Here is a 141,257-nt window from a genome sequence, read left to right on the forward strand (position 1 = left end):
AGAAAGGAAAAATTTTGTAAGCTTCAAATTGATGTTTTTTTTTTTTCAATTTTCTGAACAAAAGGTTGATTAATTTTATTCCTTTTTTTTTTTCATTCGTTATAAACGTTATATTAATGCAAAAAAATGAAAGCCTGGATAATACATCTTTTTAAAGTAGTATGAAATAATTTGAATACTATTTCCACAAAACTGACATTTGAAGTTAATTGATCAAAGTGTAATTATAATTGTAATAATAATTGAATTTTATCAAACGAGATATTATATTCTTATTAAAATTTTCAAAGAGGGATATAATTATGAATTAAGTAATTCACAGAGGGAAATATCAGGCGGACGATGAAATCCCATTATTCGATATATCATCGGGGAAATCTTCTCTCGAAGAACGAGGAGAGAAGATTTTTTTATAGAAAAACTAGTTGCTTTATCGCAGTCGCATCGTATCCCGTTCAATTATGGAATTAACAACGTAAACGGTCGGCCCTTTCGGTCAGTTGCGTAATAAATGTTCACTGTTACAACGATAACGGGTCGAATGAATGCAACGGATACCGGTATTTATGCGATCCAGATATCAGTGGAACAATAACGACCACCACGGTATCGTACGCAAACGCGTGCGCGTAATTATTTTGAAATTAATGGGGATCCACGTTCATTGCTGAAATACTGTTACAGGGATCGATGGGGAAAAAAAAAAAAAAAAAAAATCCCGGAGCAAGAGGCAAGAAGAAGAGATCGCTTTTCTATCGAACGTTCTGTTAATTACAGCGCAAATTAAAAAAAGAAAAATCGATTTGAAAACATGAGTTCCATTGATTTGTATAATGTCGACGCGAATGGTTTACTCTTCTTCTCTCTCTCTCTCTCTCTCTCTCTCTCTCTCTCTCTCTCTCTCTCTCTCTCTCTTTTTCTTTTACATTGATGAACGCTGTAATTAAATGGTACGAGCAATGGTATACAACTTACTCGACGAATTCAATAGGTTTTCCCTCGGAACAAAAAAGGACGTTTGTTAGAGAAGTTTTTCCATGGTTAATTTTAATGATTCTTATACATAAATAAGGAAGAAATGTCTCCAGATAATATGCGTTCCCTTTCATTAGATCTAAAAAATATAAAACACGTAAGAAACATAAGGATATCTACACGAAGGCAATAAATAAAATTTATCATGGTTGAACAAAAAAGAACAAAAAAAAAAAAAAGACATAAAATATCTTGAAAGCGGATTTCGAAGTTATACATACGTTTCTTGCTTTATCTCTATAATGAGAGGATTGTTTTCTTTCTCTTTTATTTTCCCTTTTTTTTTTTTTTTTTCTTTAGTACAACATATATCATGAGAATAATATACAACGATGCGATAAAAAGAAGGAAAGAAAGAAGAAACGTCCTTGGCGGGATATTTGTGTGAGAACGAAAGGGTGGCTTGGCTTAAGGAATGTCTACGATGGTGGCAACAAGGGTCGAAAGACTCGACAAATATCATAAAATGTAAATGTCGCGGATTCACCATAATCCCGAGGAGCACTTCTCAATTTTCCAATATCTCCAAACCCTTTTTATCCGGTTTATTCCCGTTTACAACTCGATTAGTTCCACGCTCGTTCGTCTGCCATTTTCGCAACCTGTTTCCCTGAGATTAAAATTTCTAATCTGAATGCTCGTATATTTTACATGGAACAGCAACCACGTCGGCATACGTTCAACTATGTCGCCTCATCCCATCCGTACGAACAAAGTTTTCTCGGAATCGAATCGTTCTCCGCGTCAAAAGTAGTCTAAAAAGGTCATCTATCCAGAGCAATGGAAATGTCCAAATTTCATTCATTCTATTTTAAGCGTTTCAATTAAGGAAACTTTTCTCTTCGCTCTGCTATGAATAAAAAGTATTCCAATCAAACGAGTTATTTTAAAGGAGGACATTAACAATGTACAACTTCGAATGAACATACTATACATGACTTTAAACACTCGAAAACTATCTTAGAACATTAGAAACTGAGACCAATTTTATTCCTACAACGAACATTCTACGGCGAAAAGTTTTCCAAGTAATCGATTCAATTTTCCAATTCTTCTCGTCCAATTCCAAGGAAGTGTTGCTTGAAAACTTGTCGGCAAAAGTTACGCGTGCTAAGGCCTTAGGAAACGATTTTGTCGACGTAACCGAGAAAAACTGTTCTCGCGATTATATCGCGTTACGACTGTCTTGTCATCGAAACTCGCGAAAAGTGCAACTCTTTCGTGAGCGACTCTTTTCTTTACGAATACACAGGGATAAGAATAGAAATACACGACTCGTTTTACTCTAAATGTCCGCACAAGCGTTCACGCGTGTACATAGGATATACAGCGAGTTAAGCCATATAAGATAGATGGTCCAGCCAGTGGACCTCTCTCTCTCTTTCTCTCTCTTTGAACTCGCACTTGTGATATATGGTGACGCCACTAAAAACTGGCAGATGTGTTGCCATCCCTCTTTGCCAACCCCCTTCAACATTTCATTTCAGTTTCGAGAGAATTGTCGTTCTATGTTTTCTATCTCTATCAGTTAGATAAATCGACGTGAAACGGGAACGACATTCGAGAGATTATACAATATATAGGCTATGTCGAAAAAACGTTATTATATTAATCGTATCACATTGTCTTATCGTGGCTTATTTCTTGGGAGATTACCAGAAAAAATATAATCTTTCGTTCTGTCCGTTTGCTCGTTCGTTTTCCATATTACGATATAATTGAAAATTGAACGTTTCTTTATGAAAATTCTTTTGAAAAAAGAAAAAAAACTCATACAAGGAAAAGTCATCGAGCACAAGAAATTTTGTATCATTAAGTTTCTCCCCGTGATTTGAGTCACAATATTACGAATTAAAACACAGATTAAAACAGATATTGGAAAACTAATAGGAATGGTTTCATATTTTCCTCGCCTGTTATCCTTAACGCTGATCTTAATCGGTTAAAAAATAACCGAAAGTGAAATGAAAAGATTCTAGATTTTTTACATTGAACATTCCATATTTGATAAATTCATTTTTCACAAGTACATTCAATTTAGGCAAAGTGATAATCAAACAAATGAGGAGTCAATAATTCTCGTATAAAGTTAAACAATTATTTTCCATTTTCTTAATAATTTGTTATTGCCTATAATTCATTCGAGAATAATATTATTAGTAATTTTTATCATTATCTTTTCTCGTTTTTTTTATCAAGTATTTAGTGAAATCAATGTAGATCGTCTAAAAATTAATTTATCTCGAAAAAAGTCGAAAATTCGTTTGAAAAAGTCTCAAAAATTATGGAAGATCTACTATTCCTGTTATACGCACGGCAACGAGATATAAAATTCTGATATTTCTTTTTTTTTCCTTTTTTTTTTTTTTGCACCGTACGGCGCAAACCCGTAGGGTATCCTCCAACGGAAGAGACACTGAAAATGGAGTTTTCACTTAAATTAACTCTCCTCAAAGGATAGAATCTACTCGCAACTCCACGAGCTACCTCCCTCGTGTACATTGCAACATGAACCTGCAATGGACGTGATGCTTGAATTAAAGAAAAAAAATAATAAAAAAGAAAAAGAAATAAGAAATACCGGTTCATTAACGTTCAGTCGAATCTACGATTTCTTATTGATTTTATTTATTATTTTTGTCTAAATAATTTTCTTCTTTGTCACATCATCATTATCCTAATTTGTTTTTTTTTTTCAAAATAGTAATATTGGTAAATTCAAATTTTTTCTCTTTCTTTCTAACTTTGATCAAAAAAATCTTGACCATCAATCGATCATCTGAAAAATACTATTTATCAATCTTGAAGAAAGCTCGTTTAAATTGTCTTGTAATTCTCCTAATTTATAGTTTTAATTTTTCAGAAAAAAAAATGTTCAATAGAAGAAAAAATTTCGAGGAAAATTTCATTTTAGAATCTATATATAATTACAATAGATATTTCGAACTCCGTTTTGATTGCAATTTTCAATTAATGTACGAGTTTTATTATAATCATTATCATCGACATCATTTTATATATTCTAACATATATTCTAACATAATCTCGCTAATCATATCGATTGCAAGTGTAATGTTCACCGAATTTAATATCAAAATACATAGAAATATATTAAAATATTTCTAAAAAATGATTTTTACATTTTAAAATAGTAAATATGTATTTAGAAACTCGATTAAATTTTAAAAATAATTGGAAAATAACATCTCGTTACAATTTGCTTATTTTTAAATTTTAAATAGAGAAATTTGTCTCCTACGAAAAAAAACAAAATTAAAAACGAAATACGGTAATTTAATTTTATTTTTGCTAGTGATTCCATTTTCAAAATTGATTTTTTCATAAACCAAGTGTCCGTGGCTTTGCTACCACCTTGAACGTGGCAAGGATGAGGATGAACCTGTTCGAGGACGAGAGGATTATACCATCTCATGGTAGCGAGGATGTAGGGCGAGCCTAGGGATTCTACCTGGGGTTAACCAACATTTACATAGGCACGAACGTACACTGAATAACAATGCTTGAAACGGAGCTAAAACCAGCTGTGCCGTTTCACCGAGACAGCACGTTCGTCCTTCTGTTGAAGCATATCCTTTTGCAGAGCGTTCAATTGCACTATGTATTGAACTTGCATAGAAATTAAGATGAATGAGCAAAACTTTGTTAATTGAAATTTAAGAATTTTGAAATTTCGAGAAATCATCTATTTTTATAAAATAACATAATTAAATACTGGCCTTTGTTATCATTATTCGATTTAATTAAATTTGATAACTTTTTTGTTCAATTATTAATTGAGCATTTAATCCAAATCCAAATCAATAAGTGTACATTAAAAAAATAAAATAAACTGTTTTTTAATTAATTGTTAAATGTGAAAAATAGATTATAGATTTCTAAAGAGAATAATATTCGAGATCATCAAAAAAGAAAAATCAATTAAATATTATTTTCATGTACCAATTAGATAATTATATTGCTGCAAACAAAGTACTCTAAATCTGATTAATCAAATACAATTCAATTATTTCAAAAATATCATATTGAAAACGAAAATCAAATCATATCATTTTCTACTAACATCCTACTTACTTTTGATGATGTCATTTTTAAAACAATTCAATATTCGTTATCAATAATTATAGAAAGACAATAATTCATACAACTAATTCATACATACATAATTCATACAACTAATATTATTAATGTATAATCAACTTTTTGAAATAAATTCATTTTATAAATATATAAATATAAAAATAACATCGTAAACTAAACATCAAAAAGGAATAATAAGTAAATCGTATTAAAATTCTAATTTTATTATATCACAATAAATTTATTTTTCATATAATTAGAGATAGGTATTTATGATATACTATACAATGTAATGTTTTGAAATCAATGTTATTTTAGATTCACGCGCATCATATTCTCTACGACATTTTATTTACTATAGTTAAATGCAAAGAATGTAACTGACCTGTCCACTTATCAAGAGCATTATAGCGCGCAGCACATACTGATTTTTTATCCAATTCAAGTACTTGGTTCACCTATGAATAGTTTATGAAAAATTAAGAAAATAAAATATTTTTGAATGATAAATCGTATTACCTGATCAATTCGACCACGAATTGTACTATCCAAAATACAAGATACTAAAAGACTTTCAACCTCTGATACATCAATATTTAACTCTTTACTTATAAAAGGAATATAAATTCTAGTGTATGGTTTAATTAATTTGATTAAAACCTATAAAATCATATAAAGAGATTTTAGATATGGATTTTCTAACTTTAAAACGTATAGTATGCATATGATATATACCTGTGTGCGTATATTACGTAATAAATCTTCGATATGCTCTCTTATAAAAGGATCATCCATTATGTTATTTCTGTTTTGTTTTAAAATTAATTCAAATTGATTAATATCATTATTTTGATAACTGACTACTAAATTTGTCATTGCCAAAATCTCTGGATCATTTTTATATGGCTTTGCCTCCTGAGAGTCAAATGGATTAATACCAGATTTCATGAGCCTATTTATATATATATTTAAATATTAGCAATAAATTATAGAAGTAAATCTATCTTTATTTATTTTATTTCTTTACATACTTACATGTTTGCTAAAACTAAATATTTTAAACATGTAGTACGTCTTGGTGATCCAGATTCATCATAATTTTTAAAAGCTTCAAAGAAATCAGTATGAGCTCTTTCAAATTCACCTTCTCTTAAATGCATTTTTCCTCCACATTCTTTTATATATGAACAAAAAATTTGAATTCAAATTATTAAATATTTTAAGTAATTCCTAATAATTTGAACTGTATTACCTCTAATAACTCCCATTATTAATGGATGTGGTATAGCACTTTTAATATGTAAACTCTGTTCATATAAAGTTTTCAATTTCTTATTGTTTTTTTGTGCAGTATACATTTGTATTTCTAATGCATAAATTTCTAAAAGTTGTGTTCCTTTTTTTAAATCATCCTCCCCATCATCAGTCTAATTAAATGTTTTATACATATGTGTAATATTATTAACATAAACATTATATAACATAATTTATTAAATTAATTATTATATTATATTATATATATATATATATATATATATATATATATATATATATATATATATAATTTATTATATGTATATTATGTTAATAAATTTCATTTACAAATAAGAAATTAAAGAAAGTTTACCTGACAACTTTGATGAAGTTGTTTTAATATCTTTGCTAATTTATTAAAATCTGATCGATCAAAATATAATTTTCCTAACTTTGTATTAGTTTTAAACCATAACCTATCATTTTTAGCATCTTTTAATGCATCTAAAGTAGTTTCGTAAAAATCTTGTAATAATTCCATCTATAAAATATATAATAAAAAAAAATAAATATCAGAAATTAAACAATTTATATTTTATAATTTATAATATCACTTACATTTTTTGAGGTACTAATATAATCTAATATAGAATTTATAGATTTTTCTGAATGATTTCTGGTAACTGCACTTTTAATATAAGTTAATAATTGCTTATATCGTGCCATCATTTCTTTATAATTACCCTAAAAAAATAAAATATTATAAAATAGAAATAAATCTTATATATCATTAATCTAATATGACTTACCAATTTAAAATTAATCTTTATCATTTGCTTCAAAGCTTTGAAACCCCATTCGCCCTTCTCTCCTCCTTCCAAATCCAAAACTTTTTGAAAACTTTGTAAAGCTGCTTTTGGATCATCTTCTTTTAAAGCTTTACTATTATAATATTGATTTTCTAAATCAACATCAGGTTCTGAATTTGAATCTTCAGAATATTCCTAAAATTATTATAAAAATAATATCAATTCGAAATTAGTTTTATCTCAAATCAATTTATCAATTTTAATAAAATAAAAAAAAAATTTAAAAATGCCATCTTAGAAGTATCACTATAATTTAAACAAATTTAAAATATATGACTTCCTTCCTTCCTTACCTTTATTTTCACTAGAAAAAATTGCAATAATATTATTTTTTATTATTTAAACATTACAACACACTTTTAAAATTAATTTTAAATTTTCTTATACGTCAAGATTAAAATTCTAACCTATTTTTTAACCAAAATTTTTTTGAATTTATCAATATATTCTTTATGAATATAAATACTCACAAGACCATAATCTTCCTCCTCTTCACACATAAAATCATCTTCACCATCTGACATTTTGCAAATATTTAAATTTAAATGTTAAAAATAAAACTTCCACGTTAACCCTGTTGACAACCGCAAACACGAAAAAGTTTATATTTTGAAATTCACATGTATGCACTACCTTACACATGTATTTTATACAACTTATATCCACAAAAATATAACACGATATAAAATTCTAGATAAATTTTAAAAATCATATGCATAATTCGTTTATTAATTAATATTTTTAACTAATATGTATAAAAACAATTAAATAATTTTTATTTAAATTTATTTATCTACATATCTTAAAGATAAGAGAAAGTATGTGACATTAGTATATGAGTTGCATTAATGTGATTTGTCAAGTCCTGACTGATTTCACTTCCAAGTTTAGATTTTTATTGAAGTAGTAGGTTATGTTTCTTACTAAAAAATGGTTAATTCCAATGAATTACCAAATAAACCAATACTTTATGAGTTATTAGAATATTTTATTCGAAAACAAGAACCAGAATTAATAGTAAGTTTTGAACATTCACATATTCAAGAAAGAAAAGAAAAAACTCATATAAAACATATATTTTAAATCTATATACATTTATAAAATAATAATTATTTCAGAAATGTAAAAATGATACTATAATATTGCCTACAACAGGGACAATAAAAAATGCACTTAGATATCTTAATAACAGATATTCTTTACCAGAAAGTATATCACAACAAATTAGTCTTACTCTACCATGGAAGTTTGCAATTGGAGATCATGGACGTTTACTTGCTATTTTACAAGAAAATATTATAGAGATTCGAAAAGCAAAAGATGAATATTCTTCCATTATTGGAAAAGCTTCAGGTAAAAATCATAAATTTATATAATTCTTTTCTATTCTAAATAATTCTAAATCTTATCTATTTTTCTTTTAAAAAGATTTATTTTATAATTTTAAATAATATTTTTTATCTTTTTAGTACCAAAAGATGCTTTTCCACAATGGCGCAAATTAGTATGGAGTCCAGATGGATCACTTTTAGTATTAGCATCTAGCAATGGTTATATTTCTTTTTACAATGCCTTGGGAAATAATATTTTTAATATTAATCCAAAGACTATATCTCAAAACCCAAATATTTTAGAAGCTGGGGATTCAATAGCTTCTATGATATTTCTTAAGCCAAAGACAAAATCTGAAAAATATTCTTATGAATTTCTATTAATCACATATAGTGGTTTGCTTAGATCATATTACATTTTAACAATTAATGAATTTGAAGCAAATTATGAATTTTCTTTTGGTACTTTTTATAAGAATGGAATAAATGCTGTAATTTATGATGAAAAGCACAACTTATTTTATGTTGCTGGAAATACAATAACACAGAAATTAATGGTAATTAATTCATTTTTTATATCAATTTATAAAATATATCTTTAGTTTCAATCTTTGATTAAATAAATTAAATAAATAAATTATAGTCAACAGCTTCAGATAGTGGATTGACATCATGGCGACCTCTGAATGAATATCCATATTGTAAATTATCATTTATTTTTGATGATGAATCAAAAACTAAATCACGATTTTCTATATGGAATATCATTCCTACATTAAACTTACAACCAGAATCAATCATATTCAAAATAAAAATCTCACCAAATAATAAATTTTTAACATGTTTACATACGGATGGTTCAATATCTTTATGGAGATTACCAACTTTATTTATGCAAAAAAAATGGAAATTATCAGAGCAACCAGATTTCAATATACCTAATCCCTTAGGACATGCAAGATCAAAAAAATTTCCACCAGGTGTTACTGAATTCCATCCAATAGATATTGGTTGGTGGTCTGATGAGGTAATATTTTTTTTTAAATATATATATTTAAATACATAATTATATAATTAGTTCTAATCTATTGATATTTTCAAAGGCAATTATAATTGCAAGATGCTCAGGATCTACTTCTGTATGTTCTATAAACAATCTAAAGAATCTTTTAGGCACAAGTCCTGAATTTTTAGCTGGACAACCACAAATATATGAACTTGATTCAAATCGAGGCTTTTTATGCCTAGATTGTGAAACATACATAACAAGTAAAAAACGAAGTAGAGAATCTAATACAGATTGTCAAACATTAGGTTTGTAATATAGCTTTTAATTAGTTACCAATATATATTTTCTGTGATAAGAATGTAATATATTAATTTATTTTTTAAGAATTTCCTTCAGAAAGTGGAGAAGAAAATGGAGAAGATGAATTGGAACCAATTAGTATATTAAATTATACAACAAATTTAATTCAAAGTACCTTATATTCTATTACTGATATTGAAAAATTTCAGCCTAAGAAAAAAAAGTCAAAAGTATTATTTAGAACATATAGAATTCTTGGACTTAAAAGTACAACACCTGAAGAACTTTATTCAAGAAAAATCGATATAGAGGTATGAATATTTATAAAATTTTAAATCTTTCAAATAAACAAAGAATTGTATTATAGGAATATGAAGAAGCATTGGCTTTGGCAAATATGTATAATTTAGATACAGACTTGGTATATCAAACACAATGGCGAAAATCTGAATTATCATTGAATGCTATTCAAAAACATTTGAGTAAAGTTACAAAAAGATCTTGGGTTTTACATGAATGCATTACTCGAGTTCCAGATACTATCGAAGCAGCAAGAGAATTGTTGAATTTTGGATTAAAAGGTGCTAATTTGGAAACTTTGTTAGCAATTGGAACTTGTGATAATGGAAAATTTGTAATAGATAATATTGATGAAGATTGGAATGAAATGAATGAAGCTAATATAAATTTAAGACAGTTACAAAAAATAAATCAAATACTTGAAAAAATTGATATAAAATATTTATCTGAAGCTCAAAAAGATTTAATTAAGTATAGAAGAAAACTTCTAGATCATTTAGATAAATTACTCACATATGAAATTATTTTAAATTCTTCTTTGAAGTATGACAAACATTTTTATGAAGAATTTCGGCAACTTTCAGCTATTGAAAATGCAATTAAATTTGCGAAAAATGGAAATTGTCGAGAAGTTGAAATTATGTTTATATATTATGGTGAATATATACTACCTCATTGGTTAGCAATTATTAATTTCTTCCCAGAAACTTTAAATCCATTAAAATATAAAAAACTTTTACCAGAATGTGATGCTAATGGACAATTATTTTTACTCGATCGATGTGAATTACGACAAAAAGATTGGGTTGAAAGAACTGAATTCAATGAAATAATTAATTTAGAAAATAATGATAAATCACAATTACTTTACGATTATGATCCATCATTAAATGTATATAGAAACACTTTACTTACACCAGAATTACTACAAAATTGGTACGAGTCACGAGCTTATCAAATTGAAAGAAATAGTTGTATGGTTGATAATGCTTTACAATTAATAAAGATTGCTAAATCACATAATATTAACGGTTTAGACAATTTATTGCTAGATTTGGAAACCTTAGATGATCTTATTTATAAAGTTTATCTAGAAGATTTGTCTTTAGATCAATTACAAAAATTATCTAATTTAGAAAAAATTAAATTATTAATGAGTATGACTACTGAAAAAACTTTTGTGAATGATATAAAAAATTTTTTATTACCATTTATAAAAAGAAGACATCAATATCTGGGTGGAGAATTACAAAAGCATTTATTTAGTGATTATTTGATATCCACTAGCAAAGACAACTTAAAATTATCTGTCAAATTTTTTGAATATTTAAAACAATCTTGCGATAATGAAATTCTTCAAATGATAGAGAATATTGTAACTTTAGCATTAAATTGCATATATGCTTGCAATGATCCCAATATGTACGAAACAGCAATATGTATTATAGATTCTATCGCTAAAGATCGTGATGTAAGAAAGACAAATACTATGAACATTTTATTAGAAGAACTTGAGAAAGAACTTGAATGTACTAAAATCTTAAATAAATATAGTGTTAAAATTACATTGAATTCATTACGAAAAATTAAAGATAATCCTGAAGCTGCAAAACAACTTCTAATTCAAATGGCAAGAAGTTTAAATACAAGGTAAATAATTATATAAATATAAATATATTTATTTTTTTTTTTTTTTTGGTAATATATCTCATACTTAATAATTTATATTTAATTTAAGAATATCAGCTTCAGATGAGAAACAATGGGCTCAACTATTGAATGAAATGTTAGAAATTCATGGTCTAATTTTTACATGCATTGATACAGAAATATGTTTTGAAATATGTGTATCAGCACGATTGGTATCAGGAGTTAAGTCTAATATACAAAATTGTGCTAATTTAATTGAAACTAAGAAAAACGAACAATCATTATTGAAAGTGTCTTATGAAAAAACAGTGAATTTAATCTTAGATGCTAGTAAAGAATATTTTAATAGTTCTAAATCTTTGATTGATTTTAATATGGAGTTAGCTAAGTAAGTTTTTTTAATTCAGATGCGTTTTTCTAATTTAATTTTTATTTTCATTTCTATATATAATATAATTTTAGAACTTGTCTTCATCTAATTGAAGATGATAATGCACAAATAAAAGAAGAATATGATCTTATTAATTCACTTCAAATATTGAATGAATTCAATATCAATATATTACCACTTCAAGTACGCTTAATGCAAGATAGATTGCAATTAATAAAAGATTGTTTAAATAAACGGGAAGATGCTCATAGAAGTCGTCAAAGATTATTAACATTAGCAAATTACTTACGAATAGAAAGAAATAATAGTAAAATGCGAGAAGGAAAAGTCTTGGAATTAATTGCAAAAAAAGCACTTGAGGTAGAATTATTTTAAAATTATCATTTAATACTTATTTATATATCTGATATGATTAGATAATTGATATATAATATGTGATTATAATAGGTAAAGGATTTTAATGTTTGCGCTGCTACTTGTCAACAATTAATACAAAATAATTACATTTCTGCCTGGACCGTTGCTTTAGAATTAGGATTTTGTGAAGATTATGAAGATCTAAAAACTCGACAAAAATATTTGTGGTTTGCAATAAACAATGGATCAAACGATATATTGAGCAAAGCACTAGATCAGATACATTTAATAGAAATACAAATGATACATAAAAATTTAGAATTGTGGTTACCTGCCGATTCACCATCCGATGATTTTAATGATGCAGATAGTGAAGAAGAATTCATAGACGCATTAACTACTGTAAGAAATATATTATAAAATACAATTTTCAACGGAGAAAATAGAACTATACTAAACTATTGTCAATTTACAGCCTCAAGTAGAAACTAAAGAATTTGTTCCTAAAGTTTTAGAAACTTCTACCGAAATAGTGAAAACTTCTGCAAATATAATGAAAGGCTCAACTTTTCATTTAATAAAAATTATAAGTGATACAAATTTTTGGAAATCTAAATTAAAATTTAATTCTTCTAATAATCAAGATAATGATACAGAAAATGAAAATTACATAAATAATGATGTTCAAAGTTTTCCATGTTTTTATGAAGATTTACATAAAAATTGTAAAATCAGTAATCTTGATACAAAATACACAAATTATTCTATGCCGGATATACAAATTACACAACTCAAATGTTGTCGTGCTCTTTTAAGAATTACTATGTTAAATGAGTCTTCTTGTTGTGGCTTAGAAGTGAGTGATATTAACCATTGTAAGTATAACATATTCACTTATTTGAATATAATATCAAATATTAAACAAATGAATTTTTTTCTTATTTCAGTATTTTTAGAATGTGCAAAATATACTATACAACAAGATTGGTTACTAGGTATGGCATATTTATTTAGTGTACAAAAAAATTATATATCAGAAATTCATAATATTTTAACAGAATTTCCACAAATAGAATTATATATTCAAACTCTAATGTATTATTATTGTTTGGAATTGTATAAAACTTTATATAAAAATTTTGAAAATTTATATTTATATAGTCCATTGAGTTTAATGTGGAAAATGATGAGTGTAATACACAAATGCAGAGAATCTGATATTTATGAATCATTTAAATATTTACAAACATGTTTCTTCAAAAGATATGGAATAAAAAAGACAGCATTTTTTGAAATAAATCAAGAAATAGAAGATACTAGCAAAATTGAAGAGTATAAAAAGAGAGATGAATTTAATATTACACTTACTCAAAATTTAAATCAATCAATTGAAAAATTGAAAGAGAAAAAAATTTCCACACAAAATTTGCAATATGACAGAAATAGAATAACACAAAATGTGTCTAAATCTAATGATAAAAATGATATAGAATGGACTGATAATTGGGGAAATTTTTCAGATGAAGATGTAGTAGAAAATGTAGAAAATGGAAAAAATAACTTAAATCAAAAAAAGTATATAGAAAATATTTCTCTTACAAAAGATATAGGAGAATGTGTAACAGAAAAAGAACGCTTTGAAGCTTTTGAAAAAATATTTAATAAAATACGAAATATTGATCATTTTTATGAAGTGAAAAAATTGTTATTGCAATGGCCAAAATTTGAAAATTCTGAATATATAAAAGTTGATAAACATCCAATTTTAAAAATGATGAAAATAGTTAATATTTATATCGTGGAAAAAGAAAAAAACAAACATAATAAACAAATTTTCGAAGAATATAAGGAATTAATAAAAATATTATCTTCAACAAATGTAAATACAAATTATTAAACGTAAAAAATTCATTTCACTTAAAATTAAAAACTATAATTTACTATATATTTACTATATAATAATTGAATTTAAATAATTCAGAAAATTATTTGCAATAGGTACTCAAAGAATTCTTGAACATGGAAGAAATTCCTCTTGAACATGCAATTTATATTAGATTGGATATTGATAATTCAGAATTTCATGAAGAAGCAATAAATATTCTTAAAGAAAAACACGAAGTATGTATATGTATATACTTTAAAAGAATTAAAATTTATTTTTTATATTTTATATATTTTATTATATATTCTAGGAAATCACATTGTCAGCACCAATATTAGAAATGTTATTCTTAAAAAATTTGACAGCAAGTTTCGATCCAAATCACGAAATATTTAATCGAATCATTGAACATGTATTTATAAATCGATCTTTAACAAATGTAAAGGAAAATGCAGAAATTCTTGTGCAAGAATTAAAGAAAAAAAATCATATTGCTTATGCTTTGTGTATAATTAGATTAATGGAAGATATACCGCCATCTTTATGTACGTTTAGTACTTGTTTCGAACTTTTGATGAGAAAATAATTATTTATTATTAATATTAAATTTGTAATGCATGTTAAATATTCAAATTTATGCAAGTTGTAATGTAATATTTATATATTTCATTCACGAAATGTAAAAAGATTCTTTAAGAAAAAGCAATTTATAATTAAACAAAGCTTTTAAATTGCGTATACATTAGATAGTTTGAAATTAATACTTTGAATAAATATTTAAATATGTCTATATTTATATATTATATAAATATTTGTTATAATATATTATTATATATGTGTAAATATAAATATGATTGTATAATTAAAGTACATTTTAAAAAAAAGTATTTATTTTTTACCACTATCTTCTGCAATTCTTTGTTTTAAATATTTAAATTTTAGATAACTTGCAATGTATATAGAAAAATAAAAGAATCGCAAATTATCTAATACAATTCGAATTTTATTATATACCTCTTTTGAAATAAAGTTATAATTTGTTTAAAAAAAAATGATTAAAACATAAACGCACGCACGTTCTTATTTATTTTAGTTCAAAATTTAATTTAGATAAAAGAACTTGTAATCATAATATTGATTTACATGACAAAATAAAATTGCGATTATATTTTGATTTTTTTATGAAATTTTTTTAATTAAATTACAAATTATTTTCTATTTTAAACTTTTTATAAAATTAATACAAAATTTCGCGGAACTGCTATTAAAATGAATCTGCTATTGAAAAGAAAAATGGCGAACTAATGCTTGATGTTAGATGTATATAAAATTAAAAGTCAAATTAAGTGAATTATTCTGCAAGAATATATATAATATATAAATTTGTAAATTTAATGTAAAATTTGTTGAATAATTTTTTAGTTATATAATATAAATTCATATGATAAAAAGATGACAAATAATTTATGAATCATTACAAAGTGTTTATTTATATTTTATTTATAAATTTAACGATAAATTGTACATATATATATGTAAGTTGTGTTATATTTACAAAAATTAAATATTATTAGTACTATAAAAAATAATATTAAACAATGAATTTATTGATTTTTTTATAATTTTCAGATTAATGTTCAATTGTTTTAAGAAAAATTTTGCTTTGTAAAAATATTATTATAGAAAATGTCTGTATTAGAAATGAATCTATCTAAAGATAAAGAAAATAGAGATAAAGAAGATAAAGAAATAGAAAATTCTCAGCACTTTAAAGAACGTGCAGAGCGAAATCGTCAAAAAGCATTACTTTTAAAAAAATCTAAGATAATTTCCCATCCTTATATAAAAAGGTATATTAGAATTAACTAATATTTTTGGAATATTAATAGGTTAAAAAATAAATATTTTTTAATAAAAATATTCAAATTTTAAAGTGAATGTAAAGATTCAACAAAAGGTATTTGCTTAAAAATTCAAGGACAACGTGTTATAGACAGTGGAGGAGGTTTTCTTATAGAAGAAAGTGATGACTTAGAAGAACAAATGGTATAATAATTAAAAATATTTTAAAATTTATAGAATTAAATTTTATATCTTATTTGAAAATTAATGTTTTTTCTTTTATTAGTTAAAAATAACATCAGAACCTGCTCCTATTGTTGTTAATTTACCTCATTGTGAAGAATGTAAAAATGAATTTAAAGACTCATATCTTCTACAAACATTTGATATACCTGTATGTGATAAATGCAGGTACAAGCATATAAGTTAATAATTATTTTAAGATAAATTTTTAAAATATTATAAATAGTTTTTTTTATTTCAGAGATCCTAAGGGCAAGCACTCTCTAATTACAAAAACTGAAGCAAAACAAGAATATCTATTAAAAGATTGTGATTTTGATAAAAGAGAACCTCCATTAAAATATATCACAAAAAAAAATCCTCATAATATAAATTGGGGCGAAATGAAATTATATTTGCAATTGCAAATAGAACAGAGAGCTTTAGAAGTATGGGGTTCTGAAGAAAAATTATTAAAGGAAAAAGAATTACGTGATGTTAAAAGAGAAGGAATTAAAATTAAAAAATTTAATAAGAAGGTAATAAACATATTTATACTAGCAAAAATACAGAATAATATTAATACAAACTAGACTATTTGTTTTATAGATTAAACAATTAAGAATGCAAGTTAGAAGTTCCTTGTATGATAAAACATCAAAAGCATCTCATACACATGAATTTGGAGAAGATTTATATAATGAAGATGATGATACATATACACATAGCTGCACTACTTGTGGATATGAAGAAACGTATGAAAAAATGTAAATTTTAAAGTAATAATGAATTTTATAATATATATTATTGGGTCATGTTTTTTTAAAAGTATAATTTTTTTATATTAAATAAATTTGTTTATTACTCGGATAAAATATATACATATATTTGAAAAAATTTTTTCTTTATTTATTTATTTATTTATTATATATCTTTTTTTTATTTAATTGTAATTTAAATTTCTTCTTCATAGTAATAAAATTTTATATATAATGCATATTTAATTTTTATATTATTAATTAAATAATTAAAAACAAAAAATATAATTTAATTTGTATTTATATATTTTAATATCATAAAATAAAGAATAAAATAGAATAATATATTCATAAGACATATTTGAAAGATTGATTCTAATCAAAACGAACACAGAAATTAATATATAAGGCTTAAAATTCATTTATATATATATATATATATACATTCATATATATATATATATATATATATATATATATATATATATGAGCAATTTAAGTTTGTGTTAAATGAAATAAAAACAGTAGATGAAGCTATCTCATTGTATCTGTATCTCGTTTTGTTTAATATAAACTTTAATTATTTATAATTTAATAAATAAACGTTGAACAACATTTTGATATACTAATTTTTACTTATTTTAGCTTTTAGAATTAATCCTGCAAAAATGTCACATAAATGTATCAACATTCTATATATATATATATTTGTTTTTTAAGTAAAACAATTTGATTGTATTCAATATATACTACATAATGTACAGTCCTCGATCATATTTTTTTTTTTTATTATTGAACCTAACTACAACTAAAAATTAATATTGCATAATATATAAAAATATGACTGTATAGGCAAAAAAAATAATCTTTAAATTATACAACCATAGTTAACTACATATTTCATTGTAAATTAAGTATATATATTCCATCACATTCAAAATACTAATATTCACAATATAAGCTTGCAACATATTTGACTCATTTTTGCATTTGATGCAATTTATGTCATTATAATTTCTTTTTATTAAATTATAGAAATACCATTTTATTGTATTTACTTATATTTCAATTTTTTTTTTAGAATATCTTGTTTCATGTACATAAAAAAGTATTATTTGTTAGAAATATTATACTTAGTAGTTACATTATGATACAAAATAATCTACTCAAAGTTAAAAATAAACTTTTTTATGTATATGATTAATGTTAAGATTTCTCTAAGAGTCCCTTACAAACATTTTGTACTGGTTGTAAAAGATTTGGCACAGATAATTTAGTTCCTGTATATTTTTGAGGAACAGTCATCGCATTTGTTACAGTGGTCGATGATCTAAAATAAAATTATGATATGAATTTTGTACTATATAAGAAAACATATATATATATATATATATATACATATTTAATATTTAAATGATATTTATTTAATCTTTATACCTATTGTGCCGAAGATGACTTTTGACTAAATGACCAGCCGTAAGTGCAGCCATTAATGACAATTCACCGGCAAGTACCGTCGCACATACTATTCTAGCTAATCTGCTTGCATTTTCACCGGGTTCATCATTATGTGCACCTTTAACACCTAATATAGATAAACACGCGCCTTGTGCAGGAAGAATAGTTCCACCTCCAACAGTACCTATTTCTATGCTAGGCATTGTACAAGACACATATAAATCTGAACCATCTATTCCCCATGGTTCCATCAAAGTCATGCAATTACTACTTCCAACATTCTGTGCAGGATCTTGACCCGTAGCTATAAAGATTGCAGTTACAATATTTGCAGCATGTGCATTAAAGCCACCTATACTGCCAGCTATAGCAGATCCAATCATATTTTTACTTATATTCACATCAACTAAAGCATGAACAGATGTTTTTAACACATTTGTAACAATATCTGCAGGTACTACTGCTTCGCAAACCACACTTTTACCTCTACCACAAACCCAATTTACTGCTGCTGGCTTTTTATCGGTGCAAAAATTACCGCTTAACGATAATATTTCCATATCAGGAAAATGTTCTTTCACTGTATTTAATGATTTTTCAGTTCCTTTAGATAACATATTCATTCCCATAGCATCACCAGTAGTTGCTACAAAACGAATAAATAAATGCCTGCCAGCAATACGTATGTTAATCTTTGTCAAACGTGCAAATCTACTGGTTAAATTAAAACTATTTTTCATTTCTTTAAAATTGTCAGGATCTTGCATCCATGCCATAGCTTCACTTGCTCTAACAATATTTGGAAATCTCACAACTGGTCCTCTAGTCATTCCATCAGCAACTACACGGCTTGTTACACCACATTTTAACAATGCTCTACTACCACGATTTGTAGATGCTACTAAACATCCTTCTGTTGTTGCCATTGGTACATAATATAATTCACCATCAAGTAATAAGGGACCAGCAATTCCAAGTGGTACTGGTACATATCCCATGACATTCTCACAACAAGCTCCTAATACTTTACTATAATCATAATCTTTATATGGCAAATTGGAAAGATAATCAAGAAAATTTCCAGCCTCTCCTATTATAAAACGCCTGATTTCTACACCCCGTTCCATATCACCGACTGCTTTTTCTAATTGATAAGCAGCTATATGATTATTCTTTACCAACTGAATTACTTCTTCATCCGTTAATCCATTTGCGCCAAGCTATGGATTTAAAAATATATAAAAAATTAAAAAAAAATATATAGATACATATTTATAACACTTTTACTTACCTCAGATTTGTATATTTTAAGACATTCTTCTATAGATCTAGGAATTCGTGAAAATAAATTTTTATCACTTGATGTATCTACAGTACATTGTTTTTTATCTATTTGTTCTTCCTTGCCATCAATCCAAGGTATAGAAATTGTTTGCATTTTAGCAAAAGATAGTTTGAATGGCATTTTGGTGGTAAGAAAAGAAAAACTCATATCTTCATTTTCATTCTCTTTTACATATTCAATTTCAAATTTTTTTTCTTTCATGTATTCACTTTCAATTTTTTCTTCTGTATCATCTTCTATTTTGAATTGTAATTGTTTAGCAATATCTTCTTTATCTTCGAAGAAAATAAATTTAATTGCAAGTGCAAGAAGAAGGATCAATATCACAATATTATCTGCACTAACAGATAGCCAATTCATTAAATAACCTTTGACTTCAGATGAATCCTCAGTTTTATTATAAGAATTCACTATGACATGTGAATTCGTGGGAGATACTTTGCCTTCTACTGTATCTTCGCTTTCTTCACTTTTAAAACGACTGAAATGAATATTTTATATCAATTTTATATCAATGACGTAATGATATAATTTTCTAAACTTAATCATTAATTCTATTGTATCTTTCTATATATAACAATAATTTATATAAATTAATCTTATAAATTACGAATCGACAGATATTACTTTTATGTATTTCAAAGAAATTTGAATTTTTTATAAAGATAATAATTATCATCATTCTTGACTCGACACAAGAGTATCATGTACTGTTTCCTTAACATCCAAAGGGATAAAGGAACCCAAACCTCGACAAGATACTATCTCTTTTTGCATAATTCATTGAATATGAATTAAATACTTATGAATTATTACATATTCATTGAATATGATTTAAATATACTTATGCTACTATGTAATAAGTTGAACCTGACCTGTGGAAGTTAAGAAGAAGGAAACTGTCAAACAAAAAATAAACTCAAGCAAAAAAAAATACACATCTTATGGGGCAGATTTGTGATAACTTTTTGTCAGTTTTTTTCTATTGTTAGCTATTATCTGATGTATAAAATATAAAGTTCATTTCAAGCGGAAACACGACTTATATATTATAAAAAATAGAAAATAAACACAAGAATGCAGTACCTGTTGGCATGTACTACAAATAGACCAGCAATCATGATTAATTTAACTCGTTCTACTACTGGATTTGGCTTCTGATCCTCTTCATCTAATGGATGCATCATAAAAATTTTATCAGCACTTAATGGTTTCATTGTATTAGTTTCGCGAGAAAGCTGAAAAATAATATATATGTATATATTTTATATATATTTATTTATTTATTTTAATAATTAACATGAAAATATAAAATTTACCTCAAGAATAAGTGATAAACATGCAGGATAAAATGTCATGAAAACAATATAATTTACAACAACTCCCAAGCAAGCGAAACTGCATAAAATTTCTAATCTTCTAACTCCGGATAAGGATCCTATGCTAATAAGTAAAGTTTCCACTAAAGTATCTAATGTAATAGTTGGTCCTAAAAGCGACATGCCACGAGCAATATTTGCTCGCACTTCCTCTTTGTTTCTGGAACTTAAAGCCAACTGTGCTAAAACAGCGGCCTTCGAAAGATCGATAATAAGCAAGAAAAAGAACAGTGCATCCCTGAAAAATAATAAATTTACTCAATAGAATAATATATAAATAATATATTTCTAGATTTCGAAAGTGATTTCGAATAACTTACTTTAAATCGGAAATATCACTGCGTCCAAAATTCACTACGCTAGATGTGAACACAACACTGGAAAATACAGTAAATAGGCCAGCAATACCTAACAAAATATTATATTTAAGTGTTCTTACTAAATTTTAGAATTTTAATGATTAGATTTCATGTAAATTCGATAATTAATTGTCATCACGTATAAAATGAAATGCTATCGCTTTCCATAAAACTTTCTCTGACACTGAAAACTTTCACGCGTATCATGAAAAGATCCGGTTATATATATAGTTGGGCAATATCATCATATATTGTTTTTTAAATACATTTTGCAATTCCGATTTTTTAAAACTTTCACTTTTATTTGAATTAAATCACATAAATATATAACATTTCTCAGATAAATCTATGCGATCACTTACCTAAAATATATTTTGAACCCAATTTTTGCAAATTGCGAAATTGGTGATAAGTAAACAATATAGCTAAACATCGTATTATAGTCATGACTATAACATCAGCTGCATTTAAATCCTAAGAAATAATCATATATTATTTACATGATAAATCATTTCATAACTAAAAACTAAAATATTTTTAATCTCAAAATCAAAAGTTAAATCAAATTTTACTCAAAATCAACTTACATCGGAATTACATCTACCGGGTCCACAATGCGCAGTCAAAGGAACAGTTGGATGTCCGTTTCCTGTCTCCATGTTCAGAATGCATGCTGTGAGTGTGAAGGTCGTCACAATGACTTCTAGGGGATGTCCAGCGCAAAACCGGCCGTGAATTTCAAAGAGACGTGTTAGCATATTTCTTTTTTCTGATAACTATTTATAATCTGAAAAATACATGAGAAAAGAATATTTTATTTGAATATTTTATTTTATACAATACTCCTTTAGTATGTTGTTCGTAAAAAAAATTAATTTCAAAAAATTAGTTACTCATTATATAAAGTGGAAGTTTGAATAATTGACTTTATATAACTGTTACCTTATATAGCTGTTACAAAAAAAAAAAAAAATTGTGAAATAAACTTGAAAAAAGTGCTCTTCGTCTGTCAAAAATATTTCACGAAATGAAGGGAAAATTTAGTAAGAAATTCTGCTTTTTTAAAACGAAGAAAGCTGTTAAAAATGAGAAAAAATAGAAACAAGGATATAAGGAAAATAAATAAAAGAATAGTTATTATATATTTTGTTATATGTCAATCATATTTCAATATACTCGTTATTTTCAATTATGCAATCGAATATATATCGAATATATAGGTAAAATAATGAAATTAGATTTCATTTTATTAACTATTATTTCTCCTGTACCGTTTTCACTCGGATGTTCGATGCTGGAAAAAACTTAAGTAATGAAGTAAAGGTTAAGGTAACGAAGATCTTAATGTACAACAATTTGAAATCCAATAGACATATAAATAGACATATATCTATGAATATGAATAAAGCACAGCTAGCATCAAATAATTTAAAATTATCTTGAAAGATCTTAAAAATGAAAATGAAATATAGTATAAGAAATAAACTTCTCTATATAATATTTACCAATTTATACTATAAATACGAACAAAAAACGAATGAAATAATTTTTTATTCGCTAGCCTATTCACTATTATGTTTTATGTAGATTTTTTATATATATATATATAATATATATATATATATAATTTTATATATGTAATATACAATTTAAAAAAACATATTCTAAAAAAAATTCATATATTCACTTTAGAAATAGAATCAATGTATAAAAAGATATAGATTTAAAATGCATAATAAAAAGACATAAATATACTTCTAGATATAATTACTTATATTAATATTAATTATAATTATAATTACTTATATTAATATATAATAGAATCACGAATTAGTACTTTTGTGTTACATTATTTTCATCGATAATATGTATATTATAATACATTTTTTTAATATAAAACATAAAATTTCATTGTTATAAAATTAATAAATATAGTCATATATATAAATCTAATCACATATCTTTAAATGTAAAAATAACTTAAACAAAGAAAATGAAAAGATACAACAAAAATAAACGAAAAGATTTTTTTTTTCGATTTTTTTTTTCATTTTTGCACGTGCAGAATCACTATCTGATCATTTGTATTATAATTTCGAATACAAAATATCCGTATATAAAATATTTAAAATGTTTATTTAATTTTTTTTAATTTATAAATCTTGTTATTGTTTCAAAATTCTTATTAATAACCGTTTTCATATGCCATTTTATAAAAGATCATAAAAGATTATCTTTTCAAAAAAAATATAGATATATTATTATTTAAAAATATTCGTAATTTTTTTATGTTACACATAAAAAATAATAAATTTAAAAAATTTATGCAGAGAAAAAATCTATTATTTTCTTTTCTTTTCAAATCTATTATTTATAAAAAAAATACCAGAAATAAATAGCGATACAAATTATGTATATAATATAAATAACAATATAAATTATGTATAAAATATACATATAAAAAAATAAATGAATTAACAAAGAATATATAAATGTATAGATGAAAATTATTTTTAAAATATCGCTAAATACAAATTATATATATCTATTATTATTATTATTGTATATACCTATTATTATAATATATATCTATATTATTAGGAAAAATAATTTTTATTAATTCTGCTATAAAAAAACAATAGATTTATAATTCAAATTTAAAAATTTACGATGCGCATAAGTTATATTTAAGATTATATTTAGCAAAATAAAAAATTTGAATAAAATCGAATATTTTTTTTTTCGAATAATTTTTTTATTCTTATTTTTCGACAGTATTTTTTAATTATTTATAATTTACAATTATTCAAAATTATTTATTTTTTTTAGATAGTTTGATATAGAAAAAGATGAAAAAAGAGAGAATGTAAAAAATATTATTATTTATTCATCAAATAAATATAAAATATGAAAGATAGAACATAATATATAATAGAGTATAAATAATATAAAAATATTTCAACACATAATTGTGCGTATTTCGTTAAATATTTTTCTCTATTCTTCTCATACAAAACAAACAACAAAGGATATTCTCTTTCAATGTATGATCTGCATTCTTAATAGAATATGAAAATTTCCAAGTTGTTATATGTATAAGCTATTAGATATAATATGCAATATTAATTATTTTTTTTAAATAAACTATGAGAGATATATATAATAATTTTATAAAGAAATTTCAATCACTTTAATAATCATTGTTAAACTCATTATCAATTCAATCATATACATATATAAAATCATTAATAATATGTAACATTACAAATCATGTAAATAATTAAATTTTCTGAAAATAAAAATTAAATTTAAAAATCATGTATAACATTTATCATGATTCAATTATTTATTATATATCATATAATATGATCTTTATATAAAATATATAAAATATATAATATAGTCCTTATTATATAATATATAATATAGTCCTCAATAATATAGTCCGTAATAATTTATAATATTGCTTACCTTTAAATAGAAGTAAAATAAATGACTTTAAATAAAATAATAATACTTACATAAAAATAATTTAATTATATTAATATAAATTATTATAAATTAAAAATGGAGTTTTAATACTTTATTATATATTATCTTATTAACTCAATTAATTATACTGCAAACAACAATAATAATGATAAATATGAATAACTGTATCTTGTTAATGTACACTCAACAACTCAATGAATATGTGCATGTGGTCCTGTATAACATGTATACATGTATTTCGTAGCACTTTTTCTTATTATTTTTTTTATAACATTAATTAGAACAATTGAAAAAGAAAATAGCATACAATAAACTATTTACATGATTATATTAAACTTATACTTCAAAAGAATCTTTATGAAAGATATTTTTTAATTAATTGAAATATCAAACGATTTGATTTCAAAAACTTTATTTTTTAAATGAGAAATTAATCTTTGAATTGTTAAAATTCAAAATTATGTACAAAACGAGACTACCTACTTGACACTTTGAATTTAGGATAAGAAAAAAGAAAAAGGAGGACAATACTAACAGTACGGTGTTCGCCGACTGACAAAACTGCGCTTATGCTCGGATAGTCCGATCGACCCTACAGAACATGTTTCGACCGCACTCGGCAATTTTCGTCTCCCTTCCTTTCACCTTTTATGCGCACATGTCTTTATCCTCAGCTTTATCGTTTACCTATTATTGTTATCTAAAATTATAAATTTATATACAATTTATATATAATTTAAAAAAAAATATTATTTTTCAATAATTAACAATATTTAAAATAAATAAAATGTTCAAATTTTGTATCTTATATATATTTATTTTTTACGTATGTGATTACGAATGTCATTGAATTATCTATATTATGCATATTTATTTTTATTATTTCTTTTATATTTACTTAATGCATGTATATCTTTTATGTATACATATTTTATTGCTTTAGTGAATAGATGAGAGGTTAAACTTTTTAAGTAAACATACATAGTAAGATAACATTAGTGAACTAATATTTATTTTATATTATATATTCATAGTTAATTCAAAACGATCCTCTTTCAATGATCCTCTTGAATGCAATAATGATCATTGATTAAATTTATATAAAAAAGTTAATATAAATCTACAATAAAAATATATATAGAAGTTTATAAGAATTATATGTACACATATTTTTCAACTTGACTTATGAAACAAATATTAAGAAAAATGATTTAATTTTCGTATTTTAAAATTTACAACAATGTTTATTTATATGTATTATTTATTAATCGTTTAATAAATAATAAATTATAATTCATCAATTCACAAATGATAAAATTGATTCAAATTTTAATAATTTTCGCAATTTATACAAATATTAAGAAACCAAAAAATACAATTATATTTTGTTTTTCAAATTAACTTTTTATATTAACAAAATATAATATAAATTTTTTTTATTAGATAAAATTATAAAATAATGTAAAACAATGTGAATCGTTTATATGTTTATTTAAGAAATATAGATAAAAATTTTAATGAATCTATATTAGAATTTTAATATCAATCCTAAATTAAAGACAATATAAACGTCTTGAGTTTTGTAATAAATATATTTATATATATAAAAATATCAATACAAAAAACCAAATAAATCCACTTAAAACAAAAAACAAATAAAATTTTAATTTTATATAAAAATTTTATAAATGATTTTAAATAACTATTTTTTTCAGAATTATATACAACAGATGCTCAGCTTTGTTTTAAGAAAGACGTCTTCTTCTCAGAATTAAACTTCAGAATTAACATCTTATCCAAATTTAACATATTGCATGATTATAATTATGATCGATTAATAATATAATATATTATAATATATAAGTATGCTACTGGTATAATCGAATAGAAGATGATTCTACATAGAAAAAAAAAAAAATAGAAACATAAAATAAAATTTATTCATTTTAGTAATTATATGCAAATTAAAAATGAAATAATAATAGATAATCATTTGAAAGTAGCCAAAAAAAAAAAAAGAATAAAACTTTAATACCTAAGTTCTCATTTTTAAGAAAATCCGTTAAACTATATGATCATAAAGTCATATAATCGGTGAATTGTCAAATAGAATTTTCTAAATGAAAATTACTAAATGAAAAAAAATTGATTTTATATTTTTTGCTTATTTTTTTATTTTTGCTATTTTTACATATAGAGTAATTAGTTAATAAGAATTATCGATAATGACTCATATTTAATCGAATGTTAAATAATAAAACTATTTTTTTAACTAGATATTCATTTATATCTAATCGAAAAAGTCTCAATTAGTTGTAGTTTAAAAAATTTTTTTAATTTTTTATTTATTTTTTTTTATTTTATTTAAATATAAAATATTCTATATTTTCGACTTATTTTTTTACATAAAATTTACTATATCATCATTCTATAATTATATTAAACATTATTTTTAATTAAATATGTTAAAAGTTTATGAAAAAAAAACAAATATTAGAGATTTAATATCGTTTTGTGAATTATAATTGTTTATTTATATTTCATAAATTTAAAAATATTTATTCATATCTCAATCATATTTTTAAATTATATATAATATATATATATATTATATATAATAAATATATATATATTATATATAATAAATTATATATAATCATATTTTTAAATTAAAATTTTTTAATTAATTAAAAAAATAAATTGAAATTTAAAACTAAAAAATTCTCAAGTACTTTAACAATAATATTTCATTTTTTATGATTTATCATATGAGATATAAAATTACAATATTTATTGTTAGTTATCTAAAATTATTTATATTATTTTCAATTGAGAAATTAGAAAAAATATTTAAATTATGATATAATTTATATATATAATTTAAATCAATACTTTAGATAAAAAAATAATTATATAATTAAAAAGTATAATTTATTCATTTATTTATTATTTATATTATTATTATTAAGCTATTATTTATTTATTATTTGTGTTTATACAACTTCTATAATTTTATATACACTATATTCAGACTGAGGATGTAAAGAAAATATTATGATTACCAATAAATTATATATAACATAAATATGAGATTTTATATAAATAATATTATAATATATATTATAATATGTTATAGTGAATATTAATAAATATTTCACACAAATAATTGTTAATTTCATTGTTATGTTTATTTTTTCTAAATACAAGTTTTAATTTTATAAAATATTATATAAACATATTTAAAAATATTATATAAATTGTTGTAACTACATTATTTAAAAGATTATATGATATTCAATTGTGAAGTTATTGTAATATTGTATTTCTGTTTTCACATAAATTTTAATTAATATATAAATTTCTGTTATAAATTTTTGCAAAATTTATATAATTTTTGGTAATTTAATATTTAAAATGTTTATAATATTAATGTTCTAAATTAATATAATATTTCATTTAAGACTATAAACATATTATTACATAATTATCACATATAAAAATAAATTTCTGAAAGATCATAATCATTATTATTATCATAATATAACAAAATTATCAATAAATAATAAGATTATTTTTTAAAATTAAATAACTAAATAAGCATAACCTAAAAGAAACAAAAGTATTGAATGATTAACATACCGTAAAATTTCCGAAAATAAAACATATTTCACATAAATACATTAATTACGTAACAATAATTGATATGCTCACTATATCATTTTTTAATCATAATTTTATATATTAATTAACATTTTATATGTTAATTTTACCTAAAATATACAGCACTTTGATGTACGAATTCTAACGACATCTACAGAATTTCTTTATAATTTAAAATAATTTTTATAATGCTTATATTTTTATTTTTATTATTTTTTTTTTTTTTTGCATTCTAGACAAAAAAAGGCATTAATTAAATTTAAAAAATTTTAAATATACCATATAAAAAAAAAACTATAAAAAAAATGTTAAAATATTTAGTTAGAATTTTAGGTATTTTTTAATAATATACAGCATTTTATATATAAGCATACAAGTTAATTAAATCTATAGTTCGTTTATATAAATTTTTACAAATTTATGATATATATATATATTAATATCTTTATATCTTTCTAAAAATAAAAAATTTTAATGAATTTTTAATGAACTAAATATTTAATAACTAAATATAATTTAATGAAATTTTAATGAATTAAAGATTAATATTATTGTCATTTTAATTTGTTTTTTGACCATCAGTAGAATATCTGGCATGATTCATCATAGATTCTACTCTATTAGCAGTTTCTCTTACAACATCAGAAATTTCATCTGGTAAATGATCTAAAGTAGGAATATGTGCAGAAAGTCTTTTATATACAGAATCTCTATTATTATCTTTTTTGTGTCTACGTTGTTCTTCATACTTTAATTGTTGTTTAAGAAATATAGCATTTTTTATGAATTCTAAAGTATTTTCAAAACTCTTTTCAGCACCATACATTGTTTTAATAGCACTTACAGCATATTCTACATCATAACATCTACCTAAGAGTTGCTGTTGAAGAGCAAGTACTTCAACTCTCTTCTCCACCATTGGAGGCAATGCTTTTCTTACATGTTCTTGTAATCTATAAAATGCAAGAGATGGTTCATTTGCAACTATATGCATATTTTCAGATATACGTTCAGTCGCTAAAATTAAAAAAATAAATATATCAATCAATATTAGTCAAAATGTAATAATAAATATGGTATAGAATCCTAACCTTTCTTAACTTTTATCTCCAATTCTTGATCTGGTTGATATACTTTTGCAGTCATATTTATAATTATTATAAAATATTGAATTAGTATTAAATTTTATTATTACAAATCCATAATGAAATCTATAAATATTATATAAAATCTTAAAATTAAATTTAGTCAATTAACAAAAAATTAGTCTTGTTATTTTATGATATACTTTGAATTCAACACAATTTCTATATTTTTAATTATTTATATGATATATAATATTATAAATAAATTATTGAAATATTTTTCCTCTATAAACAAATTTTGTATATACTAAACAAATGTTAATTTATTTTCACCGCCATTTTATTAAACATCCGTTACCGGAAATTAATTGCCAGCAAATTTCTGTTTTTCTTTGACGAAACGTGGCATGAAAGTGTGCTGTTGGCACTTCTCTCAAATGTATGTTCCAGTTCTTATGAAATAATTATTTCGTTGTCGTAAGTGACACGAGTCATAAAAAAAGGTAAAAAATATTTATAAATATAAAAATAATTAAAATATTACATTTATGTAATACTTTATTTAATATATAAAAAAATTATAATTTTTATGTTGTATATTTTAACAATAAATGATTATAATATTTAAAATTTTTAAATAATATAGATTTTATAACTTTTATAAATAAATTAAACTATAAATAAAATAAACTATGTAATTTTAAAGTTTTATTATTATTTATAAATTATATTAATATTTTATAAAAATTGAATTTATTATTGTATATTTAATATATTATATATAATATTATGTATTTATAAAGTTTTAATTATATTATCATAATAAATTAAAAATGGTACATAATTTCATCTTTATAAATAATATAATTTTTAGCATGAAGTGGTTCATAATATTTGCAGCATTGGCTGCTTTTGTTTTTACTACATATGCAGAAGAAGAAGAAGAAACTGCAAGATTATTAATATCTAAACAATTACTTAATAAATATCTTGTAGAAAATATGGATATAGTAATCAAAGTAAGTATTAAAACATAAATTTATACATTAATATTAATTTATATATAATTTCTTTATTTTAATAAAAAATTTATTATTTGTAGTATACAGTTTATAATATTGGAAGTGCAGCTGCTTTAGAAGTTGAAATCACAGATAATTCTTTTCATCCTGATCATTTTACTCATGTTAGTGGAGAACTAAATGCAAGAATTGATCGTGTTCCACCTTATACAAATGTTAGTCATACAGTTGTTGTGAGGCCACGTAAATTTGGATACTTTAATTTCACATCAGCAGAAGTTTTATATAGACGTAAAGAAGATGCTCCTAGTTTACAATTTGCTGCAAGTAGTGAACCTGGTGAAGCAGTAATTGTATCATTTAGAGATTATGATAAACAATTTTCTTCACATGTGGTAAATTATTATTGATTATAAAAATATATTGTGTATATAATGATAATAAAATATTTATATTTTTTATAGGTTGATTGGGCTGCATTTGCAGTAATGACATTACCATCATTAGCTATTCCTTTTGCATTATGGTATTCTAGTAAAAGCAAATATGAAAAATTGCTTAAAACTACAAAGAAACATTAATCATATATTTATTTTAAATCATTCAAAAAAGACTTTTTCCATATTGTTGTAAGAAATTTAACTATCCAACTTTCTGTACATGTCTACTTTTATAATAAATATTATTTATAAATAATGTACTTATCTTTTCTATTTTTATATTTAATCTAAGATATGAATATGTAAAATACAAAAATTGAAAATTGTTCATTTATTTATACAGTTTATGTAATTTTATATTTAATAAGTATTATCTATTTTTATCCTGTACAAATGAATATTAAACACATTATGACATTAATATATGTAACAAAATGTAGAAAAAATCATTTAATCATTAAAAAAAATAAGGTATGTTTAAAAATTATAAAGAAATATATATATTAATATACATATAAATTATATATATGTACTATATTTTAATTGTATGAATAGAATATAACATTAATATATATATAAATTATTATGACTAGTAATCACATATTTTACATTTCAAAATAATCATAAAAATAATCAATGTTAAAAGTATAACTGCATTAACTTATTGTATATATTCTACTATATATAAAATTATATAAATTATATATTACAGAATATACATTTTCTTATATCTTATTAATATGCAAAGTGATATCTTCGTCATAAAAACAACATAAAGAATAATTTTTTAACAAAAATGAATTTATGATAACAAGGCACCAGTTTGATAATTGAATATTTGTTTACAAATTTATATTAATATGCATTTTGTTATAAATACAATATACTTTTAACTTGAAACTCTATATCTTTATCATATTTTATGAAGTATTTAATGACCTATTTCGTTTAGTTGGTGAATAAGAACCACGAGGATCGCCATAAACGGGATCAAATGCAGAAAATGGTCTTATTGGACTAACTGGACTTCGTGGAATTGATATGTTTGTAGTATGTAAAGTAGGCGAACATGGAGTACTCGTTTTTTTTAATTGTGGTGGACATTTATCAACTATAAAAAAATTAATTTCAATTAAATAATTATTTATAGATGTAAAAAAAAATTATGTTATTAAAATAATATACATACCAAAAACTGCTTTATTTTTTATATTTAAATCAATATTCGCTATTTTATTTTTCCATACTGTAAAATAAGATAAAAACATTTAAAAAATACAATAAATTAAAATTATAAAATAATTTTAAATTAAAAAAGACTTACTATAGAAGAAAGTAATTACAACAACAGCAAATGTTCCAAATGTGTAACGATGAAAATACATATAATCAACCCAATGAATTCCAGATAATGGGATGAAATTTTCATATTTTGTTACACGTACAAAAAGCTATAAAAAAAAATTATCAATTATATATATATATATATATGAATTAAAGTTTGATATTTATCTTTTATATATTTACTTACAGATATATTTTGTTTTGTAATGTCATTTGCAATAACAACTTTTTGACCTTGAATTTCTTCGTGATTATGCATTAAACGAAGTTTATATTGCATTGTAGATTTTGAAATGTATTGCCGGACACTTACAGTCATTCCATCTGGTACATCAATCTATAGAAGATTAATATAAATAAATATGTTTTCAAATTTCATAAAATGTTTTTAGCTTATTATAATAAGCTTAAAATAACTTTTTATAAAAAATTAAGTACAGTAACTTACAGTAAGATGATCTAATACAGATTGCAATCCATATATCTCAAGTGTTGCAGTTGGAATAATTTGAGAATGAGTATAAATAAAAACAATTTCTTTGGCGTCAACATAAACAGGAGGAAGATATGTTACTTCTAAGGGTACAGCTTCAATATCTTTACTTTGTGCACTTATTTGAATACGATTTTCTAGTGTACTAGAAATTATATTTGGAGAACCCATTGGAATTATATCACAATAATAAAAACCTACAATGAACGGTTTGAAAATAATTAATATATATTATCTTCATAATATTTCATCATAAAATCAAATTAAAATATACCAGTTGTAATATCAAATCGCGGTTTGATAAGAAAAAGATCTTTCACTCCAATAGACGAAGTCGATGAAACAAATTGTATATTACACGTATAGGGAAATGAATTTAAAGTAAATAAATTGAATGTTCTACAACCACCTAATCCTCTAGATAGTACATTATTTTCTTTTACTTGTTCATCTTTACTCTTAAGTACAAGAGGAACGCTAAATGTTTCAGTTCCGGTAATATTTCGACCCCTTAATGGAACAATTGATATCTGCATTCATAATATAATGTAAATAACAATTTAAGAAGACATTAATATAATTTTTAATAATTTTCATATAATACCTTTGCAATAGATTGAATATGAACTTCTATTTCACCTTGCATATGAGTTGCAAGACTATGTTTTACTACTGCATAACCAACATTTTTTGCTCGACCTATTCCTGTAATAGGATCTACTGTTAATATTTCAGAAGCAGAAGATTGCCAATAACCTGGATCACCATCAGAAGATAGAAGTGGCATTGAAAAGCATACTATATCACCCACTGTTAATGTAGTCTATAATATATCATAAATTTAAATTATAAATAATTATTTAACATATAATTAAACAATTATAATATTAAACAATAATATTTAATATAAGTTAAAATGAATATTTAAATTACCTTTGTGGGGAAAACTATATCACCAATCATCATATGTACATAATCAAACATTGCATTAGGATATTTTTCATTATATGTTTTCACAATAAGGTCTCCATTTTCAATAAATTTTACAGTAACTACATTTTCAGAATTTTTAATAAATGATGCAAGATCAGCCCGATTTAATATAGTTTCAGCATTAACCTCAGCAGCATGAAATTTTGTTCCAACATTATCATAATATTCAAGAACATAATCTAATTCCATACCTTTGGGTAACATATTTAATTCTTCTCCATTTCGAATTCGTAAAATTGATTTCAGAGATAACATCATATAATGAATAGGTTTAATCTATATATAAAATAGAATATAAATTTTTAAAATTTTTCTAATTAGATTTACATGTAATTAGAATATATTTTAATATAATACAAATCTTACTTCAACAATAATAGTTATTGATTGTTTTAAGTTATATGTTTCTGTGTTTGTGATAGAAATAACTATTTTTCCAAAATTTTCACCAGCTTTTATGATGCCATTTTTATCAATAGTAATAGTTTTAGATGCTGGTGTTAAAGCATGTGAATCCATTGAATCATTTCCATGTAAAGTTGATAACACTTTATAAGTTGTTGAACCATATTTGTCACGATTTGTTTGTAATTTTAAAATAGAATTTGGAGACATTAATATCACTGGTGCGTTAAATGGTAATCCTAAATGCGTTAAACGCAATTCTTCGAAAATTTCAATTTTTACAAATGTAGTGAATGTTACATCATTTTTAAAACCAGCTAACATATTGGATGGCATTGTAACATTTAAATAAATTGTTGCTAATCCAGGACTTATTGCTTTGGCCCTTAAACATACCTCATTTTGGTATCTAATATTAATACCAGTACCTTCATACATATTATGCAATGTAATTAGATTAGAATCACTAGATGACCATGTAAAAATTAATAATAATTGCATAGAACCTATAATAAGAGGAGTTAAATGTTCTGGGATACCAAAAGCCCAAAGTGGAAATGTTGCACCCACTTTTACTCTACTTGTTGGCACAATGATTTTCACTCCTTCAAGATATAATACATGTATATCTGCATAATCCTCAGAATGAATAACTTTGTTGCCTTTAGCATTAAGACCAATAGCTCTAACAATAATTTTTGTTTGACCAATTGACTTTCCTTCAAATATACCATTATGATCAATATGTAAAATATCATTATTTTGTGTAGAGAATTCAATTTCTGCATTTGATGGACCTCCTATTGTTTGTACTTGGTAAATGGTTCCTACTAAAATTGTTAAATTTTTTGGGGAAACTTTCAAAGGAAGAAAGACTTGAATAGTTGCCGATTCACTCTGTACTTCTTTTTCAGCTCCTTTACTGATAAAAGTTAATTGAGATTCTCCTTCTGCCATTCCATATATCATATATAATAATTGATTGTAAGGAGAATTACCATGTTCACTAGCAGGTAATTGTTTAACTTCTATACATTCATTATCAATTTCTGCTTTAAATTCTAAAGCATTTAAAGATGGTAATTTTATAATATGGCCATTTGTGTCATAAAGTTTCAATGCAGCTACTATGCATTTTCCTTTTTCAATTTTATTCACTGTTTCTATTTCTATTACTGCAAGTTGTTGTATTTCAATTATAGCTTCAGCTGGTTTAGAAGGTAAACAAAGATCTACTAAAGATAAATAAAGTATTCCAGATTTTTTTGGAATAAGACTAATTGCTTTTGTTGATTCTATATATCTAATATCTGCAATATCATCTACATTTAATACAAATTCATAATATCCAGAACCTTGGCTTACTTGTAAATAATATTTTGCAGTAGGATCATTTAATACCATTAATTTATCAGGAATAATACTAGTATCATTAACTAAAACTACTTCTATAGAAGTTTCTATAAGAGGAGTTTCATATATTTTTCTCTCAGTTTCAATTGCAAAAGGTGGCCATTCAGGTATTATTTTTAATTTATTTAATATATATTTTTGATAACCAGTGATTGTAGCAGTTAATGTAAGAGCACCAGTATGTTTCTTAAAAATGATATTTTGATAATAATTTTTTGGTAAAATAACATTCATATCTGTAATTGTTTCTTCTATAGAACCAGAAGGCATTTCTACAAAGCCTATAGTTGAGGGTTTTAAATTCCATTCAATGTGTAAACTTGTAATATTATCAAAAATTCTGCCTTCTTCATCCTTTACTACTGTAATAAGTTTTAAATTTTTATCGCTATGCGCCATTATTCTTTCTGTGTTAAGACTAATAGGGCAATTTTTACTATCTTTAAATTCAGGTTGAAAATAAATATGTCTGGGTTTGCCACAAATAATCTTCACTGTTTCGAATGCATATGTATTTTTACAATTTGGCAGTAAAGGAATATTTGAAATTATATATGTTACATCTACTTCTCCAAGAGAACGACACGTTACTTCAAAAACAGATATATCATATAATCCAGTTGATAAATCTGCACGTTCTATTACTTCAGCAATTTTTTTTTCAGATACTTGAATTTTTCGTGAATAACTTTGAGGCTTATTTGACCAAGGATGAGGTCCTCCTTTAAAAACTATTTTTCTTGATGAACCCACTGTTAATAAACTTTCTTTACTGCTTGGATGTATTGCTATTAAACGTTCATAGGCTGATACAGTAATGTTATCAGTCAAGTATTGACCATTAGCATTATATACTACTGTTATTTCAGATGTTCCAATATCTACACTAGTGACTGCTATAACAGCACATGCAATTCCTACAGGTTCTATGATTTTAGTATCATTTTGTATAAAATTACCATTTGGAATGTATGTTTCAAATTTAATATCTCTACAGTCGTTAAAGGGAATTTCTTTGGAATCTGTTCCATTAATTAATTTTCCATACAATGCAATGTGAAGATAAATCACTTCTTCTACAGCAATTTCCATGTTATACTCAATTACTTTTAACTTAGAGGGAGGTAATACATATACTCTTGCTGTATCTTTATTATACTGATTTCTTGTCATAGCAACATTTATTTCTGTTGTTCCTGCCGCTAAAATTCTCATTCCTCCATTCTGAGAGATTGTTGCTATTGAAGGATGTTTACTTGACCATACATATGATCCATCCCCTCCATTTGCCTTTAATACAATATCATACCTACAGCAATATAATAAAATTTCATAAAAATATTATTAATAATATTTATATATATAGAAAAAAAGTAATATATTGTAAATAATAACCTTGATTTAGCCTTAAAATCCCATGGAACAGCTAGTACTTTAGGTTGTACAATAACTGAAGTATGAATTAAAAGTTCAGCTCTTGTAGTAGGATGTGAAGCAAATGAAATTTTTTTACCATGCTTATCAATTATACCATAAAGAGTAGCTTCAATAGTCATTGTTCCACACATTATAGGTACACCAATAATATAAGTACTGTTTTGTGTTATCAACTTTGATTCAAAGTAATGTTCATCTAATTTTGTTAATACTTCAACTCCTTCTCCAATGTGAAATTTATGATCTTTATTATTATATAATTCAATTACAATTTCATGAGTATGACCAAGTATTAAACCCCAATTTCTATTAGGTAAAACAGCAAGAGTTATATAGGCTACGTCATTTACATTAACTGTAGCAGATGGTAAAATAACAGGATATTCATCTCGAACATTTTTATCATGTAAAAATACTTTAGTACGTCCTAAAGATTTAGCATATGCAAAATCATGATCATTATCAATTTCTAATATATCAGGGTTTTCTGCTTCTAAATAATACTGGCTAGATGGTAAATTTATTTCTTCTAGACGACCTTGACGAGCCTATTACAATATATTAATAAATAATTAACATTAATATTTAAAACATATAATAAATATAATATACTTACTTGCATTATTTTGTACTTAAAACTGTCAAATGCCATAACTGTTATATCCGATGGAATGATAATTAAATTAGCTATTACTATTAATTCAACTTCTATTGGTGGAACATGTTTATATTCCAAATAAGGTAATTTTACAGAAACCTAAAATAAAATATTTTTTGTAAAATTATTCTATTTAAGAAATTTTATATTTAATGTACATTAATATATAAAATATTAATACCTTTGCTGTACCAGTTTTTATTCCTTCTAATAATACAATATGTCCTTTTTTACCAGTTGCATCTAATGCAGCAACTGTTGTTGGAGTTTCATATTGTGATTCTTGATAAGTCATGAATCTTAAAACATCATTTGGTATTTTAGAATCTGATATATGTTTATCAGCATTATCTATACTCCAAAGAAATTCTACTCCAGCAAGAGTTGTAAATTCATTTCCTATGAAAAATATATGCATATTTTAAAAATTTATTTGAATTTTCAAATTTTATTTTTAAGGATATGTAAAATTTCAATGAAAATTTTTACCTTGTTCATCATATGCACGTACTTCAAATGCTTCTGGTGCTTCTTCTATATATAATTCTCTTGTGGTTGTCACAAGATTTAAAGAAAAAATTGCATCAACTATAACATCACATCTTAAAAATTGGCCATTATTAACATCTTCAGCCAATACTATTGCAGTGTTTCGAGTAGATTCTCTTGTTATTATTTGTATCAATATAGCAGAAGAACAAGTTCTTTCAACATTTTCATTTATAGGAATTAATTGAATAATATCTAATCGTGATGTTGACCTGTTGTTAAATAAAATTAATTTTAAACATAAATTCTTTTAATATTTTCATTTATAAATATTGAATAAAATTTAATCATAATATTGGCTTATTGTTAAATAAAATTATTTTTAAACACAATATTATAATCGAATTAAAAATAACAATTTCATATTCAAAACAAAATAACAATTTTTCATTTTAATAATAAAAATATTCTTCAATAAAAATTTTGAATAAATAAACAATAAAATAACAATAAATAAATTTAAATTATGAAAAAAAAAGGAATTACCATTGATAACAAGCACCATCAGTAACTTCAAGTGTAAAATTTACAGCAAAATCATTAAATACTGGTAATAAGACTCTGGGAACATTTAATCTATGTACTGTGGCATCTGATATCATAGAAAATAGAATAAAAAAAAACGTGAAAAACATTATTTTTAAGGATAAAATTATAAATCCAACCATAATTTCTTCACGTGTATCAACGGCAATCTACTGAACAATCTCTAAATAGATTTTAAATCAGAATCAGAATATATTCTTCGATAATTATCGATAATTATCGATATTCGTGATCGATATTTATATTATATTAATTTAATTTTTTGTAATAAGAGAAATATAATTATTGTATTTCCAATATTTTTTATATCTTTATTATTGATTAATACTAATCTTTTATTAAAAAAACAATTTATTTAATTTAAAAAAATAAACGATATTAAGAATTATAAAAAAAATGTTCAATTTTCAAGAATGTGACCAATCAAAAAAGATTATAGCAAATATGTAATGTTCATGAAAATACTACTTAAATAAAACTGTTGATTTTCTATTTGCTACTGAGTCTTGTTATTTGCCAAAAAATACAAGCTGTTGATGTTTCGTTTATTTGATAAAACATTTTACATAATATTACGTATGATAATTAATGATTAATATGTTCTGAAATTTATTTTGTGAACAATTACTATTATTTTGAAATTTTTAAACTACATTAGAATAATTATTATTATTATATAGATTATCCCGCGTTAGGATAACTTTAAAAATTATTTGGGTATGTTGAATTTATTTTAAAACTAATTAATTCCGAAAGTAAGATTCACTCGTAAGAATGGCCGATGAAATAGAAACAATTCGACTTGCCAATGACGATATCGAATGTATGGAAGGAGAGATAGATGCTGATGATGTAGATGAAGAAGGTTCGGATGGAGTTGTAGTTCCAGAACTTCAGGGTACATTATCCAAATGGACAAATTATATACATGGCTGGCAAACTAGATTTATTGTTCTCAAAGATGGTACTTTATCTTATTACAAATCTGAACAGGACAGTGGATTTGGATGCCGAGGTTCAATAAGTCTATATAAAGCTAATATTAAGGTATGAATTAGTATAAAATTATCAATTTTATATAACTTTATTTCTTTGATTATTTTTATCATAACTTATGATATTACTCTATATTATTTGTTTTATTAGGCTCATGAATTTGATGAATGTAGATTTGATGTATCTGTAAATGATTGCTTGGTATGGTATTTAAGGGCAAGTAATCCAGAAGAAAAGCAACGTTGGGTAGATGTTTTAAAATCTTATAAGGTATTGAAATTTTATTATATAAATTGAAAAATATATTAAATATATATAAATTTAATAAATGTAAATTAAAAAATATATTTGTTTGTTTTATATAGTCAGAATCTGGTTATGGAAGTGAAAACAGTCTGAAACGACATGGTAGTGCCATTTCACTAATATCAAATACACAGTCCATTACAAGTGCAGGTAGTTTTACTAAACGTGGTGTTAGAGGATTAAAAGAGAAATTGGCAGAACTTGAAACTTTCAGAGATATTTTGATTAAACAAATTGATACTTTACAAAAATATTTTGATAATTGTGCAGAAAATGCTAAAAATATTTCCATGAAAGGTATATAAAGTAATTTTCATTTATATATATTCATTTGTTTTATATTCAATTATTTTATATTTTCTTTTATGTTTTAAATAACTGTTTATTTTTTGTTTCTTTCTTTTTTTTTTTTTTATTTCTAATTGAGTAGAAAATATTTGTTTCAGAAAATAAAGTTGAGACAATGTTTAATCCAGCTGAACAATCTGTAGACTTTAAGGGTGAAGCAATAACATTTAAAGCAACAAGCGAAGGTGTTTTAGCAACATTACAACATTGTGTGGAATTAATGGTACAACGAGAAGATGCATGGCGTCGTAGATGGGAAAAAGAAGTTGAAAGAAAGCGAAAAGTGCAAGAACTTTACAAAGCTCTAAAAGAGCAAGTTACAATGCAGCAAAGTGATTCTCCAAGACCTAGAGTTCTTATTCATGGAGGTCCAGATTATGAGGTTAAATTATATAAAATAACAAAGTATTTAAAAAAAAAAATAATATAGGTAAACAAACAATTTAATGTTTAAGGAAGGTCCACATAGTGCTCTCTGTGATGAAGAATTCTATGATGCAGTGGAAACTGGATTAGATAAAATTGATGAAGAGAATCAACTGAGAGATCGTTTGAAACAAAAATCAGTTTCAGTTTTAACTACTCCTATCATGTCAGCAGTTAAGCACAGACTTTGGCCAGAGGTAATTATTTGTTTTTAAATATAATTTAATTAATTATTTAAGTTACAATGTTATATTATTTGATTTACTATTATCATCTTTAGATAGAAAAAATAACGATGGAACAATTGCATTATGCACGTCTTGAAGTAGGAGCTGGTGGATGGCAATTATTTGCTGAAGATGGTGATATGCGAATGTACAGACGCGAAGAAGAAGCGGATGGTTTAGTGGTAGATCCTTTGAAAGCTTGTCATGTTGTAAAAGGAGTTACGGGTCATGAAGTTTGCGAAATATTCTTCAGCCCTGAATACAGAACAGGATGGGAAGCTACTCTTGAAGATATGACTGTGGTAGAACACATTTCCAAAGACACTTTAATATTTCTACAAACACATAAGCGAATTTGGCCAGCAAGTCAAAGAGACGCGTTATTTTGGTCACATATGCGTCGAGTTTCTGATGATCAAGATCCAGATGCACATGATTTGTGGATAGTTTGTAATCATAGTACAGAACACCCTGATTTTCCGGTAAATTTTTATACAATTTTAACAATTTATATATATATATATATGCATATATATAAACATCTTTTCCTTTATATACATATATTAAAATATTTATAGCCAAACACTGGAAAATGTGTAAGGGTTTATCTAACTGTTTGCCTTGTATGTCAAACTTTCATTGATCCTCCAAAAGATGAAGAAGAAATAAAAAGAGAAAATCTAACATGCAAAATAACTTATTGTTCTGTTGGTTTGTATTATATCATTTTTCATTTAATATACTAATAATACATATCTTCCTAATTAATTATTTATTATTTTTATTTTTCATTTTTACTATAGTTAATCCTGGTGGATGGGCTCCAGCATCTGTTCTACGTGCTGTTTATAAAAGGGAGTATCCAAAGTTCCTTAAACGTTTCACTAGCTTTTGTATTGAGCAGTGTAAGGATAAACCAATTATATTCTAAGAATAATTGATAGAATTTTCATATTTTCCATCCAATTCTTCATCTATTACATCGAAACATTTCCATGCTCTTAATGTACTAATATATCAAAGAAGAAATCAGAAATTAAAAAATAGAAATTCAAAACAAAAATTCTCCTAATTATATAAATGAAAGTGTTTTATATACTATTTTTTTTATTTGCTTAACATTGATGTGTAATATATATACATATATATTATAATATTATAGTATATATGTATATATTCACAGCTTAGTAAAATAGAATATAAACTGTTACATTGAAAGTGATTTATTAAAGCGTAAGGGTATTATATATACTTCCAAAAATAACTTTATAACGCGGAACGCATGCGCTAAAACACTGTTTGTAAATTATATTTACTCCTTTAAATAACAGCTTGTTACTTTATTGTTATACAGAATGCTGTCGCAAGTCACTTGTACAAATCTTAACAAATTGAATATATACACAATTATCTATTGTTATATTATATATCCAATTAAATATGAAACTGTATAATACAAATTATATTGTTATTTTTATTTATACATGAAATGTATACATTGATATAATGATACAGTATAAAGGTCAAATGGGAAAACATAATAAAGACTGTTGTAGATTTGCTGTAATTACTTTGCATCTGTTACATTAATTTTTGTTCATTCCTATCATTGTGAAGATTATGTATTTATAATTTGATATTCTTTTATTTATATATAATTTTATATTTTTTATAATTAACAAAAATTTGTTTGATGTGCATATTAATGATGAACTATGTAATTGAAAAAATATAGAATTTTGAAATTAAAAGTCAAAGAATTTTTGTAAGAAATAAATTTATTTCTACAAATTATTCAACTTAATTTAAAAAAAATCATATATTTATATATATGTACATTTTTTTTTATATATTTTTTATATAAAATACTTTTTTATCTTATATTCTTTACTTTCAGTATATTGAAATCTGAATTTTATTTCAATAATTTCAGTTTCAAAATATCAAAGAAGAATATAGAGATATAAAAATTTTTCTCTATTCTCTTATAAACTATTGTAAATTAAAATAATGGCCAAAATTAAAAATGTATAATTTATTTAAAAACTATAATTTTAAATATTTTTTTTAAAAACATTATATAAAAAATAACTATTTTAAACTAGAAAATTTCGTAACAAAAATTTTAATTATATAAAAACTGACTAAAATAATATAAAATATTTTTATGTATAATAAAATAAAAATAAATTAAAAGTTAAATATCATTATAATACTCATAGATCTAATTATTTAATTTTAGCCATTAATAAATCAAAATTTTATATGGATACAATATTTAAATTGGACATTACAAATTAATTGTAAACTAAAACAATACAATTCTTTACAATACAGTCTATTGACAAAAATTGTATTCATTGAATATAAAAAAAATATTAATAATCAATATATTTACAATGTATCGTTCACAAATATGCATTATACATATCCAAAAAATAGTTTTTGGTTTTTGTAAAATTCAAGTCAACTTATATTAAATTTAATGAAAACTAAATTTAATAACATTTAAACCCAATATAATTATACGTTTATAGAAATATATATATTAAATAAAATTAATTTTAAAATTTAAAAATCTAGTATTTTTTAAACTTATATCATATTATTCTGATTATATTCATTGCCTAAGATACTTAAAACAATTCGATATAAATGAATTGCGAATATAAAATATAAAAACTTTGCACTTTGGAACAACTTTAAATATAAAAAAATGTATATATTTTTGTATATATTTCATTATTTTTTTTTATGGTTCATAAGAACCTAATTTTTTTAATACACTAAGACCTTTTTCTTCATATTCTTCTCTTGTTATCCATACTGATTCACGATCCTTTGTAATTTCTGCTAATACAGCACCACCCATGAAGACCATATCTTTGCGTCGCGGAGAATCTTCAATTTTTATTTTAAATTTCTAAGAAAACATTAGAAATATATTTATTAAGAAAAAATTAAGCAAAGAAAATATAAAATATTATATAATTACATTTAATTTTGAAGTATCATTCTTTAATACTCTTTGAAGATAAAGCTGCTTAATTTCTCTTTCAAGTCTAGATGGAAGTCCAGGATACATTGTACTACCACCACTTAAAACAATATGTTTATATAATTCACTTCTTATATCAATATCAGCTGCTTGAATAGTACTGAATACCAATTCAGCAATTCCTTGAGCCTCAACATTTATCAAGTGAGGTTGAAACAAAGCTTCTGGTGCAGCAAATCTCTCTCCACCTACTTTTATTACTCTTCCATCAGGAAGCTAAAAAAGTTTATGAGTTATTATCACAATTATTATTTTTTTATATTTCATGTTAAATAAATTCTACTTACAGTATATGATTCAACTAAAACAGTTGTTTCAAGAGCTAATTTTTCTTCAGTTTCGATATTATAACCAATATAACATAATTTTTCTTTTAACATTCTAACTGTTTCAAAATCAGCAGAATGATTAAATGCATAACCACGTAACAAAAGAAGTTTTATTAAATACATTGTAATATCTCGACCAGCTATATCTAACCGTCGAGTAAGATGAGGTAAAGCATATTCTTCAAATACAGGACAAATATGAGTGACTCCGTCACCAGAATCTACTACAACACCACTGATTAATCCTTGAGCATATAATGTAAGTACTGCTTGAATTGCAATATATGTACCAGCAAAACCATATTTTTCAAACATTACCTAAAGAAGTTCAATTATAATTAGAAAGATTAAAAATAATAAAATTAAGATAATTTTTAATTATAACTTTATTTTACCTCAATCATCTTTTCACGATTTGTAATAGGATTCATTGGTGGTTCAGTCAATAAAATTTTACATTCCCTAGGATTAATATTCATCTTCTCTTTACCAAATGTGTAATCCCATACATGACACATATCTTCCCAATTTCTATTAATTATTTCAATAAATATTTTATAATATACATAGATTAAATATATTCATATACATACCTAACAATTCCATTTTGCATTGGATAACTAATTTCTAGCATGGAACGAAGTTTACTTGCTTCATCTCCAACCATTAAATCCTTATGATGAAACAATAAAAGACATATAATTATATATATTGTTATCATATAAAATATTCATATTAATAGAAATTGTTAATATTTCAATAATATAACACATTTTAATTTTTGATGAAATAATTGAGAATTGAATTAAGTATAAAATTTCTAAATTATAATTATCAAAAATTTATTTAACATTATTTCAATTTTTTAATATTCTCATTATCATACTAATATTAAATAAATTAATACTAAATAAATTATTATATATTAACATATATGAATAAAAATAAAACAAAATAAAACATTAAAAGAATCTTATTTAGATATATATTGAATAAATATGAAAATTATTTATTGCTTTAAAATAATTCTTTAATAAATGCTAATATAATATTGATAAATGTAAATATTAATATTGAAAAATGCAAACTTACAGGCATGTTAAGCACATCCTATGAGAGCAAATGTGAAAGCACAAATATATTAAATAATATTAAATATTATATATATATATATATATATATATATAAATTCACACATATAATTAAAAATACAATCTTTCTGTAATATTCTACTCTATAATATTTTATTTTTTACATTTATTCAATAACAATAGATAGAAAAAAAAATTTACAATATATTAAATATATAATTACAAGTCATTGAAATAAAAAATATAATTTTATGATTGTCAATTATTAGTTAAATCCTCAATAAAGATATTATATTCCAATAATTATAAAAATACTATCTTACTTTTAATATGTACAATGTCCATTTTAATATTAGTTAGTAAACAAGGTTAATGAATGACAAATGCATTTTCAATCGGATTTAAATTCTGGAGCACACAGTGTAATATTATGAAGTGACTTACACGAATACAATATTCTTGCTGAAAATTAAGTAAATTTATTAATAACTATTTAAAAGAAATTATGATTTTATTTTTATGTTTAATTAAACAAACTTTTTAAATTTAAAATTATTTATATTTATATTTATATTTATATTCATATTCAATTCAATTTTTAATTTTTTTTTTAAATATAAAAGAATAAAATAAATTTATTTTATTTTAAAGAAAATTTGCAATATATTTTAATAACATAGAAAATACATATTAAATATAAAATAACAAATATTAACTATAGATTATATTTATTTCTTAAATAATTAATTGAAAATAAAATAAATATTACATTATTATTGCTGGAAAATTAGAAAATATACCTTCACATCAATGTCTCCTATTTTATTGACAGCTCTGATAATAGGACGTCCAACTATAGATGGAAATATGTGTGCTGGAAAATTTGCTCCTGCATATCCACATTTTACAAACTGCAAAATAATGTCATCTTGTTAGTAACAAAAAGAAAGTTTGATAAAATATATAAGATAAATAGAAATCAAGAAATAAAAATAAAATTATAACCTTACCCCTGTTCCGTTATCACAAACAATAATCTTTCTGCCTTTACTATCCATTTTTCAATATGATTATTTAAACGGATATTTTGTGTTTTTTATATCAATATACATTAAACATTGCACATTCCGTGAGATGATTGTCGTAAGATCTAGGGCGTTACCGGTATCATCCCCAGACGTTTAGATTTACTAGTTCATCTGACATGCCAATAGAGGTCTACAATTCTTGCAAGCATTTTTCTAATATATATTTTTATTTATATAAGCAAAAATAATTTGTTTTGTATATATAATTAATAATATTTAAATTAGTATTGATTGATCAATTAAAAATCAGAAATACATATTTTTTCTTACTATCTTTCATTAAATTCTTGATTTTTTGTATGTATGTATATAGTATATGAAAGAAAGAAATAATACAAGTATTACGAAAGATTTTGTCATATACCAAAAGAAAAAAATTTTGTATAACTAAAATATCTTTTTTATTTTAATCATATTATTAAATATCAATATATATATTTTTTATTTAAAAAAAAATAAAGTTTATAAATTATTTAAATTTTTTTAAATATATGTCATTCATACCACCTATTGAGTGATAAATGGTAACATAATCTCATCTTGCACTAAACTTTTGTCGCATTATTAGATCTTTTTAAATCCAAAGTTTATTTATTATTTTATAAATTAATGATATAATTTCTAAACAAGTTATTTAAAGAATTAAATATATCGTATATTAATAATTTTAAAATATATATAATTAACGTGAATATTAATTGAGTAATTTTTTGAATAATCTTGAATAATTTTTTTCGAATTTTCCATATTTAAAATTTTAAGAAATTATATTATTAAGAGTATATATAATGGAACGCCCAATCGCTTATTTAACAAGAAAAGAAGTAATATCCAGCTGTCATCGTTTACATAAGTATATACATATATTATATTATTTATTTCTATTTCTAAAAATCTTGTATTTAATAAACAAGAATATTTTTCAGTGAAAATTTAACTGAAGAGGAAAATAAAAAAATATACGGAAAATGTAACAATTATTGGGGACATGGTCATAATTATACAGGTAATTATTATTATTATATTAATATGTACAAATTCTTATTATACTTTATTTTAGTTGAAGTGACTGTATGTGGACCTGTGGATTCCATAACAGGTATGGTCATGAATATATCAGATTTAAAATTATATATGAAAAAAGTATTAATGGACCAATTAGATCATAAAAATTTGGATAAAGATGTACCTTATTTTAAAAATGTCATTTCTACTACTGAAAATGTAGCTATCTATGTTTTTAATGAATTAAAAAAAATTATGCCAAATTCAGATCTTTTATATGAAGTTAAGATTTTTGAAACTGATAAAAATGTTGTTATTTATAGAGGAGAAAAAAAATAAATTGTTAATTTTTTTTATATAATGAAATTATATTATATTTTTTTAAATAAAGATTAAATAAAGATTTTATTTTTTAAAAGAAATGTTTATTGATTTAAAAATATCTTAACCCATATTATAAAAATAAACACAAAAATTTATCAGTAATGGTAGAAGGTTATAAAAAAAATACTAAATTAGTGTTACATTCATTCCTTTTTTGAATACACAAATATGTTACAGTAGTATGAATTCACACTTCAAAAGAAAGATATTTTTGTATATTATTTTAATATTGCACTTCTAAAAATGTTTTAAATATATCTACTGATTTATCAATTATATATAATTATATAAAAAATAATAATTAGAATAGTACCAATTTAAAAAAAATAGATCTATTTTTTAAGATTGATTAATATTATATATATGTATAAATTATAGTATATAAATTTCTTATTTGTAAAAATCTTATAAAACTAAATTTTTAAATAAGTAATATAAATAATATATTTTATTTTAAATCACTTGTCATTATCTAAATGCAAGACAGCCTTTATAATTTAGGTTAATAATTATATATTTGTATTAATATCTAGTTTAACATAACTTTTAATAGTCACATATGGTATACCAAGTTCAAAGTCATCCTTTGGCCAATATTTTAATATTGGTGATTGCTGTGGTTTTTCCTCTTTTACAGAAAAATATGCAAAAAGTACAGCTGCTGTGTAACTTGCAATAAAAATAAACAAATGCCAAAGTGCATGTAAATAAGGGAAATTCAGGTTCAACCAAGTATCACAAAATAAACGATCATTCAACCAACAAGCAACTGCTAATAACCATACAGCACCACATCGTAAACCCAACCTATAAACTCTCATTGACTTTGTCCTTAAGAAAAGCATGCATGATGATGTAATTAGATATTACATCATAAAGGTATATATTGACATTGATTGAGAATTTTACCTTTTTAATTCAATGATCATAAATCCAAATGCAGGTATACCAAGACTCATTAAAGCAAATGCATTTATTGCAGGATGTATAAAAGATAAGCCAGTTGCAATCAAAGTTGGTAAAGTTGCACATATAGCAAGAAGTTTTCTATCATTGTGTAAAATATTTGGAAAATACCTTCTTGGAAGAAACATACAAAAACCAGCCATATATACCCATAAAATTGCTAATTCATCTAACAATTGTCCTATAATAAAATAATAAATAACTTTATTTATTTATTATTTTACAAATCTATAATTTATTACTTACCTATAAGAGATAAAGTAGCATGAAAATATGCACTACTAAGACCTACTATCATTAGTAAAAACCAAATTATATGAATACCAGGATTTATAAATCGACCATAGTCTCTAAAAAGATGCATAAGAACAGGAGGAAGTAATAAAAATACTACATTACTCAGCTGTAAATAAAAATATAATAAAATTATTATATTAGTTCAATATATTTTTATTTTTATTAATAAAAACAATAAAAACAATATTTTTATTAATAAAAAATTGTTTTTATCATTTTAAAATACAGAAATACAAACCGTATTCATAAATTCTGCAATACTAGAAGAAATACTATAATTGCGTTCACACCAATCAATTGGTGAACTACCAGCCTCAAACGGCTTCCACATATCGAAATACGTAATTTTATTTGATTTTTTTCAATAAAAAAATTTACAAATATCAGATTTTTAATCTAATCTGTAAATTAATGTAATCTGTATTAATATTTTTTAATTTTAATAATATAAAAATTAATCATTAAACTAAAATTTTAATTAATAATTATATAAATCAAAATGAAATGTTTATAGAATCTTTTTACCTTTTATATTAATAACACATTTCATATAAATATCATATAAATTTTATACATTTTAATAACTATTAGTAACTATTATACATGATAAATATTTTTTTTATTAGTTTATTGCAATTTATTACGCAAAAAATATTTAAAAAATATAATATCCATAAATTTAATTAACATCTTGTTTATATTTTTCTTTCAAGTTAAAGAATTATTAATCCACTGCTTAGAATACAATCATATACTATAAGATATTAGAGAAGATTAGATATCAGTATATGTGCGTAAGTATATACAAAAATATTACTTATATATAATTGATGATATATATATATTTATATTAGCATTAATTTTTAAAAATATTCATTTAATGAATTTTAATTTAATTTACAATATGAGAAATAAAAAAGAATAGTATAAGTTTAAAAAATATTATTTTGAAATTATTTGATTCCCCAAAATTTTTATTCATTTATAATTTCTTCTTATAAGTTGGTACTATTAATATAATTTATATTACAACATACTAGTACTATATCATATTGTATATATGGAATTTTTTGTATAAAATTAAAATTGATGGTTTTTTAAAAATGTTAATAATTAATATATATAAAAAGTGGATGTTTTAACTGAAATCTTATATAATATAATAATAATATAATAGTTTTTGAGTATATATAAACTATTTGATTAATCATATACAAAATATAATAATTAAAATTATTTGCATTTTTTTTACAAAAATTCATTTTGCAAACATGAGTTTTTGTATATACGAATCAGATGTTATAATATGTAATAATGAACAAATTATAATATATAATATTAAGAACGATATGGAAACAAAAATTTCTTTACCTAAATTGATAAATGATAAAAAAATTGATGTGCATAATAATATAAATATTGAAACTTTTCATATGATCACTAATGTAATGTTTTCAAATGATGGCAAATATTTTTTTATTTGTACAAATCGTAAACAATTGTGTTTATATGAAAGAAAAACTCAAAATCTTTTATTAAATAAAATACTTCCCAGAGCTGCTAGCAAAGTGCAATTTACTCCAAATAATAATATAGTTGTTGCAGATAAAACAGGAGATGCTTATCTTTTTTCTAATAAACAATCTGATAATGAAATTTTACTCTTAGGACATTTGTCAATGTTACTTGATGTATTAATTACAGAAGATGAAAAATATATTATTACAACAGATAGAGATGAAAAAATAAGAGTATCCATGTTTCCAAATTCATATAATATTGTATCCTATTGTTTAGGACATACAAAATTTGTAACAAACATTTTAGAATTACCTCATGATAAAAGTATTTTAGTATCTTGTGGAGGAGATGGAATGTTTATATTATGGGATTACAAGATTGGAAAAGAATTATTATGTGTTAATTTTCATAATAAAATATCTAAAAGTGATATTGAAAAGTTTAATGAACAACTTCATAATTGCAATTCAGAAGAATCTGTTGAAGTTTTACCTGTTAAACATTTAAAACTTTCAGCATTTGATACAACTTCATCTTTAGCTATAATGAGCTTTTATAATAATTCATTATTACTAGTATATATAATTAATAATACATCAAAATCAAATATTGAAGTATTATATATACAATCTATAATTACAGATAATGAGCCAATAGAATTTTATCTTTATGAAAATAATTTATGGATATTAGATGAATTTGGATTTAAAATATATAAATTTAAAGACAACAATTTTATACTCTGTGATGGAACAAGTTACAAATTAAATCAATTAAATAATTATTGGAAAATATTAAAAAAGGATAATATTCAACAAAATTTATTTTCAATTTTATATAAAAGAAAATACGACAATATCCAAGAATATTTACAAAGAAAAAAAAAGCGTGTTGCAAATAGATAATTAAGATAATCAATAACATAAAATTATGAAAGTTGTAATTTTTGTATTGAAAATAAAATATGATTGTTAAAAACAACATTATTTTAAATACATATTTAATAGGAGTTTTATATTTTCTTTATAAAATACAAATAGTATTACAATAAAATAAGTTGGTTTATTAATTCTCATATTGTTTAATAAATGAATTAAATTTTAAATATATGTTTATACATAATTGATATATGTTAATTTTAAACGGGTTTGTAATCTAATTTGGATTCAAGTTTCTTATTATCTGAAACTTTCCTTACTGCCTTCATAAAATCTTCCTGTATTACATATTCTCTTTCTAATCTTATTGCAAATAATCCTGCTTCAGTACAAACATTTCTTAAATCAGCACCATTAAATCCATCCGAAAGTTTAACTACTGCTTCATAATCTAAATTAAATTATTGAATTATAAAATTATTATATAACTATATTTGAAATAAAAAAATTAGATAAAAATTTTTACCAATTTCTCCATGCTTAGATATAGGACCAGCATGAATTTTTAAAATTTCTAAACGTGCTTGTTCATTAGGTAATGGAATTTCAATTTTTCTGTCTAATCTACCTGGCCTTAATAAAGCTGGATCCAAAGTATCTGGTCTATTTGTAGCCATTATCATTTTAACTTGGCCTAAAGAATCAAAACCATCCATTTGATTTAATAATTCCATTAAAGTTCTTTGAATTTCGCGATCAGCACTTGTACCTTCCGAAAATCTACGCCCACCTGTATAAAAAAATATAAAAAAAATATATAATTAAAAAGTATATTTTTCTATTTTCTTTTCTTTTTTTATTTTCTATATATGTATACCAATTGCATCAATTTCATCCATAAATATGATACAAGGTTGATGATCTCGTGCATAATTAAACATTTCTCTAATCAATCTTGCTGATTCACCAATATATTTATCAACAATAGCACTTGATACAACTTTTAAAAAATTTGCATCTAATTGACTAGCAACTGCTCTGGCCAATAATGTTTTTCCAGTTCCTGGTGGTCCATATAAGAGACATCCTTTGGGAGGAGTTATACCAACTCTTTGAAATAATTCAGGATTTAATAATGGTAATTCTATAACTTCTCTTAGTTCTCGTATTTGTTCACTTAAACCACCAATTGCACTATATGTAACATCACCAGGATCTTCATGTGACATGTTATAAACCAATGGATCAACCTAAATATTTAAGATTTTTTTTATTATATTTAATATTAATTTATAGCAAAGTATAAATTTTACCTCACGAGGTAAATAACGCATTATGGTAAGGGTAGTCATATCAAGAGCTACTCTTGTCCCAGATTTCAATTTATTTTTGTCAAGTTGACGTCGACATCCAACAACATAACGTGGACCATTTGTTGCTTTCACTATAACTATAAAGAATTATATATATATATATATATATATACATACACATATATAATGCGTTTGCGTGCGCGCGTATTATAATAATAAATCGCGCGTATTATATACGAATATATAATTTTAATTAAAAAGACTTACATTTTTCTTCAGTAAGTTGTTTTAGTACTTCTCCAACAATCTAAAGAGCAAATACATGCTTTTGTTAGATATATTTTATAAAAAAAGTAGAAAAAATTTACAACATACCTGGCCAACACTTTGTAAAGCTTTTAAATCACTCTCAGATTTATCATATTGTTTCGTTAAATCTTTAAGATGTTCTCTCACTAGAAAGATATAAAAATATTATAAAAATTCATTAAAATTTTTTATTAAAAGAATCTTTATAATAATTATCAATGTGTATTGAGGTTAAATATTTCAATTTTTTTTTATAGAAATTTAGTAAAGAAAAACAAAATATTTTATAAAAATAACTTACTTTCCTTTAAACGTGATTCTACTTCTTTATGTTCTATAAGCTTTTTTCTATAATCTTGAAGGGCTTTTTCCCTAACCGAATCCACGGTGGTTGCCATCTTTACTTATTTTGCTGTCTAACTGTCTCAAGCAATGTTTCTACAAACATTGTATAGATAGTGATTTCAGAAAAATGTATGAATCATTGCAATATATTTCAAATTATTTTGATATATTATTCATAATTTAAATAAAATAAATAATTTATTTAAAATTTCTCTAATAAAATTAATTAAAGATAGATTTAAATTATTCATTATTCATTATTTTGCTAAAAGAATAATCAAGTATTACGAATCCGCCTTTATATTTTAAATGTTGCACATTACATATATTATGAGGTAACCTCCTTTTTTTAATCTGAATTTTAATATTTTTCAAATATATTATTAATTAAAATTTTTGTATTAAATCCATATTTTTAGATAAAGTCGAAAAAAAGATTATATTTGAATTTATATATATTTAAAATGTGGACTTTAGTGAATAAATTTTATGCACTTAAGTATGCACATACAAATATATCTTGTATAAAAATATTGAAGAAAAATTATATAAAAGATCATCCTTATAAAAATATTCATCCTTGGAAATCATTACTAGAATTTTCAAATGATCTTGTAAATAATTTAATTTATAATAAAGGTAATAACATTCAACTATATATTATATTATATTTTTATATTACTTATGCAATAATAGTTTATAATAAATAGTTTATAATAATAATATATAGTAATATATAATGTTTGCATATTTCAATTTTTAGTTTTGATTTTATAGATGGATTAGTAATATTAAATAAACCATATGGAATAAAACGTAATAAAATAAACTCATTTAAAAGCTCAAGAAATGATATACCTAATGGTGTTGATTATACATTAGATGATGCTTTACCTTATATTGCTAAAGAATTAAATTACCCAAATTTAAGCATAATCAAAAGCCCTGAAATGTAAGTATAAAATAATAATTATTAATATTTATAATTTTTATTTAAAAATTAATCTTTTAATTAGGTACATGAGTGGTATTACACTTTTAGCAGCAAATACAAATGTTCAACATGCTATAGAACTTGCATTTATTCGTAGTGAACATTTCATAAGAACTTATTGGATAGTTACAGTTGGCATACCAAAACAATCAAATAATAATTTTCGTTTAGGAATAAAATTAATTTCAAATCCTTACTTTAAAAATAAAAAGGTAAATTTATTAAATAATTTTTTAAAAATAAATTATATATTTAACAAATTTTCAGCAAATTCTTACCACATCATGGTCTAAAAATGAAGAAAAATTAAAGAAGATAAAAATATTAAAAACAGAGCACAAAGTATTATCTAATTCAATACTTAATTTATGTTCCTTAATTCAACTAAAATCATCTACTCATAATAAACATGCAATTAGATTGTTTGCATCCACATTTTTATATTGTCCAGTTTTAGGAGATAATATTTATGCATCTCAGATTCAAAAAGTTGGAAATACTTATGTAAGAGTCAATCCATTTCTTACTTGTCCTACATTGCCAAAATTGGATGATAAGCTTCTTAAATTATTAGGTATTAAACCTAATAATCAGAATATTATTCCTACTCATATTCATCTAAGATCAATAGTTTTACCAAAGTTTTTTGGAAAAACATTGCAAATTGAAGCTCCTTTAATGCCATATTTTGATTGGACATGTAAACAACTTGAATTTAAACATATAATACAACAAAAACAGGATTATAAATCACATTTAGCTTTATAAATATAATGATTTGAATACAATTTATTTCTTTATTATATAAGTAATATAATACTTATTAATTTTATATTTTTTATTTTAACATAAATATACATATATGTATATATATATATAATTACGATATCTAATGACTAAGTACATATTTGCCTTTCAATATTCTTCTCATGAGAATTTTTCGTCCATTGGGAGTCGACATTCTTGTAATCCAACCATGGCGTTTAATACGACGACGTTCATTAGGACGTGGAAAATGATATCTCATTATAGTTCTATTTATAATTAGATTCCACGGATTTATTATTGTAGGTGTAAAAATTGATGAAAAAGTTTGACTAAATAATGTAAGTCGTCTGTAAAATAACATAACCTATTTCAAAAATATATATATTATTATTTTGATTAGATTTATAAAATTATATCGTACGGAAATGTTTTATATGTATTAGAAATTAATGTGCTTATCATGTCGTAAAAGTATTTTAAAATAATATTATATCTTTATTTTAAAATAATGTTTTAATAGTATCACTTTTTTAATTTACGAAGTACTAAAAATTTTAAACATATCATAGGATTTAAAGAAAGAAGAGACGCAATGTTGCCATCTTAAATTTTTAAAAATCTATAGAAAAGAGCTTAAAAAATTCTATAAAATTCCATAAATTTTTGCTTAGAAAATTCATAAATTTATTTTTTTATAAAAATATTAAATTATTTACTTATTAATTATTCACTTATTATATTTGTTATCATATATATACAATTATATAAATTATGATTAAACTTTATTTTGGAACAAAAATTTTTTTTTATATTTTCTAATAATTTTTAATTTTTAGTATAAAAGTCCAAAAGTAATTAATTTTGATTTTAGAGTTATATTAAATTATAATTATTAAAATATGAAAACTTTAGTTACTTTTATTTATAGTGATATTTTATTTGATACTAGGACGTCATATATGTAAACAATTTATAATTTATTCATAATCACGATAAAAACACGATAAGTTAATTACACAGTATATTGCATACGTTTATTTTTTTCTAATTAATCTGAAATATAATGATATAATCATAATACAAATTCAACAATTATTTATTTAAATTTGTTAGAATCACAATATAATTATAATAATTGTTCGAATTTATATTGGAATATAAATAATTTATTAAAATAAATCATCGTTGTCACTCACCGTTTAATTCAGTAATCAAAGATTTCAATTTTATTATTCGTTTTGAATAAGATAAATATATTTTGATATAAATTTTGCTAGTAGATTGTATTACTTTAAATTTTGATCTTAATATTAATATTTATAATTTTAAATATTTTAAGATTATCGTTATCGTTAATGTTGAACAATAATAGACAACATGGAATTTGTCTTTCTATTTTTTTATTGTGATATCTTTATTTAATGGTGTAAACGATTTTTTAATATAATCTATATTTGATATTTGAACAAATTGTAAACAATGTAAAAGATTCATTTATTGTAATCTATTATATCTATTGTAATACAATATATTTTATTACAATATAAATTTATTGTATTCTATTTATATAATTTTTATATAAATTTTTTTTATTTATTTTTTAAGTTTTTTTTAATTCAATTTGTTTTAAGTTTTTTCATTATATTTCTTTAATTTAAGTATATTTTATATATATATTTGTTTTGTCATATTCTTTTCAAATTTGATCAATTTTTATTTTAAATATTTTTAGTTCTTAAATCTTAAGTTTTTAATTTAAATAATTTTTATGTTAAATTAATAATCTACTCTTATTATATTTTTAATCAAGTTATCTTTATAAAATTCGATGTATAGAAATCTATATGTAAACGTTTAAAGTATAATTACTTCAATGTTCATATAATTGAAGTGAATAGGAAATCTTTATTGCTCTAGCTAATTAAAAAAGAATTGATAGTAAAACGAATTAGTGTGCATATTAATAGTACAATTGAAAATTGTGGTGACAGTAGCATATTATAAAAGTGCATAATTACATAAACTTTTTATTAATAAGATATTATATTACACTTAACTATAATTTATTAAATCTTATTTAAATAATATGTGCTTATGTAATTATTATTATACCAGAATTGAATGTTCTTGTTATAAATTATCATAATGAATGACTAAATATGTATGAAAATAAAGATTCGAAAACGAAATGGTTTTGAAAGTATAATAGTTTAATTATGTTAAATTAATAATAAAGATCCAAATTGATTGGTTGTGTACATAAAATTTTTTACGAATACAATGACTATACATTTATTACACTTGTGAATAGTAACATTTTTTTTTTAAGTTAATTTGTTATAAATTATTAGAATATATTTTATATAGATATTTATAAATATTAAATATATCATAATATGTAAATAATCATATAATATAAATATTAATATATGAATATTCGTGTATGAATTAAAAATGAATATTTAAATAAATAATAAATAACGCGATAATGAATTGATTTTTAAGATAATAAAAAAAATTTTATTTTTCTTATCTAAAAATATATTAATGCAAAAAAAATACTTTGCATTTTGAAAGCAAAATCACAAATTTTGAATATTTGTTTCGTATTTTCAAAAATGTGTTTTGATGAAGAAGTCATTTTATAGTATTTTTATTTTGATATTAAATTTTTTAATTAATTCATTGAATTTCATTTCAATCGCTTTATATATATATATATATACATATTCTCTTTTAATTAATGATTCTTTTTATAGAATATTAAAATTTCAATTTATTATATTGATAAAAAGTAAAATATTAATTAAAATTTAAGATAAAATGAGATTATATAAAATAAAAATTCATTAGCCTATTAATTGCAAAATATTTAGATTAATTTATTTTTTAACTCAATTTAAAGTGTTAATTTAAGTTTGTAAGAAGCAGAAGATTATATGATATATCAACATTGATCAAATAAAATATATTTAAAATTAAATTAATAATACATAATCAAAAATATTAATTTATAGTTGAAATATATTATAATATATATAGATAAGTAATGAGCAAAATGAGCATAATGCTTTGTGAGAAGTTTATTTATGTTCTTTTTTTTTTTTTAATTATCAATTATTTTTCATTTTTATGATGATAGAAGTGTAAAATATTAATATGAATTAATAATAAAAAAAATTTTAAATCTCATATTTTAGATTTTATTTTCAGATTTATTCTTTCACAACGGTTTTCTTTACAACTTCCTTTTTTGCTGTTTATGTTACAATCAAAAGTTTTATAAAAGCACATCAAAAGAAGAATTTATTTGAAAAGAAATTTTCACATAAAAAAAGACTGGAATATTATAAGAATATTATAAGAATATTATAATTAGGATAAATCTTCAATTTGCAATCAATTTGCAGTAAGATGTGAAAAATCATTATTATTTAATATACAAAATATAATCATATCATTACATACTGATGATATTATTATTTATGAGAAATAATATGAAGTAATTGGCTGTAAGTACGATTATATTTTTCATAAATAAATGTTTTATTGAGATGATGAATATCTATCTTTTTTATACTTATAATTTTTTTTTACTATTTGCTTTCCTTATTTATTTAAATTACTCTAGAAATGATTCTTTAATTTTTAATCAAAATATCAGTTTTGCCATTTTTTAAATAATGGATTAAATAAAATAGGCAATATTTTCTGACATATATGTCGCATTTATATATATGTGTTATAATTTATTTTAGAAAAATATAATTTGAAGATCAGATATAAAACTGACAAGAATAAAGAATTGTATTTAGTTTTGCTTACAGATTGTTTTAATTTCGCAATCGCGGTTATGAAATAGATACTAAAATGAATGTTTAACAAGAAATTTTGCATGTAACATATGGATGTTGATCATTGTGATTATTCATGATCGTTCATGAGCATTTTTTTGATCGTTTTGTTGACGATTTGGTTTTTTTTTTTCATTTGCAATATCGAATCTTTATATTATTAATATAATTTTTTTTATTCAATTTTAGATTGCAAAAATATTATTTTTTCATTAATTTAGTGTACAATTTATATTAAATTTATTTCAAAAATCAATATTATTATATTGAAATGTGTTATTTCAACAATTAATTGGCTTAATAAATAATTGTATTTTTTTAAATTAGTATTTTATTCACAACATGTTCAAATTTCTTGCATTGACTTATATAAATATATTCTTATTTCTGAATTATATAATATGGTTAGAAAAATAAGTAAAGAATAAAAAAAAATAATATATTATATAGAATGTTAATATGAATTGAATAGCTTTAACTTCAATATGAACTTAAAAATTAGTTAAAATTTAATAAATAACTCTCAACGGACATTTTTATACTTTTGTTTGTTTTGATTAAAATGTTCTTAGATATCAAAGATATCTCATCAATATATTAACACTTTGTATAATATCTAATTACAAACAACATAGAGAAAAAAATTTTTAAAAATATTTATAAATACAATTTATTCTAAGTTTTCAAATATATTTCATTTTAGTATTTTTTATATTATTAAATTGTGCATTTGTGCATGTTTTTAGATATATAAATAATATAAAAAAACGATATAGATTGGCAAATCTTTTTTATAGATACATATCGAATTTATATATTCATTATTATATTTCATTAAATTGCCGTCAGATGGCTATTCATATCTGTTGCATACATCAATGATTATACGCGTGGCGTGAAAAAATTTAAGAAGTTTGAGATGACCTATATTTATACTTAATTGCTAATTTTTTTTAAAGATTACATTATGGAATGTAATTAATTTCTAACAGTGTTATAAATATCAATTAAATAAAAAAATTAAGAATATAAGAGTTTATTGAATATTGATTGTTTTATCTAAAAATGATGCATTTACAATGTGATATAGCCTGTTGTATTTCAATTTTATTTATTTCAAATTTTGCCAAAGCAGATTCTCAGGATTATTCGAATCTTCAGGTAAAATAGTATTGAATGTATTATTAAAAAATCAATCAATATGTAAATTGTAAATTAAAAAATGTAATGCTATTAAACAAAATTATTTATTATAATAATATGTAAACATATATATTATTTTATTTTATATATATTATATATATTATATACATTATATACATTATATACATTATATACATATACATTAATTTAAGTTTTAAAATTCATTATTTTTAATTTTTAATTATATGAATATTTTTTATAATTTTATTTTATTTAAAATGAAGATAAAGTATATATTGATTGAATAAATATGTATATATTTATATGTTTTATAATTAATATGATTTGTTCATTCATGTTATAGGAAAAAACAATACATTTGCTTGATAAAAAATTTAATTCTAATGAATATTCTGATAATGATGAAAGAGATAGAGGATTTTTAGCTAGTGAAGATAGTGAAGTACCTGTTTCAAATACATTTGATAAAAGTTAATAATATTTTTAAGAAAATTTAAAGTATTAAATATATTAAATAATATGTTTGATTATATTTATTCATTCTTTTAATATATACAGATATTGTATGGAAATCTCAATGGGCTAACAATATCAAATTTGGTCAAATATCTGGAGTATCCATAGATCCAAATGGAAACATTGGAATATTTCATAGAGGATCACGAGTATGGGCTACGAATACATTTGATAATACAAATAGATTTGATAAAAATAAAGGCCCAATTCAAGAAAAAACTATAGTTTTGTTAGATAAACTTGGAAGAAAGTTATTAGAATGGGGTGCAAATATGTTTTATTTACCACATGGTTTAACAATAGATATGTATGGAAATTATTGGGTTACTGATGTAGCCTTACACCAAGTATTTAAATTTGATGCAAAAGATATAGCAAGGATGAAAGACATAACTAAATTGAAAAAGAGACAATACATTCAAAAAAAAATGTTTTTTAATAATCATAATTTTGATCCTTTGTTTGAGAATAATGAACTCAAACCTTCAATGATTTTAGGAGAAGCTTTTGAACCTGGTCATGATGAAAAACGATTTTGTAAACCAACAGCTGTTGCTGTAGAAAGCAATGGTGATTTTTTTGTCAGTGATGGTTATTGTAATTCTAGAATTATTAAATTCAATGCTAAAGGAGAAATAATTTTGCAATGGGGTCGACATTTGAAAATGGATGGTATTTATATTTGATATATATATACATATATATATTTATATATAAAGAATATTTTATTAAGAATAAGAATCTAAATTTAATTATAATATAATCAATATATTTTATTATACTTATTATAGGAAACATATATGATCTAACTCATCTTTCATCAAATGTATTCAATATACCTCATGCTTTAGCACTTGCTAGTGAATTGAATTTACTTTTTCTTGCTGATAGAGAAAATGGTAGAGTTTTATCTTTTTTTGCAACTAATGGAACTTTCCATAAGGAATATAAGCATCCAATTATTGGTAAAAAAATATATAGTGTAGCATATGCCAGAGAAAAACTTTATTTGGTTAATGGTCCTGATCTGAATTATAAAATACACATTCGAGGATTTATTCTTGATGTAAATTCAGGAAATATAACATCTCAATTTGGTCCAAGACAAGATATGGACAGACCACATGATATAGCTGTATCTGAGAATGGTTCAGAAATATATGTAGTAGAATTGAATATAAATACTGCTTATCAATTTTTCCAAGGTAAGACTTAAAATTCTGAAAATTAATAAAAAATACGAATAATGTTTATTTATTTTTTATTTAAAAAAAAAATATATATATATATAATAAAATTATATATATGTATATATATAACGTTCGTTTTATAGATACAAATACATCAATGCAAATTGGAAATTCCATCATACACGCAAATCCTCACCATGAACCAGCACCTTTAATGGACAGAGCTATTAACAATCTTTCTGGAGGTACTACAACAGCAACATTAGTCTTATCCCTTGTTACAGCAGCAGTCATTTTTATTGCCTTCTGTATAGCAATTGCTGCAGTTGTAGCAAGATGTCAAAAAAGAGGTAGATTGTTTCAGTATGATGAATCTGCGGTTGAATTCTCAAAACTAGTCGAATAAAAATAATCATTTGACTGATTTTGGGTTGAATAATAGCTATGCACGCATGTTAATTAATTTTGCCGACATCAAGTGTTCAGTAGTGATTCTATTGAAAGTACTTAATTTCGTTAATCTATTATATAATAATAATAATAAAATATCACTTCCTTAATGACTAGATAGGAAAAAAAAAATAATTTTTTAAATTTGATATATTTAATCGTTTTTTTAATCTTATTTATTTATTTTTTTTTAATTTTTCACTATAAAATTTGAAAAGTTTTTTTATTGACTATTTATGTTTTATTATTCTATTAAAAAAATTATATTTATAAAAAAAAAAATAATTCTTAAATCTAAATATTCGAAATGGTAAATATTTTTTTTTATTGATCCAAGAGAATTATAAATTATAAATTTGTATACTAATTTATATAATAGTATAATTTAATGGTTAAATGATGTAGTATTTTAATTTTTATTTTTGTTATAATTATATTTATATTTATATGATTTTGACAAATATTATATATATTTTTATTTTTTATTTAAAGGAAGTGATTTTTTGATTTTTCACAAATTATAATTAAAAATTTAAATTTTTATTTGACATTCCATCAATTTTACTTCCATTTACATAATATAATAGTATTTAGCAATTTATTATATATATTTATATATATTGAGTAAATATTTTTTTAAATTTTCTGTGATCGCACAAATGTATAAGTAATTTTTATTTATATAGTCATTGAATTTTTTATTGTATTTAAAACTAAAATGAAAATTAGAATCTAAGGTTCCTTGAATTTTTCGCGTATTCAGTTTTGAAAAATTTTATTTTTTATTTTCTACCTCTTAAATGTGATCATTTATTTATTTTAAAGGTTCATATGTTGTAAATGAAATATATACATATTTTCATTTCAAGAATGTTTTTTGTTATTCCCCTGCGCATTGTCCTATTTAACTTCAGTATTTTCAATGGATCGTGTAAGTATTAATAATAGTATATAGTGCACGATGCTTAAAAATATGTAACACCATAAATTTGATGCTATATATATATTGTATTTTTGATTAAAATTATAGATAATATATAATTATATTAGATTTGAAAATAATGATAAAAGATCATGACATTATTACTATTAAATATCAATAAATGAAATAAATTATTTTTTTAGAAATTTTCTAATCGCTTATTTTTATAAACAGGATGTTTATTAATAATGCACAAGCGAATGCGCTGGGAATCGGACAAACGAGAAAACTTTAGACTCTCAAATCTTTTGGAAAACAGAAGATGCAAAAATTTCAAGATAATGGAGAAACGACCAAATCCGCGAGACTTTAGTAAATTGAATACTGAACCAGAAACCTCAGAAGATGAATATCCGGAGAATAGTTTTACAAAAGTCATTTCATAAAGTTAAATATATACTTTGAATGAATCAAGTAATATGTATTCTTAAAAACATATTGTTTTTCTTTCTCTTTTATAATATAAATTTGAATCTGTGTCTTCATGAAAAATGAGAATTCTTATCTTGCATAGAAATTGCAAGATGTTCAAAATAATGCTTCATGATATTATCTTTATTATATTATCATTTATTAAGTTAAGTATATTTAATTATTTGATTATTTATATACTTTTTTAAAAAAAAGTATCGGAATCATTAAGATTTTGTCTTTGACGGATATAGTTTTTTATTAACTAATCAAATTTGATAAATCGAAAGTATATATATAATTATATAATTATTCGAATGCTATTATATATTCCAATATAATTAATTCCATTTCCATATATATAAATTTCTCCTCTTATATGTTTTAGATAATCATTATGCTCGAGAAAGTATTAAAATGTTTCTTTTGTATTTGAGGAACGAAATACACTGAAAAGTGTTATATATATATATGTATGTTATAAAAATATATTTGAAATCGCGTTTATATTTAATCGATTAATCAAGTATTAAATTTGATAAATATCTATGTTCTATCATGCAATTAGTATTTGTTTCCATAAAACTGCCGGTATTTGTAAATTTTATTTGTAGATTATATTTAAACTAAATTTGTTTTCGAAAACAAATTTAGTTTAAATATTTATAATATTTTTAAATTAATTTATAAATAGTAAAAAAAAAGTGAAAATATAAGAATTCAAATTTTTCTTGTAAAGATAAATAAGACATAAAACATAATCATATGACATTATTAAGATTAAAGATTCCTTTATTTCGAACACATTTGATGTTGTATTAGATTATTTTTTTTATAATATTAAAAAAAATAAATTGGAGAATATTTATCTCAATACTATAATATACCTGATAATAATGGCCTTATAAATTGAAAAATGACCAAATTTATTCTGTATGTATTGAATGTCAATATCTATTTACTTATATTATAGAATTATATTCTATAATTATATATTTATTACAAATTATTAACATATCGCTTTAAAAATATATGACAGATAACAATACCTATAATATTTCTTAATGTAATTATTTTTTTTTGTATGAAAGATTTATTAATATTTTGTTTTAAATTTTTGGAATTAATTAATATTTATAAATTTTCATTTGTTCAAATGTGTTCGATAAAAACAATATTTTTCTAGTACCTGAAATTTTGCATTTAATATTTTTAAACATACTAATATTTACATAATACTCATATGTAAGATGTCCGATAACTAGGAATATAAGTGGATAAGAGATGATTTTATATATAAAAATGAGTCGAAAAAAAAAAAGAATGAAATTTTTTCATTTTAGTTTAATTTTAGAGTAAATTATATTTAAAAACTTTTCAAATATAAGAATTTAACTATTATGAAAATTGATTAATTGGAAATGAAAAAAACATGACATTATTCTATGAAAAAATATATATGAAAGTAAAAAAATATAGAAAAAAATATTTTTAATATTGTTTTGAAAAAATCAAATTTTAAAATTTATCGATTATGCATATACATCTTAATTTTCTCAATAATAAAGATTTTAAGCAAAGAAAAAATATTTATTCTTTTTTGGACTTATTTTTATATGAAAAAATATCTCTTGCTAGATTTGGTTATATTAATTTTGGATATCTTACATAACTTTATATTATTATCTTTTCCATTTAATTTTAATATTTAATTATTTTTTTATTTCAATCTATAATTTTTTGACTATTGTATTATATTAATATTTTTATATATAATTGTAGCAAATATATATTCATGAATATAGAAATGTATATATTTTCAAATAAAAATATGATGTTTATACTTTTGAGGGTATTTCAGTAAAAATTTTTTGATTGTTAATCAAAATTGATTCAAAAAAGTTATTGAAAATATATAAAAACGTTGACTTTTTGATAATGATTTATTTTACACACTTAGTTGTCTTCTATACACAACTATACAACGATAAAAATTAAAATTTTTCTATTTATCACTAATTAAGGTCATTGACGATTAATGATTTGTGTTAAAGATGCATAAAGTCAGTCCATTTTTTTGCGACATATTCTATCAAATTCATATTTCATTGCTTGTAAAACGTACGAGCCGAGAAAAAAGAAAAAATAATGTTATACGCGAAATATGTAATTGATTATGATATTGCAAAATATTTACGCAAATGTTTTAATTGTTAGCAAGCATAACACTTTGGCAGATTCGATTCGTGAAATTATTTTATTTCCACACACGTAACTGATAAATAAATTATATCTTTTGCATATTCAACAAAAGACATAATGTAATTTCGTTAGACAATTTGAAAATGTCTTATACGTAAATGTTTTATCTTACTTAAATATGTATAAAAATATGCAAGTCAGTAACATGTAGAAAATATTTTTAAAAGAAAAAAAAAAAAGAAAAAGAATGAGAACAAAAAGAAAATGAAAGAATCGCTTAGGATCATTCGAATATAAGTTACTTCATCCCGAACACAAATCGTACCAGCAGGATGAAATTTCGAAAAAACATCGTCGTCTTGTTATATCATTTTTTTTTTTTTGTACATTAAAAATCGTATACGTTTCGTAGTAATACACTGACAACTGTATATCGTTCATTTCATATTTATCACTAACTTTTACCTAAGACTACCATAAATTCGTAACTAGAATAATCGATATTCGTTATCGCTCGCGATCACTATTATGGTACTGCTTATTAGTTTTCTTGCAATATCATATACACGGCTTGTCGCTGTTGAAAAAAAAAAAAAAATGGAACAGCGGGCCTAAAATATCACAATGTCCAAGTATACTCGCGTATGTTCGTTTGTAAATGGGATATCGTGTTCGCTTACAATATTCAATTATTATTAATATTAGACGTATATTCTATTTACAAAATTTTATGTTCTGGTGTACAACAACAAAACAATTCATATTTTTGTAGCATTCTAGAAGATTATTCGGGAAATGCAATATGTGTTAAGTGTCAACTTGCATTGTAATTACTCAAAGTATTGTTCCTCTCATGCAAGATTCAACATTACACGCACACATACTGGTCATTTTAAAGCAAGTGAAATTCCTTGTTCAAATACACGTTGTCTTCTCTCAAGCATTTACTTATATTTTTGACGTCTCAGAAATCAAACCAGTCTGCGTTCGAAGTATAAAACCGAACAAAGAATGGTTAACTTCATTTCTCTTTGCGATTTAACTTATACATATATAATTTGTCATTTTTTTCATTATTAAAGTTTAAAGCTATCGTTGAACGGGTTCTCTTTCTTATTTCTGTTAAAATAAGATCAAGTTCAAGTTCAAATTAAATTTTCAGAAAATTATGAAACAGTACTTTTGCTTTGGCGTTTGAAAATATGTAAAGGAAATCATAAACAAACCGAAGTAAGTTTTTCTGAAAAAGTTATTAATGATGATATTAATTTTAATAGTAATAATTATAATCGATCATAGTTGTTACATTAATTTTTTTACTATATTTACAATGCCATACATAATACTATAATAACTTGTCGTATACACTTTTTCGTTACACCGAGCAGCGGTGCCAGAATTTATTGATTCCTTTGAAAAAATATAATGATAAAATGCAAAATAATATTTTTGAATTCTAAAACGAACTCTTTTTTTTAGATAATTTATTTAGATTTCGACTAAATATTTGCGAATAATTCATGAAAAAAATTAACGAAATAAACTCACAGTAAGCGGTTATAAAATCTCGATAAAATTAAACATTCGGTTCAATTGTAAGAACGATGGAATTATCGGTGTACACATTTTAAATTTGGAATCAGTCATGTTACAAATGCATGGAACGTAGCAAATCGTTCGACTAATATCCATGATGAAGTTAATATATGTATATTATGAAGTAACCACTTTTTTTTTCAGCGTTGCACAGCTTCAATGTGACACGAATCCTCTTGAAGAATTCACTAATGCATTTTTAATTAACGAAGCCTTCTCTTTTTATTACTTTTTTTTTCACTTTTATCATTCACGTTTTTAAGAATTTTCTCAATTGTTTCTTGATTAATTCATACAGTTTAACGACTCACTGTTTTCATTACCCGAATATATCACGATTACACGTATCGTTGGCAGAAGAAAGAGACATCAGCGTGACTTATTATCACTGGTGGAACCGATAAAAGTTCTATAGTCACTCTCCTATCCGTGATTGTAAATTGTTGACCAGCCGAGCAATGATGAAAACCAATGTTGAGAACTACACGTATTTTTGTTAACACTATAGAAAAACAACTGAAATTCGTTGTTGTTGTCGCAGTTTATTTTTATCTTCTTCGCTGATTTATTTTCTATCTACGTGATGAATTTTTCATTCTCGTCTCTGTTGGCTAAATACTTGAATTCATCTCGATACGTTCGAATGTGCCGGTAACAAAAAAATCTATCGTTAAAATTTTTCTTCTTTAACCAACTCGAGAATGAAAATAACGTAACAACTCGTTAGTTATCGACGGACAGAATCGCCATTGATATCGCTGAAAATTGAAATTGTACATCTGTCGTGGCGAACACGTAGATGCATATCTCTCTCTCGATGACAATCACGAGTTAGAGAGAAATATCCCTAGAACAACCTGTGTCCTTTCTTCTATCTCGTTATTTCGACCCACTACCCTGCATGTTGACCGCTCGGAACCATCCACGAAGGGAATCCTTGAAACATTTCCCCGATAGGATTTATCGTAGAATTAAGAGCGAAACTCGCTGGGCCTCAGTAAACGGAATTGTACTCCATGTCCTGAGCATATTGGGGAGGTCCTGCGGGTGGTGGCGGTGGCTGTGGGCTGTATTGCTGCGATGCATCCGAGGCGCGACGCCTGAGCGCCGCGATGCTGTGCGCGCCTCTCCAATCCGACGCCTCGGTCGCGTTCACATCGGCAGCCACGCAGGAAACACCACCGCCACCGCCTCCGCTCCCGGAAGTCGTCCCAGGCGAGCCCTGGCCGCAGTTCAAGGCCGATCCTAGACCACCACCCTGACCACCGCCCACGCTGGACCCCCCTGGAGGCGAGCCTCGGGACGCAGACACGTGTACACCCCCTGAAAATTGAAGTATATATATATATATATATATATAAACTTGCTTCTCTTCTTTCGATTCCATTCAAGTAAGTTTACACGTATAACGAATAAGAGGAAAAAACGAACGTCGTTAAGCTTCGCGTAGATAGATTGTTCGGTTATATCCAGTCGAATAGTCAGTTTAAAATTTGTTAGTTACGCGGGACCAAGTAGCAAAACACACAGGCAATTTACAGGTATGATAATCGCAGGTGCGCGAGAGAACGTTTCCCTTCCTTCGCAGGAGATATTAAATACGGTAGGTTCACAAAGTGCGTGGGGTGCGCTACCGGGTGTCGTAAAGTCGTTTCCGCCTTCCACCTCGCGCCACGATGGTGGTGGGCTTGCCGGGGAGACAACGGGGAAAAGGGATCCTTTTATGGCTGTATCGCGGTGGAAGTACAAGTTTGCGGAGGACCTTCCATCCATCCTTTTCACCGATGAAGAATAAAAAATGGCTAATGGCATCGAAGGACGTGATTTCTACAACGTTTCTTTATCGTCCCGAACGACAATTCGAACGAATGGAATAACGAAACATCTTTGTTACATTTTCGTAAAAGTCTGACAAACAACGTGTCGGGTTATTTCTGTCTGGAATATTTCTCCTTATTGAAAAACTCTTCACCTCGTTCTTCGGGAAATAAAGAAAGAAAAGAAAAGAGAAAAAAAAAATGATTTAAAAAGCAAATCTTGTTCGTGGAAGTATCTCGTTGTTACATCCTCAGAAATAATTCGAGGGGTCGCGCGTGACTCGAAAATCGGGCATTTTCGGCCACGTTAATTCACACCTTATAAAGGTGTTCTTTCGTCCACTGGTTGGTAGACGAGAATAAACAAAATAGAGATCCGTAATCGACTTGAAAACCGGCAAACTTCGGCCACGCTATCGTTCGATGCTAATCATCATCGAAAACCGAAAAAATAAGACGTTTCTCTAAAAGGTGTTTGCCCTAGGCATTACCGATAAGTAAAAGCGGATAACTGGCTGCGACCAGGCTCGAACTACAGTATTGGCATCCACCTTAAACCGAGATCACACGAATCACATGGACGATGAATTACGCCTGTGGAACGGCATTTTTTTTTTTTTTTCCTCTCCTTTTGGTTGACGCTACCTGCCCCGCGGCGATAATACGTGATAATTGACACCTTGTACGTGTTACGTATGTACACAGGTACGTGTTCGCGTTTCGTACACTTACTCATACATAAGTGCGTACATTGTGAAATTATGTTACGTCCAATGGCAATTTCGTCACACGATTTAACGCCCCTTATCTTTCCAATTTCAAGAATTTCATCCGGTCCGATGAAAGAGTGTGCCTCCAGTTTGAACAGTCTAGTCTAGCGTCGGGAATAAGTATAGAATAAACTGTTAAATTGATTATTGGAATATTGGATAGAAAAACGATATTGCAAGTGCACAACGCGAAATGGAATAGACGAGATTTCTTTTATAAAATATCCGATTTTAAACTTTTTCTCATCGACTTTTTTTTCGAATCCATTTATATAATATTACTGCCATTTACTACGACGCTACTTTTCAATTGTTATTTTGTGTCGCTGAAGAAGTAATTATGAATGAGCGGATTATGGAAATAGCAAAATTTTCTCTGCAGAGTATTGAAAAAAAAGGTCTGCGTTGAAAAAAATTAATCTTAAGAGTTGTTGACCTCGGGGAATAACGATCCAGGCATTATCAGTCGGGATTAATCCATTTATACCTGTCAATATACATTTCGTGACGACTACGTTCGATATGATACGTTCCAGCATGAATTATTGAGCGAATTATAAAAATGGACAATCGAAAAAGGCGCTCTACAGAATATAATAGAATTTCTTCAGCGAGTTCGAAGAACGGACCATTTCCAATAGCGTTCCTCCCTAACAATTTCCTTTTAGAATTTTTAGAACATTCCACTTGACGAGCTTCGATCACAAGAGATCATCCTTGTACTTCTTTATGTACATTTCCTAAATCTTCCTCTTTCCCTTCCAATCGCCACGCATCACATTCTAACGTCGAGTGGAGAGGAGAACTGGTCGAATCGTTCGACTCGTCTTTTCCATTATTTCTTCAAATCGTTCGCGCCTATGTTCTCTTAAAACCTTTCGGCCGTATCACTCGTATATTTGAGAGAAAGACCGAACTCGTACGATGGGCAAGATTTCGTGAGACAAAGAATTTCACACACGTCTCGTCTTCCGAAGGTACAAGGTCTTTGGATAAGCTGAAGCGTAACTCAACCAAGACAGGTTGCATCGGGATGTTATGGTAAACATACAGCGAAAGATCTCGCACCTAGGTGCGAGACCAGGCTCGAAGTTTGCCTGCGTAAACAGACGAGAGGACGGAGTTTATGTTTCTGTCTCAAATTCCTTACATGCAGGCGCATAACCCCTTGGAACGATAATGCACCGTAACGTTTAACGACTTCGTCAAAGAGGTACCGGGTACCTCTGTTCGATACTGTTTGCGCATCGTCTTTTTTAGAGGGCCACGGTCCAAAAGTTTGGCAAGACGATTATCGGGCCGTCTATAAGCGTCTGCGTTTGTCCGCCACGTTAACATTTCGCCTCTTTTCGGAGATAGAAAATATTCCTCTCGTAAAAGATCCGATCGAAGCCAGACTAAATCACGTTTTAAAGACTAACGCATAAAACTTTATTATCCCTGGAATACTCAACGGATACTCATAGGATCACGAGTTGTAAAACGTTAACTCGTCGTTTAAAGTTGCGTAAACACCGTGACCGTGATTTCTTCTTTGACACTTGAAATAATATCGCGTAAAGGGTCGTTTTTACTTTACGTTCAATTTCTAATAATAATACTGATAACGCAACACTAAGATAAAATTATACGAGAAGCTTGTAATCTCGATTTCGAAAGAATCCTCGTTGGTTTGAGGATTAGGTTGCGCGTAATCCATGTACAAGATTAACTTACCAAGGGAATTCAGTCCATAACTGGCTTGATAGACGGCTTGCGACGGACTGCTGATCGGGAGCCCAGAATTACCAAGACCCAAGCTCGAGCCGAGGCTCCCCGTACTTTGCTGACCAAGTTGTCCTAAACTTTGGCCAAAACCACTCATTCCCATTCCTCCTTGTCCCAGTTGTCCAAGACCTGTGAAACAACCGGATTTAATTAGACGTCCGCTCAGATTTCGAGACTCGTATCGTAAAGGACGGCGAAAGATTTGTCGATCGAGAGAAAGGATGAAGAGATAGAAAAGAAATATGACGTGCCTGTAAAACCGATACGTATACGATTACAATTTAATCTGTCCCAAACAATGGACACGCGAGATTAAATTAGAAGTGGAATAAAACTGTCGAGACTTCGTCTATTGTCTGATTATTTAAGACACCGTATTCTCCCCCGTGTGTGAAATCGTGTGTAATAATAATAAAATTATGCGAGACGATCGAATATATAATTAATGTAAAATCGGGCAATTTGTCGCGAGTAAATTTAATAATAATCAACTCGCGATCCATTCTTTTCTTTTTTTCCGCAAGATTTTACCATAAAAATGAATCGTTCGATCGATCTTAATTGTAAAAGTGGACATAAAAGTTGATCATTTACGTTTATCAAGATATAGTTACAAACGATACAAAATTATCTTTTTACTAACCTGTTCCCATTGTCCATCTTTCAGGGGGTCCACTGAACATACCAGCACCACAGAGATCGGAGCTCATCGGTCCAAACGGGGGTAATCCGTGCGAAGGCAGCAATGGACCCGGTGGGGAACGAAAAACTGGGCCGCACTTCTTCCGTTTTTTCCACTTTGCTCGACGATTTTGAAACCACACCTGGAATCACAAACGCATCACGTTTCATCGAATCAACGAATTGAAATTGCATCATCAACAAAATAAGTAAGTGAAAAACTCCGTTCATTTCATACGTACGTAACTCGAATAACAACCTATCAACAAAATCATGGAAAAGGCAATTCGAACGAATATCAAACCTCTCCTCTTCCCTGTTCACAGTTGACACGAAGCTTGCTCCTTCCTCGAAAGGACGAGCGATGCGATCGAATCGTCCTCCAGAATCGCGGCCGATTCTTTCACGGCCGGCCGAAAGCAAATTCGGCGTGCAAGACGTTAAGATGTCCCCGGGCGTTACGACAATATCTTCGACCCCACGGCGAGTAGCTATTAGCCGACGTTATGAGCTGTTGATTCTGGCCACGTAGTGGCCCCCTAAGCTGGCGGGGTCCCGGGGACTTGATTTATTGATATCGCATGCAAAGCCCACCCCTGTACCACTCTCCGATATACCCTCGTCCTACATCCCCACCAGCCACCACCCCTCCCCTCCCTGTTCCACGGACTACAGTCCCTTTCCTGGCACGGTAAAGCGCGCTATAGCCATCTCATATGTGGCCATAAATTAGTACTTTAGCATTAGAGCGCGCTTGCGCCTCCGATGCACACGTAGCAACGCGTTACCTGCGGGAGCAACCGAGGCTGCTTTCGCCGGCGACAGAGAACGAAACAGCCGGCCAACCCGACGGGGTGGAGACACCCTCCGCCCTAACATGTAGGGATTATACGAATCTAATTGGATATATGGGATTTACACGGTCCAGGGTACTCCAGGTATTGCCGGAGAAAGCGATCGCCGGATTTCTCCAACGAAGGCGGTTTATTATGAGGCGGCAAGTTTTAGGACGGGGCGAAAAGTGGTAAGGTATCGCGCAGATACTGCTTCGCGCCAACTTTGGAAGACGTTGTTTATCATTTGGGATAATAATAGCAGCAACTCTATTACCTGTGTGCATTCCTCGAAATAAGGAATAGGAATGTAGTTCGCGAAGGAGATTCGGAATTCGAGAAACATTTTCGATAGAATGCGATTCGCTAATTTGATTCGCGACGATAATATCGTAATATATTCGATCGTTCGATATGTTATTATTCTCGAAATATCTTGCTTCATTTGACGAAGCTTAGGAACATCTGGCACGTCTGTTGCAACTCAAGGATGAACGCTCGTGACGAGAGAATAGCATTAGAGCTGGATGGGTGTTAAGTGCATTGGGATCGAATCGGTGTCTATAGATCACCCATTGGCGCAGCCGTTTGACGATAATACTATCCATCTAAATCTCACACATGATAATTGTCGTAACACGGGACGAGAAGGCGGCCGGAATCCTCAAACCGTTTTCAAACCGGAAAGATTTCTCTCCCCTCTCGACTCTGAAGGAAGTCTAACGCGGAGAATATGCAAAATATCTCTTCTCCCCCTTTGCGCCGATCCCTTCTGCTTTGCCACGTCGTCGGTGGTTTCTTTCTTATCCGTGGGTGTGGTTGCGCCGATTTCACGCTACAAGTACAGCCCAGCGACTACAACTAAAAGCCCGTGGATAATTTGCTGTTACACGCCACGTGAGCATCGGCGATACGAAAGAGGGAAAAAGCGCAAGGGACCGTGCGTCGTATATATCGCGCATTATCACGAGCCCCCTACAGCCCCTTGCCCTCCCCTTACGCATGCCTGATGCATCCCGCATGTACGCGCGCCAGAACTTCCGTTAATTAACGCAGGTGAATGCTAATGACTCCTGTTACGAAATAACTGTACGCGAAACGAGAGCTTTCGTCGGCGATATTATTTCGGCCGCTGAGCACCGGACGATCACCGAGATCGTTTCGAACACCGAACAACGTCTAAATCGATCCAACTTTTCCATTATCGGTCATCGGTGATTGCAACATCTCGCCCCTCCTCGTAGTTTTCCGCGTAAACTGTTACGAAACTGGACGAACGTCGTCTCTTTATCTGGAACCAATACGAATTCTTCGGATTTACGGGCATGGATGCGAAATACGATTACGATACTTTGCTTCGTTATCCTTATATTTAACGCCTTTCGAATATAGCGATAAACGCGACATCTTTTGCTTCAATCTCATTCAATCACGGTAAAACACTATTGCACCATTGTTAATAATAATAATCATCATCATCATCGTTCTACGTTTACGTTACGCAAAAGCACACACGTTTCGTTGATCACCGATATCTATGAAATTGTGTTAATTATACATATATCATGATACGAAACGCGCTATGACAGGAATGAAACTATCGTTCTCTATGATGACACGCGGACAAAGGTGGTTAGCGCGAATGATTCACGTACTAATTGCATACCTAGTATGATAGATCAGCGATCATTAAATTCACGTGTCTTAAAAATCATACGCTATCGCTATTAATGAACGTCAAATTGATTGTATCATAGTTCTATACGTGCTGTACCTAATATAATCATGGAATAGCTATCTAACTGTATCAAAAATCTCAAGATATCGAGATCAAGAAAAAAATATATACCGTACGTATAAATCGAACGTGCGTAGATAGAATATTAACAGATTATTAAAATCGAACGATCGATTGTTGGAAGAGCGACGAATGGGTAAAGGGTCTGGCTGGATGAGGTATATAACTGGATGGATCGAATCGTAGAACACACCTTTCGATGACTAAGATTGCTCGACCGATATCTTTCGTGAGCATAATGCCTCAGTTCGAGACGGGACGGTGGATCAATTAGGAACATTGCTTTTTAAAAATTGATCAATCACCGCATCACACGTTGCGGAGGCGCGTGCGCTACGCCAGCTGTTCACAGGAAACACCTGGAATCGCGTCGAGGTTGTAGAAAATGAACACAAACGCCTTCTGAGATCGAGATAGAAAATATAAACGAACGAACGATTGAAAAGACTCGATCGAGAATGCGCTTATGCATTCGAATTTTTCGATATACGAAAACTGGATTGAGAAAACGAGCATCGAAATTCATTACGATATTCCTATACGTAGTTAATTACGCTTTTTATCCACGGACATTTTCCCTATCCGACAGTCCGGCAGCCTACCAAGTTGACAGAAGAATTTGCATAAACGATTACCCTTGTTTGGGATTCATCGTGTAGACTGCGCGAATTCACGAGCGAAGCGATAATTTGGTTGGAGAACTCGACCCTCGTAAATTGAATCTTTATTGATACAAATATGATATCGTCGCCCGATAAAAAGGCGATATTTAATTAAAGATCTTTAAAAGTTGGATTTCTTTTTTTTTTTTTTTTTTTTTCTTTTTGAATTTCTTCGACTCACGATCGCGAATAGCTTAGTTTAACCCGAGGAAAGAGTTTTCGAGCTCTCAGGGGGGGTTCTAAAGGTGGGAAGGAGCAAGGTTCGGCCAGTGGAGTCAGGGGTGAGCTGAGGTTAGGGTGAGGTTTAAGAGGTGGAAGAGGCGGCGAGACCTCGTAAAGGGGGTTTCAACGGACGCTGATATAAATTGAGCTTGCCATCAAGGCAAGCGGCGGGATCTGCCCAAGACCCTAAGATATATAGAAGTAGCTTTCAGCACGCCATTGAAGAATAGTTCGACTCGCTTCGCGGAAAAATGCTTGGAATCGCCTCGAACCGAGATAACGTTTTTCTTTCCAGACTTTCGAGACGATCCGTCGAGAGATAAACCGATTCCACGGATGAAAACTTAATTTATCATCGCTCTCATCTCGTTCTCTTCGTACGTTTCGTGATTAATCTTTTCCATTCGATCGCGATGAGAATTGTATCGCGAATTTTCCGATTGTGTCGCGTGCGGCAAGTAGATACGGATAATCAGTGGTCAGACAGATGCGTCTTTAAAAATTAAATCATCTTAAGACCGTTCTAAGTTTTCCTTCCCTAGATCGCTTGAAAAAGCAACGAAATTAAAATTAATGAAGAAAGAAATCGAGATGCAGCGGTTAAAACGAAGTAACAATTGATTATTGAAAATGTTTTTTGTATTCTCTATATTCATTAGGGAGAAGTATGTCAGGAAGTTTGAATATTCGATATAGACAGATGATATTCTTGTTTCAACTTGATTAAAAATTGTAATATATCTTCACGAAGGTAATATTGAATTTCGATTTCAATCAATGTCGAATTTATTATTTACGAATATTACATACGATTTGTTTATTTCCTCGATATTTACGGTTAATCCTTGCCGATTAATTTTCAAACAGAGAGAGAAAGAAAAAATATAATATTCTTTGAGGAAAGAAAGAAACGTAGCCCGGTAGTGTGAGTGACTAATATTTAATGAAAATAAATACTACATAAGTTGGCGCGATGCGAGCCTGATTGATGACGGTGGTCGGGCTTTTCTGTCCGAGGGTGGCAAGACGCATTACCCGGACCGCCTACTGTTTCACGTTGCGTCAGGAGGGACATTTTCGTTGGGCCATTAGTGGGTCGTCGTGATCTAACGTCACGCGAAATTAAAATTCAAGGATCATTCTCGAAAAAAAGGAAGACGAAGACGTCGACTTTTTTTTTCTTCTTTTTTTTCAACACGAAATTCACCCTTCTCTTGAAATCAGTTTCAAGATATTGGCAGTACGGTTAAAGTAAAGAGATGCACATTCTTTCTCATAGTGCGGGCAACCTCATAAAGGTCGTGGAACTACCGATAAAGTGCATACTTGCGGCTCTCGCATGCACGGTGAACCGTAAACTTGATCCATTTATACTTTATTATTATTTCGCGGATGCAATATAGTCGGCTTAGGATGGCTGTCGTGAAATTAGCCCGTATTGCTCGTGAAACTGGATTTATCTTTTGAAGTAAGCGCGGTCGTAAGAATCTGTATAACGTTCGTTGTACATTGCCCTCGATATAATAAATACATAATAAAATTTCGCCGTTTCGATCGAAAATATTTACGGACGACTCGCGTACTTTAAACCCATTTATCGAACGAATATAAACTTAGATCGAGTCGTATCGAGTTAGTAATGGTTCGTCCTCCGTGGCGCGTGGAAGTCCAGCGTGAAAATCGTTCGAGATTTCGGGGGATGGCGATCGGTTTCACCCCAGCGTGTCGTGTATTTTCGTGGGTGTGAAATTATTCAGGGCCGGTAGACGTCATAACAAAATGGGCGTTAGATGATGCTCCCCAGGGTCATCGCCTGCGACATAGTTTATCCATTGAGAACCCCAATTCTCCTCCATATCTAGTCACCGCGTGTGTACACGGGGATGCTTTTCTCTCCTCGTACGTTGGCACGTTGTTTGGTGGTTCGATGGTGTGCGCGTTTGTACACGCGTATGTGTACGCGTACCACCGGCGTGATATTTTTTGGTCGACGACACGTAAGAGCTAATATCGCGGTCTATGCATATTTATACGGCATTAAAAATCACCCCTCCCTTAAAATGCATAGGCTGTTGCATACCAGACGCGCTGAATCTTCGCCGAGCCGCGTAGGTTGAAACGTTGAGAGCTGGTATTAGACGGTATTCTCGTTCCTCTTTGAACTTTTACCATTTCGTTTGCACAAATGTTGCTTAAGAATATTTGACCGGTTTTTCCTCTTCCATTTCTTATATTCCCCACGATATGCGATTACAATCGCGTTGACGTTACGAGATAAAGGTTCTGCATCTTGGCTTTGGTGTGGCAAAGATTTTCTTCTACGATTTTCGTCAATCCAAGCGGAAGGTTATAATTTTTGAAAAAAACTCGACTACGGTGTATAATATATTTTTTAACCCCCGTCACAATATATATATATATACACATAAAGATGTTGGAATCGAGAGCAGAAAATATTTCACGCTTAACATTAGTCTAATGTTAGACTAATGCCTGTTGTGCCCGTGTATTCTTATTCGAGGAGGACGTTGATTTATTTTCGCGGGCACGTCTAGCCGGCGGGCCATATTCGATATTCGTTCGATGACGTTCATACGTTACAGACGGGCCAGAAACAATGTGGCAGTGATTTAACACGGGACAGAACCGTGATCGAGAGTGATTCGCGTTGCGGCGAAACTTGACGCGCGCGTGTTCGATGCGCCATCGTAAAACACTCGATTGCCGCGTACACGTGTCTGGTTATACGGTGGACGCATCCACGTAAATGATCAGTGATAGTTTACGGGCGGAAATTTTGCAGATGGAAATTGCATATCGATCATAGCCGGCTTTCGATACTCGATTCAATGCCCGACAATGCGAGGTCATAATTCCATATTGGCTTTTCGCGATTTTTTTTTCTGTTTTTTTTTTTGTTTTTTTTTTTTTCCCTCGGCAATCCTTTTTTCTTTCTCCAACACGTGTCAAGCGAAATTAATCGAATGTCATGATTGAAAATTCTCGAGATGGATCCTCCGTTCGAGCATCAAAAGTCGTTTCGTTAATAACGAGTCGAAGAAAATCTTCAATCTCGTTGCGCAGCGAGGTCTTTTCAATTCTTGCGGGTATGTATATATATATACACATGTATATATACACACGTTGAAACTATTTCCCATTTCTCAGGACAAGACAATAACGAACTACATTTACCCCCGATGCCGTCACTTGTTTGTCCCAAAGGATGGTCGAATGACACCGCCATTCGTCCACCTCCCGTGGGATACTTTGAAAGCAATACCCAACCACCGCGGACCATCTCTCAGAGCGGCATATGTGACTTTTAGCGAAAGTCCATAGTAGATTCGAACTTCGATCATTCCCCAAAATGAATCGGAGCAACGAAGCTCGTCGACAATTTCACAATGATCGAACATGAATATAAACAAATTAATACAAATGTTCAAACGCACGAATTCAAAGAAAGTATCGACGAGAGAGAACGTAGAAAATTTTACGCTTGGAGAATTTGCTCGAATAAGAGAATTTTAAGAGCGGAAGGAATTCAATCAAAGGAAGTACCAATCTTTCAGGATCTCGTATCCAGTGTTATCACCGTTAAAATCGTAGAATCGTAGAATCCATAAACTCGTTCCCTTTTCGTTCGATCGTTTCTTAAATACGAAAGATTCGCGCGACGAGAAAGTTGCGGACAGCGAGAAAGGACAGCGAAAACGAACGAACGAGGGTGTTTGTTTCGTGACAGCGTGTTTCGCTCCCATCCCGTTCCCCCCTTTTTCCTTTCCTTCTCTTTCTTTTTTCTTTTTTTTTACTCTTGGTCGCGTACGAAGGTTTGGTACGGATCGTGGCGGCCATCGACGGAAGATCGTGGCCCATAAAATTTCCGAGCAGTAGTAATCGAAAGGACCCTTCAGCCTAGAAACGAGCAGTTACCTGAGGCAGTTAAGTTAAATGCCTGTTAGCAGACGTTAACTGCTCGCCGCTATGGGTTCTATTCCGTGGACGATTGCAATTTTAATCGCCTCTTCATTATGATTAAATTTAAATCGGCTATGTGCAGGTCTAATAAAGCTCGTTCCGCGGCGGCCGCTCTGGAAACAGAAAATGTCTCCTGGGCGGATTAAAATACGCGTAATTAAAACCGTAAAGCGCCAATACGTGTCCCCGAAAATAGACTGTCGGCTTCGCGATAAATGTCCGGCTGAAAAAAGCTTTTTGTCTGAATGTGGGCATACGCGCGCGCGCGTGTACACGATCACACCATGTGGTGGACATACGTTCGTCGGTGGAACGGCGGATGATTGAGCTTTATTTGAACCATCGAGATCGGTTAATTAATATTCTAGATATGATTGACGGTAAGGAACGAAGCGTTTGTGCACACCTTTCTAAAATTGGGCATCGAAACGTGAGCCCTATCACGCGAAAATGCACGCGCGCGCGAGAGAGAGATAGTGTATGAAAAAAAAAAAAAAGAGAGCCATTGACCCCTGGTCGCGAACCAGGGGAGGTTTCGAGAAGGGATGAAAAAAAAAAAGCCCTTGGACGTTCCCGGTGGATGGTATTTTTTTCGCGCATCCACGAGCACCGCGAAATTATTTATGGCCGTCGAATCGGCGTTTTGCCACGAATAATTTTCGAATATCGTCCAACTTTTGTTGGTGATGCGACATTTTTTTTCTTTTTTTCTTTTTTTTTTTTTTTTTTTTTTTGCTACACGGATCGCACGCTAACGACCGACAATTTTATTATTTCGAATAATACTTGGCGGATCGGATGGGAGTGATAAATTGGTGGCCGCGACGACGAACGAAATTGACGAAAGAACGAAAAGGCGAAGCGAAATAAAGAAATAGCCATTTTCTTTTCCGTTCTTTGTTTCCCATCCCATTGTTACGTTTTCATATGGAAAACCGTCGTTGGTGTGGAGAGCGTATGGAACTGCGCGCGAGAAGAAGGGCAAACGCAACGAAGGAAAATAAATAAGCGTGTGAATGGGAAAAAATGAAATATTTCGCGAAAGTAAGGATAAATAAAGAGGTTGTATATATTTTATTCGAAATGATAAAAATTGGTCTAATATGAAATTCATTATATCCATTACCACTAATTAAACCAAGTGAAAGGTCGGTGGAGGGGCGCTGTGAATTTTTTAACGATAAAGTTAGCGGCTTTTTGATTATTTTATTTCGGCTGATTGAGGTGGATTTTCATACGAGCCTGCCCCACCTTCATTAAATATCCGATTACCACGATAAAAATTGCACGCCGATATGTATCTGAGACGCGGGGCGGCCGCGTCTGATCATGGTCACGAGTTAAACGAGTACTACAATTGAAAACGTTATTACGTTAAAGTGTAATTGAATGCCTCGCGCGCATAATTCCGGATTGGGTACGTGATGCCGCATCGAAGTAATTGTTGATTGTAAAGCAGTTCCGACGTTATCGTGCAAGCAATATAATAGTTGTTAATTAACAGCAATTAGAGACGGAGCGGCAATTACATCTCTTTTCAAGTAGTAATAAATTACAACAGATCGATAAATCGTAATATTTCATTACACTATTTCAAGTATTTTGTTGGTAATTAGAAATGCTTCCCGTGGCACTCTTCCCCGCTATCATCGCATTAAAATTGGCCGTTGGTTAATTTTTAGCTTGCGTACAACAACCGTTCTCCTGATCCGTTCCGTGGCCACGCAACTACCTTCCCACCCTTTTTCGCCCGATTAAAAAAAGTCGTCCCGATTGTTGGCGCGAAAAATTCTACGAAACTTCTTTACAAGCGAAGTGTATTCTTTTCCCCGATTCTTGGTATCGCCAATTAAATATATAATTTAATAGATCCTCGAATTTCGCGCGAATCGTTTAATTTATCGTCGTTCTTTTTTCCTTCTTTCTTTCTTCTTTCTCATAGTTTTTGTAACTAATAAAACATTCTTTTCGTTTAACGATATTCGATGGAATGCAACAATTCCACCGAATTTTTGACAATTCAAACTGTAAAATATTTTCGTTCGTTCCCAATTAAGATTATCCAATTTTTCTTTCTTCTTTTCTTTTCTTAATCATTCGTTTAATCGTCATTAAAACATTCACAACGATCTTTTCAATACTGTTATAGTATCATCTTCTCGTAAGGTTTACCGGACTTAAGCTTCAACATTCGTCAAAAGTTTGTCATTTCATCGTCACAACGCAAGAGAGATTTAAAATTGGCTTTTAATAAAGCTGGGAATAGGCGAACGGAGGAAGGCACGATGGGTGCACAGGAGCCACGTGTGCACGCGGTCCGATACATGGGGATGGGCCAGCCCTCGTAAAAATGTTGAGCGGCGGCGGGTCGGCCATGGCGAGTCAAGAAATCTTTGATAGCGACGCTCGATAGTATAGCGACGCTGGGCGCCGGCGCCTTTCCCTAGCAGCCCCATTGGTGCCTGAGGCCCTCTCCACACGAGAGCCCGCCGCCAGGTTTCCTTGGAAACGCTTCGTTCGCTCTGATGTCTACCCTCGCCCACGGAAAACCTCTTTCAATTAGGCGCCCAGCCAGCCCGACCATTCCAACTCTCTCTCTCTCTCTCTCTCTTCTCTTTCTCTCTCTTTCTTCCTCTCCTTCCATCTCTCTTCGTCCTTTTCGTCCGTTCGTCCACGATACTTTTCCAAGTCCCGGTATATATACCCGGTTCTCGAAGAGAGAGGTCTCGTTCTCATCGACGGACGGTTCTCCTCCTCCCCTCCCTGATTCGTTTAGTGATTTCCTTCGTTCTTTAATAATTATGCTCGATGTTCGAGTCCCGTGGATTCGACGATGGAAGCCGAACGGTTACGCTTGAAAGCCTCGTGACGTTTCTCGAGCGAAGGGATGACGAGAAATATATACGTATATATATATATAAGGAAGACATGGGCTTAAGGTTTAGCGAAATTGCACGCGATCGAGGGAGGGATGAAGGTTCGACGGGAGGAGAGAAAATGAGGAAAACCGAAAGCAAGGGAGGGAAAAGTCGTGGCTGTGAATTTGAAAGAGCGAGCCGATGGGTATATATTTGGAGCAGGTCAATCACGTTGTCATAGAAGCGCGAAAATTAACCTTCGTAATAGTCGAGGGACGAATTTTTCTCATAACTGTCCACGTGTGTATGAAGAATATAAGGGAATCCAGTGGAAACGCGGCGTCCACGTGTGTGTCGACACGGGAGAAGAAGACGAGCGAAAACTGTTTGATATGCAGCACGATGCCCGGCTTGACTGACGCTTCCGAGTTGCGAATAAAATTTTCATGAATTTCTATTAGCTTCGTTTTTCTAGACGTGCCCCGGAGACTTAAAAAAGCTCCGCCCGGCTGATGGCCAGGGGAAGAAAGAGCGCGAGCTACCCCGTTGGCCAACGATTCAATATCAATTTTATCAATTTCCGTTTTCCGAACAATGCGCCGAATTTTGCTTCGTTCTTTGAATCAACCGAATGAAATGAAATTTCCACGAAATACTTCTTTTCTTGGAGCGGTTCAATCGCATTTATGAATTGATAATTTTCACGAAACAAGATTCGATATATTTAAATATTTTGAGATAACGTTAACGTTAACGTACGAATTGGAGTATATTCGAAAATGGTGATTGGAAGTTCGAAGGATGTGTTGTTTCCATGATCTTTGAATTTGACACACGGGTAGGGAAAGTTTGCAGAAAGTTTTGCGGTTGGCCCACGGCGAGTCGGAGCCCACCAAAATTCGAGACCCCGTAGGGTGAAGGCTTAACGTTACTCCAAGTTTCAGTTTAATCCGAAAAGCCGCGGTAGGCCGGCGAAATTGATTTCGAGACACTAGCGGTACCACCTAGTTATGCCTATTAAACGGTGACTCTTGTTGTCCAAACAGCGATACGGACTTGAACGAACGGCATTTCTGGTTGAAACATCGCGTGGAATTGTTAGGAGGAGAATTTCATCGCGTTTAATTCTGACAAATTATGTCAGAAATTGTCAAAGAGAATTTAATCAAATATGAAATTCATCGTTCCAAACGGATCGCGAAGGCTAAGACGCTAAGATTGTTGGAACGAGAAACAGAACTTACTTGGACTCGACTTTCCGTGAGGCCGATTTTCACAGCTATCTCCTCTCTGAGGAAGATGTCCGGATAATGGGTCCGATTGAAACACCTTTCGAGCTCGTTCAGCTGGGCCGGCGTGAACCTCGTCCGGTGCCGTTTCTGCTTGGCGGGCTTGTCATCGCCTTGCCCGATCGCTGCCGCGTTCCCTACAACAACGATTCACCTCTCAATAAAACAAATAAAAAACAAAACGAATTCGATCGAATCGAAAACCTTACGAACAAAAACCAACTCGACTCGAGAACGACTAATAATTAATCGTTTTAAATTCACGACTCTCGTTGCAATTTTCACGCGATCTCTTCCCTCGATGCACCACCTTTCGCGCGAAATTTAGAATTTATTCTACGGCGAAACGGGGTATGATCGGGTCTAGGCCAAGGGAAGGGAAAGCCTCGGTGGTGAAAAATGTGTAAGCAGGTTGGAAAACACGGTAAAACGCTTACCCGTGCCAGGCATGGTCATGATTAATTCCTGGTGTAGCGTGAGGCCACCGCCGGCAGACAATCCGGTCCCCAAATTCACTCCCAGCACGCCGTCCAACTTCTCGTGCCTCTTCAGGTCCTGTGCATGAAGATCCTTCGCTCCTGCGAACGCGAAACGCGAAAAAAAAAAACGAGCCATTACAGTTTTCCGTTAGCCCCGCGCCCGCCACCGGCCCTCCTCCCCCTCCCCCTCCTCGTCCTCGCGCTCACTCCCTTTTCTGCTCTATGTAGTTTAAATTTGTATAGGAGCAGAAGCCGAGTGGCCGATGGTGAGGGGAGCACGGACCACTTAGCACGAAGGTGCGAGAATCGTCACCGGCCTCCGGCTTCTAGGCGAGCAAACACACACACGGGTTCCGTGCAACGCACCAACACGTGTTGGCGCGCGCGCGCAGCCAGCCACGGCTACGTGTAAAATTTCTAGAATGCGTAGGAGGAGAACGAGTGAAACGGCCGCGACGGGGGAACCCGATGATCGCGCGGCCATCGCGCGTCGTTGCGCTTTGTCAAATTTCCTTACGTAATCGACTAAACTAGTTCCTAAACCTCTAGTCTCCAACAGTCTAGGGACTTTTTTTCGTCAAAAGATTCGAAAAAATCGGAATTCGAGGAGATCGATCAAGGAAGCGACGGATCGAGTGATGGAATTCAAATTCGGACGAGAATGAATATGGAGGATGGAAAGTAACGAATTTTAAAGATCGACGACGCGTCGAACTTTATGATTAACTGGGAAAATTGATTAGAAAATTGCGCGATGCGCAACGGATATGACAAATATTTTTTACTGGACGGATATAATATTTCTCTCGATATCTCGGAGACCGTTAATCGTCGGATCGTACATCACAAGCGTTATGAAGTCACACCCGTTTAGAACGAAAACGATAATATAGTAACCAAGGAATTTTATTGGTTTCATAAACATGGTGACCGGCAGTTTTGCATCGATATTTTATAATCCGGCCCGCTAATAGTGATTCATTCCGTGAGTCTGGATCAGCGCGTACCTATCCAAAATGCTTAATGCAACCGCACATGCATAATAACGTTAATAGTCTGGAATTTGAACGACGTTCGAAAGCACTGGTGGAAATAGTTGGAAAATTTCGACGGGGGGCATATTTCCGCGAGAAATCGAACATCGTCGCCGCTTTTTGCTAAGTTATGCAAACGCCTGGCTGAAAATCCAATCGTTTTCGTCCGACCGATATTCGCTACATCGTGCACATCGTTAATATAATTTGTAGCTATGCCCGACGAATATATCGACTGTCGCTGCACTGCCACTTCCACCATGAGTCGTCCGCGATAATTTTGGAAGTTTCTTCTGCCCCATCGAGGGCATTATTCATGATAGCGCCGTGTATCCGAAATTCTGTTTCCATTGTTTTTTTTGTTCCCGTTTTTTTTTCTCGTCAAAACTATTCTCGACCGACAAGATTCTCCAATATTCTCCAAAAGCAAGGAGGGGAGGGGAGGGGGAAAAAAAATGTCAAAACTATGGAAAATTCGATAACGATTCGAAAATTAGATCTCGTCTGCAAAAATGCATCGCGCATGGACAGATGCGAATAATAGACGAATAAAGGGAATAGGAAGTCGATCCTTTCGATTAGTGGAATCGAAAAGATCATAAAGATCATTCTTGAGAGAGAGAGAGAGAGAGAGAGACAGATATCTTTTCGATGTCGAACAGTGCGATTACTTGGACGAAAGGACTGCCTGGCGACGACCACCAACGTGCAAACAACCGTTTACTCAATGGAAACTTGGTATGAATGAACTTTATGACTGGTCTTTATTTTCGTTTTACTTTTATGGGCGTTGATGATTTTATTTCGATTTTACTGGGCAAGACCCGGTATTTATGAGCAAGCCTGCCTCGTCCGTCTAAAATTCGGTAGGTTCCTTTGATCTCTTCATCGTGGTTTTTTTTTGTTTCTGCGAAAAGAGAGGAAGAGAGACAACAGAGAAAGAGAGAGAGAGGGAGGGGAGGGTAAAAAGAACGGGAGAAAGAGAGAACGCCGATACTGGATTCTTCCATGAATTTTCCAACAATTTTTGTCACGCAGTTGCGAAGCTTCCACTAAAAAAAGAGCGCGTTGAATTGAATTGTCACTATGTGATCCGCGCCATGACCCGTGTAATTTAATTCGTCTCGATCAAGATCAATTTAAATTGGTGAAAAAAAAAAAAAAAAAAAAAACGTATTTTATATAAAGAACGGCACAGTATGTATCGCAAAAGTCGGAAACTGTTCGTCCTTTGACATGTAGTATCATAAACGCGAGTTTCGATCCTTTTAAATTTAAAAGGGTATTAAAACGAGAAACAAAGATGGACAAATAAATATTAAATTAATACGAGAGCTAGCAAATTCAATTCGCTTAATTGCTTGCCGTGTTTTGATAAAAATTGGCAAACAAGGTATGATTAGTGCGAACGCACCGCTCGAGGATTAGTGCTACTAACCTTTTGTTTGCTTCGCAACCGTTTGCCTCTCATTAACGCCAAGAATCATTGTTTAATCCTATCCCACCTGTCCGGATTATCGGATTATTTAATCGAATTAAAAGGATTGTCCTTAAGACGACGAATCCACTTGTGGATGTTATTTTCTCTTTATATTTCGCTTTTTCTCTCTCTTTATCCCTTCTTTTATCTTCTTATTGGCAAAAAGGCGTCGAACTCGATATAAGGCGTTATTGACAAGAATGATCGTCGAAGAAACGACATCTCTGTACTCTGTATCGATGATCTTTTAAAAAGTTCGTGATCGATGGTAATCGGATTGCAAACGTCTGATTAATAAATGTATAAATCGTATTATCGAATCCGGAAGCGGATCGACACACGTACGCAAAATTCAAAGGTCAAGAGTCGTGCAACGGTCTCGATGCTTTGATTTCGTGTCGTCAAATGAAATTAACAATTTTAATGAACTTAGAATCGTCACTTTTCCTTCGTTGTAAATTAATTCGGAAAATTATAAAATCGAAACCATGTTACGATCTTACGAAAGAGATGTAATGTAAGAAAAATATTTTTGCAAGTTGTAACGAGATCGATTGTTAAGAACGATTGACGTTTGCATTGGAAAAGAAGAGAAAGTATCTCTAAAAGTCAAAGAATAAATTCTGGATGAAAGAGAATTGTGCATAGCGACAAAAATCGACGGTTAATTGTTCTTTAATTGAACTGACACGTCGCGCTTTTGCTCGGTTTCTACTACTAGTCCCAACTCTAAATCGTTCCTTAACTTCTCGCCTAATGTAATCAGCGTTGAAGTAATTAAGGTCATCAAACTCGAGAAGCGGTTTCCTTGGGCGGGAACAAGCGTCCGCCACGTGTTATCGGGCCAAAGTTTTTCTTTTTATCGTTCGGCCAACTTTTCCTTTCTGTTTTGCTTGCGCACCCGTGACTTTTGACAGGGAAAACTGAGCGCGACATAAAATTTCCGCATGATTCCGTTGATGGGGATGAATGGGAACGGCTTTCTATCTTTTTCGAGATATTTCCTGCCTTTGGGTTCTTTTTTTTTTAAATTTTGAAAGTTTTTATAAAAAAAAAAATATACCTATAGACGTTGACTGATGTTGAAACGATTGAATATCGAATGGAATATCGAAGAGTGTATTTCACTTATATTTTGAAGAACGGTATTGTTTTTTTCTTTTATTATTTGTATTTTAGAATTTTTATCTTATATTTGAGAAATTTGTGTTATAAAATTGTTTGATATATTGGATATAATTTCCATTTATTTTGACTTCTGAATGGAATAAAATAAAATAAATAGAAAAAATTTTGTAGCGATTAGTCAATTATTAAAACAAATTGTTTTTAAAATATTCGAATGAAAGAATGAATCGTATAAGATCAAAATAAATGCGTAGTAGGCAAATATATAAGTAAAGAAACATGTCCGACGGACAGAGTTTTGTCGAGCGTGCCATGAAATTTCATGGTAAAAAAATGAAATGAATATGTTATCGTCCATAAAGTTTATAAGTATTTTATAGTCTATCACGAAAGAAAGTAACGAATAAAATATAATTCACAAGTATAATTGCTTAACTGTGAAAACAATTGCGCGGATCACTCGGTATCAGAAGCAGAGAAATGTTTATTTTTTTAACAGATTTTTAGTTAATATCATGTATGAATAGTTCTTTCATAATTAACAACCTTTTAAACGTAAATGACCATATTAACTTTGACATTCTCGTGTTTTCAACTAATGTTACTCTTTAAATATTAATAAAAACTAATTTTTATGCAAGAAAAAATAATAGACAGTTATAAAGTTTTAATATCAACGATTTCTTAACGATTCATAAAACGTGTAATATTTTTTTAAAAGAGTTATTTTTATAAAAGAATATTTTATAAATTATATTAAAATTTTTGTGAACGAGTTACAATTCAGTAAACAATCGAAATTAAATTATTGCAAAAATGAAGGAAAGAAAAGACACAAAAGTTTATTCATATTTGCCACAGAACTCTAAAATCCTTTAAGTGATAACCGCTTAACGTTTTAATAAAATAAAAATATTACACTTTAACGCTATTCGGTCAATTTTAGATATTAAAATGAATATTCAAATTTTAAATATTCAAATAAAAAAAAATCTTTTTTTCGTATGGTATCTTTCAGCGAGTGAAATTAATTTGCAATAAATCTACTCCATTTTTTATAATAAAATTTAAACGTTATCCTACGATTAATCACTACAAGAAGATGCAAAAACCAAATATCATGATACCTTTACTCAAGAGCCAAAAATATTAGAAAGATTAGGCCAAGCCAGTATCAACCGCTTGCACAGCACAAAAAACCTTCTTCTCCACTTTTCACAATGAACCAACCAACCACAGAATAACGAGCGACAAAATTAATCGCAACAAACCTTCCGAACATCGTCCAAAAAGGCCATTTTTGTGGAAAATTGTGAAACATCACGAATCCATCCTACAACCACCCTCGAAGAGTACCGCCGCGTAAAAATATTCCCTTCAAAATATTTTGACAAATAAAACACACGGGATCCATCGAGGGGCCAAAAGATTGTCGCACCTTTCCCTCCTTACTTACCGGAAATACCGTGTACCGAACCGCCGGCGGAGATGTTGTTGAGCATGCCGTTCCCGGGGAATGCAACCCCCGACACAGATAGTACGCGGTTACCGAAAATCCGCGCGTCACCGCGAGCCACCCTCGTAAGCTTTTTTCCTACGTTTCCTACCCCGACAAAAGGTATTGTACTGCGAGTTTATCGTGAATATAACGCGGCAAGCAGCGATACAACCGACAAGACTTGCTCGAGGAACGGCCCGTGCCCCAGCAAGGCAAACAGCGGACTGCCTAGCTGCCATATCCGAGCTCCCCCACCGCCGAGGACAGCCGCGAATGTCTCCCTCTCTGTCGCGCGAAACACCCTCTTGCGCGCCTCTTCTTCTCCCCCGTTGCACGCGCCAGCCCGTTCTCACTCCCGCGCCTGGCCTGTGGGCGTGATATTAAATCGCTGCCGTGCTTCAGACTCGCCGCCGCCGCCAGGAGCGTAGCTAGCTGGAACGGAAACCTGGAAACGATACTTTTCGACGAGCACCGTTTCCATTTGCCGAGTTTTCTTTTCCTCGCCCCGAATCGAGGACGTTTGCAAAAGTGAAGGGGAAGGGGTGGATCTGTGACGAAAATAGAATTATCATCGTATGATCATCGTATCGAATAGAAAGAAGATTGGAAAATGTGATTGTGATTAGAAGAAATTTCTTCTGGCTCGTTCGATAAATCGGCTAAAACGGTATAAGAAAGTTGGAAGATAGCATCGTCGAAACAACGGCCTCGTTGCACGATCTTCCTCTTTTTTTTTTTTTTCTAAAGATCGGTCGACGAGTTAGTGAAGCGAATCTATAAAATCGGCCCACTTCCGGTAGCACTTTATCCGGGAGATGGCACGCGAGTCCGGAGACACCGGATAGACACAGATTGGCAGGGCAGAAAGAGCGGAAGGAAGAAAATACAAGAAAGGATAAAAGAAAGGACGTCCAAGGAGAATAGGAGGAAGAGGACGAGGAAAGGAAAGTAAGAAGGGATAGTGTAGTTCGAGTCGCGAGGATGAAGAAGGGGGGAGAGGGAGGGAGGGGAGGGAAGGAAGGAGGAAAAAGAAAGAAAGAAAGAAAGAAAGAAAAAAAGACGACGGAAGGAAATCGAGAAGCGGTAGTGGCAGAGTTTTGCTCACGGACTACGGTGGTTGGCGGGGCTGTCCATATCCGAGGTAAACTCTATCCAGGTTACTGTAGTCTAGCTGTCTCTGTTTTGCGGTAGGCGGTAACCGCTACAGACGCAGCTCCAATGAGCGAGTAGCCCGCCCTCTGGATGCCCCACTAGCTCACCCTCTGCCGGAGATTTATTGAAATTTTATTTTTATGGCTGGTAAGCACGGCGTCCGGTGGATGCAGGGGGTTGCAGGGGTGCGCTTGGGGGGTCAGACGGGACGAGAAGAAGAGAAGAGGATTCCTTCTCGTTTCCTCCAACTTTTTTTCCACGTTTCCTCTATCCTCGTTTCGCCACACCGGCATCCACCCTCCCCACCACAGCGGTGTATTTCATCCCTTTCCCCCTCTTTCCCTCCCTCCCTCTCTCTCTCTCTCTCTCTCTCTCTCTCGTGCTTCTTCCCTCTTTGGCCTGGGTATACCGTAGCCGCGTAGCCCGGCCGCTTTATTCGCTACGTCCTTTTAATTCAATAGCTACCCTTTTTATAAGGTGGCGGATGTCGAGCGAAGACGGAAGTCGGCCGTGTCGCTTACAACGTCACCCATCAACGATATGCCAGAGATCAACTTTGCTTACTCATCGACGTAAGCTTGTTTGCCGGGATTGATATTCTCTCTCTCCCTGAATTCGAACACACGACCAATTTTTGCCATTGCCCACACGAGGAGGGGATATTTATCGCAACGCTTGGGATCGAGAACTCTCGATGAATCTCTTCAAGTCGTATTTTAGGAAAATATCTAGGAATATTGTTGTACGCGTAAGGACGTAAGACGTAAGAGGAAATGATTACAAGAGAGTTAAAAGGAAGTAGATTGACTCCTCGGTACGTGTGTGCCGGACCATTGTTGTCTGGTGCTACTTCGTCGCTGTACGTTTAAGTTATTAATTAGCATCGTCGCACATCTTCCTGGTATAGTGTGACACGTTGCTATATGATCTATATATATATCTGTGAATATTTCTCCGAATGAATTATATCGCTATCATTGTCTATGGAATTGATAATTTCTTTGATTCATCGAGTAAATTTATTTATGATTATTTTATTAGTATTTTTTTACATTTTCTATGAATTTTTAGATAATACTTTTACTATTATGAAAATTTCATAGATAATTTACATTCATTGCTATAAATTATTCAATATAAAAAAGAATTAAATACAAATTGAAATGAGAGAAATTCATAGACGCGGATCAATTAAAATTCGTTTTTGTTTATTTTGCATTTATAGTTTGGATACGTTATTACTTTATTTGCTTTGTTTTATCTTATTTGCACGATGCGCGATTAAAAATATTCAATTGTACAGTTTGTTGAAAACGTTAGCTGGGGAAAAAAGAGTAATAGAGGAAAAGAAAAACGTTGGAACGCTTTATTTCCCGAACGTCGAAGCGAAAATTCATACTTGTCCAGCGGCGTGCGTCACTGGGAACGGTTATTTCAGCGTGGAAATAAGTTCGTAATAAACGTTGAAATACTACGTGTCGACAAATAACCGAAATTCGTTTTTATCACGGAAACGGGTTAATCGTCGTTACCTCTGTTGCGACGCGAGACTTATCGACGCGGTTTTGAATTTCTGAAAAACAATTAACACGAAAGAACAAGGAGGAAAACTACGGAAAAAAAAGAATTTCGAGGAAGAAAAATTTCGATCTCTTAGAGGAGAGGCAAATTTTGCAGAAATGCCACGCGTAGATACCAAGAATCCATATTGCCTTCAGAAGGGGCGCGGATGTCAAAGAAATTTAATAAACATGGGAGAACGCTTCCATCGTTCGACTGTTCGGCATTCTTGCATTAATATGAAAATAATTTACAACGTGGAGTTAATATTCGAGACGTACTGCTTTCAAAGCGGCTCTTCGACCGACCTCTACGCACGGACGGAAATTAGACGCTTAAATTATGCCCGATTTTTCGGAATCTTGCGAACGAGTTGAGTTCGACCGCGCGTATCTTATTAATTTATCCGCGATCTTTAAACGGAAATATTCGGGTCAGTGTATGGAAATACATCGATAATCGTATTAAAGATAATTAACGTGGTCGGCACGTAGTATTCGATCACCGAATGGAACGGGAATGGCGACGAGAAATTTTGAAGTACGTCGCGTGGCGATATGCGCGCGGCCGAATGAACGCTCCACACGACGGAAAATGGTGTAACCAGCGGTTTCGCCCGGTTCCTATGCTTCCAAAAATACGTTGGAATTCTCCGGTTTAATGAAACAAACATAACCAGAGAATGCACGGCACGATTCGTGCGCGCACCGCAGGAATCCTCCGGCTACAATGCAATTCGTATTTCAAATATTCCCCGTTTGTAATTTTTATCTTTGCCCACGACCAGCTGCTGCATCCACTTTTTGCGACTACTTAATTAATGTTTAATTATCGTTACGATCGTACTCCAACAACTCGATTAACCGAGTTCAATGCACTTTTAGCGAGAAAATTCGAAATGTAAATTGTTAAAAAGATAATCATTATAACAGAGGACGGTGTTTCGATCAAAACGATCCTTTAAACGAGTTTTCCAGCTTGGATCAAAAATCAGAGTAACTCACAGACGGATCGGTTTAATTTTCGGATTCAAGTAAGAACGCTCGTATTTTTTTTGTTTCTTTTTTTTTTTCTTTTCTTTTTTTTTTTTCTTTTCCTTTTTTGCTTTCTCTTCGAACGGCTTATATCAAGAGAGACGAACGGCAACAATGGCAACGAAACACTTGGGCGGTGGAAACACACAGAGGCATATATGCCTGTACGCGATCGATTTTAAACAGGCGAGACGAGCAGCGGCAAATTGACAATATGTCGAATGCAGACAACCGATGCCTCTGGCTAAAACTACCCTTTCGTGTTGCGAGACCGAGGTCCGTTCTACGTGTAACGCGAATTCCGTTTTCCGCAACTTCTCCGCGTCGCATCTTTCCCTTCTTCTTCGCGATTACTTACACTCAAAGATACCGTTTTCGACCAGCAAAATTTAAAACAATAATCACCACACACTTAATGTTATATTCCGAAACATATTTCGAAAAAAATTCGTTGTTGAGAAAAAAGACGAATACCTGAATCGAACGAATGTTCGATCACGGATATTCCCTTTTCCCTTTCTTCAAACTCAATTTCTTACCATCTTTAACGCGAAATAAACGGTAAAACGAGAATTAGAAATAAAAGAAACTAACTCCGTTTTATGAAACGGATTTATTTCCGTCAAACGAAATCTCTGCCCACTTCCGGCCCCTCTGCCCGGTTAATTTTTTCCCGTCGTATAGTTTCGTCCTCCGAAATATTCGACGAATCAGAGGGCGTGCGTTGAAGCTCACCCTCTTGGGCCTGCACGCCTGTAGAAGTAATACCACTTTCGCGACGCACCGTGTGCCCCGCCTGTTCGAATTGGAACAACGTGTGCACGGGCAACAGGCGACACACAGGTAGACAGGAATTTCTGATATTACATACCAGAAGCCGGAATGCCCCCATAACAATCCCGAGGGAGTGTACGAGGTTCTCCACATACGCCAGACATATTCCACGTCTAGCACGCCTCCCCGGCTCTCGTCAGTGTCTCCTGTTCCCTACAAATAGGCAACTGTTCCGCGTCTATCTCTTCCTCTTCTCCTTCTCCCTCTTTCACTCTCCTCTCCATCACTCGTTCCTGTCATCCATCCTTCTTCCACCCCTCTTCTTCCCTTTCTCCTCCCGCGATTTCGATCGTCCCGCGAACTCGCGTTTAACCATCGAGACGAGTTATTATCCACTTCGATGAAAACCCACGGTCCTTTTCGAGGATTGGGAAGGGAAGAAAGTTGGAAGATGTTCCACGAGTGATTTTCTCGAGCGAGCCTTATCGTCCACCTCTTCGATTCAACGCTTACGAGTCGCTTACGAGTGGGTCGTTTTAAAATATTAGCGTCGCGCGTCCGTTATGGGAGCCGAGTACGTAATAATCACCAGTGTCCACACGACGGGTCGAATCGCTTTAAACGCGATTACCGTAACCGGTTCCTTCGTGGGTATAATCAGTCCGAGCGTTTTATTAAAAGACGTATAAGCAGAATATGCGTGAACGGTACATGCGAAAAGTGGTACGAACGAAGTGTGCGTATTATTCGCGAATAGCGTGTCTCTCCGTTCAATATTCAAACGGCGTGATCGAACATCCCGGTAAATGCGAAACAAGCAGCAACGAGCGATGCAATTTTAATTAATTCGAATATCGCGAATATCGTTGTAAAGGCGTGGGAAAAAATAACGTCCTGTTTTTTCAGAAAAAACAGATCGGCTCTGTTCGAGAGATCTTCGAGGCGGATCGAAGAGCGGAGGCGGATATAATCGCGATTTGTCAATCGAGTGCTTTAAACGCACGACATCTGCTCACTTATCATGAAAATGGGCTGCATGTTGAGATAGGTCGTTCCACAAGGATTTAGTGCCTTCGTTAAGCCGTAAGCTTCATTCAATTTTCTCCAATTTGTGGCAATTTGTGCTTACAGCACCCACATGCTCTCGTGCCCCCACCCTTTAACACCGTGCCTCGGACGAGAGTGCGAACGCGCGCGCGCGCGCGCATCTATACACACACGCACACATACACACGCACGCACGCACATACACGCACAAGGAGTATATCTGTACACGTACACAATCGCAGCGAAATGGTCCTCCAACGAAATTCATTCTACGCGTGTACTTCTCCAGCTGGAACTCTTGAAAACTCTTTTCAACGCCGGCTTTCCGAAATGCCCGCCCGCCTATACACGATTACAGTTGATTGCTGAAAGCTTTCGCCCGATAGATTTTCATGAAACCGATGCCCGATTATATTATCGTCACGTGCAACTCGAAAGACTACTTGTTACGCGCTGTTCGACGTTTTTTTTTTTTTTTTTTTTTTTTTATTTTTTCAACGGAAAATATTCGTTCGATTTTCGTGCAACCCTCCCCCCTTCAACACGATACCAGATATCGGAACGTTATTATTCGGAACAACTACGATTTTTCGTTTATCCCTTTCTTCTAGTTTTTATTACTACTAAATTTTACGCTGTTAAAAACAATAAGTTGAGACGATACGTGTCATTACGACGAGATAAGAGGTAAGTTAGAATTACAACTATCACAACGAAATATATCAAATCATCAAGGAATCGACACATCTGTATTATATTATAAATCATTTCGTAGATCAACCACGTTACGAATACGTTACGACGAACATACAGAACGAAATGATGGAAATTTTATTTCAATCTGTCCGAAATGGGAACGGGAACGAAGGCGAAGTACTCCGCGATGATAAACGCAATTACCGAGCCGGATCGAAGTGGAAATTTTGATTTTTCTATCCGATGTTCGCGCCACTCGCCACCAAGGCTCGCCCGTTAACGAAATCAACGCGTTGCAGGTAGTAGAAAGTGCAGTTTTTAATAAATCTACGTATATCCCGGGTGAATCCTGCGTGCGTAGCTGGCATGCGTCGCGAGAGCGGATTCTAGAGCGTAGGACGAGAGCGCGCGATTTCGAATAGCTGCACGCGTGCTTAAACCTTTGTTGCAGAGAGAAGTACGGCCTCTCTCTCAAGTACCATTCCGAAATTATTACATTCTAGTGGGGTGGATATTAGCTCCGCGCGTATGCTTTCATTAGACGTTACCTTCGAGCGTTTCAATTTAACGCGGAAACCACCCCTCTGCCTCGTTCACAGGTCTATAATATCCGACCAGGCACTTGCCGATTCTCTAGCGTGCTTCATTTGGACGTCGATCGAGTTCCAGCCATATCTCACATTCCAGTTACGGCTAGCAACGAGTTTCCAAACGGCGATGCCACGTTTCTGCAAATATTTTCCCACTCGACGAGGCCGGGCTTTTGCTTAATTGGTCGAGTCTGCCGGGCTTCCACCGCGCTTTTACCACCGAACCACCGTCTTCCTTTCGTCCATTCCGTCCAAGTCGGCTCCGTCCTCCGAGGAATCCGGCCTCGCTCCCTCGCTCCCCTTCCCGCGGGTGGATCCTATCCATCCATTTGAATTTTCGCGTTTGATCCTATCCGCGATTCGATTGCGTCGAATTTTGTATAGATTTAATTGAGTGGCCGGATCGTTGATCCAGTGGATTGTTGTTTAAGGGAAAAATGATAAATTGACCGAATGAACGATTTTGTTTATACGCGGCGGTAGCAAACCCGCGTAGCAAAACTTGTCGAATATTATAGATTTTCATTAAGAAGATTTTTTACCGTCCGCGTTTCACCGCCACACCGCGATTCGCCGTTCACCGTCCTCACCTCGTGAATACGCGCCAAACTTTCGAGCATCATACATTTGCGTTTCGAAAGTTTTTATTCGGGAGAGAGAGTTTAAGGTTGATTATGGCCTGGTGTATAAATTGATTCGATTAACCAAAGTATTTGTATAATACGTGCGCGATGTGTTAATTATAATACTTTATAAAACGCGCGTAATTATTCGCGTAAAAGTCTTAAATCCGTTTATTGTTTTCGTTTATTTATTTATAAAAAAAAAAAAAAAGAAGAAAAAGTGAACAAGAAGCGCGCGAGCGATTTCAATTAACTCTTCCCCTCGAATGTTCAAAAGTTGCCAAAAGTTCTCTCGATCGTCGTAACTTTTCGCTATTTTTTTTTTTTCTCTCTTACAGCAATTACGCGGTACGAGAATTAAGAAAACGTTGGAAACGCGAAATTGATTGTTTCAATCGCCCGAACACTTCAATTGCAAGCATTTTTGCGAACGAGAACTCGGCTCGCTTAATCCACCCCTGAGAATCGTTCGACGGAAACTTGTGGTCGGGCCTCTTCTTGCGTATGTCCAAAGTTTAATTAGTTTTTAGAATGTATTGAGCTGGCGGGGAGGGGACAGTTAAGTTCGATGCAAGTTCTAGTGGCGGGACAATTTTACCGGGAAGTTTTTCAATTTTCTCGACTTCACGGACTATTCCCGGAAAGGATCCGGGGACGCCTCTCTCTCTCTCTCTCTCTCTCTCTTTCTCTCGTTATTTCAGATTTGTTTATCTTTATCTTAAAGAATGCGAGAGAGGATGAGCTGAAACTCGTTTTTTCAGAAACGATCCACTTTACCAACGACGTTTCTAATGGATAAACGCGTTATCATATTAGATTTCGTTCGATCGAAGATACGATATTTTGTTTGATCGAAAATGATTACCATCTGAAACGATACCTTTTTACCTATTTTCGTAAATTCGTATCACAAAAATGTACAAATTCTAACAGTATTGGGACAGTATAATATATCATTTCGAACTCGAAACGAATAGAAATTTTTAAATACAGGAAATAGCCAACGTAAAATGGGTCGTCCCCGTTAAAAATTGAGAAATAGTTTTACTAGTAATATCCCTTATCTTGGTTCGGATAAAATTTTGTAGAACTCGATTACCGCATAGCCTCTTTAGATTTGTCTCCCGCATCTCGGTTTTTCTTTATCTCCATTTTCACCGTTCTCCGTTTCCCTCACCCACGCCCTATGGTCCTTTCTCTTTCCGTCCAACACCGAGCCAACACTTCGTTAATGGAAATTGATTACCGCAAGAAGGCGATATCTAAATCACGTTGTTCTCTCTTCTAGTCCCTCCAAACTTTATCCCTCCCTCCATCGCCTCCTCGCAATTCTTTATCCGACAATTTTCTTTCGCGATAATCATGCCCCGACAGCACGTTCCAGACAAAATTTCCATCCAGCCAGTTTTTGACCCTCGAATTCTCTATCCCGAAATCGAAATAATTGTTTAATTGGTTGATCTCCCCACGATTGAAAAACAATTTATTACATTCTAAATGACGTGATTATTGATCTAGTTGTGGTATGCAATATCTCTGTGAAACGCGATATTAATGCAAATTTAACGATGTGAATTATCTTGTTTTATTTGACTGTGATTTACTGCGAAACTCGTTCCGGCTATTTGTTATAAAATATAATCAGCCAATTTTAACCATGATAACCGGAACTTTCCAATTATATGGGCTAATCGAATACACGGGAAACTATTCAAACTTTTTCAGCCAATCTCGATAAATAAATCGTTGCTCGAGTACCTTTCCTTTCCAATTTTCTTCCCCCTCTTCCTTTTCCCCCGTTCGATTCGAACAAGAAGAAAAAAAAAAAGGAAGCCAGTTTATCCTTTATCTTTTTCACGCGGCGAAAAATTATCTTTCCTTAGCGTGAGATTCCCTCTAACGAGCTGCGTTTGCACACTTCTTTCAGAGAGAGCGCGGATCGCGTGGCTCGATGGCGTGGATTAAGGGCGAGACGCATCAGTATGGGCGATGGAGTCGATTTTAAACTCGTCACAAGTGGATTTACCACCTTTCCTCGGACTACGCAGCCACCCAGACCGTGTTATCCAGCTGCAAGTCGGTATTCTTGATCCCTTTCCGCGGTGAGCTCTGGACTTACTGCTAAAACGTGGGAAGATTTACTCCGAAACTTAAGTCCCCGCTAAAGATTTATTACCAACCTCTCGTATCTTCGAATTCTTCACTACTACACCGATGCAATGTTCCGCATTTTGATGACTGTTCGCGCGATCATCGTTGACGTACCGAACGTGCGTCATGATCCTTCCATCCTTCGAAGGATGAGGATCTCGACAAATCGAGTCCTGCTTCCATTCCTCTACCCGTGGAAGAAGAATCGACGTAATGTAGAGACGAAAAAAAGATTCGTTTTACAAAATTCATAATCGTCTCTTCTCGAGCGAAACGCAATTTCATTTTCATCCCAATTTTCGTAGTTTACGATCGTTCAACACTCGTCGCGTGAATCTCCCGCCAAGTGTTCGTACGCGATCCATCCTCTGTTTGCCTTTGCAGCCATGTAAGTCACGCGTCAACGGATGATTCCGCGTTGCGTGCGTTTCACGGGGCAAACAATGGGCCGACCCCGGCCAGGGTGCGCCCTGCAAACACGCGCCAACCGGGCAAAGTTACGTCCGCGTTTGTCCACCGATTTTCACCAGCAGTCGGGGGTCAATAGATTCGCAACGTCTGAGACGGGTCAGTCATTCCAGTTAATTGGGGCTTCGGGGTGTGAAATGTTCACAAAGTCAAGTCGGAGGAAACGAGCGCGCGTGGAAAAAGGACGAGCGCGTGATGCAGAATCATGCGAACGTTCGAATCACGCTCCTGGGATTAATAATTTCTCCCCGCGAATTAAATTTTAAATTCTTCGTACGTAAAATGTTCGCGCTATCCGAGAGATCGGTCGGATTTCACGACGTGAAGTTTCTCTTTCAACGCTCGAAACACGTTTCGAAAGGTTCATTTGAAGCACAAACGGATAGCGGCGAATAAATATTACGGGTATAAATTGTCCGATTTGGACGACGACAATTTAGGGGAGATCTTAGGAGTTGCGGTTCCTCGATACGCGTACGAGGTTAAACTTCGATTCCGCTCGAATTCGCTATGTGCGTCGCCGTATTATAGGGCGGCCAGCTACCCCATTGGATTAGGAGACCCCATAGAGGGAAAAATGTAATATAAAAGGCTTACCGGCTAAGCTGTTAATATGTTGTAGGACGATGTGTCCGAGCGGGAACTATGTATATATTACAATGCTGCTCAAACATATGTCTTTCCTCATCGTGTTTGCGTAGGGAATACAGAGATTGTGGTCGGCTCATTTCATTTCAACTGACATGATTTCTTAATTTTTATCAAATAATGAATAAACGTAAAGTGTTGCGATTGATGCGAAAATTAAAACAAAAAAAAAATATATATATATATATTTTACACGCCAAGTATAAAACGGTATGCAATTTTGGATAAAAATATTGCATAGAGAATTACAAGGATTATTATTATTGTTATTATTGATATTATTGGACAGGCGTCAAATCGATTGAACGTAACTTGGGCGTATTGGTAATTTGTGCTCATCTTGTCGCTTAGAATCAAGTTCAAGCAAGAGATGCTTATCGAGCTAAACGAAATAGATGTACGAAGCGGCGCCACGGTGTAGAAAACACTTAATATATTTGCGTTTGAATTACGCCCCTGCCTACGGCGGCGAAGATGCGAAAGGGGAAACGGGACGAGGCGCGGGACCAACGTTGGCCACGTGCCGCCACGTGGCCGAAAAACTAATTGAGATATGAAATTTATTTGCCACCGTGTTGTCAGATCCGATATTTCTGACGGAGAAAAAGGTTGGATCGTTCGACCAATGTTTTTAAATTTCTATTTCAGTGGAGAAAAGAAAAAAATGTATTTTCGAATATTTCCTCGAAACGAGATCAGGTTAATCACGCGTCAGATTTTTTTCCCCTCCTCTATTTTGATCTCTGTCGAGATATAAAATTCCGATTTCGTTCCTCGTTAAAAACGAAATCTCCACGGAATCGATTTCTCGACGAATATTTTCATCGAGCAAAAAAAAAAAAAAAAGGAAAAAAGAAGAAAAAGAAACCAAATTTCCACCAATTAGTCGAGCAAGACTTCATAAAAAGCAAACCGTCCACGTGAACTTTCATCGACGGATGAACCCTGACCAGAATATTCCTCATCGCGAGAACAAATTTACAATTCCCCTTCTGCCTTGGAAACCGCCATCGAGCAGGCTCGATAAATAACAATATCAAGCTCGTTCCACTCCTCATAAAACTCGCGCCTCGCGTCGATCCTTGCCCGACACCTCCCCGACCAAGGACCTCGGCAAAAATTCCCTTCCCCTCTCGGTCGAACGATCAAAAATCCACGGTACGATTAAATAAGGAGCCTTGACAGTCCGTCTCCCTCTCCCTCTCCCTTCAACTCGATCACCTTTCGCGCGGCACACGACAAGACAGAGCGTGGTGGCCATCGAAACCATCCGCGCGTGTAACCGTGTGTACGTGACAGAGACGAAGAGAGCGAGAGAAGAGGCGAGAGAAGAGGCGAGCGTTACCATTCGCTATTTTGGCGCGCGAAATTAATCGTCGCCGCTCTGTCATTTCGATTTTGATCTTAACGGGCGAGAGCAGCGAGGCGTTATACGAGGCTGCTCGATATAGGTAGCAATCCGGCAGTCTGCAGTTAATTTAGAGGCCATTTCCTCTGTAAATAGCCAATAAAAGCACGGTGCGCGCTTCCAACTCGCTCGCGCCCGCGCTCAGCTGCGAGGGGGTAGGCAGGCGACGGGGTGAGAGGGGTCGATGTCGAGGAGGGACGGGAGCGAGACGGGACGCAATATTATAAAATTTAATGTCTTGGTTTACGGGCCGCGGAGCCCGGCTATAACCTCGCCCCGATATTTACTAGGCAATCGCGAGGCTATATTGTATACGCCGATCCAAACCTCCCTCGAACACCTCCACCCCGTTCGCCACCGACTTTCGCCGCGTTATTTCGCGCTCCACCTTTTCCGATCGGCTTTTCGATTAGGCCTCCGTTGCTTGTTCCGCGGACGGATTTTTTTAACGGGTAGAAAACTTGCACTTGTCGATCGAGGCGTAAGGGGGGGCGTGGTTGGAGCTCGTTCGGTAAGTTGGAGGACAGAGGATTGGTTTTATATCGGTGGATGGGATTACGACATTTGAGAATTATTCTTTGTTTATAATCGAATCGTGTATCTATATCGATCGTATCGCATTTAAATCATTTAATCTTAAATCTCACTATATTTAATATTAAGTTGGTTACTTCTATCTACGTAAGAAATTAATCCTTCTCCAAGAATGTACAATTCGTGTAATCGTTCGTTTAAATTCGACGAAAGGGATTGAAATTGACTTTTAATTGACGACTGATGAGAAAGCATTTTAGTTTAATCTGAAAGGACAAATCCGTTTGATACCAAAGAAAGCTCGAGCTCGCCTCTAATATACCGTCTTTGCCTCTTCTTGGAGAGAAGAATTCGATGACATTGTCATAGTGATAAATTCGCTACGATTCCTGGTAAATTAGTCACGAGAGGAGGAGAAGGATATAAAGGAAGAAAGAAAGAGAGCGTGCACGCCGGGCAAATAAAGAGGGTTTCGCAACACGCAGCCGCCTTCCACGTCGACGTTAGGAAAACTAACGACGGGGTTGGATAAGAGATAGCGCCTCCGAGGAAAAACAGGTAGCAACCGCTCTTTGAGTTTATTCCGAGCTGCTTCTCCCTTCCTCCCCCCCTCGAGCCTAGGAATTTTTACGCACGATACAACGTCTCAGGCAATTCCGCAAAAGGACGACGTCTGAAGGTGTGGGGGAGAGAGAGAGAGAGAAAAGTAAATCGACCATTCGAAGGAAAAGAGCTAAAAGCTAAAAGCCTTACGGATTACGGATTCGGATCGCATCGTCGTTTCCAAATTTTAAAAATATCTTTACCCGAAACGATGCTCATCAAGGATAAATGTTTCTCCAAACATCTCTCAACTCTACCCGTTTATCTCTGCGTCGCTTCCAACTTCCTACTCCGTCAATCAATCGAGGAAAACTTTCTTACACCACGTGTACCACTGTCCACGGTCAACCGGCGGATTCATTATCGGTCATTTAGTTGGTCAGCTGGCCGAGGCGAGGACGCTTTGGAAGGGAAAAGTTAGCCCAGGATCCCAGGGCCCCTTAATTTTTTATTATCCCGGTGTAACTCGCTTTTGGGAGGGACCGAGATGTTTACCGTGATATAATGGCCGGTGCAAAGGGTTTTTCCGTGCGACGAGCGGCTTGCCAGTCTCGAAAACCATTCGGCTATACGTGTGTTTGTGTGTGTGTGTGTGGGAGCGCGTTGTATCCGTAGTCGGAACGATATACAGTAGGTAGGGCGCGCGGAAGGATCTATCTCTGGCGGATAGTCCGGATGGCTGGTGCTCTTTCTCCGTATCAGGACGAGGCGGTGGATGGGTGGTATAGAAACCTGGCGCACATAGAAACGGCAAAACACAAGACGCGAAGGGAAGAAGGAGAAGGCGGGAGGAGGAAGAGAACAGTAGGAGGAGGGAAAAGGGCAGCCGAGGTAGCGACGTCACCACGGAAATCAAGAGTAATGCCAACACGAAACTGCACTACCCCTCGCACACCCTTGCCAACCTCTCTCTGCCTTCCTCGCTCCATTCGTTCTATACCTTTCTCCTTCCCTTCTCCCCCCCCCACGATCCCTCTCTGTCTTTCGTTCCGTCGCCTTCTCCTCCTTTCCTACGCCTCCTCTCCCTTTCTACTGCCATCCTCTTTCCCTTCCCTCTTTCCTCCTTTCGCTCGCTACCTACGATGCCGCTATTCCCTTCGTCGGACCACCACCACCACCACCACCACCACCACCATCTACCGCCTCCGCATCTCACCTATCCCTGGGGAATAACCCCCTTACCTTTCGTGTTATATGGAGCGGGAACGGCGAATAGAAGAGCGACAGAAAGCGTAGCGTGCTATATACGAGCGTGAGCCCGCCACTAACGCTCGAATCTCAGATTTCCGTTTCTTTCCGCGTTTCTTCTTCCTTTTCTCTCTCTCTCTCTCTCTATCTTTATCTGTCTCTGTTCGTTCTTCCGTGCAATCCGCATTCTCGAAAATCCATTAGCGTTGACTAAGTTTCGGGTGTATAATGTTATACGGTGTGCGAGAGACAGGGAGGATACAGGTATGGTGGAGTAGTGTGGTGAGGTATTATCGAGAGGTCGATAGAATTGCTCACCGATGGATTAGTTGATAAGTTTCGATCGATCGTAGTTTAAAGTTTGATGATGATATTTTAATTATTTTTTTAATATTACAGCCACGAAAGGGGCATTTTATTTTTCGTCGCTCGAAGGAATTAAAATATTTATGATAACAATTAGGGAAATAATAGGTAATAATTGATACAACGAGTGTGGAAATTCGTGTGTTTAAATTCATGTGCCCTATTTTTTTCGTATCGAGCAATATTAGTTGAAATATGTTTCACGAGACGTCAATGAAAATATGTACATTTGCATGCTTGTCGGCCAATCGATGATCGTAAAGTTGTAGAACTGACCTCGATGATCCCGGGACGGAAAACGAAAGTGAACTGGTTTCTCGCCGAAATCCCACTCGTGAAAATGTGGCCATTCGTATGATCGGCCGTATCTGTGCATCCCCTATAACGGCTCCCAGAAACGTCTTTTAATATACACTATATCTTCGAAGGGCCCGGGGATTTCCCTTCGTTTCTCCGAAAGAAAAAAAAAAAATACACGAGTTGCTCGTCTTAAATCCGTCATTACTCGTGTATTAACTTCGTTCCTTTTCTTTGTTCTTTCTTCCTGCGCAGATTTCATTTCAAAAACACTTTTTTTAAGTTATAAAGAATTTCGTTCGAACCACAAAGACACAAAGATCAAATATAAGATTGGAGAATCAAACTCTTTCGATTGAATTTTTTAAATCGTTCAATTAAAAAATAAAATCCACGTCGTTGACGATATCGCGGCTGCTTAATTCGAAAATATTCTTTATAGGAAATCGATATGCTGATAAACGGTTTAAAACAATCGCATTATATATCTTGGTTATTCTTGGTCAATTCCTAAATAGATTAGCAAAAATGTAGACTAGTATTCATCATGTTTGCCAAAGAAATTAATTGGAATGGATTTATTTTTCGTCTTATTTTAAAAAAGTGAATTTTGCAAATATATTAGAAAAGCAGGGAACATTGGTTGACACGATTGATCGAGGAAAGATGGATCTTTCTTAAGATTAAATTAATTTTGTTCAATTAATTGATAGTTAAAATGTTTAGCGTTGAGTGAAAGAGTTTTGTCCATCCCTATCCCTCGATTCTGTAATCTTTTTCCCTTTCTCTTTCTTTGATTTTCGTCATCATGTTTTTATATTCCTTGTTTTATCTTATTTTTAAACAAACTTATAAGTAATCGATGAATTTCTAGAGATTTATATGTAAATTTATTAATTTTGAGCTTAAATAAATTATGACGAATGCGCCAAATGAAAGATATAAAAATAAAAAAAGAAAAATGTGTTTCAATTCAGTTGAATTTTATTTACAAAATGGTAATTTTTTTATACAAGATATTTAAAATTTATACAATACATTGTCGATTTACAATAAATATACGAATTATTAAATTTATACGTCTAGGTATTCCTATAATAGTTAAGTACGTTCAATGTTTATACAATGTTTATTCAAAATTTATTTAAAAAATTGTTTTGCTTTAATTATCAATAGATAAAAATATCATAGATTGAATGAAACGTTTCAAATGGCGTAAAAATTAATGGCGTAATAATTAATAGACAAAGCCATAGATATTAAAATGTATTAAATATTAAATATTAAACGAAAAGTTTGATCTTACAGTCCTCTAGCAGATAAGATGCGAAATATTTTAAAAGAATTTTTAATAATCACAATAGTTTTTTTCTACGTTAGTAGTAGTTGGTAAGTTTTCATCATTCGGTACAAAGATTTCTACCATACCCACATAAGATATTCTACTGAACATCCCTCCACCGATAAAAGTTTTATAATGTAATGCTATCTTTGTCATTAATTTTTCACATAAGATATTTTTAATTGATGAACGAGTTTCCATTTACAAATGAATTATTATTTAACTCGGATCTGATTAAATTTGCCAACCTCTCCATTGCCTGAAAATTAAAACAAGTAAGTCTTTAAATGTATCGAACAAAGGTAACTTTCCATTCATCTCAAATGTTTCGATAAATTTAATTCGACAATTAAATTTGAATTTAATCGTTAAAATTTACCAGATTCATTTCTTCGTAAGAAGCTTTGGAAAAACTAGCTCTGATGGCGTTGCAAGGTTTGGTAGAATCTTTCATGAAAGGTGCACCAGGTGTCATTATCACACCTTCTGCGATTCCTCGCTGCATAAGTATTTTCCAAGTGTCATTAATACCTCGTACCTTAATCCATAGGAAAAAACCTCCACTTGGAATGGTGAAATCTGCTAAACCTGTAAAATATATGCTTCTATATTTTTTTATTTTTTTTTTAAACATTAAATAATTATTGTTTTTAAGAAAGAAAAAAAGAAAGGAAGGTTATTAATTAAGTGTATTAAATTAACGTATTATTCTTTTTTATTATTTATTTATCAATACGATTCAATTCAAGTCGAATGTTAAAAAAATATTTTTCAACGAAATCATTACACCGCTTGATAACGATTATCCATTATTTGCACATGCAAATCATGTTTATACAAACCATTCAAGTGTTTTTCAGCGAATCTAGCGATAGCATCCCTTCGTTTCTTATAGAAATGCCTTATCCATTTGAAATGGTTTATCATCCCATCGTATCCCCATAATTTCATCAGTCTGTACAGTATTGCCTAGAAACAGCGGGTAATCGTAAAGATTAAAGATTACGCGGGTAAAGAAATAGCCTCTGTTTTACATTCGCAACCGATGATAATTGTTAATCTATGTTTATATTTGCGATAACAGCCGACACGCGCCATCACTGATAATTGCGCGAAGCGTGTGAAAATGTTCCCCATATTTCTCACACGATTTCATCATATTGGATGAATAATATTTACGTCTATACATATATCTATATCTTTACTAAGCGTACAGTGACATGAATTTTATTCGCGATTAGAATCGTATCTATTCGTGATTTATACAATCGCTTTTTTCTTTTCATTATTGAATAATTACAACAATTAAATAAATGGTCTATAAATTTAAGATATTTACTCACAGTTAAAAACGATCAAGCAACGAGAAATTAAACGAAAGTTTAAAAATTTTTTCAGAATCGCATAATAATAAGAATTAATAATCGCAAATTTATAAGATGACAATTCGGATAACGAGTCATACTTATTAATTATTATACCGATTAATCTTTCCTTACGTTATAAATAATCGTTATAATAAATTGGAATTAAATTTGGAGAACGATGATCTTAAATATCGGGACGAGAATTGAAAATTTATTTAATTATCGAATTTCATCTGATCCAATTTCATAATATCCATATTATCGTGCTTCGATAAGATTACAATCGGGATGGATGAAATTTATTTTCTATCTAAAGAGAATATTTCTCGCTTCGAATTACTTTAAGGATATTGTACCGACGGTGGGAAACACCGAAGCTTGGAAGGGATGGAAAAACAACTCTACCAACCTGGGATAACGTAGAGGCGTGGAGATGGCTGCTTTGCAAGTGGAGCTCTATACTGGCTATCAATGGAGCCGCCGCCGTGATGAATCCCAATCTGATACCGCTACTGACCACTTTAGAGAAGGAGTCAAACCTAATTACCCTTCCTTCGGTGTCCAGGGATAAGAACGATTTTGGTTCCACCTATGTGCATCCGAACAATGGATCTCAAAATGCTATCAAAAATTGGTCGGCGCGCAATGACCAATTGTCCACGCTGTTATTTCAGCCAGTCGAACGTGGAATAACATTTGGCATGATTAATTTAGAAACTAAATGATATTTTGGGTAATTGGTCGGAACGATGATTGATATTCATTCGACGATTCTATGGTTTTAACTATTTCGTCAAATATTCCGAGTGAAATTGAAATGCTCTATGAAATTATACCGGTCAAGGTAATTAGAAGATTTTATGAACATCGTAATATAATTTTTTTTTCTTTTCATGAATTGCACGTATCACTCCTTTTAAAATATTTAAAATATTTACTTTAAATGTTTTTGCGAAAACTTGTAAATACTAAATCAGCAAATATAATTGTTCTTTTATCGCTATTCGTATAATCATTGTATTGTATTGTATTGTGTTGTATCGATAAAAGATATAATTGTTAAGCATATACATATTATATATATTTGTAAAGTATAATTATTCCTATTGTTTTAGTCTAAACATTTCGTGATATCATTTATAAGTTGACTTATATCGATGTGCGTAGATATTGAACATTTTCAAAATCTTGAACATTACAAATGCATTATGTTATTTCTCGTTATCTTATGATTATTTTTCCATTGGCGAGTTGTTATTAAAAAATAAAAAAAGTATTTTTAAACTTTAAAAGTGAGATAGGAGGAATAAACGAATGAAAAGATTAAAGAGATAGAAATAGGAAACGAAGAAAAAGAAGAAATAAGATATAGGAAGAATAAAAAAATGTTGATTCACCTCCTCGAAGTGCATGAAGTGGTAAGGATCATCGTCCAGGATCAAGAAGTTGTACTCGCAAGCTATCCTATAGATCTCCTTTCGCCTTTCCAAAGGAAGAACGACACCGGTGGGATTCGTTCCGGTGGCATTTATGTACATTATTTTCGGCATTTTCTTTCCAGACAGCTTTCTGTTTCTCAACGTTTCCCTCAGAATATCTGGAATCAAACCGTGCTCATCCTGAGGGATCGGGATCAACTCTACCTTATGCGGCGAGACCTGAAATCGAAAAATGATTTTCCTCGAATCTACTTTGCCAATCTCTAAAAATAAAATTGCCAACTCATCGACGGATATATATTTCAAACCGTGTCTATTATTTATCGTTTGTCAATGGTATACAATTATTATAGCTGTTTGTTATGTACAGTTGAAAGATATCGAGAATTATTTATCACGAAGCTGATTTATCGATCGAGACAAGAAAAGATAAGAAAACAAAAAAAAAAAAAAAAAAAATTGAATAATTCAATCAAAATATAATAGATGATGAATAATATAACATAACACATTTTTTTTGGAATTTTTAAAATGGATCTGTCCCTTTTTTAGCAAAAAAAAAAAAAATATGTTCCACGAAGAAAATTTGTTACAAAAATTAGAAGATAAATAAAAGTTGTTTTAATTAATTAAGCGCAAAAGAAAGAATAAAATACGTTCACTTTCACACGACAATTATTCGAGAGAAAGAATATCTTCAAAATTTAGAATGCGGAAAAGAAAATGCGCATGGATGAAAATAATCGTGATCGAGGATAAAGGAAAAGAATTCGTTTGTTACTAACCACAATTTCTATGCCCATGTAGAAAGGATCGTGCACCAAGAGTGGATCGCCAGGTTCGAGTATGGCCTCGAGAGTTTTGCTTAATCCATCTTGGGATCCGGAGACGATTATGATGTCGCGGCTCTCCCATAAGGGAGGTGCGTGCGCCCTTCTCTGGAACTCCCTCAGGGTCTGAAACCAATTTAATATCCAATGTTGTTAAACATATTGAAGGCAATTGCGTTATTTCAAAGCAGAGGAAAAAAAAAAAAAAAGTGAGAACGAACCAGTTTAAATAGGTATTAAATAGACATTTGCCTTCGATATATTATACTTCGAATATTTTTCCCCCTTTTTTACGTTATCGCGTATTCATTTTGTCAGATTTTTATTACGCGTTTTTAAGTTTTTTATACATAAAACATCCGCGATTTATAGATAATTATTTAGCTCGAGTATTATTCGAGATCTTGGTCACGTGGATTTTATCGAATTTCGCAATAACAACGGTATTAATATTTTAGAACGATTTAAACATCTCTTAACTTCCCTTTTGAACGAGCGTGAATCTCAAAACGAATATAGGGGAATCATATATATATATATATATATGAGATTTCTTAAAAATTGTTATAATTTAAAAATATCCATTTAAAACGAGAAAGAGATAAATCTAAAGGCAGTGAATTAATTTGCACGTCTAATGTAAATTTTCCAACATTTTCATTTACGTTTCAATTAAATTTCAACGAACCTCCTTAAACGAACTTGCATTCTCTTTTATCCGCGAAAACCTTTGTGTATAAATTATAATTATACGAAAGGAAGAGGAGGGGAAATATTTATTTACGCGACGAATCATTCGCATCAATCAAAATTTTCCCCGTCGGTGATCGTGTAATTGTCAACTCGCGGGACAAATTATTTCTGGTGAAATGGAATTTTCGGTTACCTGAAGAAGCGGCGGGTAACCCTGAGTGGGAATATATTGCAAAGCTGCGCCCAATTCTCCGTTGTCAAGGGTGAAAGACGATCCATCGTTAAGTTTGATGGAGATCTCCGTGAAAGGGAAGGTTTCTTCATTCGGCATACCCTCCGCCAACGAGACCACGCTCTTCGGCGCCGAATACGCTATTTTCGCTGAAACACGCGCGAAAGAAGAACATTTCTTTAGTTGGAGGGGATCATCCTCCTATTCTTTCGTTTCTTTTTTTTTTCTCTTCTTCTTTTCCTTTGGCCAATCGTTTATCGGCAAATATAGGATGTTTGAGACAGAGAGAGAGAGAGAGAGAGAGAGAGAGAGAGAAAGAGAGAGAGAAAAGAAAATCTCCTTACTCAATTCCCTGGTGGTCGCCGGTCTTCTACGTTTCGAGATTTCGTTCCTGAACGACGAATAATCGATGTCGAATTTTTCCTTGATATTATGCATCTTTACTTCTTCGCTCTCTTTCGAACGTGACTTCCCGCTCTTCACCTTTACGTCCAATTTCAGTGACGCGAGTTCAAATATCGAATCGGTCGAGAACGGAAGAGAAGAGGAAAAGGGAGAAGGGAACGATGGAAAAAAAATATGATTTTTTTCGTGAAAAACCTCGATATATTTCGTAAACACACCCCTGGCAAGAGGGCAGAGAACGATTGAGTGGGAATTTTTAAAAAAAAAAAAAAAGATGAATCGTTCAACAACACATTCTTTTTCACATGGAACAGCAACGGTAATATTAACAACACTGATAGAAGCGCTTCAGTTTATCCAGCTTTTATATTTAGCGATAGCTTTGGTTGCGTCAGAAAGCATTAACATATTCAAAAAGATATACACCATTCTTGTATTTAGATACTAATAGCTGTCTATTCATCACCGCTATCAAGAATATCGGAATATTAGTGTAATTAGTATCGTTTAGGATGACGAAATATTCAAAAGATTAAGTAATTTATAGAATTTGATAAACAATAGCGAACTTATTAATATTATTGCATAATTAATATGGCTATTATCGATCGATTTAGATTATACTGTAAACAATAATATTTTTCTTTTTTTTTTTTTAGGTTAATTGTAAATTGATACACGTGTTCATTTTCAGGCATGGAAGAAACAATTTTTTTTTATGAATATCGATATCGAAACATCGAATATATATAAATAAAGGATCAAAGTACAATTCATCGTAATGAAAATTTCTTTCGAAGTCAACGAACGAACGAAAGGGTGATCCAAATTGTTGAAACGCGGAAAAATAAAAGTAAGTTTATCGTTTATTAATCGTCAATCGTTCTTTAAATTTTTTTATTTACATATTCGATCGCGAGAGCAGGGAAATCCGGGTTTTCCGGATTTTTCCATACTTCAGAGTTTTCAGAATTTCTGATGAAAGATTCGCAACACATCTGCTCGTACGGTATCTGACGTAATAAAGATCAGTGTATGAAACGCGTGAACGGACGGTAGCAAGACTTTTAGTAAAACTGACCCGGTTCCCGGCATCGTTAATGTTCTCAAGGCAATTACCAATACGGGGATCAACAATACCAAAAGTGCAATTATCCTTGCCCCTCCCTTGATAACACCATGATTGCAATCCGTGGTGGGGGAGGGGAGGGAAAAAAATTGGACTGAAACTATATTACTCTAGGGCAAAAAAGAGACTAATCAAATCGAACTAGCCATTTGTTACTAAAACTCCAATATCGGGATAAAATCCAATATCGCCGTAAGTAAAATCGAGCAAAACACCGGGGTTTCGTATAAACCTTTTTCTATATGTCCAACGATTACATCGTCCAAGCGGGACGTGACGAGATTAATTGGTAACGTTACGAAATTACTCGTCCACCAGCTTGACTTGCTACCACTATCTTCTCTCCAAAGTAGGAAAAAATTCGCGTTCTTCTCGATCTTTCCTCCTCCACCCTCCGTCAAAGGGGCTGTGCGCGCGTGTGCCTTTATCGTGGAACGTGGCTCGTCACCTTTCTCTCCTCTCCTCCCTTCTTCGATCTCTCTCTCTCTCTCTCTCTCTCTCTCTCTTCGAATCGAGAAGAAATTCGAAAAACAGAGATATATTCACGCCGTGAGAAATCATCGGGGAGCGAGGTCGATAAGCGAGTCGATTCCATTATTCACCACCACCACCAATGATCATGCTCAATGATCAATGAGCAAGAAGGACGACTCGATTCGATTCGTGGGCATTCAACGAACGCCCTCGTGACGCACATGCCGAGAAACGAAGAATAATTAATCGGTGTCGATTCGTTATTTTTTTTTTTTTCTTCACCCTTTAATATCGGTCATTTCGTGTATACACGTGTGTATATACGTATATACGTATATACGTACACACGTGTGAAAAGTATCTGCATTGGTTCGTCGCGAAGCGAGCGACTCCCACCAGAGAATCTCGGGAGCACGCCAGTTGTTATTTCTTTCTTTTTTCCTCCGCTAATCTAATATACATGGAATTTCGTAAGTGTTTATTCTGATGCAAGAAATACCGAACGTTTGCTCGGTTGCTGCGTTCCTTTCTCGTGCAATAATGTTATTGAAAGTTACGGAGAGAGGGGGAGAGGGAAGTTTATCCGAAGGGTAAACCGAGTGATAAATCTTTTGTTGTAATGAATTTTCCTGGATAAAAGTTGAAGCGAAATTTACTCGATGATTTGTAAACTAATAATAATAGCTGATATCTTGAGGAAGGTGTGTTGAATATAAAAAAAAAAAAAAAAAAAAGAAAAGAAATAACGATGAAAATAAAATAATGGGAATTTTTTTAAATGGATTTTTAATGGATAATCTGATGTAACAATTCATTATGATGAAATTTAATTGTTCTGAAATGGATCCATAACAGTCGGTGGAGAGATATAGGTGTGTAAGAAATCGCACACATTCTCAGACACGTGACAGAATTATATCGGACTGACTGTTTGATTATGTAAAATCCATGATAGCATCATCTTTATCTCCTTTCGTCCACAAATTTACCATACTTTCAACGTTGATTGCTCGACACATGGGAAAACATATATTTGTGTGACGTTGTAAAAAGCTCGTGTCCGTGATCGTCGATCAAAATTAAAAATGATTAGACGAATTTGGAAACAGAATGGAGAAGGAAGATTTTATTATCTCTCACAAATTTAATTAACATCCACCGCCTTTCGCACGATATCGTGTTTATACGATTACGAGAAAAAGGCTATTATTATTCTTGATTTCGATTTTTGCTCGATTCGAATTCCATACTCGAATTTTTAAAGATTTCACTGACGTTACAATAAATTATGACTCGAAGGTGTTCAAACAATAAGATTAATTGATTGTTGTAGAGATCATCGTTTAAATAACTTTTATTACGATGTGATCTTCCATTTGCTAATAAATCTAACTATTAATAATCTAACAATTTGCTAATAAATCAACTAATGTTGATCGCGAATAAACACGAAGCAGATGTAATGTAATGGGACAATTATCGCGTTTATTATCAATGAAAACAATGTACGTATATTCCGGTTATCGTCTTATATCATTCGTCAACATTATTAATAAAAGAGTAAAAACTTTCATAAATATCGATCTTGAATTTGACACGATTCATTAATAACAAGTGTCAAGAAAATGATATATATTCAACACAATTTGTTTCCAATTTCGAAGAAATATTTTTAGAAAATACGATAGCATTTTAATACGATTTTTTTTTTATGATACTAATATAATATATATATATATATAAAAAGTATTTGAAAAGTATTCGTATAAAAATTTTTGTATAAAAAAAACATACCGATAAAACACGAGGCTACGATACCTCGTTTGAATATCGCGCTATAAAATAACACGAAAGTGATCATTAATTAGCTGATCCCTAGAGGTTATCCGCGTGTTCATCAGTTAAAAAATTAATCGGAATAAGATGACATGTGGTAGACACAGACTTTTATTAAAAATAATAAAAAATAATAAGTTGTGATAATAAGAAAAAGTGTTTCAGTTTATCATTGCAAATAAGGAAGAGCTCGAGGTCAGATAAACTGATATTTTCATAAGTTGCATAAGTGATATTCGTCACGGTATGAACAATTATCGAATTTTTCTTCTTTGAATCTTCGCGAAACAACTTATTTTTCCAACTTACAAGTTACATGATGCAACAATCGTATTTTATTTAACAGAACAGTAATAAACAAGCATCGGATACGTACGTACGTAATTGTGCGTGATTAGATGCGACTATCGAATGCGATGACCGAACTTATTCCTTCTCGTCTCTCGTCGATATTTTTTAATCTCGCCTTTTCCAGAAATCCCGTACGTCGAATCTCGTACGTCAAAGTGTTTTCCGAAAATCGAATAAATATGATATATATATATATATATATATATATGTGCGATCTAGCATTGCGAGAGACGTCCTTCTCTTTTCAAATTACGAAGAACGAAGAAATCAAGTTCATTCTCATAATAGCGACATCTCGCTCGACGAATTATAATCGATACAAAAGTACAAAACTACAAAAGTACGTGGGTGTACGTGGCTTCCTCGATGGACTTGCAACGAGGATCACAGAGTTCGACGAATTTAACGAACGAGATTCGCCCATTTTCATCCGAGGAAGGTGGTCGAAAAGAAAAGAAATCGTTTGCCGCAAAATATCCCCGAAACGAGTAGCGGTTGGTGACCGATCACCGATGAAAGAAATGAAAGAAAAGAAAAAAAGGAGAAAAAAAGGGGGAAGAGGAGGAAGGGGATCCGATCGAGAGTCCTTCGAGGGAGAAGAAACTGGTCCGCGGATTGGCAGGCGACGGAGATGGAGAAACGTACTTAACGAACGGAGAAGTTCATTAAAAGCGAAACGACATTAGCCGACCTAAAATCAACTCTCTCGACGATTCCGCTTACTCTTGCTTCCCACCTGAACCTATCCCCTCCCCCCCTCCACGGAGCGAGCTCCACAGGTGAGATGGAAAGAGCCGGATAGGCGAGCGAGGTTGAAGCCGAATAGAGGAACGGCGAAGATTCGAGGATGGTGAAATAAAGAGGGAGGAGAGCGCGCGGAGGAAGGCTAGAGAAGGGGAGGAGGGAGGAGGAATGGTGTGGCACGGTTCTCGAGGGCAAAGAGGTGAAAAAGAAAGGAGACGATAGGTCCGCCGATAGGAAATAGATCCTCACGATTGGCGGTGGAGAACGAGACGAGGATCAAGAGGAGGCTGAGTCGCGCGAAAGGGGGATGAAAAAAAAGGCCCATCTCCTCACGGGAGATTGTCTTCCTTCGAGTGCCTCGTAGCGCCCCTTCGGTGCCGGCTGTCGTTAGCCTTAATAGAAACCACTCAGCGACTATGAATTGCCTACCGATTATGCTGCAAATTTCATTATTTTCCCGCTGAAAACGGTGTCGCCTCGCCTCGTATTGGTCGATCGTCGTTCGAGGATTCGTTCGTTCGGGAGGAGGCGCTCGTTCGGCTTCCACTCCGCGGCGCGGGGAAATTTCCTTCCACGGGCGCGAGATTATTGGAAAGAATCGTGTCACCCCGTGAACTTTGACTCGATCCAAGCCGTACGTGATTATGAGATAAATTTATTTTTTTTTCTTTCTTTTTCTTTTTTTTCTCTCTCTTTTTTTTCTCTTTTTTTTTTTCTTGTTAACGGTTCAACGATAGGATGGCTCAATTCTATCATTCGCGCATCGAACTACCCAAGTTGATACCACTCGATAGTTGTAAAGAAATTCGATTCGAGTTCGATCTTTTTTTTCTTTCTTTCTTTCTTTTCTTTTAAGCAAAATTCGAACGTTTCGAACGTAAGGAAAATGCGTAACGAAATTCCATTAGAGTCGTCGCAATTCTTTTATTATCGTACAAGAAACGTTGAACGAAATTGTTGAAGGAAGTTATCCCCTGAAAGTAGGAGACGCATTGTCTAACACGTCACAATGTCTCTAAACATCTCCATTCTACGAGAGGTAAGAAAAAATCCTAAACGAATCTGGTGAATAGGGTCGAATGTTTCCGCGCATTCAGTCGCTTTCTACGCTCACGAGATAGTTTTGTATCTTATTTCGGGCGCAAACCGGGGCTCTTCACGCCCCACCGTTACCTAATTGGGTGCACCCCGCGGTCGAGCCATTATACGGGGTGTCAAAATACCTCTCTCTACCTTTCCTAATCCTCCTGTGCATCTCCCTCCCCCCTCTCACTCGTAACCCCGCAGTTGCCGCACCTTCCGTGCGGGACAAAGAAGTGTATGCGTGCTTGTATCTCAAAGCGACCGACCGAATGAAATGCACAATAGAATTGTCGCCACACGTCGTCGAGAGAAGTAGGAGACGTTTTCCTCACCTTGTCCGCCACCTTGGTGTAAGCCAACGGGGTTTCAGAAAGAGAGACCCACTCTGACAGAAGTGCTTTCCCAACTGTGACAACGTGTGTGTTTACGTACCTTCTCCGCTCCACCCTCCTTCCACCCCTTTCCCTTTCCGTCCAATCATCCTTTATCCATCCGAAACGCTTTTTCGCGATTCTTTCTTCGCGATTCCTCTTCATTTCTCCGTCTATGTTCTACGTGTAACTACGTAGGTTCGATTGTATCTCGAGAGTGGTATATCCGAGGGAGGGAAATTTTATCCTCGAGGAACGAACGTTTGGATTTCTCTCGGTTTTCCTTTACAAACGTATCGGTTACACGCGAACGCGGCTCGTCGAGGAGGAATTCCCTTCGATCGTTCCGTTTCCGTCCCTCTTCTCTCCTCTCTCTTCCTCCCCCTCCCTCCCTCTTTCCGCGATATATCTCGATATCTCGATAGAAATTTCACTTTGCCGCGCGAAACGAAGGAAATTCGTTTGAAAAATGGCTCGAATCGAGGCCGAATTTCCTCGCGTATTGTTCGCGCGGGAGAAGGGAGGAAAATTGTGATTTAATCGAGAGGATTCCCAGCCCGTTTCTCGAGGCTGAAATCCGATTTGACCTTTTGATGGAGCGAGCTTTTAGTTGCCGCCTTTTCCAACTTCGAACGGAACGCTAACGGAATTACACCGAAGGACCGATAATTGCTGATAATTCGGTGGAACTTCGTTAAGACGCTCATCTGGGTCGGGGCGAAATGCTTTCATTTGATTATTACTCGATTTCGATAATGCGATTATCACGTCCGCGTCTACGTGAATCGATTACGGGTCCGCGTCTCGTTTCAGAGGGAGATCGAGTCACGGTTAAAACGGTGACCAGGCAAACGGTAATGTTAATGAGCCGCGAACACATGGGACACGCGTACGATACGAAACGATCGTTGTTTTCCATTCGTTACGAAACGAGGAACGCGTCCTAGATTTCGATTAATTATAGAAATGCGAATACTACGCGTTTTATAACCGGCCAATTCCTTCCACGATTCGATTCCACTCTCTCTTTTTTTTTTTTTTTTTTTGCTTCGAATTTTCTTCCCAAACGAAGGAACGACACAACCAGGTATAAATTACCTTCGTTTACCGCGGTTAACCCGATTACGATATAAATAATCAACGAATCCAATTAAGATTAACTCGCTTTTGAAAATACGTCTGAACGCACCGCTAGTTTTAAATCTTGTTCCACTACTAACCAACTCTGTGTATCTTTAATTTGTACATACGGTAATTAGCTCGCGTAACATTACGTTTCGACTTCTTTCGTGTATAACGTTTCATCGGATGGGATTGAAATGGGAAAGAAAATTAACGTTAAAATAAGATTGGTAAATTAAGCTTAAAAAAAAAAAAAAAGGATGAAAAACGAAAGAAGTATATCTCATTTTAAATATATCTGAAGAGGAGAAAGTGGTATTATCGGCGAGCGGAACGAGCCACCCCTCGTGCGCAACGTCTCCGATTGCATTCTTTGTCCTAATTAGGTTTACGAGGCTTTGCGCCTCGACCAACCACCAATTATTGGTAATTGCGTAAAGATGTCACTTGGTAAGCGGATTGGTGGCGGTTTTACAGTATTGTACTCTTCTAAGCCACGAGGCTGAAAGAGGAAGGGGACCCCCTTTGCTTCCCCCTGCCGAGCGACAATGAGGCAACACGTTTCCAACTTTCTCCTCTTCGTCCCTGTTTAATTTTATTTTTCCATTCCCTCAAACGATACGAAATTATTTTTCCTCTTTATCCGTAAAAAAGAGATGATATCGTCGAGTGACGATAAATGTAACGATAAAAGTAGTTTCTGTTTATCCTTTGAATAATAATTTTTCTCCCGAAAACGATCAATTCGAAACGAACCGTTCAATTATTTCTCTTCATCGAAACTCCAGAAATCTTTTCGTTACCGTTTGCTGTTCAAAATGGCAACTAATAATAATAACCTTGAAAGATAATTTCGTCGTTTCGCTTTTATCGCAAAAAATAATTTGTCAAACAAACATCCCTTATATACTGATTTTTCGTATTAATATATAATTCCTTTCTTTTCATTGCGTAAATAACGTAATAAGCGACTCGAAAACGATTAGCCAATTTAAAATTCAGATCAAGGATAAGTGTGCCGTTTCGAACTTTTTCCGCATTTGACGATAAATTAAGAGCGCTCAATTCGATATTCTTAAAGCACAGTGGCGTTAATTAAAGATCACCCTGCTACACAATGATCCGGGAAGGGGAGGAAGAGGGAAAAAAGTTTGATGGAGTTCTAACGGTATACATATATATATATATATACACGAGCACCGTGAAAGATGTTTGTAAGCAGGTTGCCGCTACAGTGTCGCTTTAATTAAACTCCAGGCTATTACGGCTGCTGAATATTTAATAGCTCGTTAGAAAAATAAAGCGAGAAACAGGTTGTAACGAATTCGCTCCAACTCGTCGCAGCCTAGTTGGATTGGATCGAGGAGCAGCAGGGGCAATTAGGGGCAACAACATCTCGACGAGTAACATTTCGTCGACTCGATCACTTATATATATATGTATACATCAACTCGGATCCACACCCACGCGGATAATTGCGTCGACGCATCGCGGAGGGAAGTCGCGGACAAGTGTCAGCGGATAATCGGTCCTTTGCGCGGCATCGGTACAGCGGAGAAATTAAATTAGCTTCTCACGATGAAATTGAAAAATCCCTTAAACCGAGGTAATGCGAGCAAAAGTGGCTGCACAGTGGGGAGGAGGGAGGAGCGAGAAGCAGAGAGAGAGAGAGAAAGAGGGGGAGAAATCTCGGAGGGTAAAAACTCAGCGCACCGCGAAAACTCGTTTAAAGATGAAAGGCCGGCTAACGACTTATTTTCGATAAGGAAAAGTTAAGGCACTTGCCCCCTCGCCATCCAGCTAGCGCTCGAGCAACCTCTCTCGCGCAGCCCGCTCCAAAACGGAGGGGTGAAAACTTGAAACGTTCCTCTGCCCCGCCAAGGGCTAGATCCTCACGAACACGAGGACGACTACGACGGCTGCGTTGCTTCTTCCTCTCTTCCTTCCTTCCTTCCTTCCCTCGCTTCTTCCTCTTTCCTCTCCCCCTCCCCGTTTCGGCGGATTCCTCTCGCTCCTGAACACGGAGCAAAAACACAACAGTTGCGCGGGACTCAACTCAATTGCCATGTCAAAACGATGTGAAATGGGATTGATGTAATTTGGTTAGGCGCCCAACCCCCTCCGCCGCGTTGTCCTTCTTCGTTCCGCTCTCGCGGGCTCCGCAACCCCCGCGGTGGTGCACGCGTTTATACATCGTTTGTCGACGCCACACCACTGTCCCCGTCCTCTTTCGGCCGCGCGTGCACACCGGGTGTTTCCGCGGCAAACGACTCGATTCAACCTTCTGATTCTAATGACTTATGAAGTCAAGCCAAATGACCAGGACTCACCCTCTTACGGCTGGCCCCACCTCCCCCTCAAGGGACTTTCGATAACTTTCGAGTCTCACTCGGCGGGCAAATCGAATAATTTTCCCCGGCAACGGGACGACCGGGTTTACCCGGTCTCTAGCCTATCGTGTATATATAACTTGCGTTATTGTTCGTTTCGCGGTGACAAAGAGGGAGTGGAGTGGAGGGAGGGGAGAAGAGAGAGAGAGACACGTCGAGCGAAGGAATCGAGAGACAGCACGATTTGATTGTTGCTCGTTACGGAAGCCGGTTCCATTATCTTCCTTTATTATATTTGCAGCGACTAGCCCCCGTCACCCTTGCGCGCGCTTACAGAACGCGTTTTCTCGTCCGAGGAATGGTCTGTTATGACAATGTCGTTTAACGGTACGACCAAGTGCAGGTTTAAAGAACGTTATTGTTATTGGCCATTAAAGGATTAAAAATGAACGTATATATAAGTAACGTTTAATCCGTCGTTTTAATCGTCTCGATTAGTAGTTTGGAAACGAATTTACGTCGTGCGAAAAAAATGGAGAGAGGAAGGGAGGGGGAGAGAGATTCGCGCGAAAAAGAGATGGCGATATCGTCGATTTTTAAATCGTTCGTTTTCAGCGTTTTAAATCAGCCCCCGTTTTACGGGGATACTCGCGAAATCGCCGCGGTAAACCTCATTAAACTTCTATTCCGGCTAGCCGGTTCTTGCCTCAATGGCCGATAATAGGTTGCCCCATGGAAAAATGGCGGCGGCTAATTAGCTGGAATCACCGACGACGGAGCGAAAACCGAGGGGAGAGGGGAAGAAAAAAAAGAAAAAAGAAATAAAGAGAAAAAGAGAAGAGGGGCGAGGAGCGAGAGGCGGGAAGGAAGGGGAAAAGAAACGGCGAAGAGAAAAATAACGCCACTTAAAGTCGGATAAATCGCGAACAATCGGCTTCTTAATCGCGCGACGCGAATAAAATTAATTTGGCCGGCGGTTTGTTTCGAACGGGCGCCGACCAATTAGATTCTCCCGTATTCGATAAGTATCGCCGGCACGAAATCGTCGAATAGGGAGGCTAATAATAAAGACCGATTCCGAAAGTGTTTCGGTGTGCTCGCGGTTGATAGTTTGATCAGCAGTCTCACACTTGGAAACCAGTCTCGAGTGGCACCGTTTAACCGAATTACCTTATTTCGCGTGGCAATTTCTGGCGCGAAACTCGCTGAAAATCGTCTAATTAGCCTCGTCGAGATGATAGGAGAAGCTGAGAGGCTTGAGCTTCCATGAACGACCGTTGTTTTCATGGCTTCGCAACGAGTTACCGAAGATCGATTGATTGAAAGTATGAAATACGAAATCTGTCCCGTTACACGGAAACAGATCGAATTATAGGATCGGAATTGGCGCACGATAAAATATTTTTCCTCGAGAATAAAGTTAGAGAACTACAGGTAACAATGTCGATTGGGGAGAGCGATTGGAAAGATGGAAAACGATCGGTGGCGAGAATCCATCCAGACGCGGATTGGATCCGCGGGAAGTCGGAGAGACGGTGAGGGAGAACGGCGGCGGCGGCGACGACGACGACGACGACGACGACGACGACGACGGCGGCGGCACTTTGATCGGTAACCTCGTTTATGGTGACGCTGGACACAGAATGTAGGAAACACCGATAACACCGGTGACGGAAATATCGACTTTTGAGAGCTGCCACGAGCATCCCCTCCCCTTACCGGGGAGGCACATCAGCCCCTGGCAAATCACCCCATCACAGCGGACCTCTCGCTCTCTCGCTCGCGACGAGGACAGCCGGATGAGAAGCTACGACAGGGAGCAAGAGAGGTAGACAGGGATGGAGAGAGAGAGAGATAGGCGGAGGATTGAAAGGAGAGAGGTTTTAGGCGGGAAAGGGGAGAGAAGAGAGAGAGAGAGAGAGAGAATGAGGAGGGACGTACACAGGGAGAGAGGATCGACGAGTTCGGGTGAGCGTGGAACGCCGTCGGTTCTGAAACGACGAGGCCTGGGGGAGGGAGAGGGAAGGACCGACCGCCCTGGTGGCGGTTGAAAGAACCAATTTTGTCCTAATAGAAAAATCCCCAGCGCCGAACCCAATTTATAAACCCGCAAACATGGCTGGCGGAGGGCGCTCGTCTCGCCTCGTCTTGCCTCGCCTCGCCACCGCCGAATCCCGACACACAACGCCGGCGAACATCGGATTTATAAAGCCGAGTCACCCGTGCACCATGTGCCGTAGACGCGTAAATTCCGTTCGCATAAACGCCACCGAGGTATAGCGTCGCGCGCACAACTTCGACAGCCGAGACACTGGTCGAGGGAGAGGCGGAGGAGAAGGAGAGGAGAAGAGAACGAGGCGAGAAGAAAGGAAGCAAAGCGAAGGAGAATTGTCTGGTGCTCGGTCGTACGCATTCTTGATCCAGGCGAGAGGAAGTTGGAAGCTCGCGCGCCCGATAAACGAGCCGGATGAACTCCGTTACCTTGATCTCGTTACTTCTCGGTCTTCGCATCACTTTCGCGAATTCTGGCTGTCGCTTCGCTTCCGTTCTCGTTCGCCGCGATCTTCCATTCCAATTTTCGGTATTCTTGCTGGCTAATTCCGATCTTTTCTTCGTTATTCTCGATCGTTGAAAGTATTAATAAGGGGAAGGGAATTTCAAAGGCTTTTGAAAAAAAGTATTTCATCGCATTGAACGCTATATAATCCGAAAACGCAAACAGCAAGGATGCTCACGACTCTGCGGGTTGCAAAGTTATCCTGCTCGATGATCCAGTAACGATACGCGTTGACAAAAATCCCATTGCAATTATTGCGAACACGGGATCATGGGTTGGTAACGAGTAATAATACGGCGAAAGGGAGAGGATGAAACGATCGAAATGAGCGACGAGGAGTCAAGAGAGAAAGCGAAAGAGAGAGAGAGAGAGAGAGAGAGAGAGAACTCGGTAAACGGAACACATGGGCCGAAAGGGTACCTCTCGAACCGGCTACAAAGGTATCCAACAGGGATAAATACGTCGCAACTTGGAGCGCACGCCTCGCGCCTTTCCACCGTGTGTCTTGGCACATATGCACGCAGCAGGAAGCAAGGTTGGTCCATCTGCAACGATCCGAACTTGCGACAAAGCCCGTGTAATCGATTTCAAATTTGATAACGTCGCCTAAACACCGTACGCACACGCGTACCCATATCTCGATTCTTCCTCGATTCACCCATCTCTGATGAAATTATTACCCTCGTGCTACCCTCGTTCCGAAGAAATCGAAAATAAATAAGAATAAAGAACGGAACGCATAGCGATTTAATCGATAGAGATAAGACGATTGAACGGATTCGTCCTAACGTATTCCATCATCGATCGATTCTCGATGTCGGTATCTCAACGTTTCGTCGCGAAGAAAGGATTTCTTTTTATTGCCCAACTATATACTCGATCCGCGAGATGGACACGATCGATCGATCGATCGAAGAAGGGAAACATTCGCGCGAATCATTCCTCCTCCAAGTGGGTTACGCTTTTAATCGCGCGTACGACTGTCCGACCCCGGTTCTCGTCGTCCCCGTCGTAGTTTATTTAACAGCGCCCTGGGCATCGGTAAACACGGGTTAGCGAATTGGCCCCAGGGCGAGACCGAATGATAGTTAACGTACCGCTAAACGCTATTGGAGAGGACCTCGCGTCCCTTCCCGGCCTGAATATACCAAGCCTCGTATATTGCGTGCGCGAGGGGGCCGAAATTAAATTTTGTGCTTTTTGTACACGCCAAATCGTCGTCTCTCCCACTTCTCCGCCGTTCTCCGCTTCCCTTTCGCGCGCGCCCGCCATCAGACCTTCTCTGTCTCTTGCCTCCCCCCCCTCCCCGTGCTTACCGCGATGAAACGGGGGCGCGATAACGCACGCGTCGAGGAGATTTCGCCGCGATTTTACCCGCGACACCGTTTCGAGGGATCGACCGCGACCGTCGTGTCGCCGAATCTCCCTCGTTCACGCATCCTCGTGATTTCTGATGGAGGGACGAATTTTCCTTCCCCCTCCCTTTTTTCTTTCTTTTTTCCTCGCTTTTTTTCACCACGACGCGTGGATAAAAATTTCGCGAAACCGTTTCGAGCGAGAATCGAGCGGTGTGAATACGCCCTCGATAAATTTGCTGAATTATATATCTCGGCGGCCACCTTTGAATTTTCGAGAGTTATTCCTCACCGGCGGATGGTTAATTAATTCGCGACGTCTCGAACGAACGGACGAAGTCGGGGAAAGAGCGAGCGAGGAAGCGAAAGGAAAACAGGGGCCGGTGCGAGAGGGATGCAACTCGGAGATGGTTGACTTGATGAAATCATGCCGCGAGAATTAAACCGGGGGATACCCGTGGCGTGTGTCGTCGTCGTCGTCGTCGTCGTCGTCGTCGTCGTCGCCGGCGTGTGGAGGACTCGGCTCGAGCTCCAATTGGCGGGAGCAAGACAACGGTAGGAGTTGACTGCAGTGTATACACAGTTAATTAAGCCGGAGTACCACGGAGGACGGTGAGGCGCGGGTGTAGAGAGGCGGGAGAGATCGGTGGAATGGCAGACAGAGAGGTGTGCCTGGGAGGAAAGAGAGGAGAGAGAGAGAGAGCGAACGAAAGAGAAAGGGCGAGAGAGGGAACGAGGTGGAACGAGGCGAACGTGCTCCCGCCGACGCGAGCGAGACAAGGACGAACGATTTTGTCCTGTGGGCTGCAAAGGTAATTTGCTCTCTGGATATGCAGTCTCAGTGGTTCTCATACGGGCCATGGTGGTGCCTCGTACTCGAGTGATTCCAGGCCGCGCCTCGTCGATCCTTCTTTCCTCGCTCCGTAATTTCGAAATTTCGTTTGCTCCTTTACTCGAAGGAGAATTCTCTTCGTTGGAGAAAGGGAGAGGGAGAGAGAGAGAGAGAGAGAGAGAGAGAAAGAGAGAAATCGGTCAGCCGATCGACCGGTATTTCGCCACGATGCCTCGTCACGGTAGTTCCCTCCCTCCCTCCCTCCCCTCTTTTGCTTGCCGATATTACGAGCGTAAACAAACGGGAAACTGGTTCGATCGACGGTTGTTTTTTTCTATCGGCCGGTAAAAAACCGTTGGCGCATTTTTTCCCACAGCGTCGATTATTGCGCCGATTGTCGCGCAATGTCGAAAGAAATTGCGAACGCGAAATTGCGTTTCCCACCGCAGTGGAATTCTTGCAGACGATGGACCGCGCCGATTATCGGCGCGGAACGCGAATTAAAAACCCGATACACGAACGGTTTCGGGATTGTTCGAAATACGCATTGTACGCGGTTTACGCGTTGTGTACACGCTGCATCCCCTCAATCTTTTCTAACTCGATTTTCCTGACCTAATCCTCCTGCTACCGATGTATATTGTTCTTTTAACTCTCTCGCGGCAACCATTGCATTTCGCTCGGTTTATGATTTTCACGGTTTTGGTTTTTAGTCGTAGTCGTTTTAGGCGCAGAGAGAGAGAGAGAGAGAGAGAGAGGTGGACGCTATTGGGGGAGAGGGGGAGGGCTGGTCGTCGAACGAGAGAGCGGATTGAAACCGCCGAAAAAGCCAAAAATGAAAACCTAAATTCGCGGCGTTCGCCGCAACGCGACAATTTTCCTTGCCTCGACGATCGATCTGGCGAATAACGGAGTGTCTAACCTTTCGAGTTTTTCCGTCTACGCCTATTTTATCTCTCGTAGAAAAAGAGAGAGAGAAAAAAAGAAAAGGAAATAATAGACTTACTGCTTTACACGGTTTACACGGTAGAAATCGAACCGTGGAAATCCCTGGTACAATTCCAACACCACCCTCCATTTATTATTACTCGAGAAACTCACAGTGGCGCATGACGGATTAAACGTCAGAAATCTGAAGATCCTTCTTCCACGGTCACCCCCGCTGAGAGTTTTCCCAAAACCTGTCGCGAAATCCTTGCCAACAATACCGACGCCTCTCGCGCGACACCACCCGTGGCTACCGTACCCCAAACAACCTTTTCTTCCACGATTCACAACGCGGAAAACATTCGGTTCCGCAATCTATGGCCACAGGATCGCTTTGGATTCCTTTCAACCTCCCTCTCTCTCTCTCTCTCTCTTTCTCTCTCTCCATTTCGCACCTCGCGATCCTCGCGTTCGCAATGAACGAATTACCGGCCGACCGCCGAGGGAATCGCTTGAGAGAAAAATTGGAGCGGATTTTCGTCGGCGTGCAAACGGTCTCAATGGCGGACAACAACGAAATTAGACTTATCTCGGTCATCGGGGGCCGGCATGCAGCTGCCGGAGGATCCACGTGAATAGGCCGGCCTAGTTTTTCCTTTATTATGCGTTCGTTTTCGAGGACTCGATTTGCACGAACGGTTCGTTCTCGTCCATCCAGGATCACGGTTGCTCCTTTCGACGTTGGTCCTTTTGGCGTCGGACACGCGCCATTGTGAATCACGCCCGATCGTTCGCCTGATCGCCGATCCTTGAAGAAGACGGTACGACAATGAGGATTTCGATGGAGCCGAAGTTTTTCCATATACTCGGGATCTCTCGGCAATTTCGGAGGAGACACGATCTCGTTCCCTTTTATTGGAGGATGAATGGGAGATCTTGTAACGCATTTTGGATATTCTATGAAATTCCTTTATACGGGAAGATTACATTGAGATATATCGCGGGGGATCGTCCCTGACTGAAAAATGGGCTAATGATGGGCGCTTTGTATATTTAGTTATTTTGTAATAACGAGTGTACAAACGGAGTTACTTTCTTCTGAAGCTTCGCGAGGGAAAGGATGAAAAATTTTCTTTGATCGAGAACGCTCGCGCCTGCTCTTAAAAATAATACTAACTGTCGTTTTTACTATATAAATCAAGAGAATTTTAAATACATCTTTCTCACTGATAGAACGTTAAACGTTCATGATCATAATTCATCGTAATCTTTCACGTTTCTCGATTTCAACTCGACGAGGCAGCAAAGCAAATAGTTATTGTTCGTTACAAGAGGACAGGAAAATTGCACGGAATTGGAGAGGGTTCCGTTATCGAGGGAAAATCGGTTCGACGATACGAGCTGAGCTGCTGCTGCTGGCCAAACACAGGTCGAAACAGTTTAACCGGGGTCTACCTGAGTCTTTCGAGAGCAATCCTGCCAGATACGGCGTTTCGAATCCCTTGAGCGCTCGGCCGAAGAAGGATCAACGCTCGGGAAATTAGCTAAAACTGGAGCTAAGTGCTCGAACCGGGCCAGCCACGAAATAAACGCGTCGATCTAGCAACGTTTCGGGCTCCCATCGACAGATATTTATCGCGTTAAATGGGATCCGGTTAAATGCAACTTGCGATCTGATTCCTGCACAGGCTAAAAGCACTTTCCACTTACTCGTGCCGGGTAGCCAGATTCGTGACCGAGATTGCCCGCGTGGAAAACGGCATTGCTTGTTAACGCGTGCAAACGCGATGCAAACGGCACGTGGGAACGCGTACGAAAAGGATCTCGGCTGAGGATCGATATGGATCGATTGACTATTGTCGATCGATCGCGATACTCGATTTTATTCTGAACTGCGGTAAAGTAAAGAAATGAACGAAAGGGTCGATGAAATTTTATCCACGTTAGTTTACGGATCGTTGTTGAAAACTTTGAAATTTTTGTTAAGTTAAACATTAATCTCGAAGGATTCGTTTTATCCTTAAGTTGTTCAACGATGAGCGGCATTTTGTTTCGCGATAAAACGAAAAATCTAACGTTGTACACACGGAAGAATTATTGAATCAGTAAATTTTTATTTATATCGGGGAATTTGTTATTTTCGACATAAAGAAGCGTTTTTTAAAAAAATTCTCGAAATCACAAATATAAATCCTCGTTGAATATTTTTCAATCATCCTCGAATACTCGAAGGACCACATATCGTCCCCAAATATGCAAATATCCTTGACCTAACGATATTTTATCATTATTATTATCATTATCATCGTCATCATTGTTATTAGGATATATCCGCGCATGAATTTTTTATCACGAATCTACGCTATCATATTCTCCTCTCCTTCCTTATCAATTCAGTTGCATCTTTCACGAGAAATCGCGTATAAATTTCACCCCCAAATTGGAATCGTATAAACGATACGCTCGATCGACTCGTTCCCAAGTTCAATTACTCGTAGTAACGTGAATCGTTTAGGCGTGGCGCGCAACGTTGACGCGTTATTTCTGGGGCGCAATTATAATCGGGACGCGTGGACAGGAGGGGCGATACGGGTGGGATTTTGTAGAACGTTAGGGCCGTGAATCGGCCCGCAACCGTATAATTTGCTTCGATTTTCGGTGGATCGATTTTGAGCAGCTACTGTTTCGCTACAGGCGGATATCTTTTGTGCCGCGGTTTTGTGGGCGTACACTTCCCCCTGGGCTAAAACGCCAAATGGTAACAACGATACGCGGAATCGAATGCGGAATGGGAAACGGGGATTTGTTTTGTGCTCTCTGGTTTTTCGGCTACGCGAACGGGGAAAAAAAAAAAAAGAAGAAAGAAAGAAACGATACAGAGAGTAGTTACAGAGAGGACGAAAACCGTCGTCCGTTTCTCCTTGTTACAAAGCTAACTCTGAAACTCTGTGAAAGAAAATCGAGATAAAAATCTCTGTCGACCGTCGTATATCTGTTCCTCTATACGCTTTTTCCATCGTTCGCCCACGAAAAGATGCAAGTGTACTATATATATATATATGTACGCTCGAAACGTTTGGAAAAACGTTTGCACAAATATTTATCCACCGATACACGCGGTGCACACGCACGCACGGTGTGGGGAGATACGCGACAAATGAAATTTTTTTTCAAGTTGAAAGGATTAATATTAGCTCATGAGAGAAATTAAATATTAGTGGAAAGGTCTCTAGTAATCGAGAAACAAAGGACAGAGAAAAAAAAAAAAGAAATTGTTCACAATTAATTATCATGCATCGCGCGGGCATTGCGTATCAAGAGAGAATGCAAACTCTCATCGTCAAAGAACAAACGAGATTATCCAACCAACGGGGGCAGAGTAGGATCGAAACGAAGCAATTACGACGCTGAAACGTCATCATCCCCCTACCGGACGCGGTTCCTCCTTTGGATACGATAGAGGAGAGAGAAAGAGAGAGAGAGAGAGAGAGCGAGTTTAAACTCGGCTTAACTCCTCACACTGTCTTGGAAAAATTGCGGGCGTCTGGTGCACGCGTAATACGCGTAACGCAAGTCGCCAGCAACGAGTATCGTACGAGCATCTAGCACGAGGCGTAGGAGGTTTGGCGTAAGCGGTAAGCTTTACCTCATTTCTGGCAATTACTGGGGATGCCAGAATCCGCCGCAAGAATCAAGCCGCACCGGCCTCGCGTACGTGTGTAGGTGAGCGCGCGTGCAAACGTGTCGTATGGCGTCCGTTTACGCGAGCAACCCCTCTGCGTGTGCGCGCGCTCAATCACTCGTTGTATCCATCCCTCGAGCCGATACACACGCTCGAGCCAGCCGAGTACGTATACACGCACGGGAGGGGTCGAATCGGTGGACGTACGGTGTCACGGAAGCCCGACTCCGAGTCCACCTCCTCTCCCCCCTGCGAATTAACCCCACCTAAAACCCTTAAAGGGAGCGGGGTGACGCGTTTCCAGTGGCGGTTGAGCACCACTGCCTCGCCATGTTCCCGGATCGAAAGCCCGATTGGCTCGAAATTCCACGAACAGCGACGGGGATTCGTGGGGCCTGGCCACGCCTCGTACGCCAACTCCTGGACCACCTCTTCCCATCAAACCGTTCTTGGTACTTGGTAGTTGTGCGCTACAACAAAGGCCACCCCGCTGCTCGGCCAACCGACTAGTCCTCGTTGGCACGACGCACGCTCAACAACACTTCCACCTTAGCCGGCCGCAATTTTATTTCACCTCTCACCCGCCGCCGCCGCCGCTTTCCTCCACGAGTTATCGTTAACACGCCGCACGGGCCCGATCGTCGCCTCGACCCGTCGTCTCTCGTTCCATCCATCCGTTCTTTCCAACACGGCTGAGAATAGGATGGGGCACGGTTTCTCCATCGGTTAGGTTTTATTGGGACCCGAGTGAATCGCCGCTGCGATTGTTCGACACGCAGGATCGGAGGGAGAAGGCTCGCGTGAAATGTTATCGAGAATTTTGTCGCCGAATCGTTGGACGTAGAGTGGAAGAGGAGGAGGAGGAGGAGGAGGAGGAGGAGGAAATTGATCGTCGTGGAGTGTGGAAGAAATTGGAGCGAAAGAAATTTTTAACGATATGTGTCGTTGTGCGGCAAGGACGAGGCACGAGAGGTGTACCGAACCAATGGTATCGTCGTAGAGTAGTTGTGTGTACATTGTAATCCACGATAAATAAACAGACTCGATTTTATTACTCGACGACGTAAACGCTACGCGTACGAAAACAGTTGAGGTGGTGTTGGATATATACAATTCTTAGTAATCCAAGTGTAATCGTCTCGCAACATACGGATAGAAGACAGAATATAACCGCGCGGTGGGACGATCACAGCCTTCGCAAAATGGATTTTGCGATTCACGTGTCTTGGACAGTCGTTTCGTGCATCGATTAAGCGGTAGTGTGTTCACGAGGGATCTTACTGTTCTTTCTTCGCGAGACGTCCTTTCGTCGGAAAGGATAAGCGATAGAATAAACGATAATCCTATTAATCCGGGATCACGCTTTTGGATTTTCTTTCACAATGGATTCCCAACAACTCGTCGATACTGCGTCGCAAAACAGCCAGGACATCGTCCTGCCGAAACCGGCGAGCAGCACACCCAGGCACAGCATCGACGCGATCCTCGGACTGGCGAACAATAAAAGGAGTCATCAGGAAATGGAGGATAACGGTCGAGACGCGCAGGAAAACACAGGTAACACGGGTCTTATCATGTTTATTCTCATCCATCGATTCATCGATGGATCGAGTATAATAGGGAGTTGAAGTGAAGATCGCGTAACAAATATACGTTTTTGAATTTCAATTTTTTAAATAGTTCGAATGTGACGACCGAGCGGAAATTCAATTATGAAATTTTTTCAATTGCTTTTTAAATCAATCAGTGTTTTAATTCAACTTTTAATGCGTTACGAAGAGAGAGAGAGAGAGAGAGAGAGAGAGAGAGAGAGAGAGAGAGAGAGCGAGCTATTGTCAATCAAGTTTGATTAACGAAATAATTTCTTTAAAACAGGAATCAGGAACAAAATATTCGCGTATAATTAATTCTTATCCGTTTTGACGTAATTCGTTTATTAAAATTAGTGCAAATTAAACGGTTGATAAGACGTAATTAATATAAAACGTCCACGGTTTGTTCCGTCGGATTGGTCACGAGACACGGAGTGGAGCGAGCCGCCCCGGTATCGGATCCAGGACGCGAAATCCCAAAACGGCTCAAGTTACCCTTGGAGACTTATTAATAAAGCAGATTCGATCGATCATTTTATCCAATTACTGCTTTCGAATCGAGATTTTCATTTAATCGTACATGAACGAGAAACGATCAACCGTGGAGAAAGATCGTCTTTAATTAAAATCGTAAATTCTCACGATATCGTCCGAGTAAAATTTTACACGGGTTAAAGATTTTTAAAGATTGAAGAATTACTATTATCGCGGGTTTCAGTTTCAATTTCTTCGGCAAGTATGCGGAGAAATTAATGATGATGGAGCCAGTGTCCACGGCGTATACGCTAGTTGTGTAGTTCGATACGTTGTGTCACGATTAACAGGACAAATAAATTGCCGTACCGTGTGCGTGACAGTATTCTTCGTAACGGAACGGTCAACGATACGTTAGTTAGGCAAATTGAGATGACGCTCGCGATAATTTTACCCCGAAAGCATCGATACGTCTCACCTTACCCGCGACGCTAATTATCAAAATGTATCGCCAACGTGGTCAACTAGTCTCATCGACCACGTCGAGAGAGACGACGAATAATTAACTTTGACTCCGAGACTGTTTATTACGTCCAATTATATACACCTTTGTTATACCACCAAGTTATCTCAGCAATTTGAAATCGACCGAATCGAAGATTCCCTCCGCTCTCCCGACTCTAAATATCATCGAACAATCACTTATCAAATAGAACACCTACGCGGGAACAAAATGCGGTTAATCCAATTCGAGCGAAAGTTACATTCGACAAATTTACTTTGCTGATCCCATTACAAGATCCCATTACGTTAATCGCCGTGCATTAAATTCTTCGCGATTTTCAAATAATCGTTCACCAACTCTTTCATCCGTTGCTCAAATATTAATCTTCCCATTCGCTATACGATTGCGGCCCATTCATAACAAACGAAGCTCTCGCACTCGCCTCCATCCTCCTCCCCCTTCAACTTCAACGAATCCATCCCCTCGACGATAACAACCCTCGAAATTAGAAGATCGCGTCGATCCCCCCCTCCCCTCGCATCTTCCCAGAATTCTCGGCGGTTCCGAGGATTATTCGCGACGAATGCCAAGGAACGAACGCGGCGGACGTTGACGCGTAATTGAAAAATCGTTAGTATCGCGACGATCTGGTTGCCGGTGGCAGGGGCACGGCTCTGTGCACGCGGCTAATTAGTCCGCCCGGGTTTCGACGAAACGGGTGCTGTGCCCGGCCTCCATATTCCCGACCGTATATCCGATAATTCCAATTTCGAGAACAGAACCAGTCGTCCTCTTGATCGTTGCGAAAACGTTTCTAGCCACCGACTGTCCTTTATAATGTCACTCGCCTCTGTATCGGCGGCTGCACGCGGTTCTACAGCTATCGACGCGACACTCTCGCCGGAAGGGTCAAAATCGACAGAATAATTTTGTACGGGCGATGGTACTCGTTTCCTCCTTTTTTTTTACTTTTTTTCTTTTCTATTTTTCTTCTTCTTTTTTTTTTTTTTTTTCTTCCTTCTCCCGTGATCTGCGTCATCGAAAGCCACCGTTAACGAAAAAAATTACGCTTTGAAAGAGGGATGAGAGGGGGAGAGGGTGAGACAGGTAGTATCAATCGATGATGCATACATACGAATGGTACACCACGAGAATCCGCAACCGTTTCGCAACTGGGGGGGGAGGAGGAGGAGGAGGAGGGAATTAACCGTGGATTCCATCCTCTTCCGGTCGATATTCCGTTTGTTGTATTGGCTAAGCTTCGTGTAATCTCGTTGGCCGCGACTGGATTACGGTAATCGATAACCGAAACGCTTTTGCATAATGCACTTGTCGTTTGTCACCGTCTCTGGTCGGGATCGTGGCTCGTTGCAATCTCTCCGGACACGGACAGATCGATACGGGAGGGGTATGGTATGGTAAGGAAAGAGAATCATCGTGGATGACTTTCTGATTTATTTGCATCGCGGTTTTGGTTCCTCCTCCTCCTCCTCCTCCTCTTCTTCTTCTTCGTCGATTAATGTGCCCCGATAGCGAGAGATTCGTTCGAGCGTCCATCAATCGCTGGCGCTTGGTAGCCGGGGTGTATAAGTAGCCCTCGATTTATCTTTATTTGATTGTATTAAGTTGGATCCGCGGCGTGAAGAGAGGCGGACAAAGGGATGGAACGTCGTCGAACCCGAGATCGGAAGTGGATCGAATCGAAGACTAGTTTTTGTAAGGTATAATCGATGAAAGAGTTCGAGAGTAATTCGGATACGCGGTTAGTTAATGAAAGTTCGAGAGGAGAAAGCGTAGGATTGAAAAGCGATTTAAAAAAAAAAAAAAAAACGGTGAAAAGTGAAATTCCGCGGACAATTTTCAACTGTAAAACTATAAAAGAACGATTCGTAATTTCTTCCATTCGAAGATTAACAATAAATCGAGTCGTTTATATAGTGGCATTGCGGAACAATTCGCAGAAGCTTTTTCTCCAATTTGTGGCGAGAAAATTGAAAGAACGAAGATCGAGAGTTGCGGAATATTAAAACTAAAAAAAAAAAAAAAAAAGAAGGAGAAAAAAGAGAAAATCGGGGAGGGAAAAGAACGACGGAGGCTGCTTAGCTAGGGTTCAAGTTTTGTTCTACTAATCGAATTATCATTAATTATGATACCGTATGAGAGAAAGAAGAAAAGATAGAAGGGGAAGGTCGGTCCTCGCTAATAAGTGGGAGAGAGGGAAAGGAGAATAGAAGTGAGATAACTAAGAGAGAGAGAGAGAGAGAGAGAGGAAAAAAAAAGATAGATGGAAGCGGCTTTAAGTCAGTCGCTTCTTAAGAGCTGAATTGACGTGTCTACTAATGGATCGCGCCTGCCCCATCTTACTTTCTTCTTCGATCTCTTTTTCGTCGTCTTCTTCCTTCCATCTTGTTTGCCTCTTTCTCCTCCTCCTTCTCTTCTTCTTCTTCGTATACCGCTACTATTACAGATGCGGCTACTTTCGCAGCTTTAAAACAGATCTGTTATCTTCGTCGAGTGGATTCTGCGCGTCTTTGTCCAATCATCGAGCGGATTCCGAGAGATTCGGAATTTCCACTATGTTTTAATTAGAATGGACGTTTCGTAGCCGATCGACGATTTTTTAAAGTAGATATTAAAAGGAAAAGAAAAAAAAAAAAAGAAAGAAAGAAAAAAAAGAAAAAGAACTCTATTCTCTATTTCGATAATATCGATAATGTATCTTAACAATCCTGACAATCATCTTTTCAAATTGTATTCCACCCCCCACATTGATGCAAATTATACACGATCCGTCCATATTTTTCCTTCGTGATATTTTTCAACGATTATCTTTTCGCACAAACGTGCCGCATAATACAATCATTCGTGGAAAAAAGCAAAGCGGAAGGACGGTTAAGCGGGAAACGTTTTGCTCGCATTTTCATATAACGCGACATTTTGCTTGCCTGTCGCCCATTTTAATTTCCCCTCGGTCGTGCGTTTAATGAAACGAATCTCTCGCGCTGGATCAATCCTCCGGACGTGTGCGGACCGATCGTTAATATTTTCAGTTAGATGAGAGATTAATCATTCGTATCTCATCCGGTTTGCCGTGCCCTCTTTTCTCTTCCTTTTTCCCCTCTCTCTCTCTCTCTCTCTCTCTCTCTCTCTCTTTCCTCCTCCTATCCGGGATCATCGATTATTATTCCTTTCAACCGTGGTGCTAATGAATTCGAGAACGCACTACTATACGTGTTAATGAATAAGAAATATTACTAGCAATCTAGTTAAGCGTGCCCGACAAGTTTTTCCGCGGCGAGGATATAATTCGAAGTGACGCGTTGTTGAGATAAATCGATTTCGATAGATGAATCAAGGGGAGGAGGAAGGGGGAGGAATAAAGAGGGAATAAAGGTGGGGAAAAATGAAGGAAAAGGAAGGAGCGGGAGGAGCGTTAAGTGTGGCGCAATCAATCTTACCTTGTACGCGCGCTGGAAGATTAATGCACTTTCAAATTTCATTAATTCTTCGCTGCATAATGAGCCGCAGGGCGAACGAATAACTTTCCTTAACGCCGCGATAATGCCGTCGAGACTCCGCACCGTAATTGCATCAATTCCTTGGTAATTCGCACAATTATCCTTTCTGATTTTCCGCCCGGCACCGAGCTAACTGCTCGAGAGCACGCTTCCAATTAATCACGCGCGGCCTCCACGAATCTCCCCGCGTAATTAAAGTATGTCGTTGCTACGAATCGGAACAATTAATCGGGTGTCTTTGTGGGAGATCCGAGAACGAGCCACTCCCAAACGATCCAGTCTTCGAACCTCTCTCTTTCTCTCTGCTTCCAAGATGGTATAACGTACCTCGTTATACCGATACGTTCGAACGATTGTTTCTTCGAAATTTTTACGAAGGAGTGTAAGTAAAGTTGCGACTCGAACGTTTGTCAGAAAGAATATTTCGATTGATTCACGCTGCGTTCAATCAAGGATTATCGTGTTTTCTTATTCGAAGATTATATTTATACCTGGATGCATGAATTTGAAGTTGCGGCAGCGTTTCATCAGAGATTGATGGAAATATTCGAGAATTGAGAAAGAATTGATTGGCGACAATCGCGGAAACAGAACGTACACAGAATCCTTAAGTAACAATGAGCACGAATATATTCTCGTTCTGTCGATTGAAATTAATCAAATTATCACCAAGTATTATTGTATTCGAGTATCGTCGAGGATTAAAAAGATATCAACGGAGGAGTTGCGATTCGATTCTTGCGACTCCTTCTTTCCGCTCATTCCACGAAAATTTTTTTTTTTTCGTTTACATTCGATGAAGAGGTTGTAAGCGCGATCGAAGAGGAAAATGTAAATACGACAAGTGAACGACGAAGGATTAATAGGGGGGAAAATGTTCCCATTGAAGGGAAGGTCGGAATTAAAGCGGTCCCTGGACAGAGAGGAGGTAACGGCGTCGCGGCGTTCTGGAACGCCGCAGGTAAAAGTGCTTTGTTAGGAGAGGAGGGGTGGAGGAGTAATTTCGATCGCGTGACAACGGCAATATAACGTTGGGGAGGGGTGGGGGGAAGGAGGCACGGGCAATTACGCGTAATTTCATACCCATTTATTGGCCGGGAGAGGTCGTTTTTCGAGACCGCTTCTCGAGCCTCAACCATCGGCGATCGGTCTTGGATTCGGGTTGGAACTGGAAACGAAACCGTGGCCGGGGCCACGGTCGGCTATTAATCGATCCTACCTTGTCGAATAAAACGGTGTCGCGTGTTCGTGATATTAAACGTCCCGCTCGTTAAACGAGTGCGGAACAAAATAGCGTCAAGTTCGAGTGACTAATGATCACGGCGATATCGATTTTTAACGAGATAGAAATCAGGGAGGACATAAACAGTTGGAAGGTTCGCCGTTTCAGCGTAATTACTTCAGCGGGGCTTTTATTCTTCTTTCGTTTCGGAATATAGTATGAATTTAACGATGTTTACTTTGCGATATCCAAGAATAAACCGAAACGCTATTATTACGCTCGCTGTAATTTCTCCTCTTGGAATAATTAGATTTTCGTATTTAAATCTTCACGGTTATACGATAGTTTTTCGTAAAATTTAATACATCTCGCCGCCTCTCAAACACCTCAAATCTTTAAATTTTCCAGTTGCAACGATCCCTGTATTGTCGCCAATACGGGGCTCCGCGTCCATATCCGATTTCCGCGAAATTGTCTTCTTTTTCCGTTCGTTTATCGATCCCGTGCGACGGGCGGGCGTAGTAGTAGACCGGTCGAAGGTGATCTCGCGGGAACGAGCGAGCGAGAGACGCGCTGATTTAACCGAATTACCGTTGGATCAAAGCTTGCGAGTAGTAATTGGCGCACAGGTGTCGTCGATCAATCGTACACCGGCCGTCGGGGAAGCTATATCGGTCGGATACCGAAACGTTTCGTGATCGATAGGCACGGCGAGCGATGGGTTACTACCTAGACGAATCCAATGAGACGACACATCGTCGAGCCACGATACAGAGACAGAGGGGTTGATGGAGGGAATGAGTCGACGGGGTGACGGAAACAAAGGAAGCGGAGACGCTCGTCGCAGGATATACCTGTGATTCGTGCGCTGATCGACGATTAGGAACGATTACCATCCTGTGCTCGTGTCTGTGTGTGTGTGTGTGTACGTAGCTTGCAACGAAAAGATCGTTACTACTGGACTTATTGGATTTAGAGATGAGTTCACGAAAATAATCTAAACTGATCGTGCGTGATTTATATACCTAGACCTGGTTACAAATTTATCGTATTGAGTTGAGAGCCATGATACAATTTTCCAGGATTTAATTCAATTTGAGAACGGAGGGAAAAAATGTGAAGTTAGTGGAGTAAAGTTATAACTCGTAATCGATGCAATTATCTCATTCTTGAGATTCTTATCCATTTGAAGGCGGTATACAAGCTGCGGGTCGATTCGTTCGGGAGCGCGCGTACGTGCGCGAGAATTCGTATTCGTGGCTGCACGACGTCGATGGAGAGATTGTAATAAGGCTCGCATGCCGGGGAACAATTAAATTATTAGCAGGTACATTGTGCACGACGGGGTGTTTTATTGCATGCCGCATTCTAGCTCCGTCCTGCTTTCGCGACGATCATCGGGACATTCGCTTGTATCCACACTGCGAATATTATTACGTACGATCAAAAAGTTGCTTCTTTTGAAAAAATTATTCCCTTATTTCTCTCCTTATTTCCGTTCGAATTGTAAAGTCTGTCTGAAATTGATCGAGCTTCCAATTCTCTCGATTTACAAAACGAGACAAGGAACTCGAGATTCGAACAGTTTTCTGGTATTTTGAATTTGATTGCAAAACCTTTTCAAAAGAGTTCACGAACGAGCGTTGTGGCAACTGAACGTCGCATGATGCAGCGAGAGATATGCGAATAATAATTGCACGCCAGCGAACAATTAAATTATTAAGTAGTAACGATAACGAGGGCCGGCCACGTTGATTATCATTATAACGAAGGCGTTCGCTCGCAAGGAAATATCCTACGATTCGATCGTCGTGTTTCTCTTTTTTCCTTCCATTGCATTTAAAAAAATCTTAGATGTAGAAACGAGTTATCGTAACACGGAACGCGAGCGAACTTTTAATATTAATTGTTTATTCGTGGCTCGACATCGATGTCGTCGGTGAAATATTAAAGGAATAAATTTTTCATAATTCACTCGCGATTTATTTAGTTGATAAACTCGTTAAATTATTTCATTTTAATGCCGTTTCAATATTTTACAGGTTATTCTCAGAAAGTAAGTTTGTCAAATATTAAAGCGAGTCGAAAGTGATGTTGTGTTTGAATAAATTTCTAACCGTTTTACATTATTCTACGAATTCTTGTTCTTCGAGTTTATCTTGCAAAGATAAACGGATTTTGATTCGAAAAATATCGATGTGCACGAACAAAACGGAACAATGGGGAACTTGCTTCCTTCCGTCTCCTCGCCTTGTGGCCGACGATATTAAATACGTACACGGAAAATTGATTGTTGGGAAAAAATACACCGAAATATTTTTTTTTCGTCACACTTTCTGAAAAATTTTCAATTTCAATAACGAAATTAATTTGATTTTTCAGAAATTAAGTAATTAATCTCGATGGAATTTAATTGAAAAATATTAAGTTACGGAAAATTTAATCAAGAAGGAAGAAAAAGAGAAGGGAAAAGGTCAGGAAGAGAAGGAAGAAAGAACTTGGGCGAAAAAATTCCTCGAGATTCTATCGCTCGATTCTCTAAGAATTAATTTCAATGGTTTGAAACGTAACGATTTTTACACAAATCGCTTTGTAAAAACGGGCCAATCCGCTTCCATTGATTCGAACCAAGTTTCGCCGCAAGATGGCGTCCAATTAGGCTCGCGCAAAATCTCTCTCTCTCTCTGCCGAATCAATTAAACAATTTCTAACTCCGGTATCGTTTCAATTAACGCGCCTCGAGATGATTACCAGTTCGTTGACCCGTTTAGATGGAAATTTTATCCCTGTTGCAAGAACTTGATGACAGCTTAAGAGCCTTTCGCCGACCGTTCTTAAGACACGCTTCTCGTGCACGCTCTCTCCCCTTCCCCTCTTTCTCCTTCAACGACGGTTCGCCACCACTTTGACAATTTAATAATTCGATACCGGTACGCGAATAATCGACGAACCCGATACTCTCCTCTTGCCAATCGAGAGGATCGAGAGATCACGCGTTTCTCTTATCCTTATCCCT

General features: G+C 33.1%; 19 protein-coding genes and 1 long non-coding RNA gene across 35 annotated transcripts in view; 10 read left to right on the top strand and 10 right to left on the bottom strand.

Annotated features, from left to right (window-relative positions):
- Positions 1 to 5,341: 5,341 nt before the first annotated feature.
- alien (COP9 signalosome complex subunit 2 alien) lies at positions 5,342 to 15,782 on the bottom strand. The gene is made up of 10 exons (XM_086911797.1): positions 15,379 to 15,782; positions 7,727 to 7,946; positions 7,197 to 7,391; positions 7,006 to 7,131; positions 6,761 to 6,928; positions 6,386 to 6,560; positions 6,169 to 6,307; positions 5,869 to 6,085; positions 5,653 to 5,793; positions 5,342 to 5,591 (listed from the first exon to the last, which is right to left on the bottom strand). The coding sequence occupies exons 2-10, from the start codon at positions 7,778 to 7,780 to the stop codon at positions 5,472 to 5,474; spliced, it is 1,335 nt and encodes a 444-aa protein (XP_086767923.1). The 5' UTR covers positions 7,781 to 7,946; positions 15,379 to 15,782; the 3' UTR covers positions 5,342 to 5,471.
- LOC100868340 (NBAS subunit of NRZ tethering complex) lies at positions 8,101 to 15,474 on the top strand. Of its 2 annotated transcripts, none has more exons than XM_012489196.3 (14): positions 8,101 to 8,273; positions 8,375 to 8,609; positions 8,726 to 9,144; positions 9,231 to 9,614; positions 9,691 to 9,901; positions 9,981 to 10,207; positions 10,264 to 11,846; positions 11,935 to 12,234; positions 12,309 to 12,597; positions 12,685 to 12,996; positions 13,070 to 13,469; positions 13,542 to 14,473; positions 14,593 to 14,715; positions 14,790 to 15,474. In XM_012489196.3, the coding sequence occupies exons 1-14, from the start codon at positions 8,187 to 8,189 to the stop codon at positions 15,063 to 15,065; spliced, it is 5,778 nt and encodes a 1,925-aa protein (XP_012344650.2). In that variant the 5' UTR covers positions 8,101 to 8,186; the 3' UTR covers positions 15,066 to 15,474. The 2 variants fall into 2 exon arrangements, with proteins under 2 accessions (XP_012344650.2, XP_086767917.1); XM_086911791.1 differs by having other exon boundaries at positions 9,993 to 10,207.
- On the top strand, positions 15,514 to 17,655 carry Xpac (DNA repair protein complementing XP-A cells homolog Xpac). The gene is made up of 6 exons (XM_003695526.4): positions 15,514 to 16,014; positions 16,109 to 16,329; positions 16,414 to 16,525; positions 16,608 to 16,732; positions 16,806 to 17,082; positions 17,153 to 17,655. Exons 2-6 carry the CDS (start codon positions 16,166 to 16,168, stop codon positions 17,312 to 17,314), a joined length of 840 nt encoding a protein of 279 aa, XP_003695574.2. The 5' UTR covers positions 15,514 to 16,014; positions 16,109 to 16,165; the 3' UTR covers positions 17,315 to 17,655.
- Positions 17,076 to 29,149, bottom strand: Hmgcr (HMG coenzyme A reductase). 5 transcript variants are annotated; one of them, XM_086911792.1, is made up of 10 exons: positions 28,974 to 29,149; positions 25,870 to 26,034; positions 22,430 to 22,629; positions 22,205 to 22,316; positions 21,804 to 21,891; positions 21,424 to 21,721; positions 21,191 to 21,342; positions 20,051 to 20,585; positions 18,739 to 19,979; positions 17,076 to 18,631 (listed from the first exon to the last, which is right to left on the bottom strand). In XM_086911792.1, exons 3-10 carry the CDS (start codon positions 22,598 to 22,600, stop codon positions 18,508 to 18,510), a joined length of 2,721 nt encoding a protein of 906 aa, XP_086767918.1. In that variant the 5' UTR covers positions 22,601 to 22,629; positions 25,870 to 26,034; positions 28,974 to 29,149; the 3' UTR covers positions 17,076 to 18,507. The 5 variants fall into 5 exon arrangements, with proteins under 5 accessions (XP_086767918.1, XP_086767922.1, XP_086767919.1 ...); XM_086911796.1 differs by lacking the exon at positions 25,870 to 26,034 and having other exon boundaries at positions 29,105 to 29,141; XM_086911793.1 differs by lacking the exon at positions 25,870 to 26,034 and having other exon boundaries at positions 28,974 to 29,111.
- On the top strand, positions 22,796 to 26,142 carry LOC147657024 (uncharacterized). The gene is made up of 2 exons (XR_015293252.1): positions 22,796 to 23,171; positions 25,836 to 26,142. It is a non-coding gene; the product is annotated as an uncharacterized LOC147657024 (long non-coding RNA).
- LOC105736023 (BLOC-1-related complex subunit 8 homolog) lies at positions 28,501 to 30,463 on the bottom strand. Its single transcript, XM_086911798.1, has 3 exons — positions 30,283 to 30,463; positions 30,086 to 30,205; positions 28,501 to 30,011 (listed from the first exon to the last, which is right to left on the bottom strand). The coding sequence occupies exons 2-3, from the start codon at positions 30,138 to 30,140 to the stop codon at positions 29,554 to 29,556; spliced, it is 513 nt and encodes a 170-aa protein (XP_086767924.1). The 5' UTR covers positions 30,141 to 30,205; positions 30,283 to 30,463; the 3' UTR covers positions 28,501 to 29,553.
- Positions 30,427 to 31,797, top strand: SsRbeta (signal sequence receptor beta). The gene is made up of 4 exons (XM_012489130.3): positions 30,427 to 30,582; positions 30,954 to 31,098; positions 31,182 to 31,496; positions 31,566 to 31,797. Exons 2-4 carry the CDS (start codon positions 30,955 to 30,957, stop codon positions 31,680 to 31,682), a joined length of 576 nt encoding a protein of 191 aa, XP_012344584.1. The 5' UTR covers positions 30,427 to 30,582; position 30,954; the 3' UTR covers positions 31,683 to 31,797.
- Positions 31,798 to 32,040: 243 nt separating this feature from the next.
- On the bottom strand, positions 32,041 to 39,865 carry Gp210 (nucleoporin 210). The gene is made up of 14 exons (XM_003695603.3): positions 39,320 to 39,865; positions 38,774 to 39,045; positions 38,466 to 38,683; positions 38,243 to 38,383; positions 37,585 to 38,174; positions 34,738 to 37,498; positions 34,312 to 34,647; positions 33,983 to 34,201; positions 33,653 to 33,908; positions 33,334 to 33,575; positions 33,073 to 33,222; positions 32,866 to 32,992; positions 32,731 to 32,787; positions 32,041 to 32,652 (listed from the first exon to the last, which is right to left on the bottom strand). The coding sequence occupies exons 1-14, from the start codon at positions 39,499 to 39,501 to the stop codon at positions 32,462 to 32,464; spliced, it is 5,742 nt and encodes a 1,913-aa protein (XP_003695651.1). The 5' UTR covers positions 39,502 to 39,865; the 3' UTR covers positions 32,041 to 32,461.
- On the top strand, positions 39,805 to 43,249 carry cert (ceramide transfer protein). 3 transcript variants are annotated; one of them, XM_012489129.3, is made up of 9 exons: positions 39,805 to 40,096; positions 40,170 to 40,426; positions 40,526 to 40,645; positions 40,741 to 40,978; positions 41,128 to 41,411; positions 41,485 to 41,652; positions 41,736 to 42,164; positions 42,261 to 42,393; positions 42,486 to 43,249. In XM_012489129.3, the coding sequence occupies exons 2-9, from the start codon at positions 40,205 to 40,207 to the stop codon at positions 42,611 to 42,613; spliced, it is 1,722 nt and encodes a 573-aa protein (XP_012344583.1). In that variant the 5' UTR covers positions 39,805 to 40,096; positions 40,170 to 40,204; the 3' UTR covers positions 42,614 to 43,249. The 3 variants fall into 3 exon arrangements, with proteins under 3 accessions (XP_012344583.1, XP_003695576.1, XP_031773525.1); XM_031917665.2 differs by having other exon boundaries at positions 39,854 to 40,277; positions 40,373 to 40,426; XM_003695528.4 differs by having other exon boundaries at positions 39,852 to 40,426.
- A 193-nt stretch (positions 43,250 to 43,442) lies between these two features.
- On the bottom strand, positions 43,443 to 47,535 carry Arp2 (Actin-related protein 2). Of its 5 annotated transcripts, XM_012489183.3 has the most exons (9): positions 47,171 to 47,535; positions 46,961 to 47,071; positions 46,605 to 46,622; positions 46,162 to 46,179; positions 45,663 to 45,742; positions 45,465 to 45,600; positions 45,028 to 45,387; positions 44,678 to 44,956; positions 43,443 to 44,605 (listed from the first exon to the last, which is right to left on the bottom strand). In XM_012489183.3, exons 1-9 carry the CDS (start codon positions 47,216 to 47,218, stop codon positions 44,435 to 44,437), a joined length of 1,221 nt encoding a protein of 406 aa, XP_012344637.1. In that variant the 5' UTR covers positions 47,219 to 47,535; the 3' UTR covers positions 43,443 to 44,434. The 5 variants fall into 5 exon arrangements, with proteins under 5 accessions (XP_012344637.1, XP_003695579.1, XP_012344638.1 ...); XM_003695531.4 differs by lacking the exon at positions 46,605 to 46,622; XM_012489184.3 differs by lacking the exon at positions 46,162 to 46,179.
- On the top strand, positions 47,353 to 48,675 carry purple (6-pyruvoyl tetrahydrobiopterin synthase purple). Its single transcript, XM_012489189.3, has 3 exons — positions 47,353 to 48,101; positions 48,175 to 48,254; positions 48,309 to 48,675. The coding sequence occupies exons 1-3, from the start codon at positions 48,037 to 48,039 to the stop codon at positions 48,590 to 48,592; spliced, it is 429 nt and encodes a 142-aa protein (XP_012344643.1). The 5' UTR covers positions 47,353 to 48,036; the 3' UTR covers positions 48,593 to 48,675.
- Positions 48,676 to 48,768: 93 nt separating this feature from the next.
- On the bottom strand, positions 48,769 to 50,820 carry bwa (alkaline ceramidase). The gene is made up of 5 exons (XM_012489188.3): positions 50,426 to 50,820; positions 50,139 to 50,301; positions 49,850 to 50,006; positions 49,547 to 49,784; positions 48,769 to 49,468 (listed from the first exon to the last, which is right to left on the bottom strand). The coding sequence occupies exons 2-5, from the start codon at positions 50,229 to 50,231 to the stop codon at positions 49,147 to 49,149; spliced, it is 810 nt and encodes a 269-aa protein (XP_012344642.1). The 5' UTR covers positions 50,232 to 50,301; positions 50,426 to 50,820; the 3' UTR covers positions 48,769 to 49,146.
- A 72-nt stretch (positions 50,821 to 50,892) lies between these two features.
- wuho (tRNA (guanine-N(7)-)-methyltransferase non-catalytic subunit wuho) lies at positions 50,893 to 52,402 on the top strand. The gene has a single exon (XM_012489187.3). It carries the CDS (start codon positions 51,172 to 51,174, stop codon positions 52,324 to 52,326), a length of 1,155 nt encoding a protein of 384 aa, XP_012344641.1. The 5' UTR covers positions 50,893 to 51,171; the 3' UTR covers positions 52,327 to 52,402.
- Positions 52,403 to 52,407: 5 nt separating this feature from the next.
- Positions 52,408 to 54,359, bottom strand: Rpt4 (Regulatory particle triple-A ATPase 4). The gene is made up of 7 exons (XM_012489186.3): positions 54,223 to 54,359; positions 53,988 to 54,067; positions 53,880 to 53,919; positions 53,613 to 53,749; positions 53,177 to 53,549; positions 52,826 to 53,089; positions 52,408 to 52,750 (listed from the first exon to the last, which is right to left on the bottom strand). Exons 1-7 carry the CDS (start codon positions 54,317 to 54,319, stop codon positions 52,560 to 52,562), a joined length of 1,182 nt encoding a protein of 393 aa, XP_012344640.1. The 5' UTR covers positions 54,320 to 54,359; the 3' UTR covers positions 52,408 to 52,559.
- Positions 54,350 to 56,148, top strand: LOC105736040 (pseudouridylate synthase RPUSD4, mitochondrial). The gene is made up of 5 exons (XM_031917666.2): positions 54,350 to 54,601; positions 54,686 to 54,905; positions 55,044 to 55,218; positions 55,283 to 55,472; positions 55,528 to 56,148. The coding sequence occupies exons 2-5, from the start codon at positions 54,731 to 54,733 to the stop codon at positions 56,026 to 56,028; spliced, it is 1,041 nt and encodes a 346-aa protein (XP_031773526.2). The 5' UTR covers positions 54,350 to 54,601; positions 54,686 to 54,730; the 3' UTR covers positions 56,029 to 56,148.
- Positions 56,032 to 56,607, bottom strand: mRpL34 (mitochondrial ribosomal protein L34). Its single transcript, XM_012489190.3, has 2 exons — positions 56,450 to 56,607; positions 56,032 to 56,375 (listed from the first exon to the last, which is right to left on the bottom strand). The coding sequence occupies exons 1-2, from the start codon at positions 56,488 to 56,490 to the stop codon at positions 56,150 to 56,152; spliced, it is 267 nt and encodes an 88-aa protein (XP_012344644.2). The 5' UTR covers positions 56,491 to 56,607; the 3' UTR covers positions 56,032 to 56,149.
- A 4,119-nt stretch (positions 56,608 to 60,726) lies between these two features.
- On the top strand, positions 60,727 to 64,676 carry LOC100869356 (peptidyl-alpha-hydroxyglycine alpha-amidating lyase 1). 5 transcript variants are annotated; one of them, XM_031917700.2, is made up of 7 exons: positions 60,727 to 61,043; positions 61,390 to 61,516; positions 61,605 to 62,234; positions 62,354 to 62,767; positions 62,896 to 63,102; positions 64,028 to 64,133; positions 64,359 to 64,676. In XM_031917700.2, exons 1-6 carry the CDS (start codon positions 60,948 to 60,950, stop codon positions 64,108 to 64,110), a joined length of 1,557 nt encoding a protein of 518 aa, XP_031773560.1. In that variant the 5' UTR covers positions 60,727 to 60,947; the 3' UTR covers positions 64,111 to 64,133; positions 64,359 to 64,676. The 5 variants fall into 5 exon arrangements, with proteins under 5 accessions (XP_031773560.1, XP_031773561.1, XP_031773562.1 ...); XM_031917701.2 differs by having other exon boundaries at positions 62,896 to 62,997; XM_031917702.2 differs by having other exon boundaries at positions 62,896 to 62,997; positions 64,072 to 64,133.
- A 3,516-nt stretch (positions 64,677 to 68,192) lies between these two features.
- On the bottom strand, positions 68,193 to 90,766 carry otp (orthopedia homeobox). Its single transcript, XM_012489246.3, has 6 exons — positions 90,649 to 90,766; positions 85,509 to 85,649; positions 85,027 to 85,208; positions 73,391 to 73,571; positions 72,697 to 72,876; positions 68,193 to 69,716 (listed from the first exon to the last, which is right to left on the bottom strand). Exons 1-6 carry the CDS (start codon positions 90,692 to 90,694, stop codon positions 69,388 to 69,390), a joined length of 1,059 nt encoding a protein of 352 aa, XP_012344700.1. The 5' UTR covers positions 90,695 to 90,766; the 3' UTR covers positions 68,193 to 69,387.
- Positions 90,767 to 106,791: 16,025 nt separating this feature from the next.
- LOC100868696 (kynurenine/alpha-aminoadipate aminotransferase, mitochondrial) lies at positions 106,792 to 112,470 on the bottom strand. Its single transcript, XM_003695605.4, has 8 exons — positions 112,077 to 112,470; positions 111,694 to 111,881; positions 110,763 to 110,933; positions 109,936 to 110,196; positions 108,948 to 109,127; positions 108,014 to 108,140; positions 107,551 to 107,759; positions 106,792 to 107,430 (listed from the first exon to the last, which is right to left on the bottom strand). The coding sequence occupies exons 1-8, from the start codon at positions 112,168 to 112,170 to the stop codon at positions 107,350 to 107,352; spliced, it is 1,311 nt and encodes a 436-aa protein (XP_003695653.1). The 5' UTR covers positions 112,171 to 112,470; the 3' UTR covers positions 106,792 to 107,349.
- Positions 112,471 to 131,832: 19,362 nt separating this feature from the next.
- Positions 131,833 to 141,257, top strand: part of LOC100869478 (retinal homeobox protein Rx1) — a 36,894-nt gene continuing 27,469 nt past the window's right edge. Inside the window, exon 1 of the mRNA XM_003695538.4 lies at positions 131,833 to 132,487. Coding sequence (XP_003695586.1) covers positions 132,313 to 132,487 — 175 coding nt within the window. The 5' untranslated portion in view covers positions 131,833 to 132,312. The remainder of the gene's footprint in view (positions 132,488 to 141,257) is intronic.

The sequence above is a fragment of the Apis florea genome, unplaced genomic scaffold (genome assembly GCF_048593485.1).
Source record: "Apis florea isolate Af1SG1 unplaced genomic scaffold, ASM4859348v1 contig_3367_pilon, whole genome shotgun sequence".
Classification (NCBI taxonomy): domain Eukaryota; kingdom Metazoa; phylum Arthropoda; class Insecta; order Hymenoptera; family Apidae; genus Apis; species Apis florea.

Coding starts and splice junctions, on each gene's coding strand:
- alien (XM_086911797.1), bottom strand. CDS start 7,780: ATGTCAGATGGTGAAGATGATTTTATGTGTGAAGAGGAGGAAGATTAT. Junction 6,561..6,760: donor AACTTCATCAAAGTTGTCAG/GTAAACTTTCTT, acceptor ACATTTAATTAG/ACTGATGATGGGGAGGATGA. Junction 5,592..5,652: donor TTCGTGGTCGAATTGATCAG/GTAATACGATTT, acceptor AACTATTCATAG/GTGAACCAAGTACTTGAATT.
- Hmgcr (XM_086911792.1), bottom strand. CDS start 22,600: ATGCTAACACGTCTCTTTGAAATTCACGGCCGGTTTTGCGCTGGACAT. Junction 21,892..22,204: donor GGGTTCAAAATATATTTTAG/GTAAGTGATCGC, acceptor ATATTTTGTTAG/GTATTGCTGGCCTATTTACT. Junction 21,722..21,803: donor AGTGATATTTCCGATTTAAA/GTAAGTTATTCG, acceptor ATTATTTTTCAG/GGATGCACTGTTCTTTTTCT.
- LOC100868696 (XM_003695605.4), bottom strand. CDS start 112,170: ATGCATAATATCAAGGAAAAATTCGACATCGATTATTCGTCGTTCAGG. Junction 110,934..111,693: donor GTTACCCGCCGCTTCTTCAG/GTAACCGAAAAT, acceptor AATTGGTTTCAG/ACCCTGAGGGAGTTCCAGAG. Junction 108,141..108,947: donor ACGCCTCTACGTTATCCCAG/GTTGGTAGAGTT, acceptor CGCTGTTTCTAG/GCAATACTGTACAGACTGAT.
- Gp210 (XM_003695603.3), bottom strand. CDS start 39,501: ATGGTTGGATTTATAATTTTATCCTTAAAAATAATGTTTTTCACGTTT. Junction 37,499..37,584: donor GATTTTAAGGCTAAATCAAG/GTTATTATTTAC, acceptor ATATTGCTGTAG/GTATGATATTGTATTAAAGG. Junction 34,202..34,311: donor ATATAGTTTTCCCCACAAAG/GTAATTTAAATA, acceptor GATATATTATAG/ACTACATTAACAGTGGGTGA.
- SsRbeta (XM_012489130.3), top strand. CDS start 30,955: ATGAAGTGGTTCATAATATTTGCAGCATTGGCTGCTTTTGTTTTTACT. Junction 31,099..31,181: donor ATATGGATATAGTAATCAAA/GTAAGTATTAAA, acceptor TATTATTTGTAG/TATACAGTTTATAATATTGG. Junction 31,497..31,565: donor AACAATTTTCTTCACATGTG/GTAAATTATTAT, acceptor TATTTTTTATAG/GTTGATTGGGCTGCATTTGC.
- LOC100869356 (XM_012489215.3), top strand. CDS start 60,948: ATGATGCATTTACAATGTGATATAGCCTGTTGTATTTCAATTTTATTT. Junction 61,044..61,389: donor AGGATTATTCGAATCTTCAG/GTAAAATAGTAT, acceptor TTCATGTTATAG/GAAAAAACAATACATTTGCT. Junction 62,235..62,353: donor TCGACATTTGAAAATGGATG/GTATTTATATTT, acceptor TACTTATTATAG/GAAACATATATGATCTAACT.
- Arp2 (XM_012489183.3), bottom strand. CDS start 47,218: ATGGATAGTAAAGGCAGAAAGATTATTGTTTGTGATAACGGAACAGGG. Junction 47,072..47,170: donor TTTGTGATAACGGAACAGGG/GTAAGGTTATAA, acceptor ATTATTTTGCAG/TTTGTAAAATGTGGATATGC. Junction 44,606..44,677: donor ATGATACTTCAAAATTAAAT/GTAATTATATAA, acceptor ATGTTTTCTTAG/AAATTTAAAATAAAAATTGA.
- LOC105736023 (XM_086911798.1), bottom strand. CDS start 30,140: ATGACTGCAAAAGTATATCAACCAGATCAAGAATTGGAGATAAAAGTT. Junction 30,012..30,085: donor GGAGATAAAAGTTAAGAAAG/GTTAGGATTCTA, acceptor TTTTAATTTTAG/CGACTGAACGTATATCTGAA.
- LOC105736040 (XM_031917666.2), top strand. CDS start 54,731: ATGTGGACTTTAGTGAATAAATTTTATGCACTTAAGTATGCACATACA. Junction 54,906..55,043: donor TAATTTAATTTATAATAAAG/GTAATAACATTC, acceptor TTGATTTTATAG/ATGGATTAGTAATATTAAAT. Junction 55,219..55,282: donor ATAATCAAAAGCCCTGAAAT/GTAAGTATAAAA, acceptor TCTTTTAATTAG/GTACATGAGTGGTATTACAC.
- wuho (XM_012489187.3), top strand. CDS start 51,172: ATGAGTTTTTGTATATACGAATCAGATGTTATAATATGTAATAATGAA.
- otp (XM_012489246.3), bottom strand. CDS start 90,694: ATGCTCAACAACATCTCCGCCGGCGGTTCGGTACACGGTATTTCCG. Junction 73,572..85,026: donor TCACGGAAAGTCGAGTCCAA/GTAAGTTCTGTT, acceptor TTGTGATTCCAG/GTGTGGTTTCAAAATCGTCG. Junction 69,717..72,696: donor TTATGGACTGAATTCCCTTG/GTAAGTTAATCT, acceptor TTCAATTTTCAG/GGGGTGTACACGTGTCTGCG.
- Rpt4 (XM_012489186.3), bottom strand. CDS start 54,319: ATGGCAACCACCGTGGATTCGGTTAGGGAAAAAGCCCTTCAAGATTAT. Junction 54,068..54,222: donor AGAATCACGTTTAAAGGAAA/GTAAGTTATTTT, acceptor ATATCTTTCTAG/TGAGAGAACATCTTAAAGAT. Junction 53,920..53,987: donor CTTTACAAAGTGTTGGCCAG/GTATGTTGTAAA, acceptor TTTGCTCTTTAG/ATTGTTGGAGAAGTACTAAA.
- LOC100868340 (XM_012489196.3), top strand. CDS start 8,187: ATGGTTAATTCCAATGAATTACCAAATAAACCAATACTTTATGAGTTA. Junction 8,274..8,374: donor AACAAGAACCAGAATTAATA/GTAAGTTTTGAA, acceptor TAATTATTTCAG/AAATGTAAAAATGATACTAT. Junction 12,598..12,684: donor TTGCAAAAAAAGCACTTGAG/GTAGAATTATTT, acceptor TGATTATAATAG/GTAAAGGATTTTAATGTTTG.
- mRpL34 (XM_012489190.3), bottom strand. CDS start 56,490: ATGATAAGCACATTAATTTCTAATACATATAAAACATTTCC. Junction 56,376..56,449: donor AATACATATAAAACATTTCC/GTACGATATAAT, acceptor GTTATTTTACAG/ACGACTTACATTATTTAGTC.
- bwa (XM_012489188.3), bottom strand. CDS start 50,231: ATGTGGAAGCCGTTTGAGGCTGGTAGTTCACCAATTGATTGGTGTGAA. Junction 49,785..49,849: donor TGCTACTTTATCTCTTATAG/GTAAGTAATAAA, acceptor ATTTTATTATAG/GACAATTGTTAGATGAATTA. Junction 49,469..49,546: donor ATGATCATTGAATTAAAAAG/GTAAAATTCTCA, acceptor GCTTTTCTTAAG/GACAAAGTCAATGAGAGTTT.
- purple (XM_012489189.3), top strand. CDS start 48,037: ATGGAACGCCCAATCGCTTATTTAACAAGAAAAGAAGTAATATCCAGC. Junction 48,102..48,174: donor AGCTGTCATCGTTTACATAA/GTATATACATAT, acceptor AATATTTTTCAG/TGAAAATTTAACTGAAGAGG. Junction 48,255..48,308: donor ACATGGTCATAATTATACAG/GTAATTATTATT, acceptor ACTTTATTTTAG/TTGAAGTGACTGTATGTGGA.
- Xpac (XM_003695526.4), top strand. CDS start 16,166: ATGTCTGTATTAGAAATGAATCTATCTAAAGATAAAGAAAATAGAGAT. Junction 16,330..16,413: donor TCCCATCCTTATATAAAAAG/GTATATTAGAAT, acceptor CAAATTTTAAAG/TGAATGTAAAGATTCAACAA. Junction 16,526..16,607: donor ATGACTTAGAAGAACAAATG/GTATAATAATTA, acceptor TTCTTTTATTAG/TTAAAAATAACATCAGAACC.
- cert (XM_003695528.4), top strand. CDS start 40,154: ATGGCCGATGAAATAGAAACAATTCGACTTGCCAATGACGATATCGAA. Junction 40,646..40,740: donor ATGTTTTAAAATCTTATAAG/GTATTGAAATTT, acceptor TGTTTTATATAG/TCAGAATCTGGTTATGGAAG. Junction 42,165..42,260: donor CAGAACACCCTGATTTTCCG/GTAAATTTTTAT, acceptor AAATATTTATAG/CCAAACACTGGAAAATGTGT.